Below are 143,370 nucleotides of genomic sequence, written 5' to 3' on the forward strand. Positions count from 1 at the left end.
CAACACATTTAATTGTTTTCTCTCTCTTTCCAAACGGCCATCTTCGTTAGCCAACTTTATACCTAATTCAATATGGGATGCAATTGATTGAAGTTAATTAAAATCAACTAGATGTATTTTTAGGTCAAATTTAGCTACAAATATGCACATACTAGCCAATGCTAACGCTCTTTTTTTCAAAAGAGCGAGAGAATGTAAATTGCACGTAAAAGTGTCATTTCACACAAAGTGGTGTTGAAGGTTGAGTAAGAGAGCACCACCAACTATATATGCACACACTCATTAGAATGAGAACTATTAAATTAAAATAAAGCTACCTAGATAGCTTTTATTTATCCACAATGGAAGGCCATAGAATTTATTTCCTTATAGAATTTATATAGGCTTAAATCCCTATATAAAAATCAAATATTATAAATTTAGAATTAAATATACTACAAATATTATGTTAAACTTGTAAATAAATAAATTAATATATATATTGATTCAAAAATTTAGTTCAATTGTATAGTATGTACATTAACATGATATATATATATATATATATATATATTTGAAATCAAACATTACTGCTTCTATTCATCAAATGTTGATAATACAATCTTGTCCTACTCAGATGGCCTTCTGGACCATCTTCTATCCATACTACCTCCTCATTTATATTGTATGCAAATTTTGCTAAAAAAGGTGCTACCATGTTAGCTTCTCTATACATGTGTGTAACTGACCACATAGGTTTATGTACTAACTGCTCTCTGCTATCTGCTATCGGTTGCCCATTCCACTCCCAGTTTTCATCTACACAATTAACAGCCTTAATAACCTCCAAAGCATCCCCTTCAAAAACAGCCTCCCCAATATTGAATTCTGAGCACAGCTTCAAAGCTCTCCACAAAGCTACTGTTTTTGCAACCACAAAAGAATTAACATGTATTTTTTTTCAGGCAAAGAGAAACAAGAACATCCCCTGTTGCATCTCTTATAATCACACTAGCTCCCATCATCATGTTTTTCTCATCATAAGTTGCGTCCCAATTCACTTTCACTACTCCTTCCCTCGGTGCCTTCCACTTAGCAAGCTCTCTTTCTCCTCTACTGTTATTAGTTGTTCTGCTACTACTGGTTGCTCTACTATTTCCTTGAGCACTTTGATTCTCCTCTATGCTATGTTTGGCTTGGGTAAAAATGGCTTTTGGGTTAGAAAAACCATTTTCAAACACCAATTTGTTTCTCCTCAACCACACATTTTGTAACACAGTAGCTACAAGGCCCAGCTCTTCTTCATTCAACTTCTCTGCCATTTTTCTCCATACTACTCCAATATACTCTTCTCCATAAGCCCATTTCCGCATTGGACTCCCTTCCTCAGCCCAGACATCCACAACCGCAGGACACCTCCATAAAACGTGGCATAGGGTCTCTTCTTCTCTCTCACAGATGGGGCATGTAAACTTGTCTAACACCCTTCTTTTAAACAAATTACTACTTGTTGGTAAACAATTATTAATAGCTTTCTAGACAAACATTTTAATCACACTAGGGATATTCAACCCCCATAACTCTCTCCATCCTTCTCCCCTTACAGACCTACACGAAGGCTCCCCACTTATCCTTCTCTTCCTCTCCATCTCAAAATGGTATGTTGATTTAACACTAAAAACCCCTTTGTTGGATGGAGCCCAAATCTGTTTATCTTCTAAACCAATTGAGCTTATAGGAATGCTACAAATAATACCAGCCTCTTCTTCATTAAACACCTCCTTCACTAACCCCTCCTTACATCTACCACACCCTTCTTCAATTAGCTGGTCTACTCGAGCCTCTGCTGCTAGTACCCTCATTGGAGACTGTACTTTATAAGAAGACAACTTTGGGATCCACCTATCCTCCCACACTCTTATTTTCTTGCCATTTCCAAGTCTCCACACCAATTCATCCCTCAGAAGCTCTAGAGAACCCCATAAGCTCCTCCAAATCAGTGAAGGATTAATCCCAAGCTTTGCTTCTAGCACACTAGAATGCTTGTGGTATTTATCTTTCAAAACTCTTGCAACCAAGGAATTAGGGTTAATTAAAGCTCTCCAACACTGTTTTGCTAGAAGAGCTTTATTAAAACTCTCTAGCTCTCTGAACCCTAATCCCCCATTGAGTTTTGACTCCCCCATTGAGTTTTGACTCCCCCATTTTGCTCCACTTCATCTAATTAATCTTCTTGTCATTGTCCTTATAGCCCCACCAAAATTTAGACATGAGAACAGCAATCTCCTTGCACAGCTTTTTGGTAGAGCAAAGACATTCATGTGGTAAGATGGAATAGCCTGGACTACTGCCTTTAGAAGAACCTCCTTTCCAACAAGTGAAAGGAAGTGATTTTTCCAGTTATTTATTTTGAGCCAAATCCTATCTTTTATTCCTTGAAAAGTATTATACTTTGATCTTCCCACTAGAGTAGGCAGACCTAAGTATCTTTCATAATTGTTTTGCATCCTACCTCCAGGCTCCTTCACTATTCTGTCCCAATCTCCATTCCACCCGTTGGAGCTAAACATGATAGAAGTTTTCTGCTTATTCAAACATTAACTAGAAGCCATCTCATACTTGTTCAAAATACCATTGATTTTCTGTCATTCATCCCAACAAGCTCTCCCAAAAATGATGCAATCATCTGCAAAGAGGAGGTGAGCAAGTCTAACACCCCCTCTAGCCGCTCCTACTCCCCTTAACTCACCCCTTTCTTCAGCCCCATTAATGAGATTACTCAGCCCTTCAGCACATAAAAGGAAGAGGTGGGGGGAAAGGGGATCCCCTGTCTTAGCCCTCTTGTTGGTTTAATCACTTTTCTTGGCTCCCCATTAACCAACATAGCATATGTAACCATGGTGACACACTCCATTATCAGCTTAACCCATCTGGCCCCAAACTCCAACTTCTCCATTACTCTTTTCAAAAAGGGCCACTCCACCTTATCATAGGCTTTGGAAATATTTAATTTCAGTGCCATGCTGCCCTCCTTTCCCTTATGCCTAGTTTTCATGGTGTACGATGTCTCATAAGCCGCAATTATGTTGTCTACTATCATTCTTCCCGATACAAAAGTACTTTGATGCTTTGAGATTACTGCATTCAGCACCCTTTTCAATCTATTGGCATTAACATAATATATAAAGAACAAGCAGACAAGGCAATAGAGACAAGCATTGGTTTGCTTTTTGACTTAAAACATTTTATTGGAACATAGGACTATAAATCATTGCCGACATGCATTTTATTCACTTGACTTTTCAACCATTCCCATTCATTCATTGGAAAAGTACTTATTCACATTTTCAACAACCCTTGATTCATTTTATTTTTACCTTTGAGTAAATTAAAAAGAAAACCCTATTCAGTTCTTTCTTATATAGATATAATATGGTTTCATAAAGTTGGGTTGGCATTTATTCAAAAATATATATAAAAAAAAAAAAGAAATAAAATTTACAGTTATAGAGTGGGCAAGCATCGCGCAATCTCTTTAAAAAAAATGAGTAAATACGAGACCTAAATGAAAGAAAATTAATTTTTTAATAATAGACCTCACTCTTTTTCAAAGCGATTGTGCGGCACTTGCGCACTCTACGATTATACATAGCATTACTCATAAAAAAAAATTATTTTACTCTACTAAAAAATAATGGACAAGATATATTTGAAATATATATATATATTATGTCAATTTATATACATCTGTCTTTTCATGTATAACCCGTGAATCATGACAAAGGCATATATATGAATGAATTAATGATGTACCATTAGAATTAACAAAAGAACAGCATGAGTGACAAGATATCAATCCATGATTTACTGCAGTACTTAGCTCAAAGTTTGGGGAAACACCATCCAAACAGGGCCTGAGAACTTCATGGGATTGACTTGAATCACTGGAAGAAAAAAAAAATGGATTTTTGCAATGTGGTTTGTCAAAGCAAAGTTAAGAGAATGCTCACAATATTTCTTGCAAAATTTACAGTCATGATAAAAACTATATATATATATATATATATATATATGGCTATTAAGCTAATTCTTCTTAAAGCCATAAGTACTATTTAACAATAGTTTCAATATTAATTCACTCTCTAAACAAAGATCAATCACACAACCCTCATGATTTGAACAAATTGCTAGATAAACAAAACATAACACCAGATTAATGTCATATATTACATCCTCATGATTCTCTATGTATTCCTAATATCTATAAGAGATCATCAACTCAACTGTTTCCAATCTGATAAAAAAAAAACTACAACCACCACTTCCAAAACTTCTTATCCTTGTATTTTCTTGCCCTGCAACACAAACAACAGCACAATAAATGGTGAATGAATTTAAAAAAAAACAAAACAAAACTACTAATTTCCATATGCATCCAGTACCTCATGATGATCCAAATAACAAGTGAATTTGTGTGAATCAGTGAAATTAATTGCTGTTGAGTCCCTGTAGAAACCCCTTTTTTGGATTGTGAATCAATCAAACCCCATTTTCTATTTCATATAGTTTTGGCTACCAAACATATATGTTGTAGCATAAATGTTTATTCATAAGGGACCCCAAATTGCAATTCCATCATATATAGTACATTTTTTTTTTTTTTTTATAACAACTCCACACCTTTTTGAGCTAAATCCTTCTAAAATATGAAGAAACCCAAAATAAGAAATAAATCACTTAATGCATGATCATGAGACTTACTTTTAGTCCTTTTCCTCCTATATTATCATGACCCCTTGAGCCCTTGGATTTGGTAGGTTCCAGAGCAGTTTTTCGATGGATCAAAGGTGGTTTTCCACGAGAGCGATCAGGCGGAGGAATTGATGAGTGGGTCTCTGGACCTCTATAATCAATTTCATACACCTGATCATGAGTACCCAACTCTCTGCAACTCCCTAATCATAAACCAACTTTAAATCAGTGTCTGACAATAATCTTACACAACTCCTTTTCAACTTCTGCGTTTACCAAACAAATATGTTGAGGGAGAAAGACAGAATAAAATATATATATTATATATATATATATATGCATATATTTATAGGAGCAAACCTCTTGAGAAGTAAGGCACTGTGATGAGAAGGAAGAGAAGAAGGAAAGTGGTGATGCTAGGCTTGAGCTCCATGGCATTCCTGCAGAACTGATATCAGTTTGTCTGAGATTGTAAAATCATAGTCATATATTATGTGTATATATATAGAGGGAAGAAGGGGATACCTTTATGTCAAGAGGTGTGTGTTCACGGAATAAGCATGGAAAAAAAGAGCAACTGAGGTATTTTTCTCAGCTTTTGGCAAAGTGAAACCGCCTCAATCGACAAAGCAATAAGTTTGCAAGGTACAGATGTCGATGTGTTGGGTTGGAACATTTATGTTAGTGTAACCATACCCATATATGTAATTTTCTTTTAGTTTTTAGGCTACTTTATATATGTAATATTTGCATTATCTTGTATGGTCAGGACAGCTCCATGTGTTTATAATTAAACATGTCTTTTCGAGGGACATCACTCACATTAGCCACGGTCCCACACCTACTCCGGCTCAGCCTGTTTCCCTTATCATTTTCTCCAGAGTTTTGGAGAAATTCTAAACATAAATAACTCATGTCTACCCAATTCACAGCATAAGACCATGGGGAGGCTGGTTTTGCTGTCATATACAATATACATACAGGTTAGAAGGCCAGGCTGACATGATAACTAATTAATAAGCACTACTTTACTCCAGAGATAACATTGGAAGAATGAATGCAAAATTGTATTCAAAAGGATGAAATCGGTGCTGAATTTTGTACTCTCATTGATCTGTTTCTGAGTTTCTTGAACCATAGAGGATTCAATGTTTGAATGGTCAATATGCTGAACACCTGATTATGCCATTGGAGCTGGCTCCTCACAAATGTTGGCCAGGTGAATATCATTTCCATGGATCCCCCACTACTTTGGAAAGAACAGCATAAAGAGGATAGTCCAGAATCAATAGTAGAAACAAAGTTTTCATGAGCATTGATAGGGTATTCAACAAAGTTTGACCAAAATATAGCTAGAGAATTCACTTTTATAAATTTAGTTAGTCACTTTTCAACAACACCAAATAACAGACTCTCCAAATCTATCACTACTCTATTAAAATATTGATTTTAATCTTTTAATTTATTTTAATTCTAATTGTAATTTAAATATTTATTTGTTATTAAAAAAGTACATATTAATTTTCTAACGTTGATATTAGATTTTAAAAGAAAAAATTAGCATCAACTTATAATAATATTGCAGAACTAGAACTTGAAGCACTTCTAGCAAGATGATGACACGTCATTGAAATGATGACTGATGGAGACTGGCCGCTTTCTGTGGTTGAGTTTGAGATTTGGGTACTTCATACTTTTGAGACGAAGATGAATTTTTTAGAATTGTGAGCTAGCGCGAAATGAATAGCATGCGGGAGAGGGAATTTTTTATGCCAAAATAATATTTGGCTAGCAACTTAGACTCAACAGATTTAACTAGTGAAAATGATTAAAGTTAAAAATACTGTAGATTTGTTGAGTCCACTATAGTGAGTTTTTATACAATCTAGTTAAACTTTGACCAAAATATAACTTTATTGAATCCACTACTAGTGCTTTAATAAGTGGGCTAAAACTGAAAGAGAACTTTCCGATGATCAAAAGAAAAAGCGGCTTTGATGGCCGTTACCGAAGTCATAAGTTTTGGAATGAAAAACCCGATCATAGAAGGAGACTCATTAGATGTTATCGCGGCCGTACAAAAGTAATGATCGTCTCACAATGGATTAGAAGGTTATCCTCTTTATAGAGTATATATCATGGGCACTCAAAGATAACCATATCATGGAAGACTTCAAAGATCAGAACTGGAATTGCATGGTCCCATGAACTGGTTAAGCTCATATGTATCATAACCAGCTGCAGATGAAAAAAAGTTGTGGCATTGGGAAAGTACCATCCCCCAATATTAAGAGTAGTCAAATGGAGCTCCAGTCATTTTCATGGAAATTATTAGTGGGCCAAAGGGTTCAAGATGAAACATGGACGTTTATTGATTGGATATGTCTGAAGGATGGGTATTTTTAGCACTAAAATATCCAAAAATATGCTGTCTTCTGTCGGCCTTTCCGTGCAACAGTCCATTAATAGAGAGAGAGGGTTACCGATGACAAGGTTTCTGTGTTGTTTGGTTCGGCTCTAGTAGTGAGTTTGAAAAAATTGTACCAGTTTTTATAGCAGCCAAAGATTGCCAGAAAGCTTGAAACTTTGGACTGCACTAAATTTGCCTGCAATAACCTTAAAAAAGATATAAATAACAGAGATGCAGGGCTTCTGATATATATCATATATGAAACCAGACGGTGACAAAATATATATATATATATATATATATATATAACAGGATAGGACAGCTGGTGTAGACAAAATAGTAGAAACTTACAAATATATATAGGACATCTCTTTTTTTAAGATGGATTGTTAAATCTTCTTTCTTTCAATTAAAATGTTAGTTAGATGGTTAATCTATAGAGAAAATCTTCAAACCGGTCGGGTGTTTTTTTCTTTTTTACACCTTTCAATCAAATTTGGACACATAAGAGACTTATAAGAATTACGATGGGTGTGACTTTTCCCTTTCCCTTTCCCTGTTCTCTCTTCTCCCCCGTCTTCCGAATCTCTAGCCATCTCTCAAGTTCATTCCACCTAATCTCTCTAACCTTTCATTCTTAGAATTTTTGCTTCTTTTTTGTAACTAGCTCACTGGCCCCATCCCAACTCCCGATTCCCTCCTCATTTATCAAATAACAATCTGTTTGGTGCTGAAAGATTGAAGGATTTCATATATTTCATTTTCCTTACCAAATGTTGGATATACAGTGTGCTATTTAAAGGGAAACAATACCCAGTGGTGCTCAGGCATTGTATCGAGCAAATTGTGTGCGCTGGCATTTCTAGCCTAGCTGTGAGTTGGTTACAATAGAATTGCAATTCCTCAATACAAAGAATAATTTCACAACAAAATTACATAATTGTTATAGAAGATTATGCCGAGTGAAGGTGCGGAGGACCTTTGTGTGGTATTGAGTTGGGACCACTTTCAATTGTGCTCTTTTGTGGAGCTGAGGTGGAGCCATTTTCGGTTGGAGTGAGATTACTCTGCCGCCCCACTCTTATCGCTGGGCGTACCGCCCAGTATTTTTTTTTTCCTTTTTTCTTTTTACATTTTTTTAATACATTTAAATATTTTTAAAAAATAAAAAAAATACACCAATACACTTAAAATCACTTTCTTAATCACTAAGTAAAAAAATATTTTGATCAGCGGTCAAATAGAGTGGTCAAAATGGAGAGGCAAACTAGTTTTATTCTTTCGGTTGTCATGCTTTTAGGTTCGATACCAAGAAATATAAGTTCCAACACAACAAATTTGGAGCTCTTGATACTAGCAGAGACTCAAGTTTTAGTGTGTGTGAGAGAGAGAGCAGAGGGAGAAAGGAAGTTTGAGGCTGCTCGACGAGGGGTGGGGGGAGGAGAACAGAGATCGGGGTGCGGGTGGAGACAAATTTATAAAGATTCCTTACATGTAATTGTATTGTTAATTTTGTTAGAATCTCTACATGTCTTTTTATCAGTGGTTGGTGTAAAATACTGAAAGTCACCCGTCCTACTCCTAGCGCCCCTCTAATCTATATTCATGTACCACACATAGTTTTAGTATTTTCTTAGGTAAAAAGGTTGCATTAATTGCTGGTACTGGTGGTGTATGAAAACAACATTGCCGTATGGTTGCAGGTTATCTTTCATGTGTATCGTGTTGGGTCCAACATCAACAGCTATGTCGTGGCTGGACTGGAATATGGGTCTTTCTGGAGTTTATGACCAGCAACTGCCAGTATGACTGGGACAGTGACTCCAAGCCAGCCTCATAATCTTTTCAATCCCAGCAGCAAATTTGCAGACAGCACCTTCAACTGCCCATCTCATCTCACCTGTCCTGACACCTCTCTCTCTGTACTATAGATTGTATTAATCATAGACGTACAACTCTGCACTCATGAGGAAATGTTTTTGAATTATCCGAAATGAACTCGCAAAAACCACCTTTGATCCATAGAAAAACTGTCTTGAACAACCGGTGCTAATAAAAATAAAAAATAAAAACAGAGATGTACAAAACCATGGTGGACTAAGGGCTTTCTAACAAAAATCAGTATTTGTTCTGCATTTGCCTCTGATGGACTTTGGGACTGATAGTAGGGACTCCGAGCAAACCTGTGACCGAAGAAGCCCATGTTTTCAACTTTGGGCCTTCTTTGAGTTGCTTATGATTGCTTCAAGACTATCCCCAATTGCTTGATAGACCACGCTCATACCCTAGGACTTACACCGGCAGATCCATATATTATATAACAGACAGCTTTTCCAATTTCCAAAACAAAAAAGCTGTACGCATGTTTTCTTCTCCCTTTAGTGTCTGCTTCATGGTTTTGCACGATTTGTCTGCTGGGAACACTGAACAAACAGCTTTCAGCTTTTCAATCTAATTGCTAATTATTCCTAACCTCCTCAATCTCAGCCTAAAGTCAGGATATAGAGCTAGAGCTGTACACACACACACATAAAAACTGTATATGATAGGGTGTATATATAGATGTTAGTATAGGTCCGTGACAATCTCATACTGTGATATTTACAGGTGCAGGCAGCAGCACTTCACTTTTGAAAAATTTGGGGTCTTCTTGTGGTATAATTTCTTTTGGGTCCTACTTTTCCTAAAAGCCTGAACACTGGTTGCAGATGCAGTGAGGTAGTGTATAATCTAGGCTTCTACCTCGAGAGAGAAAGTCTTCTGACAAAGGAAAAATTGTATTTACCCAGAAAAAGAAAAGAGGGTTTTCTTTTCTTTTATTTTTTCTGCCAACTCTTTGGAAAGTGCATCTTGCCTTTCTGTAATATACAAGCTGAAGCCACCCTTTCAAGGAATACACAATACAGCAACACCCATTCACAGTATAGTTTCGTTATTTGTAGATTCTGATTTATGAGTGATAACTTTTGTTGTTGGATCAGTGCTTGTTATGGTGCTGTGAGAGCACAGCATAGTGGGGAGATATTTTAAGTAAACAAGCCTGTCATTTGAAAGCAACATAACAGAGAGTGTCATTTGCTATTTATAAGATTTGTTGTCGCTCCTAATCAAATTGATTGAAATTCAATGTTCCAATGATAAGATTGTTATATGGCCAAAAGAAAAATGATGCGTTGAGGAGCCAATAAAGCCTGTAACATCCATTCTATATGAAGTGGCCTGGGTCCCAGAATGACACCATTTTTTTACAAAAAAGTCTCTGTTTGTAAGGGTCTTTCACACCATCTAGCACATAAAAGTATTAAGTATTTTGCGGTTTCTACAAATCTAATGAATTCTACAGCAAGTAGTGTTAAATCCAGGGCCTTTCACTCTATCAAGTAGTTGAAAATCTACTGTAAGTTTTGACTCCACACTCAGTAGCCCTAGTATTCCAAAATCCGTATATGTACAGATAGCATGTGCCCGAAACTTCCTCCAAGGGCCAGGACTGTTCGCTCTGTGAACCCCACTTTTAATTATGATAGAACTACCCCCCAAAGCTTAAATCCAGAACAAGGTATGCATGTGCATACGATGAATCCAATGGCTTCAGTTTAAGCTGATTAGAAGAAAATCCCTGTGAACTGCTGCAGTTAAAAACCCAAACTTATGTATGTCCTTCCTAGACACTGCTCAGCTCCAGTAAATAAACCACACCATGAGTCAAGAGCCATGCATGTCCAAACCTTGGTCTGGTTTCTAACAGGAGAAATGTCTGGTTCACAATGCTATTAGTTAGATCTACTTAAAAAAAAAAAAAAAAAAGCTTTGAAATCTATATGTTACCTCATCCTCTTATAACAGAACATTCTATCTCGAGCCAAACTTTGTAAATGTCCACCCCAGATGTCTTATCTAATAATGTGAACAGAATGATGGCTTATGTTTCCTAACAATCCTGAAATAAAACGTTCTATAGCTAGCAGACAACAACCTGACCACGAATCTCTCACATTATAGGTCCTTTTGACCATACTTTAGGTGAACATATCTTTTGAAGTTGAAATTAGTGGGTCTAAAATCTTTAATTGCGATCTCTGAAAACAAGAAAAAGGCTACCCAATAGGATGAGACTTATTAAAAAGTTAAAAGATAGACGTGTTTACATTATTTATTACTCTTGCTTTAAACAAACATAGATATCTGAGAGTCATATATGAACATGTATTAAAATAAGAAGTGGGACATCTGATAAAGATATGATAATGGGTTTCTACCAAATGCTATAAAAGTTGGTCAGAGTATCCAAAGATGCTTACATTAATCAAAATCCCATCACCCCCAATTCTAAACCAGTACATAAAGCAAAAGCAGAAAACACTAAGAACAGACACAAGACTTAAATTAATCAAATTGATTTTTATGACAAAAACAAAGAAAGTAACAAATACAGCAGCCATGAGCACCGGCAGAGTAGATGAACACAACTTCTTCATTGGTTTCAGCTTTCAGTGTACAACTAACTTAACCTTTTGGTTTATATAATTAGGGCCAATTACCAAAGAGCCATAGAGATTCTCTCGTACAGCCCAACATGTATTAATTATATGTATATATATAAAAACCAATATAATTTCAGTTGCCAAATTTATAAAAATCATATAGTAAATGAGATAAAAATTAGTAATTAAGTAATCACAAAACATGTGGTGAGCTTGAATCGGCGAAACCCAACCTTCTGTTTTCCCAGAAATGCATTTCTGAATACAGTTTCTCTGCAGTTCTTGCCGGTTCTGATTTACATCTTGTGAGTATCAGAGGTCGTACAGAGTCTGCTGCTTCCCCTGCTTTCAGTTCTTCAACACAAACAGATTTGATGAATCCTTCTCTAATTGCACCTTCAAATTCTTTGAAAAACTCCAACTTTCCCTCCATTTCAGGACCTATTCCGGACTCGTCATCAGAGATTGACTCTCTTTCCGCTGGGGGTTTCTCAGTCTCCGTCTGTTCGTCTGTGTTTTCCTGCTCTACACTCTGTTCTGTTTCTTCCGTCCTCAGCGGTGAACCCCAGAATCTCCACGCTAAAGATGATGATCTGTAAGGAGCAGATCTACACCGAGTCAATAACAAAGCGTTCTTTGGCGGTGAAGAAGAACTAGACACAAAGACCTTAGCTACTTCTTTCTCATCTTCTTCCTCTTCTTCATCCTCTTGCTCCGAAGACTCGCTTTTATTCCCAATTTTTTGTTCAACCTTCGAGGAGTCTTCTCGACTTTCGGTTTTTCTTCGGAAACCCGCTTTGAAGAAAGAGACCCACTTGCGCCAAGCTGGTCGGCACGACTTGGGCTTGATCTTCCTGGCGAAATGGTGGCAGAACAGGGCATTTCTGAGCCATTTGCACCGGCGTTTCATCGGTGTTCGGGCCCCGCTGGCCCGACCGGGTCTGGCGGTGGCAGCCTGTTTGGAGGTGCGCCTGACCCTGACTTGGCCCATGCATGTAACTTTGGGTGAAGAAGGTTCTTGGGTTTCAATGGCTGCGTTCCTTTTCCGAACAAACATTGGGCTAGAACGTGACCTGCCCCTGCTTTTGCTTCCCACATTGGTCCTCAGAAACCTCATCAATGGCGGCGGGAACTTCTCAGTCCGACCAGGACTCGATATGGGTTTTGTGGATATCTTCATTTCCTCCGTAACCTTCCCTCTCTTCCTCTCTGTCCTCTCAGATTGAAAAGCTATCTCCTTTCTCTTTCTCTGTCTCTGTCCCTCTGCTTAAGAACCATGCGAGTTTTCTCCTCTTTTCAGAAGAGAGCAGATATGGGGTGTGTGCGTTATATCCTACGTTATTGCCCTGGCTTTTCTATTCAAAGTGTTCTGAGAATTTTTATTTCATATTTTGCACGGATGGTTGGATGGATCCACTGTAAAAGATTCGTACATGTATTCGTAGCGTGTCAAACAAAACATACATTTAAAAATTATGCAAAAAGTAATCATATGCAGTTTGTGCGGTAAATTTTCTGAAGTAATCGAAGTCTAAGGATGTGTTTGAATATTGAAATGATTTGAGTTGAGTTGAATCGAGATAATAAAATATTATTTTTTAATATTATTATTATTTTAAAATTTGAAAAAGTTAAATTATTTATTATATTTTATGTTGGAATTTAAAAAAATTATAATGATGAGTTAAGATGAATTTAGGATCTAAACTCACTCTAAGTGTGGTTTTCTTTCTGCTTTAAGAATAGTAATTAGTACGGAGAATTGAAAAATTCTATTTATTATTTTTACACTATATATTAACATGTGATTTATTATTTTTATTATTCTATTTAAACATATATATTGATGTATAAATATATACGTTTAAAGAATCGTGCTATATAGAAATGTCACACTCTGCAGGATAAAAGAGTAAATTATATTTTTTTAAGTGATGTGCAGGAATGTATGGTTTATGTCTAGAATTTTTACTCTTTTATGTCTAGAGTAAAATTACTTAAAAATATGTGATTTTACTCTTTTACTCTATAGAGTATGGAATTTCTGTGTAGCACGATTCTTTAAACATATATATATTTATATATCAATATGTATGTTTAAATAGAATGATAAAAATGATAAATCATATATTAGTGTGTAATGTAAATATGAAAAATAGCATTTCTCAACAATGATTTGGACAAATAACAGCCTGAAAGGAAGAGTTAACGGATAAGGGAAGTGGTTGGTTGTCCACTCATTTTCTGAATCATATTGAGGTTTTTCAACTCAATCACTCAACGATCTATGAGTGGGAATTTTGTCCTTTAATCAAGTGCTACTTGTTTGCTCAATTATCACTTCTACTTAGTTTAAAACCCACTTCTTCCTTCCACATATGGACAGGGTTAACAAAACAAAATTTCAGAAAATATATAAATATATATTTTTTTTTATTTCAGTGTGAGCTTATTTGCTTCTCAATTTTAAGGTATTGTCATTTCCTTTGATTTATGTTATATAGAGGCATTAAAACCTGCAGTTAAAAAAGCCGTTATACCAACCATAAAAACATAAAAACAGCCAGTTGGGTATACCAACAAAGTAAAAATCAGTGGTTATAACAGTCACATAATGGCTGGATCTGCACCAAAAGATGGGGCCTAAGACGCCTAACAATAGCTCAAACCTAGGAGGAGGGTCCTTGATTCGACAATCGGCCTAGCTTCAACTGCTGAGTTTTCTTTCTTGTACTTAATTAATACAGCCTTAATCAGTACTTCAAGTCAATTTTAATGTTGTTCTGTTAACATCTTTTGGAGTAGGTTTGTGTCGGACATTTAATTCAAGTATCTGCCATCTCATCATGTATGTCAAAACAGTCCAAGCCGTAAACACTCATTTAATTCAGAGAAATTAATTTACAAGGCTCGACAAGTCACATTCAACATTTAAAAAAAAAAAACTCTACTTTAAAAAAATATATAAAAAAAATTATTCTTTACTAATAGGACATATTTTTTTTTTTATAAAAAAATTTGTATGAAAGTTACTGAGGAAAATGTTAGGTTGAACTCTCAATTTGCTCCCCCTCAAGTGTATTGCTAATATTTTTTTTTTTAATGTTTAAAGAATTTACTATTAGTAAATTTACGTGTTTTTTTAATATTAAAAAAAAAAAACAAAATACACTAACAGTACACTTAAAAGGGCAAGTTGAGGGAGCTGAGTGACACCCAAAAATATATTAGTATTTTTATTCAAATGATATTACCGCATTAGTTGGTCATAAAATAAATTGTAAAATAAATGTACGAATATTATTATTTTTGTTTGATTTGCTACGTACAGTAGTGGAACATACAAAGTAACTTGAAATCACTTTAAAAAAAAGTGAGATCTATTATTAAAAAATTCATTTTTTTTTATGTAAGTCTTATATTTATTTACTTTTTTTAAAATAATTGTGCAGTAATTATACATTTACGACTATAACTATCATTTCTCTTAAAAAAAAAATGTGATGAAAAAAAAAAAAAACCTGAGTTTCATAGGATGGGAATCTTCACAGAATGGGAAAGAAATCCTCCCAAAAGGGCCAAAAGTAAAACCCCACCAATGTCTCCACCTTTCTTCATCTCTCTCACTGGCTAACCAGCCATCTTCCCACTAAATGTACCTACTTTCCATTCCTACCCCTGGAGAATTGAAACCCACCTACTGAGTGTGCAGTGCAATTTAGGAAAATCCTTGATGTGAATGGACAACTTACTCAAGTTCTATACCGACAAGCGAACAAAAAGTCAACTAAGGTTTCGAGCTTGGCACTCAGAAAAGAGCGTGGTGGGGGAGCAGGGAGGCTTGCCAAGTCAATAGGGAATCACTTGGAACAGAGTTGATTGCTAGACACTAGACATAATTTATTATAAAACTACTAAATTACATGTACAGAATGCAAGAAGAGCAACTGCTAGAAGTTTTGAAACTAATACTATTTTCCCTCTTACCCCATACCTCAAGTATCGCATCATCTTACATGGTGAAGGCAAGATTCAGAGTCAACAGATCTTTTCATCCCAACCATTACTTTCTTCGATTCAGATTCCGTCTTGTTCGTGTAATTCCATTCGCCGGTTTGCTCTTGTTCCTCATGTGCCTCAGTTTCATCGTCTAGAAAACAATGCAACGCATTGGAATAGTCAGGACTTTGGTTTACTACAACAGTCTGCTGCAAATAAAAATTGAAGTTTGTTTATATGGCTATAATGGAATTAGCTCGAAAGGCCTACCCGAGACGGTTGACAGAGAGAAAGCAGTTAGGCGTCTAACACAATCCTTCAGTGCTTGGAGCTCAGCTTCCTTTGAATTGAGTTTGGATTGGGCCAAATTCAATTCGGATTCCAGCTCCACGATTTGGTGTTCCTGTTGTTCAATGAGCAAATGGCAAAGTTTCTGATCAAGTTCAGCTGGCACCACCCCATGGAACTGATAAGAATCTGAATTCTGGCCTTCAGCTTCACACAAATCCATTGCTGAAACTTCAGTCTGCGCAACTAGTCTCAAGTCAAACGAAGAGATTTTTCTAATATAGAAGAAAGATGCATAGCTTAGCAGATAGGAGAAAAAGCGGACTCAAAAAGAGAAAAACATTGCATGAATTACCATGCCCAATGGTATGTGTTAGAAGTGGCATTCCTGTCAGTTTTGCTGCATCAGAATTGATACTTCTTACTCTGGGTAATTATGATTATTGTCAACTCCAAGTTTCATAGACTTAGCATCTACTAGCGTTATGTTTAGTCCAGACAATTTTATAAATATTTAGTTATATGCATAAGAGTGCATCAAAGATGCAAACCCCTGTACCTACAACGATACAAAACTCTGTTTACAGACATGTGAAAATCTAAATTAATTGGTGCCGGGCTGGCGTGGCGGAAGAGATGCGGGGGGTACCATGTCATATTATAAATGACACATCTCAATGAGGTGAATTAATCAAACAGAGAGAAAAAAGAAGGAATACTTGAGAAATTCTTACCTCAACCAAATTTGGTCTTATTTCCTCTTGGTGAGAAGCTTCAGTGATGCACCAAGGAAGTTTTTGCAGTTCAGACTCAAGCTCAGCCTCAAGTTGATTGATTTCATGCATTGTTGGCTCTGGCTCTTCAGTAAGAACACTACTTGCATATTCACCATCGTCAAAAATCAAGCGACCAGAAACCTTGATATCATTAGGGTCCCTATTTCCTGTACTAAAATTGTCTACCGCAAGTTGAGTGTGCTTGCTGTAGTTCTTGTTTGGCACTGCATCTACTTCACTAGCAAAAGCCGAAATGCCGAGATGATAGGATGATCTTTTTTTATCAATCTCAGATTTTAATTCTTGAACAACTTTTGCAGTCTCATCCACAGCAATATTCAGCTTACTGATCTCAGATTTCCCTGCTGACATCATGTACATAATCCCAACACCAAGTCCCCAGCCAAATAAAGAGCCATCTAGATAGGAGAACATGAAATAATGTTAGACCTTAATGCTATTTAGCAAGCATCTATAGCACATAATACAAACATACATACATACAAACATACATGCATAAACAAAAATTGCAATAAAACAATCCAAACTAACAAAATGAAAACAGGCGTATGTTAAAAATGAATAGACAAGAGCTTTCTGTGAGAGAAACAATAATGTTTAATTGTTAGGAATTAAGTTTATCATTTGGAGGGGCACCCATTTTTTGCTAGTAATCATTTAGGAGATGGACCCATAGAGCTTCATTACAATTGACTATAAAACAAGGTCGTTGGTTAGTCAGTATAATCCAAGTCGTATTCTTCTTTTGTTGCAATCAATCATATAAAGGCTTCTTCTTCTCCTTTTAGTAAAAATAATGATAATCGTAATAATTAATATGACCTACTTTTTCTCATTTCAATATATAAAGCACTCTTTCATCACTTTGTAGAGGAAGTTAAGAGCTTGCTTATGATATCAAACGCTGAATCGCGGAAAAGCTCCATACCCACAAGGGCTGAAGAAAATCTTCCCGTATGAAATAATGAGAACCGACATCTTAACAACAGGTACCAAATCAAAGAAACAGGATTAAGATTAATTTTGATCGGCAACAGGCACGAGCATAACAATCAGAAGACTGTACCTTTAGAAGATGACGATGCAGAGCTCGAGGCCACATTCTTGCTGAGTTTCCTCCTCTTTAAGCGAACAGCGAATCTCCTCGCACTCTTCCTCGGGACCTCGGTCTCCGGCTTTATACTACCAGATCTCTTAACCCGAGCCGCCTTCTTAATCCTCGAGTTCTTCGATCCAGATCCAGACCGGGACCCAGAGCTCGAAAACCGAAAGATCCCATCCTGTTCGCTTTGAGAGCCATCACAAGCACTCGGTGCATGGAAGGGATTGTCGGTCTGCTGGGGAAGAGTACTACTGGGGGTGGGATCATCGGTATCATTAGGGCCAAAGAGGTGCTTGGCAACGAGACCAGTGGATCCAGCCACTGCTGCAGCTAAGAGAACCTGCCACATTGGTGGTGATCAAACTAAGCTAAGCCAATTTTCTTCGGGCATTGATGATGGAGCTCGGAGATGTAGGGGTTTTGCTCAGATCACAAGTTTCCCGCTTCCCTCCGATTTACACGTATGAGAAAATTATTGGTTCGAATGGTTTTTTTTCCTAGTTTTTGAATTTTTGTCTAGGATTTTCATGGTACGGTCGGACATCCGACACACAGATTCGGCGATCCAACACACTAGACGAGAAAAATTATTTGCCGAAGACTATCTCGGATTTGAAATGAATTTTTAAATTTTAAATTAGAAAAGAAACATGTTAGAGAAAATTTGTATATTAATATTATTTGAGAAATTTAATTGTGCAGTTGTAAATATATTAGGACTTGAGAAGTAGTTGGATAAATAGTTTTTACAGCAAAAAAAATTATAAATTAACGTAAATAAATATGATAAGTTAGATTTTTTTATATTAAAAAAAAATGATATTTGTAAGTTTATAACGTACAAACATCGTATAATTATTTAAAAAAATTAATAAATATGAAATTTATATAAAAATAATAATTTTTTAATAATAAATATTTTTTTATAATATTTATATATTTTACGACTGCAATTAATATTAATCGTGTCAATAATTTTTAGAAGAAAGATAACATTATTATGATCTTGTTACCAAGGAAGTCAAAAAGGAAGTTAAACTACCGAAGATAATAATTTGAAGCCCAAATCAATAATATTTCCACAGGTCTTCCATGCCCACGTCAGAAAGAATTGACAAATGCTTTTCTTTAATTTGAGTTTTTTTTTTTCTTTATCATTTATGACATATGCGAAGGCTAATATATAATTTTATAGAGTGGTACTATTATACCGTCTGTATGTACTCATTTTGTGTGTCTTTCAGTGTAAATTATATATATATTTTAAATATTTTTTAAATATATTTAAACATTTAAAAAAAATACTAATACTTTAATAGTCACTTATTTAGTTATTATGTAAAAGAAAATAATTAAATACATAAACGATCAAAATGAGATAGCATAGTAGCATTACTCAATTTTATATATTGCTAAAAATGATCAAATTTAAAATGAAAATAGTATTTTTCAAAATAGTTTCGTAAAAATGATATGATTTACTATAAATTTAATTACGGGTGTAAATTCAAATGCAAATTCATGTATACCTAGGTATTCTGATTCGACCACAAGTATCGGTTCAGGTTAAACCAACTATAACTTGGATGGGTACCCAATTATAAAAATTCATATATCCGGTTATCCACGTTGTAATCGGATATCCGAACTTATCAAAAACACCATTTTAAGATGAGGGTTACAAATACAAAAAGAAAACATCAATTCATCTATAAGGCAATTTTTCTAAAATGTGAGGTAATGTTTCAAAAAAACTGTTTGACTAAGTAGGCTAGTTTTGTCATTCAAATTAAATATATGATCAAATATAATGATCGTGAATCTTCTTCAATTTCATGTAAGACTGTGTATTATCACATTGAGCGAGTTTTATTAGACTTGAGAGCGAGTATAAACTTACTAACTTATTCAATATATTTTTGCAGTTAGGATTGAGAGAGCAAAAATTGCTTAATTGACACTTAAGTTAGTTGATAGATTTGTTAAGATCCCTAGAAGTATTGTCGAGGGTGTTTTGATCAAGGTTAACTCACTCTATTTTTCAATAGATTTTGTGGTACTAGATGTCGAGTATACTCAAAGTGCTAGTGAGCAAATCCCTATTATTATAGGTTGCCCTTTCTTAACCACATCCATTGTTTTAATTAATTATCGAAGTGGTGCGATGAATCACTTTTGGAAATATGATTGTTTAACTTAACATTTTTTTATATAAGTAAGCAAATACTAGATAATGAAAGTAATTGTGAGGTTAATATGATAGAGAGCCTGTTCCAAGACTCTCTATTCAATCAAGTTGTGAGGATCATCTAAAGAATTTTCTCACTCGGTAGGCGTGCAACTTTGATATTTAGAAATCAAAGGAGGGGGTAAACTCATTGTTAGATTATGTTCCTATGTATGTGCCACCAATTGATAACCAAAAGTGGTGCATCTTCCTCTATCCTCTACACCACCACTTACATCTGTTGTAGAGCCACCACAGTTAGTTGAAATCAATGCTCGAAGCTCTCAAATATGTTTTTTTAGGTTCTTTTGAGACCTTACCACCTATTATAACTTTAGATTTAGATGACTCTATATAACAGCAATTGATGAGTGCATATCAAAAACACAAGGAAGCTATAGGTTCGATAATTGCTGATGTCAAGGGTATTAGTCCCCCAGTAGTTATGTATAAAATCCAGTCATAAATGGATAGCTTACCCATTGTAGGATTCTACGTACCCTAATGAGCAATTGATGCAAATATCCTAGATGGAAAATTATTTTTATCAGTTACTATTCACTACCACACACCTTATGAAAAACACATTCACACCCTATATACCCTATATATATATATATATATAATAAAATAAAATAAAAAACTATAAGTGTGAAGTGTTGGAGTGAATAGTAGCTGATACATAACATTCCTCATCCCATATACCTTGGTATGATGATATTGTGAATACCTTGTCCCCCACCGAATGCCTTCTCATTGGACCAAACAAGATAAATTCGAATTCTTAGGTTGCTAATGTTGATCTTTCCCAGGTGGAAGAATATACAAGGTTGGGCCTAGATCAAAAGGAAGTTTGATGTGGTTTAACACTTCTTTTGGGATGATCCATACTTATTCAAGTACCATCTTGATCAAATAATTAGGAGATGTATTTCTAAGAGTGACAAAAGATATCATCTTCTTTTATCATAAGCAAGCATGTGAAGGCCACTTTTCCTCATGAAAGATCGCTGCAAAGATTTTGTATGTTGAAAAGATGACATTAGAGGATTTTGCTTTTCAGGATTAATCTTTTGTTACAATTTACAGTAGTGCACTAAATCCTTGTTTTAGTTTCTAGGTTCTAATTTTGCTTGTTTTAGCTACCATTTTGCAAGTAGTAGATTTTTAATATAAGCTTGATTTGATGATGATCATATCCTTTCTCCTTGCCTCGCTTTTATTGTTCAGAGTTCTCAGGTTCTTACTGTATTTTGCTTTTACATTCATGACATCTATTTGAGCATATCAATTTCATGTTTGGGACAATGTTCATTTTAGTTTGGGGTGAGAAATAGTTTTACTTTAGAACTGGTTTGGATTGAGAACTCATCTCACTATTATTCACTACTATTCACAAATTTTAGTCTCGGTCATTTGTTGGTTATATGGCACCTTTTCTTTTCTATTTTTCCTTTTGCGTTTATGTTATATTTATGTGTTCATAACCCAAAAAACAATTGAAAAAGAAAACTTCCTTTGTGCCATCGGTAGCAGTGAGCTGTTTGGGTGGAGGTGTGAGGATTCCATCAACGTAGGCATAAACTTTTTGGCCCTTTGGATAAGGAAGCATAGTCGCCTTCCATGTAAGAAAATTTTGTCGATTAAGCTTGGAAATATTTAGAGAGAAGGAGGGGTTGAATATAGGAAGTTGGGTGGCAGGCATTGTGAAAGATGAGCGTGAGTGACATTGGTCAATTGGCTCTCCATGTAAAGTTTAAACAAATGATTAGATAAAAAAGATTTCAGAGCATATATTCATGTGCATCGTACACTATAAATAGTACAAGTTGTATAACAATCTACACATGTTGCGGGATTTCAAAAACTGAAGTTTAAATGATTTCAAAAAATGCAGTTCAAATATTTAAATGTTTCAAAGTTGCCTAGATCACATTGCTCCTCTGTTTTTGCAAGATATTCGGCTAACAGTATCCGTTGTTGCTTGATACTCCTGCTTCTCAGTTGCACTATTAGCGAAAGATTCAAAAGTTTCAATAATATGGTACACTTCGTGTTCATTCATAAAATAAATAATAAATAAACAAATAAAAATAAATTAATATAGAGAAACACAAAGATTTATGTGATTTGGTATAAAAGCTTACATCCACGGGTTGTTTGAGGCAAAATCCACTATAATGAGTAATTTTAGAATCTCTCATAGCTTTACATATCTCACAGTACGATGGAGGAATTTAGAATTTCGAGAAGTTGAAGACGATGCATCTCTTGAGAATTGAGAGAAGATCATGTAAAGTTACTATGTGCGAAGGAGTATATGTGTAGAGAAGTTGTGGAGAGCCCCCTCCATTTGTAGAGATCTCCTCCTTTTATAAAGAGCTATTTTCTTCCTTTGAGTGATCAAGTCCAATTTGTATTGTGAAGCATTTTCCTTTTAAGAGTCTGAATCAACTTCTTTTTATTTATCTCTTCCTTGTCTTATCTCCTGATTCTCTTCCCTTCCATATCTCTTGATTTTATCTCTTTCTTTGTTATTATTGATAGGTTTTCAATGAGTAGGACCCAGTCAATTTTATCCCTAACAATTATAGTGTATGTCATGAGAGATGTTTAGAGAGGAATAAAGGAGCAAAGTGATGGAGATGTAAGAAGTGAGTTTAGTGCCCTTTAATTTCGTCAAACCACTTTAGAGTATCATGGAGTGTTTGAACTCTATAGATAAGTGTTTAGATTATCTGACAATGGACACACATGTACGTAGTTGCACTTGGTGTTCTTTTTCTTCTTCGTGGAAATTAATATTATAGGGAGGAAATAAGCTTTTGATCCTTGGTTCTAGTTTTTTTATCTTCTTGTATTTTTATATTTAGCTATCACGATATTTAAATGAACCGATTAAATGAGTTTTTCATCAAGTTATTCAGCTTTCATTCAGCTTTACAATGCCAACAAGCTTGCCACCATCAAATTAATGTTAAAGTAGTTTTAGCATTTACTCTATCAAATGATATATATGCCAACATATAAGTGCGTCTATTATCCAATTCTAAGTACTTTTCACGGGAGTTTAAGCACTATATATATATATATATATATATATATATATATATACATATAAATATATAGTCACTCCAAAGTGGCTCATCAAAAGTGTATTATACCTTACAAAACTTGTTGAAATTTTTTTGAGAGTGAATACAAGCTCACTCTCGACCAAATATAAAATCATAGATCCAAACACAAAGCCAAATATAAAACACAGAAGGCTAATAATTTACAAACGGTAGGTCTTTCCCACTAGGAAATTCCAGCAAACAGGTGGAGATTTTGATGAGTGAGATATTTCCAAACTCTAGGTTGGAATGAGCCTATTGCGCAATGAAATGCACGCATCGATTCTGGGATTGATGTATCTTTTCAGCTTGCCATGCTTGAAGGTCTTTGAGCAGGAACCGAGTGTCTCAGGCTATCCCTTCAGTTTCCCAGTTAATGGCCTTATGAGGATTATTGATAGAGTTGATTGCATCTAAAACCCCCTTTTAAATAGTCTTCCTATGCATGAGACTATTTTCATGTTATGCTTTTGAGAGTTTATTCTCAATAAATAGATTATTTTTATAATATTGGGTCTCTCTATCGGGAACAAGTATAAAAATACGTAACACTCTTAACCTATAGGAAGCAGGTGTTACAAAAACGCTCTTCCACACCTTTATATAATCTTTGTACCGTATTTATGAGCACTAGCATTGAATTAGCTATTTAAAGTTAAAATTTGGCTAATATATGACTTTTTTACTTTTGACTAATTACTCAAAATCTGAACTCCACATTGGATTAATTATCTCATTTTCTATAATAATAAAATTTATTATTTTTTTAATCTATTTTTAATACTTTTTTTTTAGTTGTTTAGATACTTTTTTATTTTCATTTTCATAATCTCCAATTCTCCCCAACAATTTTCAACAATTATTTTTATTTTTATTTTCACAATCTATAAAATTAGCATTTCTAATTACCAATAAATTGTCTACAACTATTATCATTTTCACAATCCAACAATTTATAAATACATTTATAATTGCCATGTAGCACCATTGCATTAACGCAATTTTGAAAAATAATGAAAAAGTAATGATAAAATATTAAAAAATAAGTAAAAAATATAATAAATAATAAATAATAATGAGATATACTGAAAATAGCTTATGTATCTTTATATTCATCTTCATATTTATATAATATCTCTCTAAAATAATCTGTATTGGATTATATATATATCTTCAAATTTTTGCATAATTATTAACAATTTAAAAAAATATTATTTACTCTTTAAATATTATTTTTTTATTATTATTATTTTTTAATCTCTCCATCTGTCACGTCCGAAATTATTTGTCTCCTTGCTCTCTGTAGGAATCCGAAATACCCCACATCCCGACACCAGCTTCGAAATTTCTGGGTTTTTTCTTTGCTGATTGCTCATCAACGACAAGCCATCATTGCAAGATCGTCAACACCAAGCCATTTGGCATTTGTCATCGAGCTCTGGACGCCATTCGCCATCGAGCTTATGGGGTTGATTTAATGGACTATGGCGTTTTCTTTAGTATTTTACCATTTTGCAATGATTTATCTTCGATTTTTTTTTCAAATCCTTTTGGCATGATAGAAAATGGTCAATCAGATTTTTTTGTGGAAAAGAAAACGACAGTGCTCCTCCAGAAGATGTACAAATTCCCCAGATGTACAAATTTTTGGCCCTTTCTCTCTAAATTATTATTATTTAGCTCAAAAATACATAATTCAACTAGGAGTTTTTCTCCATATGTAAATTTTTTTACTTTGATTTTTATCATATAAGTAAATTTTTTTTATTGTTCATAATTTAAAATACATATATTTCATTTTCTTCTAAAAAAAAATTTTAGAAATATTTTTAAACCAATTTTTTCATATTTTGAATTTTTTTTTTAATTTTTATTTGGCTTATATTTTTTTTACGTGTATAAGACTGAATTATTATACATTGTATGTAAAAAATAATTGCAAATATAAAAAAAATATATATATATTGTAAATTTATTGGTAGAAATGAAATATTTAAAAAGAATAAAAAAAGAATATTTAAATGATATAGAGTAAAAATAGATAAGCTAATGGATGACATATTATAAAAGTCAGTATATAAAATAGAAAAAATAAGTTTTGGTAATATATTTTAAAGGATAAGATAAAGAATTAATTGAGAATGCTCTTAGAACTTTTGTTATGGAATTGCTTAAAGGAAAAATAATCATGTGTTAACATATTGACAAAACTTAATCTAAATGAGTTATTGTTGAGGTTGTCTAACATCGGTTATGGAAGGGGCTGATGGTCAATTTATAAGTGTAAGGGAAAATCTCACCTCTTGAACTAGCTTCTAAAATTGAGAGAGGTCTAAGACGATCCAACACTGATATCAGAGTCCATGTTTACCAACAGTCCACGAGAGAAACAAATTGTCGCTGCTCTGATCCAGGCCGGATGTGTGAGAAGGAGATTGATCATCTCATACTAGTAGTTGTAGATTCATAGTTCATGGCCCCCATGCTTATTCAAGCACATGGTTTCAAGTAACTTTTACATTAATTTTAAGAAGAATTTGTTGTAGTCGAAATAGCGTAAAGGTAGGTAGATTTTTAATCGAATTTTTGCAAACCTTTATATTACTTGAGTATGAAATTTTTGAATTAGGGTGCACGAAGTTTGTATGATTTATTCGTGCAACGTGATATGATTTTTTATATATTTATTTCTGTACACCTTCTCAATACTATTTTGGTAATATTTATGGGGAGCGAACCAAGTTTCATAAAAGTGATATGTTGACACATGTTTAAATATTCTTGCAAACTATTGAATTATTGTAACTTGTTCAGTGAGAAAGTCACATAAAACCAACCTCTAATCCTATAATATTGTAAATGTTTTTGTGATATGAATGATATCTTCATGATATTGTGTGAATACTCTTCTGGCATCTATGGTCTGTGTGACAACTGAAGATATCTTTCATGGTATAATATTGATGTCAATTTATGTAGTTTTCATTGAGATTGATTAGAGAATGTTCTTTGCTCATTGTCGGATTATTTATTTATTTATTTATAAATAAAATTACAATTTCCTTCGTCCCATTAATTGTGCTACTGGTGCCCTGTAACTCAATTTTTTCTGTCAAAGGATGTGTATACTCGGGATTTACAGCCAAAGACTTTTAGAACTGATCTAGCTACAGTTTGCTTATGAGATGAAATGAGTTGAGTTGAATTGATACCAAATTCCAATGCTCGAGTCTTGAAATTCTAAAATTTTAGAAATTTCTAGCTGCAGTTTGGTTATGAGTTCAAGAAATTGTCCTAGAGTCATTTCTCATGCAGTTACTTGAATTGTAGTGCTATGACTAAAGAATTGGGTGCTGAATTGAAATACTTTTGTTTTGAGAAACATTTGGATTTTGTATTTGAAAATGTCATAAACAGGGACAAAGCTCATATTTAAGTAGAAATTGTAGTCGTTTCAAACTAGATGAGTTGCAAGCCACCCTATTTTGCCATAAGGAACACCAATTTGGCACAAATGAACATACTGATTTCAAGAAGTTTATGCCACTATATTTACTGGCATAGCGGGTCCGTTTAGATAGAGAAACACTTTCAACCTATTTCATCTCATCTCATTATTACAACTTTCCAAATTCTCATACAAAATATAATAAATAATTAAACTTTTTCAAATCTAAAAACAATAATAATATTAAAAATAATATTATAATAATATTTTATTCAACTCATATAAAACCATCTCGTCTCATCTCAATGTCCAAACGAGCCCAAAAAAGAAACATATTATTACACCCACAGATCAGCGAGGAATTGAGTCAAAGCGTACTGACCAACATAATTACCCAAGCATCATTAACCATTCCATGTGTCCCAATGATTTTTTTATTATCCAAATGATATATGTTGAGTATCTACATGTAGTCATCATCTAAATATATATATCTTTAGGCATTAATTCATTTAGCATAATAAGAATTATGCAGGATAACGATATTCAGTCTCCGCTAACATAAAACAATCAAAACTCCAGTACTAATCACTAACTTCAGAAGCCGGCTTGCCTCTTAATGCTAACCAAATGAACTCATCCAACCAGGCATCCGGTTAACTGTCCTTCCTTCAATTTACCTGGCAACATAACAAGAAAGACTGGTGTAAATATAAACTTATTATATCAAGAACAAAAGGATTCTCAACCTCAAACTGTCAAGCTTAATAATTACTTTTATACTATAGACACTTTATATGATGGAAAATCAAGAAATGGGAAAGAGATTTTCTTGAGGGCTTCCACAATAATAAGAGCAATTCAATTTGATTATCCCTACCATTTGAAGGCAAGAAGTTCACTTCCAAATCAACTAAAATAGACAAAAATATTGCCTCAATCATGTGAAGACAGTTTTACAAAGACCATTTTTCTTCACTTTCTTACCTTAGATCCTCTGTTTAGTTCTAAAGCTTTATTTATTATATATCTTCAACTCGTGTTCCTTCCCTGGTTCCCATAGATGTCAATATTACATTATTAAGGCCCCGTTTAGATAGCAAAAGTATTTCCTCTCATCTCATTATTACAACTATCCCAAATTTCCACACAAAATATAATAAACAATTCAACTTTTTCAAATCTCAAAAAAATAATAATATTAAAAAATAATATTCTAACAATATTTTATTCAACTTTCAACTTTTATCCAAAACGAAAGTTGAGGGAAAGGGAGAGTAATGTAGAGGCTCATTTTCAGCTAAAACATATATTGACCATCAATGGTGCAAGCATATCAATAACTTAATTCTGTATCGATTAGAATGTGAGATCATTTCACATATTATACACTGTGACAAGAAGACTTGTAGCCATAAGTGAATGTAACTTTCAATGCCAAATGAGAAGACTCGCTTCACATAATGGAACTCCATGTGACAACTATTAGAAAGAAATAAAAAATTGATGATCACTGCACCACCTAAGTTCGATAGTTTTTTTTTTTTTTTAATAAGCAATTCAAATTTCATTAGTAGCGAAGAAGGGCGCATCTCAAGCACACAGGGTATATATGAAAGAAAGCACCCGATTAGAAAGGAGGAAAACAATCATGAGGGCAAGAGCTACTCTAAGCCAACATCCATACACAGAGCATCGTTAGAAATAAGAAATTAATTCCTCAGTTTTAAGTTGTGAGTTGTGAGTACAACTTAGAAGTCAAATAAATCATATAAGAAAGCATTGTAACTGCTAATGAGAAATCATGATCTTATCTAAACCTACAACCATGTACCACCAGTTGGCCTGGGGACAAACATTGAGGAGAGACACAAAAACAACATTGAAGATCTAAAATTTCACCCTTTTGGTGTTTTATTCAAAACTTCTCATTTTAGAAGTACGTCTGGGGCATAATTAAAAACATAGACACGTGTCACAAGATAACCCATATACAAGATATCTTTCCATCCGTTGCTCATCTAACAATCCCCAGGTTCGTGGCAGTGAGGCATCCACCTCACAGAAAGGGTAAAAGCCTGACACTGTCTTGATAATACAAAGAAGCAAATCTAGATACTAAGATGAGGAAATTTTAGATTCAAATGAAGGACTTACCAAGATAAACAAAAGTAAGCCAATTGGGCATATGGCCCCAGAAGCATCACAGTAGGGAGGCGGGATAACTTATTCAATAAAATTTCACAAGAAATGATCAAGCACCACCGTGGGGGTTTTCCCATCTATTTTAAACAAGCAACATTTTTATTTACAAATCTGAACTTGTTTCTCTCTGTTTTGTATTTTGAGTTGGAAAAAAAAAATGAATAGTATGAGACAACCACAAAAAGGATAGCTTGGTCAGCTAAGTAAATGCCAACAAAGGATCATGTACAGTATTCAAGAAAGATTTGACTATCAAAGAGAGAAGAAGATACTCAAAGTAATTTGTTAGGTTAATTTCCATGCATAAAGATCCCTTGAGAAACAATTTCGACCCAATGTGATACTCTATCAAACCTTTTTTTATCTCTACTTGATTATGTGTGTGAAGTTTCCTTCCCAAATCCACTATAGTCATGAAACAATGCAAAAAAAATATAACAGGATAATTTATCAAATAGAGAGGATTAATCTAAAATAAAGTATAGCATACATTAGGAGAGTTAGAAGTGAACCAAAAAAAAAAGTTCTAAATTAAAGTTGAATCTTGTTTTCCCACATACTACCACCTCATTCTCACTTACCTCCTACACTTTGACTCACTACAACCCGGTTACAAGAGCTACCACTTATTACCGTTTTAGGTGGATAAGTGACAAGGGGATGATATTGCATGCTATTGAGTTATACCAAGTCAAAGTTCAAGAACTAAGTCACAATAGGTGGTGGATCGTGGAATGAGCAATACCAAGTCGAAGTTTATATGTAAATAAGATTGGGCAGTAGGGGTGGCAGTAAGGGTGGCACGACCTGTGAATTCAACACGAACACGACACGAAATTAGCTGGTTTGGGTGTTTGATGTTAATAGGTTCGGGTCAAAACGGGTTGACTCGTTAAGATACGATTTATTAACGGGTCAACCTGCTTAACACGAAATCAACCTGTTTTGACCCATTTAGATTTTATTTCAAAATTAAAATATTATTATTATTAAATTGTAATATTGGTATTTCTTAGGAGACGTTTGGATTCGAAGCTCATTTCAGCTCATCTCAATTCATCTCAACTCATCTCACTACTATTCATTACTATTCAGCAACTTTAACTACAAATCTCATTATTATTCACAACTCATCTCACTACTATTCACAATCCATCTCAACTCATCTCAAGTCATCTTCGAATCCAAAGTTCTCCTTAGTATGCTTATGGTTTTATTGTTTTTATTGTTGGAATTGTAATTTTAGACCTATGCTCATATTTTTTATTGTATAGTTTGTAATATTGGTTTTATTATATGTTAAAATTTTAAAAATATTGATATATATTTTTTAGATATTGTGGCTACTAATAAATATAGATTTTAATTTTTATGTAAAATTATGTTAATCAAGTCAAATGAGCTATACGTATTAGTTCAACCCATTTATATGAAACATGTTTAAATGGGTCATTTTGTGTTAATTTATTTCTAATTAATTATCAAACGGATGACACGACACGACCAGTTATCTAAATAGGTTGGGTTAGAGTTTGATAGTTTGACACGTTTAGCTTAACAAGTCGAGTTTAGGTTGACCTATATAGTCAAATGTTCATGACTTGACACAACACAAACACGACCCGAAAACACAATTTGCCACCCCTAGGGTATTAATCATTGAGGGAAAATGAATTTAGATTGCATCTCTAGTTGAATTTAGACTGCATCTCAATGAAGTAAGTACTTTATTAGATTGAGAATCTACAACATCAGGGAATATATTTCTTATCCTCGATAGCTTGATTACAAGATCATATTCGAAACAAGGTCAGTGTCATTGAAATCAGCTAACAAACGATATCCACACACAGAATGGTAAAGAGGGTAACACAAAATCTTGTATCAATCACTTATGAAAACGTACAAAATTTAATTCAGGAAAACGGAAGAAAAAGTAAAGAAGGATTGGATTTCTACGTACCCAGATGAATGTTAGTAGTCAATTGCTCTTGGAAGGCACCTTTTTCCGCGCAGCTCTCGCATTGTCGTACTCAAACTTCAACACATTGGGTATATGAGACGTATCCTTAACATAGAGCATCCTGCCAAATGCGCTTTCCTCAATAGCTTGAAAGTAAGGGGAAAGCACAGAATACACCACCCAGAACCACAGCGATCCAAGAAAGATACCCAAAATGGCCCCAGCACAGACCTGAGCAATTGTATGGTACCCCAAATAAACCCTAGAATACATAGTGAGGAATGCCAGAGACCAAGACCAGGAATTCACAATCCAATTGTTCCTCGAGTCCCAAAGACCAATACCTTTAGACGTCAACAGAGTAAAGTACATGGCAAAGAAGAACATATACTGGGAGTGGCTCGAGGGCCAGCCGTGAGAATCGCACGTCTCGAGCAGAAAGCAGGTCTCGGGTCGAGCTTGCTGGACCGATGTCTTGATTAACTCATTGATGAATTGGGAAATGATGAGGCCGACAGCGAAGAACATACCCTGGAGCTCACGGCGGAAAATGAAGTGGGAAATGAAGCCGCCGAGGCTGATGAAGACCGGAACGAGCGAGACCCAGGCTAGGAAGTGACCTAGTTGGTCCCCCTTCGGGTATCTCACGTGGGTCAGTGTCACAGCCTTCAGCGGAGCCATACTTTAGAAAGAACGATCGAGGAAGCTAAAGATTTTCTGGGTATGGATTATCAATCGGAGATTGATTTGGCGTCAGACCGTCTTTGCTGTTTGATCGGATCTGCGAAAGAGAGAGAGGGTGAAGTTGCGAACGGAGTGGGGGGGATAAGGAAGAATAGGCTTATAGGTCTTGTTACATTATTGTTTGGGTGTTGTTTCTCGGAAAACCGTTGACGTCTCGACAATAGAGACGATGCTGGTCGGTCCTTAAAAGTAAAGTCGTCGAAAGAAGAGGCCATAAACTTGGCAACACGCGGGGCACGCCCAATGCTCCCTTCTTTCACACCGAGGGAATTTTTTTTACCAGAAATGTTAAAAGAAATCTTAAGGCCTGGTTTGTTTTTCAAAAACATCTCATCTCATCTCATCTCATCTCACCTCATCATTATAATTTTTTTAAATCTTCACACAAAATAAAATAAACAATTCAACTTTTTCAAATCTCAAAACAACAATAATATTAAAAAATATATTTTAACAATATTTTATTCAACTTTTTAACTTTAATCTCAACTCATCTCATCTCATCTCATCTCATCTCTGAAAACAAACGGGCCTTAGCTGCGCATAGATAAAATTTAGTTAATATTTAGTTCTAGTTTGAATAGTGAGTATTTATTATTTTATTATTATTTAATATTTTAATATTATTATTATTTTATTTATTATTATTTATAGAATATTTGAAAATACCTAATTACTTTAATGCAACCTTAATTAATTTATTTAAAATACAATTATATCAAACTAGTTAAATTTACAATAATTTTGTCAACAGAAAAATTTCACACCGGTCCGACTGTTATTCCTCAAATAACAGCTCGTCAATAAATTTGTGTCATGTTATTTTTCTATTTCACATTCAGTATGTCTATCTACAGTTGATAATGTTGTAAAAGTCCACCTCACTTCCCGTGCAAAAAATCCCCCTCCTCTCTCCTCTCTCCACCCTCCACCAAAACCCACCCTCCACCTCTCCCGTTGATGACAAAGGCCCTCTCCCAAAACATTTACTAGTTAAAGATCTCACCCTCACCCAATGAAATCCATCATCTCTCAACAGCCATGCAAGACACTATTGGAATTTCTGCTTGCTTCTCATCCAGCCAGAAAATATCAGATGAACACACGGCTGTAACCAGGTCAGGTCAGAGTGTTTTCATGTCCATATACCGTACAAAGATCGCGGATCAGTGCTGCTTAATCACAATTACATGGTGCAAAAACTTGCTACTCCATGGCCTTTCAGTTTCAGTGCAGAGTCTGGACGGAGAAAGCTAGTGTACCTGTAAAGTTGAGTTGAAGCCATGATATTTCTAGAGAAAACAAGGATCAAAACACTAAATAGTTGAAAGTAAAGTTGTTGATGTCTTCTAAGACCACCAAGTCTGTTATTAAAAAATATCGACATCCATACATTCTCATCTCCTCTTGAATTTTACAATTTTCAAAGTCAAATAAGACCAAATCGATAGAAAACATTTCCAAGCCTTCAAAAGTGAAGCGATTACTCGAGAGATCTGGAAAAAACAAGAAAAATAAAGATTCCCAAGCCTTCAATCAAATCTCTCGGAATGAAGATTCCCAAGCTAGGGAAAGTCAAACCAAACATTTTGTAGAGTAAATCGGTTCAACCTCTTGAAGCTGCCCATTTGTATCTCTCAAAGCGATCTAGCCATATTTGAGAACAAAAGGCATGGCAGAGAAGCCATGCAAAAGAGATCTACAAGAAAAACATGAAGGAATTGAGTAGGGGTAGGCGCAACAAGCGTAAATGATGGACAAAAATGGGGGAGAAACAGCTTCGTGGGGAAGACGAGAATTGGTGGGTGCAACGGCATTGTCTGGCTGTGTTGGCGACGAACCCGATTTCGTGCGGCGATAGTTTGGGTTTCGTGCGGTGGCGGTGGTCTGGGTTTCGAATAAAAAGAAGGAATGCACTTGTTTCTTACTGATAATGTGATTTAATCAGATGAAATCATATTTATTATGTCTAATGTAAAACTTCATACATGGCATATTGTGATTAGAGGCTGTTAAACGCCCAACATCAACAGGATCGACCCAAAGAGGAACTCTTTTGTCAATCATGATGTTCTTGCAAATTGTTACTAAATTATTTTTTGATCATACAATAATATTCCTACTTGCAGGAGGCATTACGCGCGAAGTTCCTTATTCAGTGAATATAAAACTCCAGAGTAAATATTTACTTCTTCTTTTACTTTTCAAAATAAAACTAAGCTTGTTCTTCTAATACAACGTCCGACAGGTTTGGATAGTGAAATGAAAATTTTTTATTTTAGATAAAAATTTAAAATATTATTTTTTAATATTATTATTATTTTGAGATTTGAAAAAGTTGAATTATTTATTATATTTTGTATGGAAATTTGAAAAAGTTTTAACGATGAAATGAGATGAAAATTTTGTGTCTCATCCCACTTGCCAAACCTGCCCCACTTGAAGTCAAAGTATATATAGTATTGACAGCAGTAAAAAGAGATTGTTATGAACATTAGGAAATTAAATTGTATTTTTTTAATGATGAATAAATATTTCAATTACTATTAAAATTCAAATAAATGAAAATGTCAAAATTAATATTTTAATAAAATAATGATAGATTTAGTGAGTTTGTTATTTGGTATTGTTGAAAGAATAAATATAGATAGAAGCCACTATTAGGAGCATCCATTTTGTACACATGATGTGGCATCATCTAGACCACACATCTCCCTAAGTGAGTGTTGAGAACAATCAACTAGAAGCAGTCACGCAGTAAGTGCAAAGTGTGCACTGCTATAGTGGCTTCTCTCTAGCATTACTTCTACTAATGCTCTTACACTACATATATCTATTTAATTAATATATAATTTATTATTTTTTACTTTTTACTTTTTATTTGAATATACATATTTACGCATTTAGATAGAATGTCAAAAATAATCAATTACATATTTATTAAGTAGATATATGTGGTGTAAGACTTCCACGTAGAATTTCTCTTCTTTTTACTCTTGTTTTGAGTTTCCTCCATATAAAATAATATTTTATAAGATGGATAAATTTGAAGTAGATTCGATATAAATAAGATAAGAATGTAACATGATTGATTAGGTTTTGTGGAGATATATATTTCTAGATCTCTCACATTCAGGTAATTACTTTTAGTTTTGGTAGCTTAGAGCATTCCAAATGATTTATCTATATTTTTATCTAAAATAATTAACCAAAATTCTACTTTTCTATTTTAACTAACCACCTTTTTAAGAGTGACATCCAATAAGGTTGTACAAGAAATCGAAGAACCGACCGAGATTGACTCAAACTGACCGGCCGAGCTTGAAACCGGCAGAGAACCGGTCGACAAGCTGTGAAATTTTATCAAAATCGGCATCGGCCGGTTCAGTATCGGTTCGAACCAGAAGAAAATCGTTGAACCGGCCGACGTCTTTAATCTATTTTTTATATATATGTTGGTTTCGTTTGGGCCGAAACCAAACCAATATTGTCGGTTTTCACCCCTACCTTAGAGTTTATAACAGAAAAAAAATATAGATATACAAAGTAGTATTTATTGAGTATTTAATTTTTTGAAAAATTCACTTGAGTCATAAATACCGTAGAACCTACTTAATATGTCTATACCTCTTTTACTCTAAACCTAGAGATTAGACTAAAACCTAAACTTTAGATAATCTAAATCCATTTATAATCATCTTCAAAAGAGTCAACTTGTTTTATTCAAGAAAGGGTTTCATCAAAGTCCTCATGCTTGGACTGGCCAAACCAAGCCCAAATTTCTTTATCAAAGATATCCCAAACCTCCTGCAGTCTTCTCTCAAACCCTTTTTTTTTCTCTTAACCACCTTCTCGAAGGCGATAGGGGCAAAGACGACTGAGGTGAAGATGATTAAGTCTCCCTGCTTCGTAGGGAGGAGGAGGGGGTAGTATATACTTGTTACGGCAGGCAGAGAGTGTGAAGATGGAGGGATTAGAGAGAAATGGGATAGGCTAAAGCTAAATGATGAGGAAAGCATACCCATCGAATTTCAATCTACCGACATCGAAAGGGCTACGAGGAAGGGGGAGAGGAGTCTGATTGGGGAGTTTTTCTCCGATCGAAGTATTAGGAAGGAAGTCATAAGGGCAACTATGGAGAAGATTTGGAAGGTTCATAGACTGATGGTTTTTCAGGAGCTCATATCTAATAGTTTTGTAATTTTCTTCGCTAATGTAAGGGATAAGAACAAGATTCTGGGGGGATGGCCATGATTATTAGATAACCACTTGTTTGTTCTTAAATCTTATATTGGAAATACTCAGATACATTCAGTGGATTTCTTTCATCAGAGCTTCTGGATCCAAATATTCAATCTACCACTGGACTGTATAAACCGAAAGATGGGTGAAATGATAAGGAATACGATTGGGAAGGTAAAGGAAATGGAGGTTCAGAAAGAAGATGCAGCATGTGGTCGGTATCTACGGGTGAAAGTTAAATTTGACTTGAGGAAGACGTTAGTAAGAGGAAGAACAATTAATATGCAAGGTGATACTATGTGGATACCCTTCCAATACGAAAAATTCCTGAGAATGTGCTTCCAGTGTGGATGTATTGTGCATGGAGAACAAGAGTGTATTCAGAAGAGTGGTAGTGAATCTCAATTTGGTCCCTAATGGAGAGTAAAGTCTGTTGAAAAAAGGAGAAATGTAGAGAAGAGGAAAGATCTGGGGGTGGAGGAGGAAAGGGGTTTACAACCTGATTTGGAAGAGGACTGTGAAATGACTCAAGTAGTAGGTCTTGAGAGATATTTAAGTATAGTTAAGGGGAGTTGAAGGGTAGAAGTGAGGGTTTGAATAGCTTGGTTACGAGAGGGTTGAAGGAAAGTGGCCTGGGTGAGGAGAATAGGGTTGGTGAAGGGGACTCAAAGGGTACTAGCCATACTCTATTAGCTTGCAGCAGTGAGTCTTTGTACACTGAGAGAGCTGAAAGGAAGAAGGTGGTAGGAGTTGAGGAAATTATTATAGTGCAAGAGACTGGGATAGAAGCTATGGGGGGAGGTCAAGTAGTGGTTATGAAAGGTAGGACAGGGAGTTGGAAAAGAAGAGCATATAGAAAAAATTACGGAGGTGAGGCAACCTCTACTTCTTTACTATTTAAGAGAGTTAATAGCAATGGAGATGGCTTATTCTCATTAGGTGGCATAAAGAAAAAAACAAGGAAGGGGAGTGAGGTGGAGTTGGTTGATTATTTGAGTATGGCAGAGGTTGCTTGTCAGTCCCACTAGACATTATGAGTTTTTTAAGTTAAAATTGTTGAGGGATTGGGAACCCTCAAACAGTTCAAGACCTTTGCTTGCTGGAAAAGGAAAAGAAGCTCAAACTAGTTTTTTTTAATTGAAATCATGATAAAAGTAGGAAGGGTGGAAAGATTGAAAAGAAGAATGGAAATGGAGGACTGTTTTGTAGTGGAACCTGTAGGGAAAATAGGGGGTCTGGCTTTATTATGGGTTAGTGATTTAGATTTAGAAATTTCAAACTACTCATAATGGTACATTAATAGTTTGATTAGAAGTGAAGGGGGGAGGGAAAGGTGATTCTTTACTAGCTTCTATGGCCACCCTGATACCATGAAAAGGAAGTTGTCTTAGGAGTTGTTGTCCACATTGAGGACTAAAAATGGGGAGACTTGGTGTGTGGCTCGAGACTTTAATAAAATACTGCTCCAGTCAGATAAAGAATGGGGAAGACAGTGTGAGGAAAGGTTGATGGGACAGTTTAGAAAAGCATTAGAGGAAAATAACTTGTCTAATATGGGATTTGTGGGGAGGCACACTACTTTCACTAAGGAGAGACTTGATAGGTGTGTTGCAAATCAGATATGGAAAGAAAAGTTTAAAGATGTGAAGGTGGAGGGGCTCACTTCTAGAAGTTCTGACCGCATACCAATTTTGTTATCCATTGCGGAAGTTTCTAGCATAAATGTGAATAGAGCAAAAAAATTTAATTTCGAAGCCAGCTGGTTGAGAGATGAAAAATGTGAATTAGTAGTGACGGGAGGTTGGTTAGGTCAGGAGTCCAGTACTAATCCTATGAAAAAGGTTCAACAACTATTACATTCTTGTAGTGGGATCTTGAATAAGTGGGCTAAAATTAAAGATAGTAATAGCGGGAAAGAGATTGAGAGATTGATTGTGAAGATCAAGAAATTGCAAGGTAATGACAGACCAAAAAATGTTGAGGAAATTAGAGAGTTACAGAAAAAGGTAATGGTGTTGTTGGTGCAAGAAGATGTCAAATAGAAGCAAATGGCTAAGAGGAACTGGTATAGACTGAGCGATAAGAATACCAAGTTTTTTCATGCCTGCACAACCCAAAGAAGAAGGAGAAATTAGATTCAAGCAGTGATGGATTCTCAAACCAGATTGTGGGAGGATCAAGAAGGCATAACAGGGGCTTTTAATAATCACCACTCAGAAGTATATAGAACAGCTGCACCATCGACAATAGTTATTGAAACCTGCCTGCAATCTACGGAACCTAGAGTGACAATGGCTATGAATGAAGCACTACAGAAAGAGTTTACTAAAGAGGAAGTGGAAGCTACTCTACACCAAATTGGCCCTTTGAAGTCTCCAGGGCTAGATGCTTATGGGGCTTGCTATTATCAAACATATTGGAATGTGTGATGCTGCTCTTAATTTTTTGAGAGGTGGAGGTATGTTGAAGTCTGTTAATCATACATTTGTTGCATTGTACATCATGTTGCATAAACTAATTGGTCTATAATTAATTTTCAGTCTATTAGCTAGAGATTATAGGCCAATTAATTTATGCAACGTGTTGTACAAAATTATTGCTAAGACTCTAGCTAATAGACGGAAATTGGTGCTCAATGAAGTCATCTCCAAGAATCACAGTGCTTTCATCCCTGGAAGACTCATCATTGACAACATTATAGCTGCATATAAAATTCTACACTCTATGAAAATGAGGCAGAAGGTCAGAAGAGGGAGTATGGCTTTAAAATTTGATATCTCTAAAGCATATGATAGAGTAGAGTGAGTGTATTTGAAGGCAGTGATGGTGAAGATGAGATTTGGGGATAGATGGGTGGAGTTGATAATGTAGTGTGTGTCATTTGTGTCATAGGCAATTTTGGTGAATGAGAAACTAGGAGCTTCAATCCTACCAACAAGGGGTTTGAGGCACAGAGACATTTTGTCTTCATATTTGTTCCTTATTTATGCAGAGGGGTTGAGTACTTTGATTAACCAGGTAGAAGCTAGAGGGGATTTAAAATGGCTGGAAGTGGCTAGAGGGGGTACAAAAATCACTCACTTGCTCTTTGCAAATGACTGCATTGTCTTTGGACAAGCTAACTGGCAGGAGTGGAGGAGGATCAAGAGTGTGCTTGAGTTGTATGAACAAGCCTTGGGGCAAAGCTTAAACAGACAGAAGACTTCCCTGTTTTTCAGTTCCAATACTCGAAGGGAGGAGAGAACTAAAATAGTTAAAGATGTTGGAGTAAGGGTGCAAAATAATTGTGAGAAGTATTTGAGGCTGCCAATAATGGTGGGGAGGTCTCAATATAATACCTTTAGAGGGATAAAAGATAAATAACTGAAAAAATCAGTTCCTCTCTCCCTCATGGAAGGAAGTGTTGTTGAAGGCAGTGATACAAGCAGTCCTTACATACCATATGAATGTCTTGAAACTTCCTAAATGATGGGCAAATTTTGGTGGGGTTTTAAACAAAATGAAAGAACGGCCTAGTGGAAGAGCTAGACAAAATTAGGGATGACAAAGTTTGATGGAGGCCTAGGAGCTCGAAAGCTTCAACCAAGCTCTACTTGCTAAACAATGCTGGAGAGTACTTACCACGCCTAATTCAGTTGCAGCAAAGGTACTGCAGGAAAAATATTTTAGACATATTGAGATTTTAAAGGCCAAGCTTGGTGGTGGGCTTTCAAAAATCTGGAGAAGTCTGTGGTGTTCTTTAGAGCTACTGAAGGAGGGGTTAGTTTGAAGGGTTGGAAATTGTGAGCAAATTAGTATTTGAGGAAACAAGTGGATTCCTAAGCCATCTTTATTAAGCATTCAATCTCCTATTAAGAATCTTAATGCAGATTCAAAAGTGAAAGAATTGATTGAGAATGGTATGTAGAATTACAAGCTGGTAAGGGATACTTTGTTAGAAGATGAAGCAGAAATTATGTGGTCTTCCTCTTAGTCAGGCCAATTCCCAAGATAAAAGGATTTGGGCTTTCACAAACGATAAGATCTATAGTGTGAGAAGTGCATACCTCCTTGAGATGTGCAGAAAGAGGAGGGGAAAAATGGGGTCTATTTGATTCTAAGGTTGTAAAGGTGGCTGGAGGAGTTTGTGGAATTTAAACACACCAAAGACTGTGAAGATGTTTATGTGGAAAGCAGTGAGTAATACCTTACCTACAAGACAAATTTAGCTAGAAGAAAGGTGGTGGAAAACTCACTTTGTCCAGTGTGTGGTCTGGAAGAGGAGTCTGTCTGTCATGTATTATGGATTTGTAGTGCAGTTGCAGACGTGTGGGCTGAGAATTCCAGTCCTGCACAGAAATAGCATTGAGATGAAGGAGATTTCCTTCGCTTGTGGCAGTTGATGGTAGAAAAGTTACAAAGTGAAGAGTTAGATGTTGTGGTAACAGTTATGAGAAATATTTGGCTGAGAAGGAATACTTATGTGTTTGAGGGTAGATTCAAAGGGTCTACTGAGTTGTTTATACAAGCTCAAGAAAACCTCTTAGAGTTCAAATATGAGCAGGTTGATAGTAGTAGGGAGTTAAATGGTAGGATAGTGGAAAGAGGAGAGGCTAGTTGGAAGATGCCAGAAGCTGGTTTTGTGAAAATAAACTGGGATGCGGCTTTGGATTCGGAAAAGAAGAGAATGGGTATGGGAGTAGTGGTGAGGGATGAAGAGGGAGAAGTGTTGGTACCCCTGTGCAAGGCAATAGAAGGTATCAGTAACCCAACTCTTGCAGAATTACATGCTCTGTGAATGGCTCTAAAGGTGTGTGCTGAGTTGAACTGGACAAAAGCCATATTTGAATGAGATGCATTGGTAGTGATTAAATATGTAAATAGCTCAAGAAGTAGCTGGGAATGGAATGGATAGATAGTTGAAGATATAAAACAGATTTTATACGATAGATAAGGTTGAGAAATAAAAAATACTTAAAGAGATAGTAACAAAATAGCTCACACACTAGCTAAGATAACACTTACTGTTAGGCAAAGCTGGCTCTCCCATGAGGCGAGTTAGGCGGTTGCTTAAGGCCCCACAATGGGAGAAGGCCTCAGAAAATACTAAAAAAGTAATTAAGTAAAAAAAAAAAATTTTAAAAATCTATACTAAACAAAGAAATTAAAAACTCATGCCTAAATTAAACAAGCCAACGGTTAAAAAAATGCTAACAATTATAAAAAGAAAATATAAATTTTTATTTAATTACAAACTCTGCAACTTCCCTTAGGAAAGTCAAAACTCACAATAATGACTGTAATTTAATGGTTCCAATCTACCTCTACGAAATCCAAAAAAATCCAACGGAACATCTCAAAAACTTTGCTTTTATACATGAAATCAACAAATCTTATTTCATAGCTTTTGTATTCCACTCTCCATTCTCTAATTTCTCTCTTGCATCCATGCCCATCTTGCTCGTATGCACTGGCAACCTCTCCATTGTCTCCGATCGCACCGTCAAATGTTGAGCAGCTTTGTTGTGTAGCCTATGTTTTGGAAGGTAAATAAAGTTGAATCGCTGATTAATCTGAGGCTTGAGCTGTCGTTTGTATATAAAGTGAAGCTTTTGTTTTATATATATACGATGAACTGTGAAGGTTTGTGGCAATAAAAGAGCCATGTGAATGTGATTGCTTGTAAGACTTTTCCAGAACATCTATGTCTCTTGGTTATTTTTTTTTTCTTTCTTTTTCAAGACTTAATCAATACTTCCACAATTTGCATGGCACCTGTTGAACTATTTTTTAAACTTTTATTCTTTCTCTTTTAATTCTTTCTAGTCTATAATTTATTTTTTAATTTTGGATATTAACATTAAGATATTTTATTTTATTGTGCAGATTAACAATTTTATGTAAAAGTGAAGGTCATTTGCTATATAAAAGTGGATCTTGTTTGCTAAATCAGGTTCTATTGTTTTATATTAATATTTATTTTTTTCTAGAATATTCATAACCATAGTAAGATTTTATATAGTGGATATAGTTCTTTTCTACTAGAAAATATGTCTAATAGAAAATATGCATTTGGATATGAAAAACTTAAAAAAAAATAGAAAAATAGAAAAATTGATTGAATCCCAAAAAAGATCTTTAAATAAATTTGTTACTACCAATAAACAAAATATAGTAGAAAATTTAGGTGAAACATTTGTAGATGATTAAGAAACACACCAAATAGGACCACAAGATAACAAAATAAATCAAAAAATACAACAAAAGGGATATGGAGATAATGAAATAACACAACAAACCCAACAAAAGGGATTTGAGGATAGTGTTCAAGCATGTATTGCTACAATTATTGATGGAGAATTTGGAAAAAGTACAGAAGAAAATAAAAATGCTGAGGACATATCTGATTCTATTCCTTCGAATATTTATGACCAAACTCAATAGAAATATGTTGATACAAAATTAAGAGATTTATTAGTAGAAAATGGTCCAATTAGATATAGCGATATAAACTTTCCTAGGGAGGAGAACTCTAGACATTTTTCCACTACATATTATATACGAAACTTATCAAATGGGGAGAAACATGATAGAAAATGGCTAGTGTATTCAAAAGACTTGAACAGAGTATTATGCTTTTGTTGCAAGTTGTTTAATTTAAAGTTTAGTACAAGCCAACTAGCTAATGAAGGAACCGATGACTGGAAAAATCTTCGTGCTAAGCTTAAAAGCCATGAAACAACCAATGAACATATTACTAACATTACTACTTGACTTGATTTAGAAATGAGATTGTCAAGAAATAAAACAATTGACAAAAAAAGTCCAAGAACAAATTAACAAAGAAAAATATCATTGGAAAAAAGTGTTATTGAGAATTGTTGTTGTAGTAAAAACCCTTGGTAAAAATAATTTACCATTTCGAGGACAAAATGAAAAGATCTATCAAGAAAATAATGAAACTTTTTGAAGTGTAATTGAAATGATTTCTGAGTTTGATCCAGTAACGCAAGAACACATTCGATGTATTCAAGATAGTGAAATTCATAATCATTATATTGGGCATAATATACAAAATGAATTAATACACTTACTAGCAACTAAAATTTAAAACCATATTATTAAAAAAATAAATGAAGCAAAATATTTTTCAATTATACTTGATTGTACCCCAGATGCAAGTCATCAAGAACAAATGTCTCTCGTACTAAGATGTGTTAATATTTCAACAAGCCTAATAAAAATATATGAACAGTTTTTAAAATTTATTAAAGTAGATGATACAAGTGAAAAATGTATTCTCAATGAGTTATTAGATGCAATAAAAAGTCTTGAACTTGATATTAATAATGTTCGAGTACAAGGTTATGATAATGGGTCTAATATGAAAGGAAAAGAGCAAGGGGTGCAAATACGATTGCTTGATATAAACCCCAAAGCATTTTACACGGCATGTGGTTGTCATAATCTCAATCTTATTATATGTGACATGGCTAATTCTTTTCCTAAAGTTATATCATTTTTTGGAATAGTCCAACGTATTTATTCTTTGTTTTTTTCATCAACAAAGTGATGAAAAATTTTACAAGATAATGTGTCAATTCTAACTCTTAAGCCACACTCACAAACACGTTGGAAAAGTCAAATTGAAAGTATCAAAACAATAAAATTCCAAACTCTACAAATAAGAGAAGCTTTATTACAACTAGCAAAAATAACTAAAGATCCCAAAACAAAAAGTAAAGCTAATTGTTTAGTAGCATATGAAATTGAGAACTTTGAATTCATATTAGGCATGACCATATGATATGATATATTATTTGTGATCAATACTGTAAGTAAAAGTTTGCAATCCAAAGATATGCATATAGATGTTGCCATTGATTAGTTAAAATGTCTTATTTCTTTTTTTCAAGATTATAGAGAAAATAGATTTAAATCTGCTATGATTTCATCAAAAGATATTGTAATTAGTATGGAAATAGAACCTGTATTTAGAGCAAAATGAATAATTCATAGAAAAAAATAATTTGATGAAAATGTCAATGAAGAGACAACACAATCTACTGAAGAATCTTTTAGAATTAATTATTTCTTATTTATAGTAGATCAAGCAATTTCTTCAATTCAAAACAGGTTTGAACAATTTCAAATATATGAACATATTTTTGATTTCCTATTTAATATCAAGAAATTGAAATCACTTTACGATGGTAGTTTGCAAAAAAGTTGTCTTAGTCTTGAAAGCTTTTTGAAATATGATATTGATGGTTTAGATTTATTTTCAGAACTAAAAGTTTTAAAAGAAATTTTACCAATAATAGAAAGCACTCCTATTAATATATTAAATTATATAAAAAGACTTGATTCATTTCCAAATGCATGTATCGCTTACAGAATTTTATTGACAATACCTATTACTGTTGCTTTTGTAGAAAGAAGTTTTTCAAAATTAAAATTGATAAAATCTTATCTAAGATCAACAATGTCGCATGAAAGATTAAATGGACTAACCATATTATCAATTGAGAATGAGATATTAGAAGAACTTAAATATAAAAAATTAATTAGTAATTTTGCATCTCAAAAAGCAAGAAGAATAATTTTTAAATAACAATATATTTAGATATAACTTAATTAATTTGATCCCGTTTTAACTTATCGCCTTAGGCCTCAAAATCTATTGAGATGGCCCTACTGTTAGGGAAGAGAAGATTTAGATAGAAGAAGGGTCTTTGGGCATATATTCTTTTGTATTGCAGGACAAACTGTGTAATAGTTAGTTTTTGATAAAATATAGAAAGGAGGTTTTTGTTTAAAAATAATAATAATTCATAACGTCCTAATGCATGCACCCTTTCTACCAGCCATTAATTTGCCTACCAACTAGGGCTGCAAATGATCCAGCCCGGTTAGGTCCGGCGATGGACCGAATATTTTCGGTCCATCATTTTTCCTGATCGGACCGGACCGAACTGATAGCTATTGTTCCGGTCCGGTCCGGCCTAATTTTTTTTTAATTTTTTAAATAATTAATAAAAAAATTATTTAAAATACTAAATTAAATTAAATGACTTATAAATATGGATTATGTAACAAACTCAATAAAAAATTATTTTATATGGTCAATGATAATAAATTAGATCAAAATTATATTATTAATTTAAGGCTTCGTTTGTTTTCGGAGATGAGATGATATGAGATTAAAGTTAAAAAGTTGAATAAAATATTGTTAGAGTATATTTTTTAATATTATTTTTGTTTTGGGATTTGAAAAAGTTGAATTGTTTATTTTATTTTGTATTGAAAGTTGGGAAAGTTGTAGTGATGAGATGAGATGATATGATATGAGATGTTTTCCCAAAACAAACGAGGCCTTATATAATTACTATATAATTGACTAATTAATATTATATATTAGTTAATTTATAGAATATTAACAAATGTTAATAACATATTTAAAATTTTATATTATTAATAGTGATAGGTTAGATGAAGATATATATAAAATATTGTTAATTTATAGAATATTAACAAGTATTAATAATATATTTAAAAATTTATATTGTTAATTGTACAACTATTATATATAAAATATATATATATTTTTATTTTTCATTCGGTCCGATTTGGAAAAATCCTAGACCGTGGATCGGACCGAAACTTTTCGGTCCTCACCGAAACTTTTCGGTCTTCTAAAATATGGATCGGACCGGACCGGTCTAAATCTCGGTCCAGTCCGGACCGTTTATCACCCCTACTACCAACCATATATACGGTAGGCTACTTTTAAGAGTTGCTTGCAGGAATTTCTTCATGTGCATGTATATATTTCTTTGTTGCCATATTTCCCAATAGCACTTGTAGGGGTGAGCAGCGGGGCCCCGCCCCCGCTGCCCCGCTCCACTTTCGCCCCGCCCCGCATCTAGGACCCCTAGCTGGGGCGGGTGGAGGGGAGGGCCCAACCCCGCCCTGCGTTTCCCCCGCCCCGCTCCTGCCCCCAGTTTTTTATATATATATTATTAAATATATATTTATATTTTAAAAATTGTGTATATATAAATATATATTACAATTTGTTAGACTTTTTTACAAAATATGTATTGACAAATTTAAAAACTACATAGTTTAAAAATTAATACACTACAATTTACACAAAATATCCATTGATAAATTTGAAAACTACATAGTTTAAAAATTAATACACTACAATTAAATAAAATATGCACTAGCAAATTTAAAAATTACATAGTTTTAAAATTATAGTCATAATTACAAAATTTAAATTTATAATTTGGATCTAAAATGTATTTTTAATTACTTTTACACTTATAAATAATTTTTAAATAAAATAAAAGTAGTATTTTTTTTAAGTGAAAAGAGGCGGGACGGATTCCCAATCCGCCCCGCACCCCGCCCCCACATCCGGGGGGCGGGGAACAGGGGTAAAAACCCCACCCCCCGCCCCATGCAGGGCGGGGTACGGGGAAGGGGTGCCCCCGCCCCTTACACACTTGTACTTATAAACGACAAGGCAAGTCTTCCCATTGTGAAGCATAGGAACAACATTTTGACATATTATATATAATGACAGTGCTATTGGGACATATATTTAATGAAAAATTCTAAACATAAGCCTCACACCCTGCACACTCACTTAAAAATATGTCATTTTACTTTTTTACCAACATAATAAAAATAATTCCAGACATGTTTGTGAATAAAATAGGATAAAAATATAAAATGACATATTTTTAAAGTGTGTATACAGGATGTGAGGTTTATGGGTAGCACGACTCATATTTAATCGAAGTAAAGTGTACCGATGAGTGTAAATATATATTTTTTAATTATTTTTAACATAGTTTTAAATATTTTTAAAAAATATAAAAAAAATATCAATTTATTAATATTCACTTCCTTGATCATTAAGTAAAAAAAAATAAAAATTCAATTAATTACTTTTATTAATCACTTTTATCAGTTCAACTAATATTTTCCTATATATCATAACCTTATCGTACATATATTTTTCTCTCTCACAAAGAATTCATAAATTGACGTAACTTGACGTAATACGTTAGATTATAAAATTATTTTTATGATAAAATAGATTTAACGTATCTTATGAAATCATTTCAATTTATGAATTTATTAATTTGATGGGATCTTTTTGTGAATGTAGTACTTCTCCTCTATTTAAATAAAAGTAAACCTCATACAACAATAACAATATTAAAAACGCCATGATTCTCCATTATTTCCTAACTTCTATTGCTAATATACTTAATACTAATGGCACGTTTACAATCCTTAAAAAGTGACAAAACATGACTACAAACCATATTTTTGTAAATAAATATCCTTAGTACTCCACTCGAAGACAACTAAAAACATGAGTAAAATTTAATTGCATAAAATTTCTTCATGTGCATGTATATATTTCTTTGTTGCCATATTTTCCAATCGCTAGCTTCCCCGTTGCTATATATCCCTAGTTTTATTACTAGGGTTAGAGGCTGCAAAACTTTAAGGACATGTTTGGACACTTTGAGTAAATCAGAATTTTGTAAATAATAGTAAAATTGTAAGTAAAAATATTTTATTGAATTTTGAGAAAAGAAAATACTATTTATATTTATAAGTTTTACTCACATAATAATATGTGCTGATATGTCAACTATTGATATATTGAATATTATGAAATTTAAAATTCAAAATTTGAATTAAAAAAAATGATAAAATAGATCTTTTACTCAATACATATAATGTAGTATCTAAAATTGTAAGTATATATAACACTACTCTTTGGGATATGAGAGAGAAAAATTTAAAATAAAACTATTGTAAAGTTAAAAAATTATTTGATATTATTTTTGTTTTAAACTTTATAAAAGTTGTATTGATTTTTATGTTTTGTGTTTGAGTGGTGATTGAGAATAAAACAATGAGAAGTTTAAAAATTTTGAGAATTCTCGTAACACCCAAACATGCCACCTGGGGACCCACCGTCCTGTTGTTGAGGGTAGAGATCGACTATTGGTCCGTCCGCCCCCCATCCATGGTTGTGACACAACCGAAAAAAATAAAAATCAGAAATTCACAACAAAATACACAAAAAAAATGATAAAGTACTAAAAAATCATTGCAAAGAACAAATTGGTGTATCGAGGAGAGAGAGAGAAGGGTTAGGTTTAACTTAACATCTCACAAAATGAGGTCATTTCGTTGTTGCTTTTTAAAAAAGATTCGTTACCAAACTAACGTCATTTTGTAACTTTTTTTTTTTTGTATATATAATTATATATTTTTGGGTTTCAGGGTGTGGAGGGGGGCAAGTTTGGGCCCATACCGCCCTCTGCCCCGCATGGTGTTTTGCCTATGCACAGGCTTGCCCACGCCGCTCAAGCGAGGCTGAGTTAGTGGAAGCTGGGTGGTGGGGGGCAGTGCCTCGCCGCCCACCCCTACCCCGTGGCTGTAACTTGATGCTGCAGTGTGTAGGACCAACCACACTACAACACGACTGGGCGGCTCTGCACCACCAACCAAAAACACAATGCTACCTCACATGGCTCGAGACTAAAATCACTAATTTTGCAGCACATACACCAGGACTAGAGAAAGAGCATCAGCAGCACACTTCTACGGACGGTTCCACCATCCCTAACACAAACTGCATCGAACTAGTACGCATAATATTTTCGCTCACTCAAAAGCTAAAAAAACCACCAGAAATGACACACCAACTTTGTGGCATCATCACGAAAGGTTCCACATTTAAATGCTACGCACTTCTATTGAAAAATTGAGTAAATATGAGACCTACATAAAAAAATTAATTTTTTAATGATATATTATTTTTTTCAAAAAGAGTGTGCGACGTTTACACGAGCCATTATTACTCTTTTCAAAATATGCATTTTTTTTAATATATATATATACATAGTTTCTACTGAAAAAACTCGATAAAAATTAAGAGATATTCTATTTGAAGTCTCCACTTAAAGATTGTATGTGCAGACTTTTTATTAAATAAAAAAAAAATCATTTTAAAAGAAATAATTTTGTAATTTAAAAAAATTTTAAAGATAAAATTATTTGTACCTAGCATTGCTAAAAAATCAATTCTGCCCCCCCTAAAGTAATATTTTTTTTATAATTTTGACCCCCAATAGTGCATGTCCTGGTTCTGGTTCGGACCTTCTTGTTTTGGATTTGTTTTTTGAATGCATTTAAACGAAAGCATAGCAGGTTAGAGCACTCCAATGGATCCTTTATAATATATTTTTCTTTAAAATATAAAGAAATGTTCTCTATTAGATCTTTTATTTTAAAAATACTTTTATATTCTGCTATAGTAAACCTTAAGATGTAACTGTTCATCATTGTAAACATTTTTAATTAATTTCTCTTCCCTCCTCTTGTTAAGTTTTTCATTTTTTCAACTCTTTTATTCACATTATATAATCATTAAGGATGAATATTCTCATAATATATTTTGAGAATATTTTCATTATATAATCTATTTTTTATTTTTTTTTGGAATTAATTTATTTTTTGATTTAGCTTATAAATTCAGATTAATTTAAAATGGGACATAATTATATGACATTGTATATGAGGAGATATTGTAAATATCAAAAGATATGAGGATATCATTAGTAATTAGAGAAAATATTTGAAATGAATAAAAAAGATTAAAAAGTATAATATTTAAGTGTTATGAAGAAAAAAAATAGATAACCTAATATATGATATATTATAAAAATTAATATGTAAAATAAAAAAAAAAAATTTTAATAATAAATTTTAAAGAATAGGATGAAAAATCCATTCGGAGTGAATTACGCCCCGTGAGATTTCAAACTTCCTTTAAGGCAGGTTTGGGGGTGGGATGAGACACAAAATTCTCATCTTATCTCATTTCATCATTACACATTTTTTAAATCTCCATACAAAATATAATAAACAATTCAATTTTTTCAAATCTCAATTCAACTTTTTCAAATTTTAATATAATAATAATACTAAAATATAATATTTTAAAAACTAAAATAAAACATAAAACTTTCATCTCGCCTTCAAAAACCTGCCCTTAGTGATTGCGATTATCCCCTAGTTGGATCAGTTTTCTTTTTGGTTTTTTCTTTTAGCCCTCGGTCGAGTCAGACACTAATCTCTACGCTCTTAACCCAAGTTTGGTCGCATTCCCAACTTCCCAATTCTACGTTTTCTCTTCTCGAAGGTACTCACTCTCGGAACTTTCTCAACAATGGCCGATGAAGGTTTGGCTGCTCATAGAAGAGAACCTATCAAGTCTTCAGGTACGTGACTTTTTAACTTCGGGTATAGTTATGTTCTAGTTAAATTCAGTATTCTATCTATGTTTGGTTGGCCGAGAAATCTGGGGAAATGAAACAAGAGCAAAGCAAAAGATTGAAAGAAAAAAAAAAATCCGGGAGGCTGAAGGACTTACCTCAATTAAGTTCATAGTTGGGGGATATGCTAAGTCGATTGAGGTTTTGCATTCTCGGGGTTAGCAACAACGTAATTGTACCTCCGGTATTTTAGTTTTCATACTTACAATATTATTTCTTAATATTTGAACTGCTTATTAATCAATTTTATCCTTGGAGAAAATAAGAAAACAAAGTAGATTCATTTAGTTCCATATTTTTACAAAAGACTTCTGTTTGAGAAGATTTATTGAGGACAAAGTGTTACGAACTGGTTTTGATTGATTTGTATAAATGTAATATTTGTATAATACTTACTCTCGTGCGTGCTTTATCTGTTTCCTCTAACCTTAAAGCATCTATTTTGTTTGTTGGTGCTGTGATGTTTGCGTGTGAAAAATTCTAATTATGCATCTTGTGATTAGTTGGAAATGTTGCGGCACATCGAAGACGGAAAAATGCAGCTACTGTGGGAAAAGAAAGAAGAGAATCATTGGTGCGGGCAAAGCGCCTGTGTAGGGTGGGTATTAGTGGTGATACTGCTGTTTCTCTTGAAAATGACATGATGATTGATGAAGAGCAATCAATTTTGGAAGCTCAAACTTCTTCTGCAGTAGAAGAGTTGAAATCCTCTGTGGCATATCAGTATGTCAATTTTACCTTTTTCTCTTAGTTTTTCCTAATTTGATTATACAGGTAGAGCTAAGTTTTGGCTTACTTATGAGCTAATTCCTTAATGGGAAATGACTTTTGTGCGGGTAGGAATAGTCTGGAGATTTTTTGGACATCAATGATATTCTGTTTCTTGATATTATAAAGGTGATTCCTTTTGAACTCTATAAAGTATGGGTGTTCTTGATAATTTTCCCACTCTACTTCATTTCTCCTCATACCCTAGATCTATCTTGTAACGAGTCAAGGAGGGGCTCAAGTCACATCTCGACCTATACTCCTAAAAGACTAGTCAAGATTACAATTGGAGCCCTTGAAATTCATTATAAAGGGTAAGAATTTTCCCCTTCCAAGCAATGTAAGATTCCATTTGCAACATTCTCATACTCAATTAGGGGTATGAAAATTCTCTGAATTGTGCGTAGGAAGATGGTAAATGAGATTTCATATTGTTTTATAAGGAGAAGTTCTTGCCCTTTACAATAAATTCAAGGGACTCCAATTATAACCTTGACTATCCTTTAGAAGTAAATGTGGCTTGGGCCTTCCTTGGGTTGTTTCAAAGGGTATTAGAGCCAAAACCAACCAGAAGTGTGGGATCTGAATTGTGCCACTTACGGTAGAATGGCCTGACGAAGGTTTCAGGAATTTAAGGGGAGATTGTAATACCCCTAGATTTTGTACGGGAAGGAAAGGTGGTGAATAAGATCCCACATTGGTACATTACTTTAGAGAGAGAAGTTTTTACCCTTTATAATGAACTCCAATTGTTCTTTGCCGGTTAAAAAATATAATGAACTCCAATTGTAACCTTGACCAATCCTTTTGGAATATGGGCTTAGATGTGGTTTGGGCCTTCGTTAAGTCATTACATACCTTCAAAAGTTTTTTTCTAGAACTTAGTTTCTTTGTCTACAAGGATGCCGAAGTTCAAGATTATGGAAAGGTCTAACTTATTTTAGCAAATGACAATTTCCCGTATTACTATTAGGGGAAAAGGTGCAATGCAGAAGAGAGTGAATGCACTTCGTGAACTAAGGCGTTTGTTATCAAGATCTGAATTCCCTCCTGTTGAAGCTTCTCTTAAAGCTGGGGCAATACCCATACTTGTACAATGTCTTTCATTTGGCTCTCCAGATGAACAGGTACTCATTTTACTTAGTTGATAGGAAAAAGGGGGGGAAAACTTCCCATCTTGCTTACTATTAAGTTCTAATTACCCTTTTAAATTATGATATGCATTGCAATGATGCTTTGTGGTTTTAAGTAGACATGATATAAGAAAAAAATGTAGGCATGATGCTTACCTAGATACTGATTTTTTATTTTTTTATTTGTTTTTTCAGTTGCTTGAGGCAGCTTGGTGCCTCACAAACATTGCTGCAGGAAAACCTGAAGAAACGGAAGCTTTATTGCCTGCATTACCATTGCTTATTGCTCATCTTGGAGGTTGGCGAGTACCCATGCATTCTTTTGTTTTAAATGTCAAAAATATTCTCTTTATTGATAAATGAAAGTAACTTTTTGGTCCATAGTTTGCAAGATTGTAAGATGATATCAAAGTGATTACAAAGTACCATTACAACTTTGAATATTTAAACCATGGTGTTAAATTATGAAAAACATTGTCACCCCCATCCACATTGCTTCTAAGAATGCTGATAGTTGATTCTCTAGGTTGATGATTGATAACCAGGGCTGCTACCGGCCCTAAATGGGCGGGTAGCCACCTTCCCCACACCCTGCCCAGTTTGACAAATTTCAACTCTTACCCTGTCTCCATCCTCAGCTCCTGTCCACTCGTATCCCACATATAAGGATCAGAGGGATTGCACTGCCCATTGCCCAGATCCTACACATCCAAACCAAAACAACTCAAAATCAACCAAATCAACCCAAGGAATCACTTATAAAAAAACTAGCCCAAAGAATAAACAAAATCATCCGACATAAGGATCGGAGGGATCCAAATCAAGACCCACAGGGTTGGTCTTGGAACCCACAACATGGTCTCTTGATCTCTAGGACTTTGAGAGAGAGAGAGAGAGAGAGAGAGAGGAGAAGGAGGAGAAGAAGGGAAGGAGGAGAGGTCTGTGTGGTTGAAATTAGAATATGAGAGGTGAGATAGAATCTAGGGTTTTTTTTTTTTATGTTTATATAGTGTAGCGGGCAGGTGGATATACCTGCCTGTATGTTTTAAAAGCACCTCAACCCCGCCTGCCCCCACACCCAAAGCCATCCCCTAGTAGTGCTGGGCGGGCCGGATATGAGGCCCCACCCAGCACCCCTATTAAAAACTGTTAGCAGTAGACTAGGTTTTTTGGACCTTGTCAAGGAATGGAAGTTCACCTCAGTTCATACTATCAGGCTCCTACTACTCAAGATATGAATTATTTCTCTTGGAGGAGTATCTGAAGACTAAGGCACCTCTAAAAGAAACTTTCTTTTGTATGGATAGCTTCTTTAGGGAATATTCATAATTTATCATCTAAGGAAGCATTGGATTATCGTAACAGATTGGTACTGTACATGAAAAAGGAGTGGGGAAGGGTAATGATACACCTACAACTCTTTTAAAACTATTTTACTATTCATTTTACAACCAACCAATGCAATTATGCCACACTACTATAAATAATTTCAAATTTACATAACTACCTTACATTTGAAAGTGTTGTAAAATAGTTGTCGAAGACTTGTAACTTGTTCATTTTTCCTTGTTTATTGTGGTGCCTTTGGAGGGAAAGAAATTATAGGAGTTTTGAAGACCACAAGTGGACAACAGATGAAATTAGAGCTTTCTTTTTCAACATTTTATTTCAATGGTCAATAGTGATATATTTTGTTGGACTAAGTGTCCATGAGATTCTTGTAACGGTTATTCATCAAGCATAGGTGTATCTCTTGTATGTGTCCTTTTGTACTTGGGCTATACCTATTATTCTTCATCAATATAAGCCTTCATTACATGTAAAAAAAATATTAGCACTCAGTATCGGTTGATGCTGTTAACTTATAGGGATGATGATTCTCTTTTTGTTGAAGATTGAAAATGTTGAAATATGAGCAACCTCATGTTGTTGATATTGCCTTATCAGAGCCCTGAAACTAGCTAATGACCCTTGGAGCACAGGAAAAAAACACCAACCTGACAAATATGATCTATGTTGTTTTAAAGAACAATGATGCTAAATGAATCAGAACAGTTTCATCCCAAGTTTTGATGCGATGGAATTTATGGCTATAACTATGCGTCTTTGTTTCTTGTTAATGCTTATTTTAATTGAATCCATTACTTTTTTTTTTGATAAGTAATAAGTTATTTTATTGATATGAAAGAGGCATAGCCCAGGTACACTAGAAGTATACATGTGAATACACCAATTAGTGACTCGAAACATTTACAAGGAAATCATGAAAACTAAGACCATTCAAATCAAGAGCAATGACCCACACAAACAAGGTCTTCCAGAAAAAGTTCCTAAACTCTTCCAAAGAGCGTTCATGATCCTCAAAGAGCGTTCATTACTAATTGAGCAATAAAACTAATTGACATTGTTGGTAGCCAATCCTTGTTCCATACAGGGACCCATGTTATTATTAAAACACATGCTTCTCTTGGTTATCTACAATATACATGTGTAAGTGTTGTTTATCAAGTTAGGTATATGTATGTGCTTGAAAATTGAAATGGTTTTATATTGTAATGTTGCATTTGGCTTTGCATTTATAATGCAATTATGATGCAGAAAATAGTTCCTTGTCTGTTGCCGAGCAGTGTGCATGGGCATTAGGAAATGTTGCTGGTGAAGGGGAGAAGCTAAGAAATGTTTTGTTATCCCAAGGGGCCTTACTACCTCTTGCGAGAATGATGCTGCCAAACAAGGGTTCAACTGTGAGAACAGCTGCTTGGGCATTGTCAAATCTAATAAAGGTTTTAAATCATTCTCAGATGCATGTTTGACATTCCATTTTTCCGAAGCTAATGTGGTTGGAGTTTCTATATCATGTGGTTTGGGTGTGTTTTATTTCTACGTTTTTTTTTTTCTTTTGGGGGGGGGGGGGGGGGGGGGGGGGGGGGGGAGTGCAGACATTTACTATTTTTTTCCTCAAATTTCATTTACAGCATGACTTCAGTTTGCTTTGGGTGTAGGGACCAGATCCTAAAGCTGCCACAGAACTCATCAGAGTTGATGGGTTATTGGATGCAATTGTTCGGCACTTGAAAAAAGCGTAAGAGGAGTTTTATCCCTTTGGTCGATTTTGATGGGCATGATGTAATGAAATCTCAATTTGTCCTTTACTTGAAAGATATTGTTGTTGCATACCAAAGACTAATTTCTAGATAAATGTTGTAAGAGTGTGTTGTTTACCTCAAAGATGATTTAAAATGCCACCAAGGCTCTAGATGAACTCAATTGGTTCATTTCAGTATTATACTTTATACTATATGCAAATTGTTCTGGTTGCTGACCATATCGTTTAGTTTCATATCTGTTCTTAATAGCCATCTTCTTGCTTGTTGGTATATGTAGTTGCACTAATAATTGAAGAAAAGCGTATAAATATCTTCTGCTTCTTGCTCCAGTATATTCAATTACTGCTCATGTATTTCACCTTTTTTTAATCTTTTACCCCTCTTTCCTTTCAATTCACGTATGTAGTTGGGAAAGCCATATAATAAAAACTTCTTAGCATTAGATTATACTATTTTTAGCTTTAAGATTTAACTTCAGATTGCTGCTACCTGCTTGCTGGTGTTGTTTCTTTCCATTTAGAATTTAGATGCAGTTATAATGCACAGCGATGTTATAACTGTAAGACATTATTATTTTTATTTAATAACTGTAGGGAAAATTTTTATGGAGAAAAGAGTTAACTTTAAGGTTCCATTCCTCTTGATGATATTACCATAGTAACTATCCTGCCAACTTTTACGTAAAAGATTTATAATGTGTCATTATAGTACGTTAGAAAAAAAACTTATTTCATTTTTCCCTAAAGATCTTATTCTCATTGAGAAGAATTGTTTGATAGGTTTATGTTGAAAAGGACAGATATCTAAGTATTATCCACTTTCTGAAATCCAGAGACGATGAGTTGACAACTGAAGTAGCATGGGTAGTAGTGTATCTCTCAGCCCTTTCAAATGTTGCTACTGGTATGCTGGTGAAGACTGATGTCCTTCAACTTCTCGTGGAAAGACTGGCAACATCAAATAGCTTGCAATTGCTCATTCCGGTAGTAATATAGTTAGCCTTTTTGCTTGATTGTCTCCTTTTGTGAAAATGTGATCAAATGTTTTTGTGGAGTGAATTATAAATTCACTTTATGAAGGTTAAGATGGTTAGCATTTTATGTGGAATTTTACATCCATATTTTCTTATGCCGACTTTTCTTTTGTCTTTTCAGTATGGTACATATTGTGAGTTTACAAGCATTAGTGCATTATTAGTACTGGTATACGATCTTTTAGTTTTCATGCTAGTTACTCCGGAATAAAATGTTTCTTGTGCTAGTTGCCTATGAAAAGTGTTTGCCTGAATTCAGGTTCTATTTGTTCTGTTCTCAACTTCAAGTGGTGCTGTAATCTTTTTCACTTGACTAATATTTGGCAACTTGAGTTCTCAAAATGAAAACGAGAATCTACTAACGTCACTATGTTATTCCATTTTCATGATCTGGAATCCCCCAGAGCATGTTAAGATGGATGGCATGGTTCCATTATTGAAATGTAAAATTTCTTTCCCACTATTTCTCCAATCTTTATACTTCAAGGACTTATAATTACAAAATAAGAAAAACAGTTCATGCTACTTCAAGGTAAATTACTCAGAAGTTACTTTTACTCTTTTAGAGAAAAAAGGTAAATTAGTCAGAAGTTGCTGTTAAATAATGATGCACCAATTCCCATCTACAATTTCTTCATTTTGTGTATTGATGGGAAAGCTGCTTTAGTTATTAGATGCTGCTAAATTGAATTGAAACCTTTTTTTTTCTAGATTTGTAAGTGTCTTGTCAATGGATTCAAATTGAAAATGATTTTCCATTTAGGTGTTGCGAAGTTTAGGTAATCTTGTGGCTGGTGATTCCAACACAACTCATGCTGTTCTCGTTCCTGGACGTGAAATTACAGGTTGGTAAATCACGTCGCCTGCTTGCTAAGATAAAAATGGCAATAAACATGTTTTATGTAAAATACTTATGTTTAAAATCTGTTTACCATATCTTCAGATCATGTCATAGAAGTCCTTGTGAAATGTTTGAACAGTGAACACCGGGTTTTGAAGAAGGTATGACAATCTCCATTAGCTGTCTGTGTGGTTTTACCTTAAATCACCAGTTCTCATTATAAGTTTTCTAATTTTTTGTAGGAAGCAGCATGGGTGCTATCTAATATAGCCGCTGGTTCTGTGGAACACAAGCAGTTGATATACTCTAGCGAGGCAGTGCCATTGCTATTGCGCCTTCTTTCTACGGCACCATTTGACGTAAGAAAGGAGGTAGCATATGTACTGGGAAACCTTTGTGTTGCCCCCACAGAAGGTGATGGAAAACCAAATCTGATCTGTGAGCACTTGGTTTCACTTGTTGGTAGAGGATGCCTGCCTGGATTTATTGATTTGGTCAGATCTGCTGATACTGAGGCTGCAAGAGTAGGACTTCAGTTTATGGAGCTGGTAAGCAATTCTGATGTGCAAGATAGTAAGTCGACATGATCATTATTAGCGTAGGTCAGGCATAGAGTTTTTAGGACTTAGGCCTGAGTCACATACAATAATACTCCTGGGACATAATTTGGAGCTCCAAGATAAGTGGCTCGACATGAGGAAGTTTCTCCATTTTCCCCGAACATCTTGAATGTTAAATCTATGTGAAATTCCTTTTCGGAGTTCCAAGATACTTTTGAGTTAACAGGGATGCTTATTGGCATGTTTAGCCACATGTCCCACAATCTTCCCTGCTATGTTGTGTTGGTTGATCTTACTAATTTCTCGTTGGATGTACGATACATGGATTATTGTTCTATAACATATATTTGCCCGAGTCCTTGGATATGAATTGTGGAGTGTTTTCTGATATATTTGACACTTCCATGAATTATACAAGTTCTTTGACAGCTAAATAGTTGTGGTTTTTTATTTATCTTGCAAGCAGGTTTTAAGGGGCATGCCGCATGGTGAAGGTCCAAAGCTCGTTGAACGTGAGGATGGAATTGATGCCATGGAAAGGTTTCAGTTTCATGAAAATGAAGACTTGAGAAATATGGCAAATGGTCTAGTTGACACATACTTTGGGGAAGACTATGGGCTTGATGACTAGGGCAAGTAATGCAAGCATCTCCAGTGATTCCCCCACCATCTACTTCCTTGCATGAGACATCTCCTTTGCATTTTCTTTGCCAATCCTCTGTACAACAATAATTCACCGTCCGTGCTGAATGGAGTAAGATCTGAGCAGGTTTGGTTTGAACATATAACATATGGGGGTGTCAGCTGTATGGCCTCTGTTGGGCACTGTTGTAAGTTTTTTGTTTTTTTTTCTCGGTGTTTTTCTTTTTCACTTATGTAGGAAAAGTATTCTGGATAGCCAGAGTAAAGCTGATTATTGTTTTCTGTTTCCTTGTCGCAGTGAATGTTAATCCTAGGTTTATGTTTGTTAAAGAGAGTGTCATTGAAGGGTCATGTGACTAATCATGCCAATAAGCATGATTAACATTCAAATCCAACTTGAGTGAGTGCCTATGGCTTCCAGCCATTTAGGTCCCTCCTATTCAATTTTGAGTAGATAGGATTCGACTATGGTCACTTTCAAATAGAGAGGTGGTTGCCTCCGATTGCCCTCCTTTTTTATCTTAGAAAAAAGGTAAATTTAATTGTATGACATGATAATGATAAGATACAAGTGACATCAATTGAACATTGATATTTGTCATAATTAGTCATTCCCAAAGTGTAAAATTTGACTAGCCCATGAATTTGTGCCTATCGATATTAAGATGGTAATCTAAATAAACAAAAACACAAAGGGTTAAACTATTTCAATAATTTATTATTATCTGTCTATAATAATGAGTCTAGACCTTCCTACTTACTTGGACTAAATGCTCCTCAATAGATCTCACATTGGACTAAAATACCCTTGTTACAGATACTGATCAGGCTAAAATGTCCTTTCTATATATATAAACTGTTAAAATAACCCAACAACATAACAAATTAGATAGAAATACCCCTAATTGAAATCAAACCAGTCGATTGGCATCTAACCAATGACCCATGCTAGAGATCGACTACTCTCGTTGGTTGGTTGGTTCACCTTGATTTTGCTCTTATTCATCTTGCTATACGTCCAAGCCTTCTCCATCGGTAGTTGGAAGCAAAACTAAGACCGGATGTAACTAAAGGAAAACTTGTCTTATATTATTAAACTGAGAAAGGAAAAGTCCATTTTCTGTTCCAACACTGTTGACACCAAAGATGGATGGGTCGTAGAGGATGTGCGTAGATAGTCGGAGCAACCCACAACCATGGCAAGGATGAACCATAGTGCGACCTATTGGAAAGATGGATGTTGTGATATCAACCCACGATAAAGATAGACCACGATGCTACGATATTGACCTGCGTCAACATGACCCACAGTAGAGATCATGACAGAGATGGACGCTGTTATATCGACATGTCGATGTGACCCACGACAAAGATGGACCACGAATCTGTCATGCGTACAAATTGACGTAGGGTGAGGAGCATTTTGCCTCCCATGATACTTGACAAGACAGTGAACATTTTTGCTCTCCATGGTGCTTGCCGAGAGCCGAGGTGCAAGTACTTTTGTTCGCCATGTTGCTTGCCTCCGAGCAAGCACTTTGCCTCATGCAATCCACGATAGAGATGGACATTGCAATATTGACCCACGAGGCCATTTTGTGTCCAGATCAACCCAAGAATATACCATTTTGTTGAGGTGAAGAGAATTTTGCCTCCTATGGTACTCGTTGGGGGTGGTGAGCACTTTTGCTCTCTATGGTGCTTCCCCAGATGGCGAGCACATTGCCTCGCACTAAGCTCGTTAAGGTGGCAAACACTTTTGCTCCATTTGATGCTCGTCTAGGGAGCAAGTTTGTTGCCCATTGTGTTCATCAGGGGTTGAGGTGGTGAGCTTTTTTGGTCGCCATGTTGTTTGCCTTGAGGCGAGCACTTTCTCACTCCATCACCCAAGATGGTGAGCTTCATGCTCTTGCGTTGCTTACTTTTGCTCTCCACGATGCTCGTTTTGAGGTGCAAGCACTTTTTCAACACCCCAAAGTTGCAAGCATTTTTTTCTTCATTATGCCAAGCACTTTGCCTCTCTAATGTACTCGCTGTCCTGTTTGGATACTAGAAGTATTTCATCTTATCTCATCTCATTTCATCATTATAACTTTTTCAAATTCTCATACAAAACATAGTAAATAATTCAATTTTTTTAAATTTTTAAATAATAATAATATTATAAAAGAATATTATAATAATATTTTATTTAATTTTTAATTTTTATCTCAACTCATTTCATATCAATTTACTATTCAAACAACACCTTAGGATGCGAGCACTTTTCCTTAAAGGTGAGCACCCTCATACTCCTCAAGTTGAGATGGCGAGTTTCATACTCTCAAGTCCCACGATGCTCGCCTAGAGCACAAACATTGTTGCCTCCATGGTACTCGTCTCAAGGAAGTGCTTGGCCAAACATTATTTATGCCATCAGTTGAGGCATCCTTCGTGAATTTTTTATATATAATCTTTAAATTATTTGTCAATGATTTTATGACATATTAAAAGATCATGAAGGATTAATGGTTAAAATAATAATTAATATAATTTTTAATTTAAATGTAATTATCAAAATATATCTTGGGTTAATTGTAAGGAGTTATACTTGAAAGCTTGTGTGAAAAATGTATATTTCAAATTGCTGATATCTATATAAATTTTGATACGTCATTAACATGAAATGTATATTTTGAACGTTTGTGCGTAGAAAGTTTAGACTAGATCATTAGCATATTGGTTGAGTTTTAAATGGTTGATGTGGAGGTATCTCCGCGGGTCATGAATATAAATTTTTCTTTAATAATGAATGATGACGTCTCTCTTTAAATAAATAATAATAATAATTAAAAAAATTAAATTAAAAAAAAAAAAAAACGTTAGTCATCACCACTCAGCACTCACCAGTCTATGTAAAACCTCCGAGAAAACCCCTCAAGTCCAAAAACCTAACGGCCGCCATAGCCTGCCTGCAACCAAAGACCGTGCTTTTGTTTGTTATCTTCTGCTAAAAAGGCGGAAGGTAAAGAGCACGAGGTCATTTGCAAAGTAGTTTCTCTCAGAATCTTCCTTGATCTGACTCTGCTCGTCGTTCCTCAACCATGGAAAAAGCCTCGTTTTTGTTTTCTGGTATTCACTTTGATCGGAAGAAATTCGCCAAAGATTTCACCAGATTCCAGGTATGAATTTTTTTTCTTCTTCTTCATCTTCTTCTAATTATTCAAACAATAATCTCCCTCATAGTAGGCTGATTTCTTGTCAAACCTCCCATGTTTCATCTAGGAGAAGAAAGAAGATAAATCGATAGAGGACTCACACTTGCTTGAAACTGAAATATCTGAACCGGGGGAGGGGAAGACTTCTCTCAAGAAGCGGAAGCGGAAGTCACTGGCTTCAGGTAATTCATTTTATTTTGTAAATAAATATTTTTTTTTGTTTTGTCGAGTTCAATTTTCGTAAGCTGACATTCGCATTTCATTTCAAAAGAAACGGTAGAGGGATTCACCGTCTTTAAGAGTTCGAAATCAGCAGCAGCAGCTGCACCTGTGGTCCTGAACGAGGAGAATGATCAAGCCGAAAATAGGCTCTCCAAAGAAAAGAAGGAACTATATAGGCAACAAGAGGTCTCTTCTATTTCTTCATCTACTTCTAGTTCTTTGGCTTTCTTCTCTTAAGATTTTTTAATGTATTTTTTTGTGAAATTATTTTTAATTTGATTTTCTTTATGCGGATAGCGGGATGCTCTTTCACGGAAGAAGTACAACATTCATGTTTCCCGGAATAATGTAGCAACCCCACTTCAAAGTTTTGCAGAGTTAAGCTCTAGGTATTCCCTATTTCTATTTCATGCTAGTAGTTGGGTACGCCTTGCGTCTATGTTAATCTTTTTACTAAAGAAGCTCCCGCTGTTAATACTTTATCTGTTGTCCCGAGTAGCTAGTGCTTTCTTCTTCTTTTAGCTATCTTCGTTGTTTTTCATACAGGTAAAATATTCCAGCTGCTCCCCCGCCCACAAGCCCCACCGCAGGGGGTGGGGGGGAGGGGTTGGTTTGCCAAATTCTTTGGCATTTAAAATATGTTACCGCACAAAACTTTGGTTTGGTGTGGCCCTGATACTGGATGTAGAGCATTAGAATATATGTTTTTCTTCCTTACTTGATCACAATTCTTTACCTTCTCTTTTGCAAGTTTTTGCTTGCAATAATTTTTACTAAAAATGCAAATTTGTGTGATATGTTTACAGATATGGGTGTGAGCCTTATTTGTTACGCAATTTGGCCAAACTCGGATTTAAAGAGCCTACACCAATCCAAAGGCAGGCTATTCCAGTCCTTTTATCCGTAGGGTCTCTTATTTTAGCTATTCTCTTCTGGCTGATTTAAGTTTTTTCTCTTTCTTATCTTTAGCTTCCATTTATTTATAAAATTGAGTGTATATTTCCTAATCTTCAGCTTCATTGAACTTTGAAATGGATTAATATAACTTGGTGTGGAAGTTGTTCTGACTATTGTCATAATTTCATTTTAGGGTCAGGAATGCTTTGCGTGTGCTCCAACTGGATCCGGTAAAACTATGGCTTTTGTGTGTCCCATGCTAATGAAACTTAAGGTATTATTTTATGTCTTCAACATCTTTGTCCAATGACGATTCTTGAGATTCTGTTATTGCCTATTTTTTACAAGTATCTATATTATCACATATTAGGATGCCTCAACTGATGGCATCCGAGCTGTTATCCTCTGTCCCACACGAGAGCTGGCTGCTCAGACCACCAGAGAAAGTAAGAAACTGGCAAAAGGGAAAAAGTTCCGTATCAAAGTGATGTCGAGACAGCTATTAAGAAATACTGATTTGTCAAAGCTGCCTTGCGATATACTGATATCAACACCACTAAGGTTAAGGTTGGCTATTCGCAAGAAGAAGCTTGACTTAAGAAGGTGCGTGGTGTCAACATCTTGTTTATGCAAAACTAGATGGTTTGGTTAAAAATTAAGAAATTTGAAACAACTGCCTATGGATCAATTCAGCTAGTAGAATGAACAGTATTTTATTTCTCCTTGTTGAGTTTATATTAAGATTAAAATTTACTTATAAAAAAAAAATATTAAGATTAAAACGACTATGTTTTCTTGTACCCCTGAGAGTGGTTTTAAAGGAAGTTATGCACTATTGACAGCTCTCAGTGGTCTATAGACTGGTTTGAAATGCTCCACTAAGTGCTTTGGTACTTTGCAGGGTTCAGTATCTTGTCCTGGATGAATCTGATAAGTTATTTGAGCATGGTTTATTAAAGCAGATTGATTCTGTGGTCAAAGCTTGCTCAAATCCTTCAATAATACGCTCCATGTTTAGTGCTACCTTACCTGACTTTGTTGAGGAGCTTGCACGCACAATAATGCATGATGCTGTTAGAGTTATTGTTGGCCGAAAGTAAGATTGACTTACTTTATTATTGAACCACGGAGGGATTGTGCTGTTTTTGCCGATAAGTTGACTTGTGTTCCACTTCTGAAAATCTGAACAGGAACACTGCTTCCGAATCTGTGAAGCAAAAATTGGTTTTTGCAGGGAGTGAAGAAGGAAAGCTTATTGCACTTCGTCAAAGCTTTGCAGAGGTATGAAAGATTCTTTTCCTATATAAAAAGGGAGATTTTAAAGATTCTTCTTAATATATATATATATATATATATATATATAAATAAGAGGTTTTAAAGATTCTGCTCAATTTCTCAGAATGTTTTGTTTTCAAGAAATGGTGACAGCGGCTGGCATTTGCACTCAAATATTAGAACATTTTTAATAGATGAATCAAAATGTAACTTTCAATACTTGTGGCTGTATTTCGTGAAACTTGTGATATTTCTTTGAAGATTTTTCAATTTGTGTTTTTATCATATTGACCAAACTTATATTAAAAAAAATCATCTTGACGTAACTCCTTGTTCCTTTTGTATCTTGTACTTGTCAGTAGAGTTTGAATCCACCTGTATTAATGTTTGTACAAAGCAAGGAGCGTGCGAAGGAATTGTACGAGGAACTTGCATATGATAACATAAGAGTGGATGTCATCCATTCTGATTTGTCCCAATCACAGGTGAAATCTTATTCCCATTTTTTCCTTATAAAAAACGTGGGAACATTCCCAGAATACTAGTTAAGAAAAAATTCAAAGAAGATGAAGGCTATCAAATGATCAAGCTTCTCTGCATTACTTGCAAGGGAGAGACTGAGCATGGTTATATAAGGGTCCTCTAGAAGTTTTCGGAAAAAGCAAATGGATATATCTTTTTTTACTCTTAATCCTGCCAGTTTATGTTGGGGTTTTGGCTAATTCTCAGGTCTTCAAGTCACCTTATTTTATGGCCATTTTCGGTCTTCAAATAACTTTAGTCTACTCGATCCTAATGTATTACATTTAATACAGTGAGTAAATGCTAATGTATTGCATTTAATACAGCGAGAAAATGCTGTCGATGATTTCAGAGCTGGCAAGACATGGGTTTTGATTGCCACTGACGTTATTGCCCGGGGTATGGATTTCAAAGGTGTCAACTGTGTGATTAATTATGATTTTCCAGACTCTGCCTCTGCGTATATCCACAGGATTGGTATGCCACTCATCTCAAACTGCTTCTGGCCTCTGCAATCTGTGTGTTTATTAGGATGAGTAGTCTATAAATAAATAGGTTGAGAAATGTTTTGAAAAATGCAGAATAATATGATGTTTTGATTAAATTATTTTCCTTAGGAAGTTGTTAGGTAAGTAACCGAATGCTTTACAAGATACTTTATATTGTTAGATTTGCTCTCTCTTATTGTTGATTGGAATTGTTACAATTAAATAGAACCTTACCATTATTTTTATCATAGTTGTACCATTTACCAACCAATGATATAATCCCACGCTCTTTCCCTTCTTATTTACTTTTTATGGTAAATAAGAATAAGAACATTATTGATGAAAACTAGGCATAGCCCAGGTACACGAGAGAACAGTTGTGCTTTATGCCTTCTGCACATGTAATATGACAGCTAGGTGATAATGGTTTCTATAACAATAGTAAGATTGCTCGGAGATGAGAATGACTTTAATGTGGTCTATATAATTTTGTCATTCTTTTATATAGGTCGGTCAGGCAGAGCAGGGAGGACAGGGGAAGCTATTACTTTTTACACCAAGAAAGATGTTCCATTCCTGCGGAACATAGCAAATATAATGACAGCTTCGGGTTGTGAAGTTCCATCTTGGGTCATGTCATTGCGCAAGATGAAATGGAAGAAGCACCGTCCACAAAGAGACTCAATATCAACCAAACCAAAAGATTAGGAAGAATCTAGTATTGTTCAGAGCTAATCTCTTACATGGAAATACTCTTCAGGTGATCCTCTCTCAGATAACCGTTTCAGAACACATTTGAAGATAATATCATGGGAAACAACCAATTTTTTATTGATGGATTTCGGTTGCAACTGGGAAATGAGATATATTGATAAACTTGGTCTTGGTCTTGGTCTTGGTCTTGGTCTTTATAAGCTAAACCTGGCCATGGACCAGATAAGTTCGTGTTTCCAAATTGCAAATCAAAATAAACATCAATGGAATCAAGAAAGTAAAAGGAAAAGTAAATATAAGTATGAAAATAATGATACCATATACGAGTTTGATTTCCACTTCAAAATCTACACAATTAGAAAGGTGAAAGGTATGAAGGAGTACTACTCGGGCGTCATTATATTTTCTTTTCCTTCACTTTCTAGGCAACCAAATACAGAAAGCAAAATATAAGAAATGGCATTGGTAGTCAATGATGGGTAGCTCTAGTCGAAGCTTGAGTCTTCATTGATGATAAGTGTGTTTGTGAGAAAGATAGAGAGATATATATTGGGGAAGACCTAGATTTTTCTTCCAAATGAGAAGTATCTATTCAACCGGTCGAGTTTTGCTACATGAGTCTGTGTGTTAACATACCACTTAAAGTTGGACCCATTATAATTTTTAAAAAAAGTTAAAGTACCAACCATTATTTAGTATAGCTAAGCTTCTGCATCAGCGGTGTGTTAGGTGTGTAAAAAATAAGGCTTATAAATAGATTTTTTTCATCTAATCAAGTACTTCAAGATTGATTGATTAATCAAATTCAAAGAACAATCAACAAAGAACCAAAACAAACTAATTTTTCAAATCGAGGATTGACAAACTGGAAAAACAACTATTGCTATCAATATGATCATTACTCCTCATCTAAGAATGAGACATTTTATTTGTGTTTATGTAGTGTTTGGACGGAAATGCTCAATTGTAGAGAAAAAACTTATTTTGAAGACTTTTCCAAATAATTGTCAACTAAAAAAAAAATATAATCTGTTTTCATCACAAATAGGAATATCTTAAGCCGGCGGCCTCTTGGGTGGTGATTAGAAACACTCACATAATTATACAGAAGATCATCATCCATGCATCCCCAAAATCCACTTCTACTCCTTCGTGTTATATATATCATTCATGCCTAGGTTCAAAACATAAGAAATATTGAAAGACCGGGAAATGATTTAATTATACATTCTTAGAGTGCGCGCATGTGCTAGTCTTGCATACTTTTTTTGATAAATATAGAAAAAATCTAGAATCCACATAAAAAAAAAATAATTTTTTTAGTGAACTTCACTTTTTTAAAAGAACATATCCTAAAACTATATATAACATTATTCGTATAATTGGAAATAGCTTTTCTGTATATATATATATATATATATATATATATATATATATATATATAATTACAGGGAAATTTGGCAAACTTGGTTTGTGCACTTGATGTGATAAAAGGAAATTTTTCAAAAGAAATGCACATCGCTTGAACAACCACAAATATAATTTCTTTCTATTTTTGTATATTGGATGGAATTGATATCTCCTTTTCCGTACCAATCCTATATTCATAATTAATATCCATATATGAATGAATACAAGTTTCGATGTTTGATTCAAAAAAAAAAAATTCATATTCATATATATATATATATATATATATATCCAACACTTAAATGCACATATCACGGTCGAGGTATTTCCTTCGATCGTGGATTTTGGGTGTTCTATGAGGCATGACTTTGTATTAGCAATATTGAGGGTATAATTTTTTCCAATCCAACTCACTTTAACCTAATAATTTTTATATGATTATTTATATACATAAAAACATGATATACATATATATATATATATATGTATGTATGTATGTATATGTCATCATGTGTTTGTATTGAGAAATATTGTAACTACTATTAATTGAGGCGTTTTAGTTGATGGGTTGCATCGATCCCAACAACCATTTGGTACAGACAGCAACATCTTCTGTATCTTCCTTTTACTTCAAGGCACAACTAATGAAGAAAAGAAACACCTTCACCAATGAAACAACTCCAAACAAAAGCAATTAATCATTGAGTTTTCCCGTTCCTATCATAGACGATTTGCCTCCTAATTCCAACGCCTTCTACTAAACATTACTACAACTCTCTACGCATGATCATCTCATCGATCAACATTCAAACCCAACTTCGCCACCTTATTATATATCACAGTCTTCTACAATATTTCTCATAATTCCCTAAAGCAAAATCATCCACCCTGATCATCTCAGTACTCACTCTGACTGATATATATTTCCACCCAAGAATTTTGATTCTTCCTTAATCTCCTCGTTCCTGCTAGGTGTAGAGAAATTATGGGGTCCTTGGAAAGATCAAAGAAAAAGGTTCAACTATGGAAGAAAGCAGTTGTCCATTTCTCTCTGTGCTTTGTAATGGGGTTCTTCACCGGCTTCACTCCAACCGGAAAAGCATCATTTTTTTCAGACCGTGTTGCTGCATCGAACATATCAGAATCTACAACGCCACAGCCTGTTGAAGTGCTGCACCCAAACCCTATTAATAGAAGTTTGATAGCTGAAGCTCCTGCGACCAATATTCCCATGAGCCGGTCGGCTAAGGAGTTTGAACGCACAGAAGTGTCTTCGGAGAAAGAAGCAGCAAAAGAACCCAAGTTGACGACGAGAGGACTCGTGATTATTGTCACTCCAACCAGCACAAAAGATCAGTTTCGAGGTGTTCTTTTAAGAAGGCTGGCTAACACTATAAGGCTGGTTCCTCCGCCATTGCTGTGGATTGTGGTCGAAGCGCAGACGGATTCAGACGAAGTGTCGGAAATACTAAGAAAAACGGGCATTATGTATAGGCATTTGGTTTTCAGGGAGAATTTCACGGACACTGAAGCTGAAATGGATCACCAGAGAAACCTGGCGCTGAAGCACATCGACCACCATAAGCTCAGTGGGATCGTACATTTTGCGGGGCTTTCCAATGTTTATGATCTTGACTTCTTCCAACAACTAAGAGAAATCGAGTATGGAATTCTTCTTCCTTTTCTGTTCTTAATTTACTTACTTTTGAAAATAGAAGTTAATTCTGGCCGTAGAAGTTACACGTACAAAAAGGTAGTATTGATTAGTTGGAGGAAGTTTGGAATTAGTTAATGAGAATTTGAAAACGAGTTGAGAATAGATGAGTTTTTTGCAAGCAACTACCTAACTTTCATAGCTTAGTGGGTTTAGTACTTAATTAAATTAACAACAATTAATTAGATGGTAGGTAGGTAGGAGGGATGAAAATTAATATTTTTTTTAAAAGTTTTTATCCCAAATTAATAATTCATACATTTAATTAGAAAAAATAAATATATATATATATATATATATGCATGCTATGAAATTTACTTTATATTTTTTATGCAGTACAAGAAAACTGCTTATTTGTGATAAGTTATTTCTAACGAAAATGATTATTTCCTGTCAAAATTAGTCTATTTTTTGTCGTAAATAGTCACTATCGTCGCAAATACTTTGTTTTTAGTGATATATGGTTTTCTTATTCTAGATTTTAAGATGTGATAATTAGAAACTGTAAACAATTTCTATGTCTTTCTTTTTCATGTATCTCATTACATCTCTAATTTATAACCTGTAATTTATGTTTGAATTTGCACCCTAAACAATCAAACTATCAATTTAATTACATGAGTACTCTAACCTATCGCTTTTCGAAAATATGCATCCTCACTAATTTAGATCTGACTCATGTTGAGAATATTGATTATAAGTAGATCAATATGAGACACAATTATTTGACGATCAAATTGTAGTCGATCGAGGATATATATATATATATATATTGAAAATTGTCAAAAAGTATGAAAAATATATAATTAACCTAAGAATTAATTAATTAGTTGAAAAACATTTTTTTTAATCAATCGTTACGATTTGCTTCTCTACCTCGCGATCGACCATTTAAAGTTAATTAATAATTGGATGATTAATTAGCTCGTTAATCTAATTAATTTCAACTCAAATTCCATTTTCTTTCTTAAGGTCTAATCATGATCATGTTAATTAATAAGATCAATTGACAGGTACGTCGCGCGTGTATATATATATATATGTTATAATTATATATGTGAAGACTATAATAAATAAATATTAATAATTTTTTAGCTAGCAAGCTGACCTGATTTAATAAAAAATATATTAATATATGGGCGCAGGGTGTTTGGGACATGGCCGATAGCTTTGCTCTCAGCAAACAAGAAGAAAGTGAAAATAGAAGGACCAGTATGCGATTCTTCACAGGTAATAGGATGGCATCTAAGGCAAATGAACAATGAATCTGAGAAGACAAGACCCTCTATTAATATTCATATCTCCAGTTTTGGCTTCAACAGCTCCATTCTCTGGGACCCCGAGAGGTGGGGTCGCCCTTCTGCTCTTCAAAAATACTCCCAGGTACTGCAACCTTATACTAATTTACTACTATAACTAGTCTATCACATTCATACATACATACATACATATTCCCAATGTGTGTGTATATATATATATATTCCCTTGCATGTGAGACTCTTCACCTTCCCATGATGATCACGTACACATCATGATGATCACACAAACTTGCTCATGTTCAACGAAAATCATTTTTAACCTAGTTAATGATCATTGCATTTGCCGACATTGGTGTATCGATCCAGCCTCCTGCTTGCTTGTGCCTGCTGGGGGCCACAACGGTGGCTGCTAGCTACCTAGCTAGATGTGCTCTCTCTGTCCTATATACGTATACGTATATGGCTGTTTTAGTAGATATAAGTACATATATATACTTATACATGGATGCATGCGTATATGAGTAATGCTATACACTACATTCTTATTTTATTTTGATCATACTAAATAATATATGGTACATCCATCACTATTAAATGATAAAAAAATATATAATAAATGATCATTTAATAATTATAAATATGTCACATCTTATTTAATGAGATGGTAATATGATGTATATAATTTTCCTATTTAATATTGTTGATACAAGATTTTCAAACCGTGTTAATTCCATATGAGCATTTAATGTTGTGTTTATCTCTCTATATGTATCGAACCATCCAATATGAGGAGAAAATCTTTGGAAAGTACTAAATTTGCACTTTGTGATGCACCATTAATTAATTAGAAAGAAGAGGAAAAACAGACAACCTTTTTAATTGTGCATGCATATTAATGATATCTTCAATTAATTGTTTGTAATGATATTTATGGTGTCTCGTACGTTTCATATTAGTTAATTTGATCTTTTTTTATTATTATTTGTTAATCTTACTAGAATTCAATGAGATTCGTAAAACAAGTGGTTCTTGAAGACGAGACCAAATTAAAAGGAATCCCACCAGAGGACTGCTCTCGAATCATACTTTGGAGCCTTCAATTTTTCAGTGGGGCAGCAACAATTGATCATGATCTTCAAACAGTCGCATCGGATGGAGCTCGGAAGTAATTAATTATAATAAAGGAAAAGAAAAAAGTGAGATTAATTAGGAGGAGTGGATCGAGCAGTATTTTCCGATTATATATGTGAGTACGTACGTAGCTAGCTAGCTGCCAAAAAATGTATACATATTTCCTCCATGAATATTCATGTATTTTTGTTATAGTTTATAAAAAAGATCAAAACCTCATTCTTTGATTCTCATGTAATAGTTCATTTTTGAGCGTATATTTTTTTCATATTACTTGTATCCAAAATGTAAGTAGTTACATTCTAAGATGTTTGAATCTTTTATGAATTCCTCATGTCACCTTTACCATGCGCATATTGTTAACGACGTGTTTTCCATATTGGTCACCGGGCTTGACCACCTGCAACACAAGGAAAGTGGGGGCTCGGGGTTGATGAAACACCTTTGTTGCCTAAGTCAGCTTTCAGCTCTTTAGAGAGAATTTTAGTGTATGAGGAAATGTAGAGAGTAATTTTGACCTGGTACTTAGCTTTTATACTACATGCTGAGGAGGTCTTCTTATCCCGCGTCAAAGGTGTATGTCTTTCGTATGGGACTTCATGTTGTCACCTTTGATGCAGTGTGGCCTTCCTGAGTCACATCCTTGTCGCAGGTTGGTGAGTGTGGCCTTCCCGTTCTGTCAGGGACAAGAGGCCATGACGCACACACTGTCAAGGACAGTGTGCCCCACTGTGACCCCAGTTTGCATTTCATGTAAGTCCTTAAGGGTGGCGTGGCCCTACCACTACGTGCATGTGCAGGGTGGCGTCAGGAATGTCAGTGTCCCATCATTCCACATCTAATTCCTTCCCGCATAGGCCATGGGCCTCTTTCCCCTTTCTTTGACTTGTGGGCAGACTACACTTTGGTCATTGGGCCACCTAGGTAAGTTAGGCCCAGCTCGGTAGGGGATTTAAACATCCATTCCAATTACACCTCAAATTCCTACCATACATGCACGATGGGAATTTTTCTTTCTTTTCTTTTTCTATTAGATTTATTATTTATATATATATATATATTTGCCCATGATGTCTTGGTGGTTTGTAATGCCTGACAGACTAGCTACCCGTTGTGCGCGCTTGTCCATTTTCCCATGTCTAGGGTTGCGTCTAACAACTTGATCCCACACTCCCTCGTGCAGCAGGAATACATGATTTGTCCCTCGTTGCTTCGCTTCTGGTGAAACATGTCACTATCCCGTATGGGCTATCTAGTCGCCTATTTAAACCCATGCCCCTTCTTTTTTTCTCATTCCTTTCTTTTCAATTCCCTTGTTCCAATCACAATTCTTAGTCTCTCTCACCTTCATGCTTTCCTGTTTCCATCTTCCTTCGACAGTCTCTAATCTTCATTCTCCCTCTGCAATGGCACCCAAGAACACATCTCACTTTGCATCTCTGGGCTCCTGTTCATCTTGTCCAGAAAGACCTTCCAGTAGGGTTGTAAATCAGTCCAGTCCAAGGGGTAATTTTCGGTCCATTTTTCCTAAACTGGACAGGACCGAACATCCATAGGGAAGGGATCGGACCGGACTGGTAGCTATCAGTCTAGTTGGTCTGATCGGCAGGCCCAATTGTTTTTTTATTTTGTTTCATCTTTTTTTTTTAAATAAATTAATAAAAAATTTATTTTAATGACTAAAATTAAAATTAAATGAATTATTAATGTGGATTATGTAACTAACTCATTAAAAAATATTTTAATATAATTATATTTATGATGTTGATAGTTACTACTTACTAATTTAGACTTTTACTCTTTAGTATGCATAATTATTAATAATATAATATATTTTATATATGGTTAATGAATATCAAATAATTTCATTGTACATAGATTATTCGTGCGTGCTTGCAACTTAGGTATTTAAAAAAGAAATTACCTAATTATTTTAATTAAGTGTAAATAGTAGAGTATGTATGATGTATTAACTATTTACATATAATGACATAAATTATCACATGATTTGTGATTTATTATTAATTGATGACATATATTATTTTATATTTTATTTAGTCAATGATAATAAATTAGATAGAAATTACATCATTAACTTATATAATTACTATATCAAAAAAATATATTAAATTATTAAAAATATTTTTAAAATATATATAGGAGTTCGGACCGGCCTGGTCCAAAATTTGTAGACCTCGGGACTGGACCGAATTTCTTCGGTCCACAATTTGTGGGATCGAGACCGACCGGTCTTAACTTCGGTCTGGTAGATTTTTCCAGTCCGGACAGAACTCCTTACACCCTACCTTCCAGGGTTTCTAGGAGCCTAGATCCTCCCGAGGTCTGTGGTGACTCCCAATTCTATGAAGGGTACCACTGGGCCTTAGTCGTTTCCTCAGTCAACCTAAGGTTGGTGAAGTCTTCTTTTGGGGTTCCCAACTCCACGAATCTGGAGGCCCCAACGGCTCATCAGGGGTTGTCGATTCGAAGGGCTTTGTGAAGAAGGTGGAATTGTGCTCTTCGATGTTCTTCAATGGACTACCTCTGGCTGGCTCCATCACAACTCCACCCCAACGTGTGGACTATTTTGATGTCCTCCTGCGTTGTATGGCGCATGGTGTTTGGGACCATGGGCAAGGATTACCTAGACCTCACCGCCAAAGAGTTTCTCTTTACACACAGGGTGCGGTGGCTTGACGGCAACCTATGTAGCTTTCGTTCTTGACCGGGATACGGGGTTGCCCGCCTAGAGACTCACTTCTTTCGTGTGAAGCACTAGGTCAAGTGGTTCTCTTCATGTTGGGCCATGGTTGTGTGTTTCCCGCTGAAGAGGCCACCCACCATGAGTTTCCCATCTGCGCTGTTTGGGAAGTCGTACTAGATGACAACGAGATCTGCTTAGACTTTGACCGAACATGAGAAAGCCCGGTTGACGACAGTCTATGCTTGGGTGGAGGTGCATCAGGAAGAAGTTCATACTAACGCCTTGCTGACCAAAACTAACATAGACTAGTTCTTGATGTCTTTAGACCAGTCCCCATTTCGGTGGTCAATGCATCTTGGGGGAGAATCCTTTTCTTGAGACCGAAAAAGGCTTTCCAATTCCCCGTTGGAAGGAAAAGGGAAGAAGTCTCACGCTGAGGTCAAGGAGGATCGAGAGACATTGGGGTCTAGTAGCAACTCCAAACCCGCCAGAATGCCTACCCTAGGTCAAACATACCGGGCTTCTTCCTCATTGAGGGCTGCAGAGCTAGCCTAGGATCAGCGGCCTATCTCGGCTTGTGCGGGCAGGTCCCGAGTAGTCAAACTTCCCACTTTGTCATGACCAACATTCCCTTTGTCTACCCCGTTGAGCATCATGGGGTTAACAGAGGTACTTAGCCGGGGGGAGGAGGAACTTGAGATGGCCTTCTTCTTAACCTTTCTCAATCTTGCTCCAAGGGAATCTCGTGTCTTGTGGGTCAACTACACTTTGGTCATTAGGCCTCTTGGGTAAGTTAGGTCCAGCCCAATAGGGGATGTAAACATCCCTTCCACATATATTGAACTATCACCCTTTAGATCTTTATGCTATAGATCTCGAACTAATAATAGTTTCTCGCATTGCTTCTTCAGATTATAATTCACCTCAAACTATTAATTACGTCATTTGTAATAGAGTTATTCTATTTTCAAGTCGGTATAAAGAACACACAATTCACATCATTGATGTGGCATGACTTGATTTATAAGATTCAAATCTATAATTTTTTCTCATAAATTAAATCTTGCCAAATCAACAGGATACATCCCCACACCGGTTTATGAATAGGATTTTTCGTTGCAATAATTGTGTTAACATAAAGTTGCATTCAGGTAAAAATAATTTGTCTGAGTTTTAAATCAAGATGATTTATTGATTATAGAACTCTTTATTTGGATTGTAATATATATGCTATAATGATTTGAAATTTATTTTTATAATTATAATTTGAAATTCAAGGTTTTGAGTAATTGAAATTTGCTTGAATTTTATCTGAATTTAAATCCAATCTATAGTTTTTTTTTTTTTTTTTTTCTAAATGGAAGATTTAGATTTTAAATGGTAATATATTAAAATCCAAATCTATCTAAACATATCATAACAAAGTTGAAAAGTATAGTCGGATGCAAGATATTGAAGGCTTGATAAGTGGCACAAGTCGATCAGACAAACTACTGAAGAACCACAGTAATCTTGGCAAGAATTTGATTTTATATTCCGAGTATATTTCACGGTCGGTTATCAGTATATACAGTACTTCGTTCAAGAGTTCTCACCTTCCACCAACATTTGATGCAGTTTACTGTTTTCCTTTGCAGATGTTATCTTCTTTTGCCAGTCATTTTTAAGTTTTTTTTGAAGAACTGATGTTATCTTCAGCCTCCAACTGTGCAAAAGATGTAATGAGTTCGCATGAAGTAAATCCATTCTCACTGTTGTTGATCTCACGTTCTTTCATCATTAAAGGAAGCCTCTTATATTTTGGAAGTCTTAAAAATATTATAATTGTATAAAATTATTTTATCTAAATGATTTTAGTTAATTAAAAATATTTTGAGATTTAAATTATGTTAAAAATTCTAATTATTTATATTTTTTTATTTTTTTAAAAATATTTAGCAAAACTTCATCATTTATTTAATGATGAAATATTAGTATTTTATAAATTAAATTTGATTGTTTATGTATGATATGGTATTTATATTTTAATTATCTATTTTAAGTTAGTTTAAATAAGTGTTTAAATCTCCACAATTGAATCAAATCTAGGGACTTAAGATGAAGGGTTGGAATTTAAAACCCCAAACCCTAGCCTTTTCCCCTCACTTTCCCTTTCTCCCTCTCTCTCATTCTCCTTTAGCAGCCACATGTCTTCCCTCTCTCTCACCCGATCTCCTCCCTCAAGCAGCCTAGCACCGTCATGCACCACCATGTGGCTTCACTGACCACCTCATCGGCTTCCCCTCACACTGCGACCAGACCCCACCGTCGAAGCCTCTTGGTAGCTCCTCTCTCAGCCACACACGAGCAACTTGAAATGGGTCTCGACACACAGGTTCTCCACCCTTGCGCCACCGCGACTCAGCCCCAACTCCACCAAGCACCACAACCGAGCTCCCCTCACGCTGTGGACCACTTCCAAGGAACCCACCAACCGTAGCTCCTCCCTAGCCTCACGCACGCAGCCCCTCTACACGCACAAGTTTCTACCCATAGCGTCACCGTTAGCCAACCTCACGCCACTGTACCACCATCAGCAGCCTCCTCCCTCACCGATGACCCCTCCCTTTCCTCCAACTGAAGCTCTAACTCCTCTCATGCCCTCTCTCTTCACTGGATTCCTGATCCACCGTCGTAGGACCACCACGACGCTGCCGTATACCGCCTCCAGCAGCCACTCACGATGCAGCTTCCCGATCTGCCTCCCTCTCTCACGAAGCCTTTCTCTATCTCATGGATTCTTGTTGTCGCGAAGCCTAGATCCGCCGCCTACAGCCCACGACGCCACCACTAGCCCTCCATGGCATCTCCCTTGCTCCTACATGCCTAGTCGAGCCTCTACCTCTCCTCTGCTCTAATTTTACAATTTTATACAATTAGGATAATTTTGTGATTTTGTACAATTAAGATGATTTATAATGATTTTGTGATGATTTACAGTGAGGTTGGTCTGTGCTTATGTTGTTGTGATTGGAGGTTGTACAAAGGGACATAAGTGAAAGAAGAAAGTGTCAAACAAAGACATTGTTCATTCCTATTTATCAATTGATAGCTTTTTTTAAATATAAAGAGATATATATTATGCCACCTGGTTGGATAAAAAGTTATAATGAAAAATAGTGAAAATGATCTCTTGAATGAAAGATAATTATAATAATAACAAAAAAAAAAAAAAAAAATTATGCGGTGCATAACGACATAGTCGCATAACAGTGTTACTTGGCACGCCACAACCATCAATGTTGATGTGGCATGCTACGCCAATATATTTTTTATGGGTAATGACACCCTTTCCTTCCGTTTATTTCTCTTTTACCCATTCATGTTATATTTTAAATTTTTTATTTTTTTATTATTTTTTTAACATTTTTAATCATTAAAAAAATTAAAAAAATATATAATTTTATTAATAATTACTTTTTTAATCATTAAATAAAATAAAAATATATATACAAAAAATAAATTAATAATAAATAGAAAATAATCTTATCATTTTCTATTTTTTATATGTATTGACGTGACATGCCTGGTGGTCTGTTTTATTTGTGTTTTTAATAATAATAGAAAAATACTATAACTATAAAAATTATATAAAAATTTCATCTGATTTATTAAATTTATTTTATAATAAAAATAATTTTATAATAAACTTTATAGTTAAAAGAGTGTGCGAGAGCGGTTGTAGGCCCCACAATCACGGACCCTGATTGCCTACATATTTCTAGCTGTCCTCGCTGGGACTACATATTTCTTATAGGAAAGGGAAATTTGAATTCGCGAGTACTAGATCTAGCTGTCCTCAAAGATTGTCTTTAAAAATAAATAAATAAAGAAAGAAAAAGATTGGTGGGGCCCAGACACAGAAACGGCAACGATATATATTCTGTTGTTGGTGCTTGCTGTTGGTTTGTTAACAAACTATGTCCTACGCTAAGCCCAAATTACTTGATAATTGAAGATAGGTTGTGAGATTTAGACATGATGATTCATTCAAGTGTGTCCCAACCACTTCTGCAATGTTTATATATTCAGTTACCTAACCTAATATATAATAATCTATAACTCTCATCATCTCCAAATAGTAAATAGTTAACGACTTTGTTTTGGTAATTGTTGTTAACCCTAACTCTTGTTTGTTTTAAAGTATTTTTGGATAATGAGATGAGATTAAAATTTTGAAAATAATAGTGAAATAATTTGAATTAAGATATTTGATTAGATTTTAGGAAATGAAAGAGAAAATATTAAAATATTAAAACAGTATTTTGATTTAATTTTTTAATATAATTTTTGTTTTTGAAATTTGAAAAAAAATGTATTATTTTTTGTATTTTGTTTATAAGTTTAGGAAAATTGTAATGATTAGATGGAAAAGTCGAAAACTTGAAATTGAAAAGTGTGTAATCACCACTTGTCCCAAAAGCTTAAGCTGATAGAAAAATATATATTTTATTATTTAGTTTATATCTTAACACTCTCCCTCACGTGTGATCTAAACTCTCTCTCAATGGATGTCTCAACAAGTGAAATATTTAATTAAATGTAATAGAGTGTAGAGTCAGTATTTGAATTCAAAATTTCTACTATGATACCATATGAAGTCACCAATTATCCTAAAAACTTAATTGATGAAAAGATGTAGATTTTATTATTTATTTTATATCTTAACAAAAAATATATTATATTTGAGTGATGTTAAAGAAAAAACTTATGAAAAATTTTGAAATGAGTCGAGACATCTCACTTTCCAAATATATATAACCTAAGTCTTTAAGATATAAAAGCCTTACGACAAGATTTGTTAACAATATTCGATTAATTCAAATACTTTTAATATTCTCTTACAATATGACGACTGAACTATATAATTTTTCGTCCTCAACCCTTCTATCTACACAACTTGGGACGCGTACCAAATCCTTTACTCGGTCGCAATCGATCCAATTTAACTTCTCCTTCTCAATCCCATCCGGCCGTCCCTTACTGTTTATTTAACGCCCAATTACTCTATTAAAAATTAGAGTGTATAGTCGTGAGTATGCAAGTATCGTGCAGTCGCTTTGAAAAAAGTAAATAAATATGAGATTCACGTGAAAAGAAATTAATTTTTTAATAGTAGACCTCACTCTTTTTCAAAACGATTATACGGTATTTATGCATTCCACGACTGTATGTAGCATTACTCAAATTATAATAAGAAACAAGATATTTTCTCTGATTTTTTTATTTTTCTTCATTACATATCAAAGAAATCGCCAGCCTAGATTATACTTAGGTCTCGTTTGTTTTAGAAAAACATCTCATCTTATTTAATCATTACAACTTTCCCAACTTTCAATACAAAATAAAATAAACAATTTAACTTTTTCAAATAAAAAAAAAATATATTAAAAAATATACTCTAATAATATTTTATTTAACTTTTTAACTTTAATTTCATCTCATTTCTGAAAACAAACGAGGCCTTAGTCCTACCCACGAAGCATTTAAAGGGGGAAACAAGTAATAAATCCTATTTTCTCTCGATATTTCTTGAAATAGAAATAAGGAAATTAAAAATATTTTTATTTAATTTTAAAATGTTTGAAATATATTTAATATTCATTTCATACCATTGACCGCCAAAAATAAGGAAACTCATCTTTGTGAACACATTTTTTTCTGTATAATACCATCAAGCAAATAATGTTAGTCATGCCTTTATATTATTTCTCAATTTCATTTTTGTCTTTAATTCCTTTAAAATATTTAATGAAATTTGTGAATCATTTAATTAGAATTGAAAAATGCATAAGTCGATAAAACCAAAATATCTATTAATATGAAACTACTAATTTTAAATTAAAAACTTTTAACTAATTAAGTTCATTATTTTTCATTTATTATGTATCGTTTCAACGAAAATTAGTAATTTAGTCACATATGTTTTGGCACATGTTATTAAAAAAAACAATTGAATAGTCTATTACGTGGCATCACACGATTAGTTATCATTTAATAATACTTTAGTTATAATGAGATTATATAAAATTAAAGTAAATTTATTTTTGTATTATTTTTTTATACTTACAGAACTTCTATTTTTTAATATGATTATGGACATGAAATTGGTCATTAAAAATTTAATAAATTGAAAACACCTAGATATTAAACTTGCATTAAATCTATAGTACTTTTTAACTCATTTAATTTAATTATTATAATTTTTTATATAAAATAAAATAAATAATTTAATTTTTTTAATCTTTAAATAAAAATAATATTAAAATAATATTTTATTTAATTTTTAATTTTAATCTTAATTTAATTCATCTTATTTCATTGCGAAATCAAAGGGTTGGTTTTGAGTTTCAGGAAGCATTGTACAATTTAATAATTATTTTTTAAATGTTAGAAACCCACGTTAAAAAGATGAAAAGCACGCATTATAATTGGTCCAGAGGGAATCCTTCGCTTTGGACTTTTGTTTTTTAAAAAAACATATAAAATTAAAAAAAAAACAAAATGAAAAGGATAAAGTTTACACAGGAGTTTGATAAGTTAGTACTTTGGGAGTTGGGAACAGTGAAAACGTCTGTACGCAGTAAGTGAAAGAGGAAGTGTTTTATTACTGGCGAAAAGATTAGGGAGGAGTGTTGGGAAGACTCGGAGCATCTGATCCCCTCACCAAGAAAACAGTGTGTGTTTGTTAATGAAGTGGGGTCACTCTAAAAGCAGAACCAGCTGGTCTTCCTCATATTCCCTCATCATTGAAATCTTCTTGACTAGATCTGTCTACTGCTTTCTTCCTTTTTTTCTCCTTTTATTTTCGAAGAGGGATAGCTAGATATAGGGAGAGAGAGGTGCAAAGGAAAAAAATCTGGTCTTTTTGTTTGTTTTGTATAGAAAGAAAGAGAGATAGAGGGCCACCTGTTGAAGGGAAGAGAAGCTGTTTGAGATCTGCCATTTTGTCTAGGGGGCTGTTTGAGATCTGCCATTTTGTCTACAGGTACTGCTTCTATACTCTCTCTTTTGTTGGACCCCAATTAAACAAGTTTGGCATTTTGCCTTGTTATGGGTTGCTATGCTTTTTTCTTTTCTTTTCTTTTTTTTTTTTCAGATGATTGTTTGTAAATTTAGTATAGTTGCTAATGGGTTACAAGTTCTGTTCAAAAAGTCTGAAATTTAAACGTTTGATCTTTGCAGCATTTAATTTGTAAGATGAGCATTTGCAGATTTGCTGATTTGACATGAAAATTTTGGATGATTTTTCTTCTTTGTTTGCTGAGAAGATGTAGTGAAATAAGAGAAAGGAAGATTATGTATCTTAGATTTAATCTAGTGCCTACTGTAGAGCTCAATTCAAGATGAACTTATCTTTATGAATTTATTTTGTTTTCTTTTATGATGATTTCTCAATCTTTAACATGGCAAGCGCCCCCTTCCCCTAATCCCTCCAGGTGGGGGAATTTCTGTCATTTATTTTGAGAGCCAGAGTTGCTTCTTTTGTGGGATGTGCCTTATGCCAGGATCTCCCATTATGTTTTTTAACAAAACAAGAAATAAATTCATTCTTTTGGAAATTTATTAAAGTATGTTGAAACGGTTGTTTAATTAGTATTTTCGATTTAAAACTTATAAATTGTGTTCATGAAGGATCACATTAAGGAATGATAAGGAGATGGCGAGGAAAGGGAATTGGTTTTCTAGTGTAAAGAAAGCTCTTAGCCCAGAGTCCAAGGAGAAGACTGACCAGGTTTATGATCATCTTTTGATTACCTCGATAATTTGTTAAATAATGATGGGTTTCTGATCGCTTTAGTGACTGTTTTCCAGAGATCTAATAAATCCAAAAAGAAATGGTTTGGGAAGCAAAAACAACCATGTTCAGATTCTGCCTCTTCTGGAACTTGCACAATGCCAGCTCTTCCTCAGCAGGAAGAGGTGAAATTAGCCAATGGAGAGAATGAGCAGAGTGAACAGGCTTACTCTGTTGCAGTCGCCTCTTCTGCAGCTGCTGAGGCTGCCGTTGCTGCTGCTGAGGCAGCTGCTGAGGTGGTTCGACTCACTGCAGTAACTCGGTTCTCAGGAAAATCAAGGGAGGAGGTGGCAGCAATCAGGATTCAAACAGCATTTCGAGGATACATGGTATGTGTTACAATGCCATGGAAGCCATTTTTCCTTTCTTGACCACTTTCATCCCAATAATTTAAAGTTTCTCAATGGCTGCTAACAATGCTGTTACAAGAAATTTTGGGCGAGTAATATTGCTTTCCTAAGGCTTTTGCATTTCATTGTATTCAGGCAAGAAGGGCATTGCGGGCTTTAAGGGGGCTGGTAAGGCTGAAATCATTGATGGAAGGGCCTGTTGTGAGACGCCAAGCTGCAAAAACTCTCAGATGCATGCAGACTTTAGCTCGTGTGCAATCTCAGATCCGTTCCAGGAGGATCAGAATGTTAGAGGAGAATCAGGCTCTCCAAAAACAACTCCTACAGAAACGAGCAAAAGAGCTTGAGAGCTTGCAGGTATCTGTTGTTTCTTTTTGATTCTGTAATATTCTATAAAAGTATGCTAATCACTTGGTAATGTTTCATCTTCTAATAATCGCCACAGGATTACGTAATAGTATTTGTCTTGAAAAATCTTTGGGGGCTCTTTTGATGACTAGAATCTGGCAGTCGGGTTTAATTAGTTTGTGCCCATATGCCTAAAAGTGTTTTTCATGTATTAGACAGTGAGAATAGGTTCTAAATGTTTCTGCAAAAAACCACAGAAGCATGCGGAATTATAGCTTGTGCTGGCTTAGGCTGTAGCAATGTGACATTTAGAGAGTTTTAAGTACTAAGTTCTGATTCCTACTTTACTCAATGCATCCTATTTTACTTGTTATCTAACTTATCTATTTTTCTTTTTGGTAGAAAAACCTCATTTTGCTGCATTTGACGCATTTATGTGATAACAGATTGGGGATGAATGGGATGACAGCCTTCAGTCAAAGGAACAAATTGAAGCAAATCTTCTTGGCAAGTATGAGGCGGCTATGAGGAGAGAAAGAGCATTAGCATATGCGTTTTCTCATCAGGTGATCTATTTCTCTTATTATTTTATGTATTTGAGCTCCTCAACAGTACAAAAAGAAAATGAAATATTCTTTTACGGTTAGAGATTAATACGCACACACACACACACGCATGAGAGGGCATAAGCTGCCCCTAGGGAGAAGGGGGATGACCACCATGACTTTCTGAATCTATTCCAATAGTTTGTTTTTCCTACCATTTATAATACCTCGAACTGAGTGTACGAAGGTAGGAGGGTGGTGAATGGGATCCTACATTGTCTGGGAGAAAAAGTTATTGCTTTTTATAATGATTTCAAGAGGCTCCAATTGTGACTTTTAACTATTTGTTTTGGATTTTAATTTGAAATGTGGTTGGTCTTCTTCTTGGGTCATTATCAAAGTCAATTCTTTGCTAGAAATGTGGGACTTGGGTGGTATCACCTACATTGGAATAGCTTGACAAGATGTCAGGGAAAGATGATTGAGTATGAGAGGGTGGGATGGTGGTGAATGTGAAGGATTGTAACTTCAAGGGATCCAATTGTAAGTTCTTGTGATTTAGAATAACTTCAAGGGATCCAATTGTAACTTTGACTAGTTCTATTGGAGTATAAGCTCGATGTGGCTTTTGTTTTCCTCAATTTGTCATATTGTTGGTCACCATAATTTGGATATTCTCCCCTTAACTTTTATGATCCCACTTTGGTTTTTCATACCTAACCATTTTTGTTGTCTTCTCACAATTTGAGGATAATCCTTTCTCACATTATATTCATTTGGTAACTTTTTTTACCGATTATTATCATTTTCAAATTCTTGCATAAATACAAGTCTATCTGTGAACTTAAATTGCATTTTATGTGTATAGCCTATAAAGTTTGCACTCTTGCAGTACATGCATGCTTTGGATTGTACCATTATATTTGTTACACATATTATGTTGAAATATTATGTCACTATATCTTATTAACTGTTTCTTACCAGATAGCTTCGGCCCACATTTAGAAAATTTTTGTGTTCTGCCGCTGCTTATGCATTTCATTTTGAGTAATATTACTTATATTTCACCAGCATAACACCCATGTAACACCACTGATACGGTAGGCATGTATTGCAGGTTTTGTTTGATTTTTTAGGTTCAAATTTTTTATGGCTAATGCATGCCTATCACATCAGTGTTTTACGTTTTGTTACAAGTAGCATTGTTCTTTCATTTGTCTCCCCTGTCAGGCAGTGAGTCGAATTTGCATTATATTTAAATTTTTGTCACTGTAGATGCTTTATGTCTCTTCTTATATAAAGCATCAAAAGAGTCATCATGAAAAGTGAAAGGAGAAAAACTTTGATATTGGCTCAATGTCAAATGAGTAACTTGACTATTGGATAATGTGAGGCTGATTCTTAGATACATGCATGCCTAATGGTAGTAGACATACTTCATACAAAGGTCAACATTTTTTGCACGAGTCTAAGTTTGGTACAGTGAACAAATTAAACACTGATGACATCGCATTAGACTAAATAAAGTTTCATAAAAAACCACCCGAACGCTTGAGAAGATCTTTACCATATATTTTGTTTCTTTTTTGTGGTTACAGAGAGAGAGAGAGATGTAAGATTTCTTGCTTGACAACCTTACACAGAGAGAGATGCAGTGAATGCATAGTTGGATAACTCGGAGAATTTAGTAATTGCAGTTGAGTGCACTAACTAAATGCCTGGAAGTTAAAGTGTCAGCTGATCCAGGAAGAAAAATTACAGTTGTCGAACTTTTTGCATGTGTATCTGCTCTGTTGTTGAAGTTGAGTAGGAATTAGTTGTCAGTAATATAGTTGCAGATTAGTAATTGCATGTGAAGATGCCATGATGTCTCTCACTGTTCATATAGTAATGGTGACTACGTGGTCTGTGCTTACCAATTACTAGTCCAATAGTATTTCAGGCTCAGACTTGATTTTTCTGAAGGTTGAATGAACCAACTTTTAAGTCTAATCTTGAATTGAATTACTCGACAGAAAACCTGGAAGAACGGTTCAAGATCTGTAAACCCAATGTTTATGGATCTGAGCAATCCCACTTGGGGTTGGAGCTGGTTGGAACGATGGATGGCCGCCCACCCATGGGAGAGTCGTAGCATGATGGAGAAAGAACTGAACAATGATCACTCATCTGTAAAGAGTGCAAGCCACAGTGTCGTTGGTGGAGAAATTAGCAAATCTTTTGCCCGATACCAGCTCAATTCCGATAATCATTCCCCCTCGGCCAGCCAGAAGACAGGCAATCCTAGCTTCCAGTCTCCCTCAACTCCAAGGCCAACTTCCTCGAAAGTGGCTAAAAGGGTGAAGCCAGCAAGCCCAAGGGGAGGATGTGGTCCAGATGATGATTCTAAAAGCATGGTTAGTTTGCGGTCCGAACAGTTTCGAAGGCATAGTATTGCTGGGTCATCAGTGAGAGATGATGAGAGTCTGGCAAACTCTCAAGCAGTTCCAAGTTATATGGTACCCACTAAGTCTGCAAAAGCAAAGACCAGGTTGCAAAGTCCATTGGGGGCGGCGGAGAAGAACGGGACACCTGAAAAGGGGACTTTTGGGCCTGCAAAGAAACGGCTTTCATTCCCACCCTCACCCGCCAGGCCAAGGCGGCATTCAGGTCCACCAAAGGTGGATGTCAGTCTTAATACAGAAAACAACACAAGCACTGAAGTGGGCAGCTGATAATATCTAGTTTAAATTGAGTGAAAGAAATCAATTGGATTTGGATTTGGAGAGGTCCTGGAGGAAGGAAGAAATAAAGGTTATTCGATTTGTGAATTCACTGTTTTCTATTGTTGCTTAGCAGGTGCTCCATTGGTTGATATTCTTCTTCTTGAATAGCATGCTTTTTTTTTTTTTACTCATTCCTATTTATTTCCTTTTATTTTCTCTACATCCTGATGAAAGTAGAACATGTCTGAAGCCAATTCAATTCTGTGTCTTGATTATTTTTACCACGAACAGTTGACAATCTGTTAAATTTATTGATTCTACAGAGTGAGGTATAATGGATATTGAGTTTCTTTTTTCTTTTCTATTTGCATGCTGCTTTTATCTGCTCTGCATATCGATTCATCCTTCGAATCTATCTTTGGTGACACCGTCCAACTGCTCCGCTCGGTAGCATTTGGAAATTGAAAAAATCTATTAGCTAGTCTTTCACATGTCACACGTCTAACATCTAAGAAGTTTTGCGTTGGTAACATAAAAAAGTGTCGGCATTTTGATTATTTTTATAATTATATTGAGTCTCGCAATAAATAGCGTGTGCCTATGGCTTTTGTTTTTGGACTTCACTGATATCAATTTAATTTAGTCTAATTTTAGGTTGAGTATTATATTTAAACATCCAACTCTTAGATGATTAAGTTTATTTTAACTTAAAATCTCTTTAAGACTTACATATAACGTTTTTTAATTCAACATATTTTTACACGTAAAATTTATAATATTTTTTAAATTCTTTTAAATATATCTAAATTTATTGAGAAATGCTCTAACTATAAAGTAATTATATAAAAGTAATCTCACAAACTGATGTGGTTTGATGTAGTTTGTCAGATTATAAAATTACTTTTATTATAAGACAGATCTGATAGATCATATAAAATCACGTCAGCTTGTGAGATTACTTTTGTATAATTTATTTGTGGTTGTAGCACTCCTCAAATTCATTTTAACATTCAAATATATTTAAACTCATTTTAAATGAATCTCATAAAATTTATTTCATTATCTCAATCCATTACTATTTATAGAAAAATTCGATTAATTTCAATTCAGTTCAAACGTTCGAACGCACCCCACAGAACGGAGATTAGGCACAGTATATTTGCAGCAATCATGAATGTAAACGAAATTTAGATGGTAACATCTTCACGAAGAGTTCTCAATATAATCATGATGTCTTCCTATCCTCAACAGGTAATCATCATCTTGCCCTGAATTAGGACTTGGTTATTGTGTTGTAGCCCAGTGCGTATAGAACCTAAGCAAATCTCAACGAGGCATTTAGGACGATATTTATACCGTACAATGCATGTATCCGTTTTTCGTTAAATATATATATTACTCTTATCATTTGTTTCTATAGCTAGTTTTTATCATTGTGAGTTTTTTTATTTTTTTTATTATTTTTTACTTAATGATTAAGTAAGTATTTTTTAATAATATTGTGATTTTTTTTTTATTTTTTATAAAATATTTAAATGCGTTAGAAAAATACATATAAAAAAATCTCAAAACCACTAGCGAGAGCCCCAGCGGGAGCTCCCAGTGGTGGGAGTAGCACCGCCCAAAAAATAATTGCTAACTCTTTTGTAGTCACACAAGTACTAAAGTACTGTTTAAATTCGGAAAATATTTCATCTCATCTCATCTCATCTCATCTCATCATTACAGTTTTTTTAAATTCTTATACAAAATATAATAAACAATTCAACTTTTTTAAATCTTAAAATAATAATAATATTAAAAAATAATATTTTAATAATATTTTTTTTAACTTTTAACTTTTATCTAAAATGATCTTATCTCATTTCATTTCTAAATCCAAATCAACCTAATTCTTTTGTAGTCAAGTACGCCATTAGAATTTAAAGACGAGGTAGGATCTTTTCCTATATCAAGTACCAAGGAGAAGAGTGTAAAAATAGTCTTCTCTATTCTCTCTCGAGGAAAAATAGAGGTGGAGGAAAAGTCTTCATGGATACATATGGATAATTTATATATATATTTTTAGTTTCCTTTTCTATTTTGTTTTTGTTTTTTTTTTTTTGTAGGCATTCTATTTTGTTTCTTTTATTTGGAGTTTGGATGATATTGTATTTTTCAATTTGATTTTCTCTATTTTTGTTTTTAAAATTTTAAGTTTATTATGGAGAATGAATGCATATGGATAATTTTGATACTTTTTTTCAACCCTTTTTAGGCTATTTTTAAGCACAAAATGCGAAAATAAAGTTAAATAATTGTATTATTCAAAATTGTTAACATTGTGGGCTTTTTTTTTTATACGGATGGGCTAAAAATATACATTGTGGGCTTTTTTGTATATTGATGGGCTTTTTGTATGATTGAGCCCCCATTTTACACTTGCTCAAACTCATATGGAGCGAATGGACTAACCAGACTGATAACTAATGGTCTGGTCCGATCCCTAGGGGTCTTCGGTCCAGTTCAGTCTAGAAAAGGGTGGTTTGAAATTTTTAGTCTGGTCCAAAAATCTCCTTACAGACTGACCGGACCAGACCGATTACACCTCTATCCAAAGCCTAGGAATGAAACCCATGTGAAGGTTTGGTGGTCGAAAAGGTAAGGCAGCCATGGGAGGCAATTGACTACCCTGGTCCTGGCAATAGAAATGACTCAAAAAATTATTTTGGAAGGAATGAAGGAGGCGGAGTAATTTACAGAGAGAGAGAAATTCATAAGAAAATTAACAGAGTTAAAGGGGAAATGGCTAGAGATCCTCATACTGAAGATTTGGTAGGAATGGAGGAGTGCTTGAAAGTGAAATAGGAGGAGGATTTCCCAAATTTTACAACTTACCAATGTACACAAACCCTCCCACTGTGATTTGAAAAAGCTTTTATGATGGGTACGAAATCATTCTTAAGTGGTTGTAATATGCAACTGTGTAGCCAAACCAAGCACTTCCTATTGATGGTCTTTTTTATGAGAGAATACAACCCTTTTGTCATTGATAAGGCTCTAATACCACTGTTGGTTTGTGGATTGAATTTATGAGAATCTCATAAGGGTGTTTGTTTCATGGGTTGGTGTTGGATAGAGGACTAAAGTTGTGCAATTGTTGTACATCTGGTCCCTATTTATAGACATATACGCAGCAGTTGGCAAGAGGCATAACTATTGGATTAAATCCAACAATTTTCCTCAATCAACGTCTCCCATAGGAAACCGTCACCATGGGGAGGGTGAAAATTGTTTTGTGTGGCCACCCCATGCATCTACAACGTGAGGGCTTTGCCAGCATAAGGGGACAGATCACCAATGGGGTTGAATGAAAAGAAAGATGAGGGACACTCTATTGATTTGGCGAAGAAAATAGTTGCAGGTGCTGCAAAGTGCAGCTAGTCCAACATGTGGGTGAGCAAGCACCTTGCGGAAGGCCTGACAGATACCACCTGAGCACGGGGTGGAGATGAGCGTCTCACCTTATGGTAGGTGAGCTAGAAAAGTCATCTACCATGAAGGCGAGAACGAGCAGCTGAATAGGCTGATGGCTCTTATGAGACAAGAGCTACTTGCTCAAGGTGAACAATGGTCTATGACAAACTAGAGTAGATATGAGAGTTTTTTAGAACCACATGAAAAATGCTCAAAAGAGTGGTAGTGTCATACGTAGAAGCCCACACTCCACCTAAAGGATCACATCTGGAGTGCATCTGCTAAAGGGGTTACTACTCGGGAAGTCATATCATCTAAACCCAGAGATATAGCTCGACACCACGTGGAAGACCCTTATTCAAGGAAAGAACTAGGGAGTTGGCAGGTAGTAAAGGAGTATCGACTATGCCCTAGCTGGTTGTCTCTATCATCCTGTAGTGCAATAGAAGAAGCTAAAGGACTCATATCCAAGCATACCTCGAGTTAGAAGTATTTCAGAAGGACGTTTGACAGTCTTGTCCTATAAAAAGGGATTTGGGCATGCGAAAAAATCTCATTTTTGAGATCCTAAGCACCTGAAATCTCGTGAAGCCAGATTCTTCAAAGAGGCAAGGAAGCAGTGGAGCAACGAAGTAGCAAACTGTACGTTGTGAGGTAGGTTAGCTTCTAAGACAAAACTGGAGAATGTGGGGTGAATGTTGTATGTAAGAAGCATTTGCATATTCTGTAACCTTCCTCATTTTTTTACATAAATAAATCTGTTTTGGATCGTTATGCTTATCTTATGTTCATTTCCTGTTTTTCCAAGACTTTGAATGTATTAGACTGTTTTTAGCTAATTCCCTATTTTTGGTGTGTGTATCTATATCTCTATGTAGTATGTGTACCGTGCATCAACCTTCATGGGTGGGACGAAGTTCCCCGTGCCCATTCCTGCAAGACGTCAACATGAGCTTCAGACGGGTAGAGGAATTCACCATGAATGATTGGGGTAGGGCGGTATTATGTTGGCCTCACGTGATAGTCGAGATGCAGAATCCCCTGGCATATCAGAGCTATGGAGCAACTCATCCATGTTTTCCCATTAGGCGATGAAATGTCTGTGTGGTGAATCTCTATCTAAACATGAATAAATCTGTTTTGATCATTATGTTTATCTTATGTTCAATTCCTATTTTCTGAGACTTTGAATGTGTTTGCTATTTTTGCCCCTTACATCTCAGTATGAATACCTATATCTTTGTGTAAGTAAGTGTATCATGCGTCAATAATCATGGGATGAGATGGAGTTCCCCCGACCATTCCATCAAGATGTCACCACGAGCTTCAAATGGGTAGAGGGATTCTCCGTGAATGATTGGGGTGGGGCTAGCCTCACCTGATAGTTAGTATGTAAAATCTCCCAGCGTATCACGTGTTGGTGTCTTCGACTTGATTTTCCGGGTAGACGTTCCCTGGTGCAACATGTTCTCTCTCTATGAAAGTTAACTTGTGTTAGAGTCCAAGCGAGCTGGCTTGCACCATGTCAATCGAAAGAAAAATTTCTCCGATGTCAAACGGTGGAGCAGCTCATCCCCTGTTTGTCCATCAGGCGACGAATGTTTGTGTGACAAATATTTATGTGATGAGCCTATGTGTGATGGCAATTGTGCATGTGGAACCAATATGATTTTATGGATTTGACCTATTGGAGTGAATGGTGATTCATTGCTTAAATAATACTCATGCTTTAAAATACGTTGCGTAAGAGGGTAAGAGGGTAACTCCTCAAAGGGTGATTCATCATCATGCTTATATATATATATATATATATATATATGTGTGTGTTTCACTACGAGAGTGATTCCTCCCCATATTTTACGGACCCATGTATCTATGCCTTAGAGTGTGATTCCTCGTCAAAGTATACATATGTGTCCTTTCAATATGTACATGAACTGCTCATTGTATATTCATAAGCATTATCTCTCATTAGCAGTTTTTATTGTGGCTGTCTAACCTACCTATGGTTTCATTTTCGGAACCATAGACTTTGATGCAGAGTTAGAACTAGGACTGATATCAGGGAAGAAGAGCCGACCTCGTCCGAACCTTAAAGACGGAGGCTTGTCTCTTTCGTAGGAGCAATACATCATTTTGAATTGTACTTAGTACATTCTAAGGGGTGACCAATTGTATTTAGTCTACCACCCGTTAGGCGATAAATATATTATTTGGGTTGTATGTAACTCCATGTTAATACTTATGAGGAATGACAATAATCATTTCTAAGATTGTGTTATAGATTTTTGGTACTACAAGATCTAGTTTACCAACTAAACTTATGTCTTTTCCGTTGCGATCATATACATATTCAACACGTGCACTTCCATTTGGATGAGGCACACCTGACCCAACCAAACTCTAGGTGTTAACCCTTTGGCTGGCACCCTTGGTACCACGAAACCTTGCTAGGACCTTTACACGAGGGACGAGGCACCACATACAATTTCTTCTTGGGATGATGCAAAATCGTAAGCCTTTATTGGAGAAGCAGGTGGTGCAAGACGCATGCTTTTCATCTAGTAGGGATGTGAAGATGCAATTTGACATTAGTAACAGAGGTGATATACATTGCTATTCCTCTATGGTCAGAGTCGTGGTCACTATTTGATCCAAAGTTCGCCCATAGTCATGGATATGGTTCCAAGGCTCTTGATCACTATTGGCATGTTCCAACGGAAGAGGTGCTTGTTGTCAACAACACTTTTGAAAAAGATGTCTCCAATTGGGGATTTCACATATGCCTATATAAAAAAAGGGCCTAAAGTTAAGCGGGCTTAGAGTGGTCGACGAGAAACAAAATCAACTTCGGTGCATCATAAGAGGAGGGGGCCAACCCAAGATAAAGGCACATTTTGGACCTACAGATGATATATCACTCATTCATATATCAAAGCGGCCTACAAATGATATATGTGTTCATCAATTTCCTTGGATCTCCCTACATTACTGTCCACTTGTCTCACTACTCGTTAGTCGGAGATTTCATTCCTTGGAAGGATTTGATGGATTTGATTCAGTTTTATATGACACTTTGCTACTTGATAAGTTGATGGTGCTTGCCTTTTGTGCTGATGGTGTCATATTTTTTACACCCTCCTACGAGTCACTTTATATTGTGAAGTCACTACTGATTTTCACAAATTTCTAGGTCATAGCATATAAAGTTATATGAAGTTCATGTATCTATTCGTATGCATGGATGGATATCTGTGCATTTATAATTTCTGGATCAAAACTCTGCTCATGGCTTTTTCCTCTTACCAATTGTACACTTGTACTTATCTCGCACACCTCAACTTGAGGTCCTTTGGTTTTAAATTGTACTTTTCTCGTACATCTCTTTTAGAGAAGTGCTACAATTATAAAGAGATTGTATAAAAGTAAACGTATAAACTAACATGATTTCATATGATTCGTTATATTTATTTTACAATAAAAATAATTTTACAATCTGACGTACTACATCAAGCCACGTCAATTTATACGTTTACTTTTATATAATTTCTTTGTAACTAAAATATTTCTCCATCTTTTATATTTGTTGTTAGAGGGAAAGTACGCCAGTGGAGTAGGTTTAGGAAGCACATAAGAGGGTGATGGTTGCAAACCACCCAGATGCTGGTGGATCTAAGATTAATGAAGCAACAGACTTGATGCTTGGAAAAAGGAAGAGTTGCACCTCTGTATTTTGATGGCTGCAGCTCTTACATGCAAAGACGATCATACAAAAGTTGTAGTGGGTTTTATGAAGATTGAGATGATGTTATCGAGGGCAATGATTATGCAGTCCTCACCCAATAATGGGTCATGAGCTCGACCATTTTTTATGAACACAAAAAATGTCCACCAGATTTTAGGACAACTTTTCTCCTAGGATTCTCTCGTTCTCCCATGTACTATGCTTCAAATGCGTGCATAATTTGTCCATTATTTATGAGAAAAGTTCGTTATATAGTCACTTTTATTTATTTTTTGTACACTTCACTGATGTGATTGACCAAAACAGTTATTTTATATTTAAAAAAAAAGTGACGCAGCCAATCACATTAGTAGAATGCGCAAAGAATACGCAAAAGTGACTACACATAAATCAATTATTATGAGAATTGATGGTTGTGATTGTGACTTGTGATCACTTTGAACAAGAGTTGTGCTATATATGCTTAACTCATATCTCATTCTTATTACTAATGTTAATTTGACATTGCCCATCAACTGTACTTTTTTATTGAAAAATGAAAAACCAATATGTAGATATGAGATAAGAGCGAGACGAAAGTGTAACATAGCAACTCCACTTTCATCTCACTATATTCATCTCACAGTTCCTGCAAAACACAATTATTTTGTGGATGAAAACAGCCTCCTTTCGGGACATTCAGGAGCTAAGAGTGGACTTTGTATGTAATAATGAATATATGTAATAATGAAAACAGCTATTTTTGGACATATGTAATAATGAATATATATATATATATATATATATAATATATATATATATGCATTTGATCGTTGTAACTGGATAAACTCAGGGAGTTATGTTATTATTTTGTAATGAGCAAGCTTGAAAATAGTAAATCATAATGTAAAAATCAAATCAACATAATGTCTATCTTGCTGTGTGTAATAGCCAAACGATTATCTTTAACCCGATATCTAAATATGGAACCTTTTAGCCGCAGGGGAGAAAGAGTCTTTACATAACTCTTGTGCATAATGTTGCTGCCTCTTTGCTTTTCAACCTCTCATTGGAAGTGCTAATCGTCAGCGATTATGAAATGGACAGAAGTTAAGTGCCCATCTTTCATGCTCCAAGAGAATAGGAGCAACTCTTGGTATTTACATCCGAATTTCCTGTAAAAACTGATATCTTTGTCATATTTTATCATCATCAATCATATCATTCTGTTGTGGGATTCAGCAACAGCTATATCATCCCCTTCTGATGGTGTTTGTTCCATTTCGACTTTCAAGTCGAGTGGACCTCGAGGGACTCCAAAAAGTGTGGAAAATATCTGTCTATGGCATTCGTCGCAGAAAAAGAAATAGGATAGATGGCCTTCGTTTGGGAGCTTATGCACAATGGCCTCCGGTAGAACCCGGACTATGTAGTCGACCACTGATGGTGGGATTACCCGATCATCCATTCCCTATTCGGCATTCATACAGAAATGATGTCAACAGAATTTTAAAAGTAAGCTGCATAATTATTTTGAAACTTCTAAGCAAGACTTCTTTTAATCCAATTAAATTACCGAGGATATCTTATCCTGCTGGCTGCTACTATTCACTTTAACTCATGGATAGTGGAACATGGCAATCAGTAAAAACACTTGGGGAGAGGAATGTAGGTCTGATATCCTTTTAGGGAATTTCCAGAAAATCACTTTAGACAACTTTTATAAACAGGAACTGTAGAAGCATCAGTCTATTGTTATGCACAACAAAGAAGCAAGAGGTAAACCTGCCATATGTGTATTGGGCCTAGGAATCCTGTCAACTCACATTCCGCTTGACTCCACAATGACCTTAGCCAAGAAAGAATGCCTCTTCTCTGACACTTCCTCTGCACCTGAAGATCTGCTGGGCTAAAACCCCAAACTGAAACCTGAAGCTCGGCTTCCTCTACGAATGGTTTTGGATTCCACTGGCGGATTGACTCCTCCACATCCCTATGCCAAAACTCTTCAAATATTGACTTTTCAATCAGGATTTTGTCCTGAATATGTCAAGATTTTCTTCAAATAAGTCATTGCGCTAGCATTTTCAATTAGAATGCAACTAAATTGTACGTTTCACCCCAAAAAAACAGCTTTGTAGGAAACTGCTTTGTAAAAAAATCAAAGATGGCAATGACATGACTCACCTTCTCTCCCAGTGACAGATACAACTGATTATCAATCCGATCATGCTTCCCAGATAGGAAGCTTTGCTGATAGAAATAGGAGAGGAACTTTGGGAATCTACGAGCTAAGAATTGCAATAACTTTCTTCTTGGCACCCAGGTTTCCCACATTTTTTTCATCTCTTCTTTAGTCATGCCCCGCTCATATGGATTAACCATTGGGGCCAACATGGCTGCGCCTGTGTATTAAGAGTAGACACACCATAAATTAAATTATGTTTGATTTTTACCTACTTATGGTGCTTCCATTACAAAAACAAGAAAAAGAAGGGACAAGGGCTGAAGATGAAAGGAGGCAACCGACATGATCCAAGATATTGAGCTCCAGTTTTTTTTTTTTTTTTTTGCTACATGATATTGAGCTCCAATTATTTGTGGAAACATATCAATTGGTTGAACCATTCATACGTTACACTACCATGCATAAAATCCATAAAACTATCACTCAAATGCATTGACAAAATTGAAATTAAAAGTTTATTGGCATAGCCACATAATATAAGTCTTGTTCGCAACAAAAAGTTTTGCAAGTTTTTCCACATTTCTCCAACTTTTCTGATAACTTCAGTTCTTAGCATACAGTTTTTAAAAAAATTCTATTTCAACTTTTTATATAATCATTATCCAAACACAAAAATAATAAAACTTCTACAAGCTTAAAAAAAAAAAAACTCTTAAAAATTATATTCAAACAAGTTTTCAACTTCACATATCTATTTTTGCAAACTCCAATACGAAACTTATTTAAAAAAAAAACAAAAAAAAATATTCAAAATTTTCTCTCTTCTTTCCAAAAATCCAATAAACAATACATCTAAAAAAATTCTCAAAACTCTCAAAATCTTTCATAACCAAACATATCATAATAGTCACAGACAGCAAATACTCAAATTCGGCATGCCATAAACCTACAACTGTCCAAACATTTCAAAAATTTCCTTTATAATTAATTGAAAGCACCGGGCTTAATCTCATTAATCATATTTTGCCGACCTCATCTACCTTTATGCAAAACAAGTTGCTTCGAATTCTTTCATGGAACTTTCTTACTTGCATCTATGCTCACAGGAAACAAATATTAACTTGCCATTCATTTCTTGATATAAGTCAAACAGGAACAAACAGCTCTCAGGGGGAAACAAATTACCAGAACCATCAGGCTATCGCCATATGAAGGCCGGTAAGGTGGTTAAACTTAAATTGTAAGACTCAATATAACATAAGATTCAAATATATTCAAACACTAGAATAATTTAGAAAAGAAATAAAAACATTGGTATACCCGCAATTCTGTTAGGAATGTATCTAAGCGCAGCCCAAGCATGCATTGCTCCACTTGAGTAGCCCAGCAGCCAGAACTTGTCACTGATACCAACCGCATTAGAAAGGTACAACATATCAAATGCTGATGAATTAAGATTACGGCCGAGATGAGGATCGCTCTCCCCAAAACCAGGAAGATCATATGTGACCAAGCGAACACCATACTCTTCAAGCAATGACATTTTAACTCCCGGTATACCTTTCATTCAGAAATTACTTAGAAAATAAGCATCCAGTCTTATTAATTTCCACCAAGACCATGCATTAGAGTAACGTGGATACCACTTGAAAGTGTTGAAGATTTATTGGTTTTTACCTGCAAGCCTTGAGGAAAGAAAAGAATGTGGAGCGATAAGGGAAAATCTTGCTCTATCAGCTGGAACACCTTGCTCACGATAAGCAATGCGTCTACCATCTGGAAGTAGTATATGGCTTGCACTTGGAGGATGTATACGCACTTTCTTTACCAGTGGAACTAAGCTGTCATTTTTGGTATTTAAATTCATGGCTGCGCATGGTTTTAAAGATCTCAATAAATGTTCTTCCATCATATACCACAAAAGGAAAAATAAAAGAAAGAATATTGATGGCTGTTCCCATGATGCTACTGGAGGTGTCTGACCAAAAAAAATAATAGTTAGTTACAATCTCAACGGTGATGTTTCTCACAATTGCGGAGTTCCATGGAGTTGCTATGGAGTTACTGCAACCAACCCCAAAGGGTGTCAAGCTGATGTCCATGAAAGCAATGGTGTCCACCACTAATGAAAGAAGTACTAAACCATCTCGACAAAAAGGAAGGAGTCTGGTCAATGACGTGACAAAAAAAAGTGAAATTTATCAAATTTTACAGGAACTACTAATTTTTTCACTAAATCTGGTTGGTTTTATCACACAAAATACAACTTGGTTATTTAATACGTAGGACCAAGATCACAAATCGTGAACCATAGGGAGACTCGGCGTTGGAACTCAACTTGGCAATTAAGGCAAGTGATTTTCACCAATCCGGCTACCAGAAACAAAATGAAATAAGCAAATTACAGGCAGATTATAACTAGCATCTTCTTCTACTCAAGCTTTTCAAGTAGATATTCATCCACTATTTTCATGCCAAATTAGGTAGTTCCAAAGTCTGAACTCGAACAAAGCTTATTAATTATTATTATAGGAACGAATTGCAGATTGCATGACAATTAAAAAAACAATATGTTTCCTTCCTATAAATTCCCAATTAAACCGAAGGGGAGAAAAAATAACGAAAAGAAAAAACATAGAATATGGTTATAATCTATTCACCTGCAACTGCAAGAATGAAAACGAAGAATATCACGGACCACGCGTGAGCCGGATGGCGATCCTCCGGTAAAAACTCATTCAAGAACTTCAATCTGCCCGAAACGTTAGCGCACGGCTTCTGAAGCTTCCGTACGATGTACGAATCATCGGTCAGAAGGCTCTGCTGTGCGATGTCTCTACAGCCTCTGCCAAATTCCAGGAGTATTTCTCCCCAAGCCACCGCGAATCCCTTGACCTGATCCTTCAGGCTCTCCGTTTCCTCCGATTCCTTGGTCCGCGAATCGCCTGATACGAACTCCGAGCTTGTCGTCTCAAACCACGGTGGAAAGATTCCGATCGGTTCCCCAGCGTACCGTATACCGTTGTCATCTACCAGACTCGACAGCTCTTCCGGCCAAGAGTTCGATCCTCTCACTTCCGACATTGCCACTGAAAAAGCTCTCAGTTAAGAACACTGAAACACGAACCTCCCTCAAACTTCAATACTGTTGAGCCATACACAAGAGAGAGAGAGAGAGAGAGAGTGACGAAAGAGAGATGCGATTGCTTCAATCAGGAACTTAAAAACCAAAAAAGAAAGTAAGATTCAATGTCCAGGCACTAGAAAACAGAGCTGGAACTGCAACTTTCCAAGCGTGATAAGTCAAGCCAGCTTTGTTTAATTTCAAAAGAAGATAAACACTGAACCGACCACCATTTTCAAAGCAAACGAAGGTACCCAAACAAATATATAAATAGAAGTTGAAAAAAAAAAATAATCACTTATAATTAAGAAGAAAAAGGCAAAAGCACCTCTGCCTTTTAACTTTCCGAGCACTCATACCGTTGGGAGTCTGGGACTCTCAGAATCTGAGGTTGTCCTCGTAGTATTTTACATGTTATCTAAACTTTATGCCGAATTGGTTCCTAAACTAATCTCAGCCGTTAATGACCCGGCCGCTCGGTGCCTATAAAGGTTTTGCCTCTCGCTCGTCCGGTCGAGACTCGACGATGAGGACGAACCGTCCGATGAGGTCACTCTGAGAAAAGTGACGTCTAGGATCTGGCCACGTGGTCAACTGCAACGCCGCGCGTGCGCGTGTAATGGCTGCAGTCGTTTCAGTCGGTGCTTGTCGGGTTGCTGTGTGATGATGTGTGAGAGGAAATGGAATAAAATGTTGTTGAAGTAAACAAAAAGATAGTTCTTTTATAATATTTTATCCTTTCTTTTTTAGAAATAATTTATACAAATTTTAAATAAATAAATCACATATAAATTTATATAAAAAATTAAATTATATATTAAAAAAATATAAAAAAAATTATTATTTATTAATAAGACCGATTATTTTATAAAAAATTTATATAAAATTTATCTATTTAAGATTTATATCTAACATTACTTTTTTTATAAAAATTTAATTTACATTTTGAAATGTAATTGAGAGAAATAATAATAGGTAAAAAAGCCAAGGTTAAACATTATATAATTATTTTAAAAAAATTAAATATAAAACTTATATAAAAAAATTAATTTTTATAGAATAAACTCCACAACCGACGTTACTCATAAAGAAATAGACATTAACTTTGTTAAAAACATTCTCTTTTAATTTTTTATTTAAAGACGTATTATAATATTTATTATTATCTATATAAGTATTTTAAATAATATTAAATAACAACAAATAATATAGTGCCTACTTTCTATTTCTATCTCTCACACTATTTCTATTATAAATTTAGCTTTTTAACAACTCCTGAGATTAGAAGAAACGAGAGGGAATGCTTATAATCTATAATATTTCTAGCAGGTTTGGGAGGTGAGATGAGTTAATTAATTTTTTATTTTTAAGAAATTAGAGAAATAAAATTGAATAAAAAATATAATAAAGTTAAAATATTATAAGAATATAGTTTTATAATATTATTTTTGTTTGAAATTTAAAAAAATTAGAATTATTTTTTATTTTTTATTTAAAATTTTGAAAAAGTGGTAATGATTAGTTTGAAAAAGTTGTAATGATGAGTTTAAAAATTTTGTATTTGAATTATGTTTGAGAATAAGATGAAATAAAATAAAATAAGATTAGATGAAAATTTTATGTCTCATCTCATGCCCAAACCTACCAATTATCGCTGTTTTTTTTCACCCATATACTCTCTTTCATTTTTCTCTACTCACCCCTTTATTGAAATGGATTCCTGATAACTTTTACCACCATTTCATAGATTAACTGTTGAACAAAACAGAGTGAATACATAGAGGAGGGTCCTCCATATCCACTATACAGTTTAGTATCAACAAAGCATTTTTGCCTAGTGTATGAGCTAGTAAATTTGTAGCTCGATATGTATGCTTAATTTTACAAGCATCAAAACAAGTGAACCTAGCTCTAATTTTAGATATGGTCAAACCAAAATAACTGTCATCTTCTAGTTGTTGTTGAGTTGCCTCTACTACTCTTTTTGAGTCACCTTCCATTACAACCTTCATCATTCCCAGATCAATGCCAAACTTGATAGCTGTGAGAGCTGCCATTATTTCTGCTAGTTGTGGCTCAGGAGATGATACTTGGTTCTTCCTCATAGTAGCCAAGAAATTTCTTATTCATCTCTTAGCATTATGTCAATTCCTATCTTGCAACATTGTTTATCAACTACTACATCCCAGTTGATTTTACAAAAACCTGGTGGAGGTGGCATCCACGTGGTATCAGTTGTAGTAGATGTTGTTGGTTGAATGCAAGCCCTGTGTATTGGTGAGGCTAAGTCTTGTAGCATTTGCTGGTTCTTGTGTGTCACAGAGTTAGGATCAATCATAATGTTTTTAAAGACATATTGATTCCTTCTCCACCACATGCTGCATAGGATCATAGAAAATTTTGTCATTTCCTCTTAAATAAGCTTCTTGAACATGTCTTCCACTAGGTTCTTGAAACTACTGTAATGTATCTTGATTTTTTGAATTTTCCTTGAACATTGACCCAAGATATCTGCAGCTGAGGCACATTCCTATAGTATATGCTCAATTGTTTCTGCAGATTGGACATGTTGGATCTTCCAAAGTTTTCTTCTTGCATATATTAACTTTAGTGGGTAAAATATTGAGGCAAGCTCTCCACATGAAATTCTTGGTTACTAGGGTGATTGGTAGCTTCCAAATCCTGGTCCATTCTTCTTGAGTTTGAGTTGTTTGAGAGCACTGACCATTTTGCCTGTCTTGAATTTTCCCTTGAAGATAATATGTACTCCTCACTATGAATATTCCATTGGCTGTGCATCTCCATCTTAGAGTGTCTTTTCTATTACAATTTATAAGGGGGATCTGACTTATAAGATCAGCTTCTTCCTGTGAAAATGTTGCCTAGATTAGGTTAAGATCCCAGACCATTGTTTCTTCTTCAATAAGAACCTTACCTTTTACTTCTAGCCACAAGATTTTAACACCAGTTTGAGATTTGAATGAAGTGGGTTGTGGTAGCCATTTATCCTGCCATATTCTAACTGACTTACCATTCTCAATTCTCCATGCTTCTTGTAACAGTGGCCTAGCTGATAGGATACTTCTCCAAATATACGAGGGGTTGTTTCCCAACTTGGCATTGAAAAAACTGGTATTGGAAAAGGATTTTTTTTTTTTAACACAGTTGCTGTTAAAGAATTAGGATTTTTAAGAATCTTCCAACCTTGCTTGGCTAACAAAGAAGATTAAAGTTTTTATAGTCTTTAAACCCCAATCCCCCTGCAACTTTTGATCTTCCCATTTGCTGCCAATTAACCCAGCTAAGCTTCATTTCTTGATTAATCTGACCCTACTAGTATCCTTTCATCAATTCGTTAAGTTCTTATAGCAATTCTTTAGGCAATTTGAGGACTCCCATAGAGTAGGTAGGAATTGCTTGTATCATTGACTTAAGCAACACTTTATTGCCAGCTTTTGATAAAAACTTCATTTTCCAATTACTAAGTTTGCCTCTCACCTTATCCAAAATACTTTTTGAATGCTTTAGTTCTGGACCTACCTACCAAAGCTAGTAAATTAGTAATCCTAGATAAGTCTCATAGGAAGTAGTAAATCTCACTCATGCAACACTGAGAATACTATTTCTTGTAGAATCCTTTGTGTTCTGACTAAAGAATATAGTAGATTTTTCTTTGTTCATTCTTTGACCAGAAGCTGATTCATATAGACCTATCAAATGAAGCATTCTACTCCATTGTATTGATGAAGCTTGACAGAATAACAAGCAATCATCTACAAAGAACAGATGACTTATTGTGAACTGTTTTCTTGCCATAGGTAGTCCAGAAATTACATTTTCACTTTCTACTTTGTAGAGTAATTGGTTAAGTGCTTCAAAGCAGATTATGAATAGACAGGCTGATTCCTCTTGAGGGCAAAAAACCTGGTTGAGGAGTTCCATTAATTAAGAGGGAGTAAGAAATTGTTTTAACACAACTTTGTATGAGATCTGTCCATTTTTTGTCAAATCTCAACCTCTCCATTACTGCCTCTATAAAGCTTTATTTCAATCTGTCATATGCTTTGCTAATGACCATCTTTAAAGCCATGATAACTTTAATTGTTTAGTTGCAAGAAAGCTGCATATTGTTGTACGTATTGAAGATTATATTAGAAAGCTCATCTCTTTAATTATCAAATAAAAATGATATTAATAAGTGTATTTCTATAAAATACAGTTCATAAATAGAAATATAAACTATGAAAATGGCATATTAGTAATCTTATTACAATATATTATTTTTTATATGTGACACCCCAACGCTCCTTGAGATTTGACGGAAAATAATGATGTCAAGAATGTGCTCACATAGGTCACACCTCACGTCATTATGATACTAAGAGTATTGGCATTGGCTTCATCAAAATTATATCTAAAATTTGATGAAAAGTACATGATTTTTAAAAATCCAAAACCTCCATAGCCATAACCCCACATTGAATTAGATATTGAATTCATCAAAATAATAATATAATATTATTTTTTAATAAAAATATTTTTATTTTTTTCATATTTTACAATTACACTACTCATATGTTAATTAATAATTTAATTTGATTCTTACATTATTATTATAAGACAGTTGGAAATAAAATGTGAATAAAAAAGATATTTGGAGATTAAAAGTGAATAAAAAAAAGATTTGATGAGTGAATAGTAGCTCTTCAAATTTGAAGAAACCCATCTATTTACTATAGCTCAAAGTTTCACACTTATCTTTTTGATTAATCCAATGCAGCTCTATTTTGATGAAATTCATCATATTTTACATTTGAATAGGCTTTTGATAAAACCAATGCCAATGCTCTGTGTGTTCATAGAGCACGAGCAGTAGCTAAAGTTTGGTTAAATTTTGGTTAAGAAATTTATTTTTATAAATTTAACTAGTTACTTTTCAATAATATTAAATAATAAACTCTATAAATCTATCATTATTATATTAAAATATTAATTTTGTTATTTTCATTTATTTTAATTCTATTTGTAATTAAAATATTTATTTATTATTTAAAAAAATACACATTAATTTTCTAACATTTATATTCAATAAATAAAACACCACACACACACACACACAAAAGAGAAAAAAAAAAAAAAAGAATTTTCAATAATGAATTATCCCAACGACAGTATGCAGATAAATAAAAAAAAACTTCAACTTGCATGGCGCTTGCATAAACACAATCATCAACTTTAGAGTACTAAAGTAGAGAACATAAATGGGCATGCCAGATTGCACGTATTTTATACGAGAGAGATGCCAACCCAAAATGACTAGGGCTAAACAAAAATTCGAAAATCTGACTCCAACTCTGACAAGTCAGAGTCAGAGTCGGAGGTTTTTTCCCTAAGAAGTTGGAGTCAGAGGTGTAGTTGAACCGACTTCGACTCCGATACTATGACTCCGACTCAGACTTTGTCCTCTGACTCTGATTATGATTTTGACTCCGCCTCTGACTCTGACTCCGATATTATATATATTTTATAAATATATTTGTGTTTTCTATATATTAATCATAAAAATTTTATATAATTATATTTTATATAGTTAGTTAAACTCCATACTTTAGTAGCATGAGATCCTTATTATTAAATAATATATTTATACTATAATATATATAGACTAAATTGACTAATAATAGTTTAGTATATGTAAATATCATACTATTACAATATTACTACCATGTAACAATAAATTGCTAATATATAAATATAATAACATGTAATGCTAATGTATAATAACTAAAATATAATAACATGTAATAGTAATGTATAATAACTAAAGTATGAAAACATATAATAGTAATGTATAATAACTAATGTTCCAATATATAATATATAATCACTAGTGACTAGTATAATAAATTAAATATAGAATACTAAGTCTAGTATACAATTAAGTTAGAAACTAATATTTTTTTTTGGAAAGAAAAAGAAAAACTCTTCATTAATCAAAGTACCTCAAATGAGGGAAACAATACAAGATGGACAACTCTAACTCAACAGCATTTTCAGAAATGCTTAATGCACTTTTTGCTAGTGCATCTTCTACAATGTTTGACCCCCTTTTTATATGAACCACTTCCCAATAATCTAAATGAGCAAGACCATTTTTAATATCCCAAATAATGGCCCTCGAGTAATGGCAAGAATCCTCTACCTATTTTATGTAGTTAACAACATTTAAAGCATTACCCTCAAGGATTATCTTTCTAATATCAATCTCCAATACAAATTATATTGCATGATAAGCTCCCAATGATTTAGCTGTATGAGAGTCTAGAGCATAACTCACCTTCATCCTCTTTGTAGTAATGACAAAACCTTCATGATCTCTCACAATGATCCCACTTCCAGCCTTGTTGCTTCTCTTGCTCAAAGATGCATCACAATTTACTTTGTAAACCCCCCGAGGAGGAGGAGTCCAATTAACAACATTTGCATTCGGCTCTGCTTCAGTTATGCTTTCCTTCTTGTTTGCATCTTTAAATTCATTTGTTGTGTTAGCCATCACTTTTGTTGGCTGAGTAAAAACGCCTTTGAACAGTAGATTATTTCTTCTATGCCATATCTTCTGAGTTGTAACTACAATTTCCTCCACTTGCTCTTGTTCAAACAATTCAATAATAGATGCAAACCACTTCAGAAACCAACCTATTGGAAAGCCAACCTTTTGCAATTTTTTATATCCCATACACCAAATATCCCTCGCAGCTGGATATTCTCATATCACGTGTATACTTGATTCTTCATCTAACTGACAGAATGAACACAGTGATGAATAAAAAACTCTCATCTTAAAAAGATTTGAGTTTGTTGGTAAAGACTCTAAACAAGCTCTCCATATGAAGATCTTTACTGCAGTAGGCACGTTTAACTTCCATAAAAAAGACCAAATTTGTTTACTGCATTAGAATTTGAACCTTGCCCTCTTTCTCTGTCATTCAACTCCTTTTGCAAATAATAAGCACTTCTAACTGAAAACATACCATTTTGACTACATCTCCAAACAAGCTTGTATGGGCAGTTTGAGCAACTTAGTGACATTTTTAGGATCAATTCCCCTTCCTTACTTGAGAACCACTCTTGAATCAAATTGGCATTCCAAGTTTTGGTATCTGGATCTATGATAGCACTAACTCTTGTATTTAAGTCCAAACTTGCAAGCATAGTTTGAATCTTAAAAGAGTTAGGCCGTTGAATCCATTGATCTTGCCATATCCTTACCTAATTCCCTGTCCCAATCCTCCATAATAAGCCCTCTTCGACTAACTTGTTTGCTGCAAATAGACTTCTCCATATAAAGGATGGGTTAACAACAATTTTTTATTCTAGAAAAGAAGTAGCTGGAAAATATTGAAGTTTGAAAACTTTAGTAGCCAAGGACTCTGGATTCTGCATGAACTTCCAGCCTTGTTTTGCAAGTAGAGTCAAATTGAAACTTTCCAAATCCCTGAACCCCAGACCTCAATTGGACTTGGCTTTCCCCATTTGACCCCATGACACCCAATGAGCCTTCCTCTCATTCTCCTGTTGGCTCCACCAAAACTGACTCATAATCTGGTTAATTTTAAGGAGAAGAGATCTAGGTAATTTAAAAACCCCCATGCAATAGGTAGGTAAGGCTTGGACTACTGCTTTCAATAGTATCTATTTTCCTGCTTTAGACAACAACTTTGTTTTCTAATAGCTCACTCTACTTTTAACTTTATCCAAAATTCTAGAGAAAGCCTTAAATCGAGATCTACCTATAAGGCAGGTAGTCCCATATATTTTTCATAAGAGAAAGAAGATCTTACACCTGCTATGTACAGAACAAACTCTCTGGTTTCACTCCTTGTGTTTCTACTAAAATGAATAGAAGTCTTCTCCTTATTGAGTCTTTGTCCTTATATTTTTTCATATCTGTCCAACAAGCTAATCATATTGCTCTATTCCAATGAATTAGCTTTGCAAAATAACAAACTGTCATCTGCAAAAAACAAATGGTTAATACAAATTTGTCCTCAGGCAAGTGGAAAACCAGTGATAGCTTTTGTCATCTCAGCTTGATTCAGCAAAGCACTCAAAACTTCAGAGCAAAGAATGAAGAGGTATGGTGATAATTGATCACCCTGCCTCAAACCTCTAGAAGCTTTAAATTTAATCTGAGGAGAGCCATTTATCAATATAGAATATGAAATTGAACTGAGAAAGCTTATAATCAAATCAATCCATTTTGGGTGAACCCAAGCTTGGCCATAACTGCTTTAAGAAACTCCCACTCTACCCTGTCATAAGCTTTACTCATATCTAGCTTCAAACCCATGTAACTTGTCTTCCCCTTCATCTTTGAATTCATTGAATGCATAGTTTCATAAGCCACCATGACATTGTCAAGAATTAATCTTCCTTGCATAAATGCACTATGAGTAGGGGATATAATCTTAGACAATATTTTTTTCAGTCTATTTGCCAAGACTTTTGAGATTATTTTGTAAATAACACTAAATAGAGAGATAGGTCTATAATTTGATACTTTTTTTTGAAAGCTTCTTCTTTGGAATTAATACTATATAAGTGTCATTGATTAGGCTCAGATCTCCTTCTGTATTGTTTAGAAAACCAAGATCTGCTCTACTAACCTCCTGCCCCACTATGTGCCAATGAGTCTGGTAAAAACTAGCATTAAAGCCATCTGGCCTAGGTGAACTCATGGGATTCATATGAAAAACAGCTGCTCTAACCTCTTCTGCCACGAAATCCTTTGTAAGCTTAGCATTCATATCTTATGTTACCTTGGACTTTAAAATATTGAGGCATTCTAAACTGCCAGTAGGATTGGAAGAGCAGAAAAGGTATTGGTAGAAACTTTGGAACAAAGTTGAAATCTTTGCAGGTGAAGTAGTCATTAAGCCATCCTCCCTCCTCTCAATCTCACAGATCTTATTGTTTTTCCTTGTATGGTTAGCACACATGTGAAAGTACTTTGTGTTTATGTTTCCTTCTTGTAACCATCTATGCTTAGCCTTTTGCTTCCACCTTGTGTTCTCTTCCTCCAATAGGCACTCAACTTCCTTTTGTCTCATTTTTATAACAGTACCATATTCCCCCTTGTTAACCTCTTGCAGCCTTAATATCTCTTTCAAATTTTCTACAACTGAACCTCTACCCTTAGTGCCATGCTTCTTACTCCACTGAATCAGTGCCTTCTTGCACATCTGCAAACCAAAAGTGATGACAGCAAAGTGTTGCAGAATTGCCCTTTTCTTTTCCAGCCTTCCTCTACAGTTTTACCACAATCTTCCCTTGTTCCAGCATGCCTCATATCTAAATAATTTACTACCTTGCACGTTGGTAAACTGGTGCTGGCTCAATTTAATCAAAATGGGGGAGTGATCTGAAGATTGAGTAGGCAAAGTGAGAACACTAGAGAATTCAAACAATAGAACCAAACTTAGGTTAACAAACCCTCTATCCAGTCTCTCCTTAGTGAAAACACAATACTCCCTGTTGTTGCTCCATGTAAACTTGCTTCCTTGATACCCAAGATCACTTAGCCCATATCTCTCGATAGCTTCTCTAAATCTCTCCATCTACTGATATGGTCTAAATGCAATCCCTTCCTTTTCATTTTGTTGAATGATCTCATTAAAATCACCAAAACAAAGCCAAGCATTATCATTTGTAGGTTTTAGATCATTTAACAATCTCCAACTCCCCTCTTTTTGTCCAGTGTAAGAACTCCTATAAAATCCTATTATTTGAATCTGATTATTATTAACATCACAATTCAGATTCATGAATATGTAGAATGTAGAATAAGAATTCAAGCTCAAATTGCTAGAGCTATGCCCTAAAAATTCTAACCCTCCACTGCTACGTTTGGGTAACCAACATACCTCAACACTTTCTAAATATTCTCGTACTATTAAAAATACTTCATATGCCAAACGCAATTAATCATCTTCGTATCAAAGTCTTTTAAAAATTATTATAATATTTATCACTTTTAAATAAAAATAACAAATAAAATCACTATAATATTTATCACTATTATATATAAATAAAAAATAAAATCACTATAATATTTATTACTATTAAAACCACCCATCTTTGAACTCTCCACACCTTAGACATGGTTGCTTTGAACCTTTTTTTATTAAAACTTTTTTTAGAAGCAAGAAGAGCCAACAAACAATGTTCTCATCTTATGTTTGAGTCTTTGATTATATCTTCTTAAACTTGAATAACTTCATTCTCTCCTTTAGTAAGATGAAAGCCCTCCCAACAACGTGACGGTGCTTCCTCTTCCATCTTCATGCACCAAACTTAGACTACGCTGAGACCAAAGTCCTCGTTTTAGCAAAACAAGGAACAAAAACCTTACTCTCTTAGCAGAGAAGAGAAGGACATTCAAATAATTTCTTCAATAACGTTGATACGATTTGACAAACCAAGATCAGTTAGAAACTAATATAATAATATGTAATACTTTGGGAGAACAATATGTAACTAACTACTAATGTATAAACACGTAATACTATTCTACTAATATATAATACTAATTATGCATTAGCTATGAATAGGAATAAGTTAGGCACTAGTTATAGTAAAAGTATAATGAGTTAATAATATGTAATTAAATGCTATTTATAAAAACCATAGTACAAGTCTATAGACTATTACATGTAATTGTTAATAACATGTAATACTATAGTATAATAATATATTATTGTCAATAATCAATCATATAATACAAATATAAATACTAACAATAATAACATTATAGACTTAAAGTCTACATTTAATATCTATGTATAATAATACTAGTAAAATAATTATATTTAAATTTTAGCTAATATAGTACAAGTCAATTTAAATAATAATTTTCATTAATCAATACTAACAATTAAATTTAAATTGAGTGATGAAAAAAAATTATTAAAACCACAAATAGAATAATAAGTCCGTAACATGTAATTAGACACTATAATATGATAAAATGTCAAAAGTATTATATGAATCTATGATAAGTGATAACATATAATTAATAATAATAATTAATACTAACAATTATAAAAATTATAAATATACAAACTTAAGGTTAAAAGCCTAAACAAAGATCAAGATTAAAATTAAGAAAAATTCTAGACATAAACCTCATACCCTGCACACCTATTTAAAAATATATAATTTTACTTTTTTACCTACGTAATGAAAATGATTCCAGATATGTTTATAAGTAAAATAGGATAAAAAGGTAAAATGACATATTTTTAAGTGGGTGTGCTGGGTGATTAATTAAAGAGCAATACTACACAACCTCCCAACCTCCACACACCACATTTTTTTAAAATTTTTAAAATTTTTAAAATTTATTTTTAAATTTTTTTTGAGTTTATTTTTTTAAAACTAATTCAATTTTTCTATTCATTATTTATATATTAAATATTTGATAAAAGAAAAAAAATTAAAAATTAAAAAAAGTGTGGTGTGTGGAGGTTGTGTGAATAGTAGAAGGTTGTGTAGATTTTTTTGTTAATTAAATCTAGTGTACCCATAAAAATCAAAGAAAACGGCGCCGTTTTTGACAACCCCCACCCCCGGTCCCCGGCGCTGCGCGCGCGCGGCCTCAGGCCCTAACCCAGTCACTCTCGTCTCCCTCCCTCCCTCCCTCATAATTTCCATTTTCCTTCGGCATCAGACTTCTAAAAACCCTAGCCTCCACAGGACCACTCTCCTCTCTCTCTCTCTCCCTCCCTGCGAGTCTCGATCTCATCATGCGACAGTCCCCGCCGATCTCACCTGACCCAGTCCCCCTGACCCTGATCCAGTCCCCCCCGACTCTCGTCTCTCTCTCGCCGAGTCGCCTCGCGACCTCACCCTGACCCAGTAACCACCCCCGCAGGCAGCGGTCGACACGGTAAGCCTCACTCTATTCTCCCTTCGTCTTCTCTGTCTTTATGTAAAATGTGAATCTGTATAATGTTCTGATGATATGGTTGTTTAAAATATGTGTAATATTGTGATGATATGGTTGTTTAAAATCTGTGTAATGTTGTGATGATATAGTTGTGTAAAATCTGTGTAATTTTGTGTTGATGAGTTTGTGTAAAATCTGTGTAATTTTGTGTTGATGAGTTTGTGTAAAATCTGTGTAATTTTGTGATGATGAGTTTGTATAAAATATGTGTAACTAAAATAGGATGGATGTTGCAGACTTGCAGTTCATGAGTTTTGAGTTAATATTGGGGCCGTTTTTGTTGGGATGTTTTGAAGGAATAAACTGTGATTATACTTGTTTGGATGGACGTTGCAGTTGATGAGTTTGTGTAAAATCTGTGTAACTAAAATAGAATGAGTTTGGAGCTGTTTTTTTGTTGTTGCAAGGAAGGATTGGATAAAACTGTGATTATACTGTGGCTGTTTATATATTAATATGATGCTAAAGTTGGGACTGTTTTAGTGAACATGTGGGCTGTTTTATTTTCTTTCTGTAATTGTTGGTGTGGTTGGGCAGTTAATCTGTGTTCCACAAAGTTGAACATTTTTAAAGTACAAAGTTGAAGTTTTATCACCTTTAAGAATTCAGACTTGACGAAATCACCTCTTTTAGATAAACTAATTTAGTACATATATGACATAAGTTGTCATGTTATTCCTTGAAAGTCCTCCTGATGTCTATTTTGTGGCTGACAATCTTGAAAATCATGAAAAGAAAGATTGGATAACTTATATCACGTTCCTTGGTTGAATTGAGAGGACCATCAACAATGCTTGCATTGGATTTTTGGAGTTTGTAAGATCATTGAATTGTTAGTGGTTGGAGTTTTTTAGTCTATTTTAACTGTTATATAGTTCTTGGAGTTTGGGAACTCCTAAATTTCATGGTAATAATGTTATTCTCTGTGAAATTCATGGAGGATAATGGATATTTACTGCATAGCAAAATTCATAGTTAGCTCTGTTGTCATTATCATTTTCTGGTTGGCATAGTAAAATATTTTCTAACTAAAATCTTTTCATATTTTTTTTAAGCACAACTTAGAATTTGGAATGGCAGTGTGGCAATTGGAACATTTAATTTGTTGTAATATGTTTGTTGTTGAGAACATTTAATTTGGTTGGCACTTAGAAAATGTTGGGTTTCTCTTTTTTTCAAAATTAGAACTTAAAAAATGTTTGTTATAATCTTTGTAAGAACATATTATTATGATTGATGTGGATGATGGATTTGGATGATTTTGGATGTGGTTGATGGATGATGGGTGTGGATGTTTATTGTAGACTTGAAGTGATTAGTTGGACGTGGATGATGGATGATGCATTGATGGGAGTGGATGTTTATTGCAGTGATTAGTCATTTTTATTTTTATTTTTTAATTTTTTGAAGCGTGTTAGTATCTTAGTATGCTACTTGTTTTTATTTAGTTTAATTTTTTGTTATGTTTTTAGTAAAAAGTAAATTATTTACTTTAGATTGTATTTTTGAAAAAAATTAAATTTAAAAGCTCACTCAATAAATTCTTTTTTAAAAAGTGTGCCAAATATGAAGTTGAAAACAATAAAAAAAAAACCCAAATCCGACTCCGCTCCGATAAGTCGGAGTCGGAGCAGAGGATGAACATGTCAGAGTCGGAGGTCGGATTCGACCTCTGACAAAGTCGGAGTTAGAGTCGGAGGATGGCCATACCGACTCCGACTTGGTCAGTGCTCAGCCCTAGTTGAGCTGAAAGTCCTGAATGTTGCTTAAGTGCTTTCTGAGAAGACGAGCTTGATGCAATGATACTCATCCGAAGTTGAAGCGTTTTTTGTTTTTATATTTACAAGTGTTAGTGAGAATTTCTTTGGTGATAAGCCCGGTGATTCTGAACACAACTAGCAATCATGTTTTCATGGGGCAATTTGCACTATTAAATTGAACCATCGATGATGAAAGATTGTTATTGGAAACACATGATGATACCCTTAGTTTTTTTTATTAAATTATAGCTGTCGGTTGAGAGTGTAGTAGCCTTCTTACAGATTTTATAGGTAGAGTGAACATAAATCACATTCTTTCAAGGATCTTGAAATTTTAGATTTTAAATAATTTAGTTTAAATTTTCTGAACTCATTTTCAACTTCTTTTCAGGGTTGTTCCCTTTATATATATTTTGGCGAGGAAGGTGAACCATTCTAGCTCCCATGGCTACTGATTCAGTTCTTCAAGATCAAAGGAAACGCACTTTGGAGGCATTGGAGCGGAGGTTTGCTGTTGAGCACCTTCTTCAACAAAAGAAGAGCAGAAAGAGCGTAAATGAAGGAGACAAAAAGGAACCTAATCGGACAAATTCTTTCATTGCTTCTTCGGCAGATAAAATTGATGCAACGGTCACTCCCTCATTGGATGCTTCATCCAAGAAAGGTTTTCTTTTTTTTCTTTTTTTAAAAGAAAAAGCTAACTTTGTTTTTTGAGGATCTCCTGTACGCTGAATGCTGTCATTCATAACAATCTCATACCTGACATTTTTGTATGTTGGATAGACACCTATTATCAATGGTATGCTCCTACAGGGTATTCAGATTGACACCCATTTTTATAGGCTTTTAATAAAATGCCACTTCACCGAGTCTTATAAGTTTCTGGTGCATAATATACCTGGCCTGTATGTTCCTCTCCTGGATGCCATTCTATCAAATCTTGGTGGAAGCATTGCATGTACCTGATTGTTTGTCGTGCTTATGTGTAGGGAGTTTTACTTTCTCAGTTCAGTCTGCTTCGAAAGGTAGGTAGTAGTACTGTGAGCATCAAAATCTTATTTCATTTTTTACTTATCAAAAAAAAAAAATCTTATTTCATTTTTTTTTCATATGTAAGGTAAGTATTTTTAGTTATCAAAAGGAAAGAGAGGGATGATCAAGATAAGTTTTATGAGTTATACTGGAAAACATTTGTACAAATATGCATATATATTATCATTTTGTATCTGTATTTATTGATTTGATGCAAGATGGATATTTTGCACAGATCCTGAAGAGAATGCCCCGGCATATTCACAGCTCTCTCAACCTGTACATGAGAATCTGCTGGGAACCAGTAGCAAGGTACTCTGACTATGACGAATTGATCATTAGAGGTGCTTCTATTAGTGAATTTGCTTTTCTCATTTAAGAGACAATCTTCGCTCAACATCTACCTGGTCTCATGCAGCTTTCTTCTAGAAAAGGACAAATGGCTGATAAGATTTTACATGAGCTTCTTCAGAATGGTGATGTGGCTCTGAAGTACATACAGGGGTCCAGAAGCATAAAAATGGACAATTGGATCCTTCTTGATAATTTTGTACAAGGGCGTGGTGTATCTACCGGTTCTAGGATTAGGGCTTTGCGGACCCATTCAAAACGTTCTAAAAAACACATGTCCACGAAAGAACTTAAAAAATGTGGATCCTATGATTTGCCCCAAGAACTTCATAAGTAAGTTTAATGCTTCTCTGCTCTGTTTGTGGTTGCAATTTTGCAGTCTTTTTCTACTGCTTCTGTAGTTCCAATCTCGATGTTAATATTTTAATTGTATATCTGGTGTTGTCACATTGCCTCATTTCATGATCTAATTTCTTTTATTAGCCACCTCAAAAAGACTTAGCTACATGCTTTAGAAAGAATGTACAAAACTGGACTGTGAATCTGGGAAGGGTGCACCAAGTTCATCCTCTGTCTAGTAGTAAGCAAAAACTGCTGACTGAGACAGTTGACTTGCAAAGTTATAATTTGCTGGGCTGGTACCATGACTTATATGTTTATGTAGGATCAAACGTAAGAATAAACATGATGCTGGTGGTTGAATTGGTTAGTGTTTTAGTTTTGGGGTTTGGCCTTTGGGGTAGCTTTTACATGAGGAATTGGTCTTTCCTTGTCCCACTCTTGAGTCTGATGTTTGCCAATTGTTCTGAATTATCAACTTATCACCTGTTTGTTGTTTGTCCAACAATACAATGGAACTCCTCTTCAATAGATGATGAGAGATATACATTGAAATTAAAGTTTTGTTCTATTATATGTTAAACTTTGAAGAATGACTGTTTCTATGTGATTCTAGGTTTATTTTATTTCTTTCTTATGACAGTTTGTCTGAATAATTGTTGGTTGTGTTGGATAACAGGTTTGATGTTTTTAGGCCAATGCATGAAATGTGGAAAGGCTACATGATGCAACTGCTTAAAACCTGTGGGTGAGATTTTTTTTTGGCTGAAATAATAATCATGCAGTTTCTTATCCTTCACTGTTTATCTCTTTTAACTTTTTATGGCTATGCATTTTTAATATGCTTATTATGACGCAATATATTGGTTTGTAACCATACTTCTGTTTGTCTTACAGGAGAAATCAGTTGGCTCAATTTATTCTCGATGCAGATTTACATGGTGCTATAATTCTAGGTCAAACTATACTCTTCTTACCGCAATCTTTGATAACAGTTGCTCATGGAAACTATTATAGCTGTTTGCTTCCTTGGCCTGTAGTTCTGAATTATAATCAATGTACCCCAACTTGAACCATCCTTTTGAATTTCAATATCTTGAGACGATGGATTGATCTATGACGGGCAACAGCCTGCTACATGGGTAATAATCTGGTAGCATGTAATTTATCAGCTTTCCTGTGAGAGACGAACATTTGCATGTAATTTTACTCCTAATCAAATCCTCAAGGATAACTTGTCTGCAATTTTTGGGCTGTCGTCTGTTAGAATGTTCTTTAGGCAATTGAATTGTATGGGTTGATACATACAAACTCAATTTATATGCTGTGTCAATTGCAGTGGAAGAGTTTTATTTAGAGAAACTCTCTCTCTCTCCCCAAAAAAAAAAAAAATAAAAAAATAAATAAATAATCAAAGAGTCCTGGAGAGTATGCATAATATAAGTCAGAAGAGTCCTGAACTTGTCTTCTTTTATCTTTATGATTTATAGTTTCCTTCAATTTTCTGGCAGTTGCTGATTGTAAGGTAACTTCTTTCAAAGGAGTGTGCGGTATCATGATCCGTGAAACTGCAGAAACATTTGGGATAATCACACAAGATGATGTTTTCCGAGGTAATTCATCCATTAGCTTCAACTTTAAGTAATTCAACATAACTAATTCCAGTTTTTGATATTCTTATTGTCTTCTACTGCATATTTACACGTAAGGATGATGTGATGCTCGTGTATGACCATTTTCTTGTATGAAGTAACATATTTCAGCACTACAGCTGGCAGAAGTAAGTGGTTTTGCCAGTATATCTGCTTTCCTTTTGTTTTTAATAAGTAATAACAAATCTATTCAATAGGAGAGGAAAGTGAAATACATGTGGAGTATAAAAGAGTGTCTCCTAAAAATTACAATTTGAGAACCCTTCATTAACAGCACTCTGTTCATATAAAGATCTCCCCAAAAATTTTAACAAAGTAGAGCTAATGTCAACAGAAAACTTCTCAACACCCTCAAAAGCATGATTATTCATGTCTCCTAATCGTCTACAGAGGAAAGAGGATCTGTGTATGATTTGATTTTTTATTATCAACCAAATAACCCCTTCCAATCAAATGATTTTTTCCTTGCAGCATGTATAAATTGTCAAGTCACTGAAATATTTACTTTAATGACAGAATTCTCTTACTGATTAGTAAGACTGGAAGAGCATGCATTACATGTATTTTATTTTTGAAGTATAGTTAGTAGTTACCCACCCATGGTGAGTGAGGGGCGATAAGTCTTAATCCAAGCAAAGTAAAAGTTGGAAAAGAGAAGACATATTTGTAGTCTAATATGTGATGGAAGTTTTGTGGTTTTGGTTAATGTATGAACATCACATCTTATTATTGTTATTGTTATTATTATTATTATTATTATTATTATGTAAACAACTCATATTGCATTGACCAAGTACACAGTGCTATACAAGAAGAGCAGTTTATGAGAAAAATTAATAGAGAAGAAAACCATAGAAGTTCAACTCATGACAATCTATAAAAGTACCCAAAGGAACAAAGTATAAAAAGAAACTTTTTAAGCTACTCCAATGTCCGCTTGTGATTCTTAAAGTGTATATGGGCTACTATAAAACCCTCATATATTGGTGAAGAGATCTACCATCCTTCTAGGCATAACTCAAGCTAACCCAACTCGATTAAAAACATCATCCCATAATGGACCGGTAGACTCACTATGGAATATAAGGTGGTCTATAGATTCCTAGCTCGTTTTTCATGACACACCAGTTTGTCACAATAATATAGCGTTTCCTTAGGTTGTCCATAGTGAGGATTTTCCCAAAGAAGGCTGTATGGGCAAGAAAAAGCTGCACTCAAAGGCAGCTTAGTCCACTAAATATTTCTCCAGGGGAATGGATACTATCCTAAGGTATAAGGACCTTATAGAAATCTAGGACAGTTTACTTCCCTTTCTTGGTTGGGGCCCAGAATATCTTAACCATGCCTCCAAGATGTAATCTAGTGAGTACCTGAAGTTGAAGAACTCTATGAAGGCATCTATCTTCCAGTCATGGGCGCTATGAAAATATTAACATTCCATTGAGGGGAGCCATTGGAGAATTGCAATAGACCTGCCCTTGAAGCACATGCAATACATGCTAGGATCTTGTCCTAGAGCCTTACCTATGACCATCACATCTACAACAAGGTTAATGTCCATGCTTTACAAGAGCTGTACACTTTCCTGCATGATTGGAAGCAATCACTATGGAGCATATTATACCTTGCTCCATTTACATCTACACTTTCTGCTCTCCAATCTCTAGTGAAGGGTTGGGGTCTCGTAACATGAGGATCTCTAATAAGGCTCTTCTCGTGAAATGGTTATGGCAGTATCAGTATCACCAAGAAGGGGAGTCTGTGTGGAGGGCAGTAATTGATCCGAGTATGAGAGAGCTTGGGGTAGTTGGTGTTCTGATGAAGTAAGGGGTGCACATGGAGTGGGTTTGGGGAGAAATAGTAGGAAGGGGTGGGATGTCTTTGCTGGTCACGTTGGATTTGCTGTTGTTGAGGGATCCAGGGTTAGATTTTGGCATGATGTTTGGTGTGGTAACTCCGCTCTCAAGACCGTGTTCCCTTCCCTTTCCCGGATTGCTCTTGATAAGGAGGCCTCGGTGTTGTATCTTTTGGACAGTATGGAAAATTAGAGCTATTTCCAACTTTTTCAGTTTGTTATATGCTTCGAGCTTTGGTGGTGTTGAGGTGGATAGAATGTTATGGATACACTCCGGGAAATAGAAGTTCATTGTACAAGGTTCTGGTTTGTCATAGCCAAATTCCATTTCATTGGAAGTGCATTTGGAGGAGTAAGGTGCCTTCCAAAGGTTGCTTTTTTCAGTTAGACTCCATCTCTTGGGAAGATCTTGACTATGGACAACTTGAGAAAGCAAGGAGTAATTGTTGTGGATTGGTGTTATATGTGTAAGAAAAGTGGTGAATCTGTGGATTATCTATTACTTTACTGCATGAGGTGGCAAGGGGGCTATGGAATGAGATTTTCAACAGACTTGCATGGGTGATGCCTAGGAGGACGGTGGTTCAAGGCATTCATGGCAACCCACATTTTGCTGCTATATGGAGAATGATTCCTTTATTCCTTACGTGGTGGTGCATTTGGCTTGAAAGGAATGATGAGAGGGAGCATTCTTTTGATGAGCTTAGAAGTTTCTTTTTTCAGACCTTATTCCTTTGGGCTTCGGTCATTGTACTCAATGGATCTACTATTTATGACTTAGGTTCTTTCATATACTCTGTGCACTTGGACAATGCCTGTTTACTTATTTTAAATAAAACTTTATTCTACTTTGAAAAAAAAATATCAACATGTTCTTCTCGTCCTGTGACTCTACATATTGGAAGTGGTGATATTTGGAGCTTAATTTTCTGGAATAATTGCTTACCGAATTTTTTCTTGGATAATTTGCAGTTGTTCCCAAAAATAATACGGTCTTTATTTTCCAAGTTGATTGCTGGAAAGTTACATTGCTTGGGGACAAACTCGCTTCGAGGAATTTGGGCTTGTGATCCGATATTGTTTATATTTCATCCAAGGTAATTTTTTCCCCTATTCATTAATGTGGAATGCTTGATTTGTGCACCATTAGCACTTGTTTTCTGTGATTGTTTACCTGAAATGTGGTTGAGGACTTATTGATGCAGTGTACACTAGATTTTTCCATTTCTCAAAGTGAATTTCATGCCTCTTTGAAATTCTGCACTGTGTATAATGCAATGGAACCTCTTTGTGTTGAGAACAGAGGTTTTAAAGGAATTTCTTATTTTATTTTTACTGGGCCATTACTGAGCATTAGGTATCTAATCTGAGATGGGCAAAATGCTCAAATTGGAAATATTATGGTTAATTCATTTGGTTGGTTGTTCAAATGTGATCATTCTCTAGATGTGTCTTGTTGCTGGACCATGGCTTGCTGTGATAACAAGGAAAAGCTAGATCAAAGATTTTTTTTTTCCTTCGATTAATTTTATCTGCCTTACTACAGTGGTTCGATCATGCTACTTTCATATTCTAACCAGAAGATTTATCATCCATGCTTCTTTAATATTTTGGGAAACATTTTTCACTGGGACTGTTTCTCTTTTGGTAATCCATAAACTGAGATTGCTTGCTTATTCATAAGGCTCAACTTTGATGGAATTGCAGGAAAGCACAGAAACTTGATGGCCTCATTTAGAGATTCAGTCATGATCAAGTTCTATAAAAAAAATTAAAGAGTCTTTGGGTGAAAGAACAATCACGTCATATCCTATTCTTTGTTTGGGGTGGCTTGTTCTTGAGAGGATAATTGATGTGCCAAATTTTGGTTACCAGGCAGCTGAGGGAGTTTGGTAACGACCTTTAACCCAAAGAACTATGACGAGAAATGATAGTTGCAGTCGTGAGTGCGCAGGCGGTGTGTATTTACTTTGAAAAAAAGTGAATAAATATGGGACTCATATGAAAAAAATTAATTTTTTAATGTGGATTTCACTCTTTTTCAAAGTGACTACATGACGCTTTTGCACTATAACTGCCTGTAGTATTACTCAACTATGACAGGAAGGACAACCCTTCTCCAAGTTGATTGCACAACCATTTGGTTTTATGCGGCGCTTTACAACATATTACTAGGCATCAAATACTAAATAGGCATAGCAAATGTTGTTGCTAACAATATATTGTTTTTTATTTTTCCTCTTCATATATATTTTTCTTTGCTGTCTTAGCTATGATCTGCTCGCCTAGGGCCATGTCTTTTTATAAAGTATTAATCCTAATTATCTAATAAAATAGCAACTTTCTTTCTTCTTATACTCTGGTTTTGTAGAATGCTGTTTTTACCTTCATTGAAGGTTATCGTGATGCATGTCCCTCGAGTCATGGGATCATACAAAGATTTTTCTACTCACGGTTGTTCAAGATTTTCTAGGGACTGTTTGTGCACTGAGAAAATCATTGCCGAATACCAATAAAAAGGTTCCCAAAGTACGCAATGGGAAACTTGGGGATTATGCCATGTGCTGCGACTTGAATTTACATAAAGGAAAATGTTAGGGAGCCCGTTTTGGGCTCTCATTTATTTTGCCCGATTGCTTTTTTTTTTTTTTTAGTTTTTTTTTTTAACTTAATGATTAAGAAAATATTATTTAATGATATTGTACTTTTTTTTTAAATATTTAAAAGTATTAAAAAATAATATGAAAAAAAAAACAAAATCTTTAAAATTTACATCATTTTTTTAACTCTTTCAAATATTTTAAAAAAATCATAATATTATAAAATAATATTTTCTTAATTATTAAGTAAAAAAAAATAGAGACAAAATAAACGGGAGCCCAAAACGGTCACCCTATCATTTTTCTTGCACAAAAGGATATGTAGACTTCTTGTTCAGAGTTTAGTAAAGACATCGACGCCAAGCATATCTGCAAATATTCTTTGAGTAGTGCTATATAACATCCACTGTAGTGGTGCACACACTACAATTTACTAATTTCTTCTTTTTAGATGGATTGTAAGGAGATGCTACATAGGATGTGCAAAGTGATTGCTCCCAAACAATGGTTTCTCCCAAGATTATTTCATATTCTTTCATGCACCCGCGCAATGTCCGGTATTGTAAGAAAGAATGGAATGGTTTCATAACTTCAAAATTAAAATTTTGATGATATTTATTAATACGAATTCTCAAACAACTTATTTAATTTATGGGCATTTAATAAAAAAAAGTAAGCATATTATTATTATTATTATTATTAGTATTATTATTATATATTTTTATTTTTTTTCTCTTATCAAACTTCTGGTTAGTGGAGTATACTATATAGATAAGTAGAAAAATTTCTTTAGTTTAACAAAAATAATAATAAATAAATAAATAAAATAAAAATAAAGTGTGGTATGTGGATAATGAATAAAAGGGTTCTATTTAATAATAATAATAATATATACAAATGAGAAGAAACGGTTTAGAGCACTTCTAATGGATAGGGGTGCTACCCGCATTGTGGGAGGGTTTCATACCCCGCCCCGCTACCGGGGGGTGGGGTTGAAACCACACCGCACCCTGCCCCTTGCTTAACTCATTGTCTAAAAAATTTTTTTGTCTAGAAATTTTTTTTAGACTCAAATTATAATATAATTTAAATTATAAATTGAAATTTATACATTTTAAAAAAATATAAACTCATTAGAGTTATATTTTTTATTGCCTTGGCCTCCTAGTCCAATCATTATATAGGAGGTTAATGCAATACAATAGTGACACTTAAGCAATGTGCAACTTACAGTATAAATTTATTTAAATTATTTATATAAATATTAAAAACTATAATTTTTTATATTAAAAAGGGATGAGTGCGGAGCGAGGGGTGGGGGCGGGGCCCGGCTGGGGTCAACCCCCCTGCCCTCACATGGGGTGTTCCATGTGGGGCTTGGCGGACGAGGGCAGGGTAGCGGGGGACAGGACCTGTTGCCCACCCCTACTAATAGTTTTGTAAAACTCATTTTTATGTAAAATTTGAAGAAAAGTAGCTCATAACTACCTCCAACGGATCATGTATTTTTAAATCTATTTTTCATTTTGTTACAGTGTTCAACTACATATAGAGTGAACTGTACACAAATGTAAAAACATTTTATTTATTTTTTCTCTCTTCATATACTTTGTCTCCCACAATAGTTTCTTTCTTCTTGTACTTTTTCTCCAACAACCTATTAAATAATATAACATTTAAATGATGTAAAGAAAAAATAAATAAACTAATGTATGATATATTGCAAAAGTCAATATGTAAAATAGAAAAAGTAAGTTTTGGTAATGTATTTTAAAGAATATGATACATAAACCAATGTAAGTGCTACTTTATACTACTCACTAATAGGATCCTGTAAAAAGAAAAAAAATTATAAATATATGACCTAATATCAAGACTTGAAAAAATGATTCAATTCAAGTTGATTCAGTCGATTAAAATTGAATCAGTAAGAAATTGAATTAATTTTATTGAACATTTTGAATCGTTCACTGAACCACTTTAATATATAGATTTAGACCTATTCTAGCCGATTTTAGTCCAATTTAAACCAATTCTTATGGATTCAAAACTGAATTTATTTTTAAATTGTCTAACAACTGAGTTTTTTTTCTTTTAATTTCTTGTACAAAAATATGATAGAACTAAACATATATTAACTTTTTCATCATTGTATTCAATTAGAATCGCAGAAAAACTGAAAGATAAAACTTGTAGTTCTTTATTGTTTTAGTTGAACAAAAAAATTAAGGAAATGAATGGGTATTTTTTATTAAACTTATGGTTATGCATAAAATACTACTTGCTGTGTGTTTATAACTTAATGCTCTTTATCTTTTTCGTATATAAGGCAAAAAAATGTTGACAATTGAGATTAAATACATAGATTACATATTTATTGAAATTATTTAGATTCATATATATTTTTATTGAAATTAGTCATTGAATTTATACTTTATACACTTTTATACATGATATAAAATGTTTGGATATCAAACAACATTATTAATATCGTGTTTCGTACGCCTGGCCAAGATTTTACAACTCGAGCTGGAATCTTCACCTGCAAACACAAAGAAAAAGGTGGGTATATTGATAGCTTAAGTTAGTCTCATTGGAAGTATATTGATAGCTTAAATATTTAGAGTTCAGAGAGAGCTTTTTGTATCTAGGTGGGGGGCTTTTATAATAAGTCCCCAGGGAACATTTTGTTCCTTGTGTTATGGTTTTGTTCCTTGTGTTATGGTTAAGTCGTACCTAGAGGTGGCAAATCGTGTTAAAGGGTTGTGTTCGTGTCGTGTTCGTGTCGTGTCAAAGTATGTACATTATATTTAATGGGTCAATATGAACACTATTCGTTAAGGATTTCGTGTCAAAATCTCAAACTCTAACATGACACGATAAGATAACGGATTAATATGACACGATCTGTTATGACCCATTAGTAAATACAAAATAAATTGACACAACACGATACAACCCGTTTCAACCCATTTATGTTATTGGGTTGAACAGACACAATACGATCTGTTTGGCCTAATTGATTTTATATAAATATTTAAATATAAATAATATCTATAAAAAATAAAAAACTAATTACAAATCTAAAATTACAATCCAAACAAATATGTTCCACATACATTGTAATAATTTTCATTATTAAAATTACATCCCAAATATAATAAACAAAACACACATTGTAAATATATTAATGTTACAATCTCAAATATGATAAAAACATAGATATAAACAAATTTAGAACTTGAAGAAGGAAGTGGAGCGTCCTCCTTATCCTTGTGCTTTAGATTCCTCATTTTAAAAACTTTCTAAGTTAAACAGATCCAAATCAACTAAATCGTCATTTTTACCTATTGCCGAACTCATCTAACAACAAACAACAAGAACAAATGTAAATTCTGGTATATGCAGCTATGTCTCAAGGTTTATTTTTTGCATAGAGATATAGATGATCAAAGATTATATATATATATATATATATATATATGCATGCATGTAAAAGTCAAGACCTAAAAGATCACGAGGAATCCTTCACAAAGTCAAGACCTAAAATATTTTATATATATATATATATATATATATTTATATGCATGCATGCTCAAAGACCTAGATCATAGAGTTCATCACAATTTTTTCAAAAAGTCTAGACTAGTTTTGGTGTTCACATTGACAAAAGTTTACTACAAGTTTATTATTGACCACAACAAATTGTCTATATGTGTGTGTGTGTGAATAATTGGCACGAAAATTGATATGCTACAATCTTGCAAATTGGGCACAAAAATGGAATGTGAATAATTTTAGGAATGCCGAGTTATACAAAACAGACCTTAAAAAAATGGAATGTGAATAATTTATTTGTCCATTCCTAGTTGAAAAACTCATTTGGACAGTAGAAAAAATATACTTTTGAATCTACTCAACAACATCTAATGGATTAGTCTTGCTAAAAAGAACTGAGTTCTTAGTTGAAATTCTACAACCTCATATATTAAAAGAACATGATAAATAGATTAAAGGTTGTTACAAGACCAGAGAAGAAATCACATGAGGAAGAAAGGAGGAAGCTGAACACACCCATGCGTATGAATTTCAGTAGATTCCATCTTCTTCCTGTGTTCACCATTTCATCATACATTCTATTACTCATCTATTTCCAAATACACATATATCTATCACAGTACTCTAACACAGGCAAACTTGAAAAGAGCAAAATATTTTAAATCCTTTGCGATATCTATTTCCAAGCTGATATGAATATGTAGATAAATCTTTTTTTTTTCATCTGATCATCGTTTACCCATCTTTTTTTCTTTTTTCTCGGCTGGATTGACTTACAGTGGGTGACAGGCGGCGTGAGTCCGTGACTTTGAGTCTGCATGGGCAACGAACTGCGTGAAGAGAAAGAACTGGATGGGCGACAGACTCTGAGTCTGTGTGGGCAACGGGCGGCGTCACCTTGAAGAGAATTGGAGGGGGGAGGGGGGGGGGGGGCATTTAGGACAGGAAAGAAGAAAACTGGAAAAGGGGCGTGGGTTAGAAGTGTTAGAGTTAGGTTTTTTGAGTTTTACGTCTAAGGATATAAAGGTAAATTTTATTTTCTTAACGGGTCATAAAGGGTTGATTCGTTAGTGATCCCGTTAAGTAATTGTGTTTTAACGGGTCAACCCGTTTTGACCCGAACTCATTAAGACTAAACTCGAACTCGCTTTTATCATGTTTTGTTCGTGTTAGGTTAATGGGTTGTTTCACATATTATCACTCCTAGTGTAGCGTGGCCTTTGGCAAGGACGACGCGGTCATTTCTGGTCCCCTCCGTTAGAGAATGGAGGGTCGTCTGTATCTTTCGTTTATCGTACTAATGTAATTTCTCAAAGGTAGGTGTAACAGGAGATGTCAGAGTCGACGAGTCTTATCTGTCTCCTGTGTATGGTTTCCCGTGTTACATATCTTTCTTTCTCTGATATGACCCTGAGGGCTAGACCATTTTGGTGACTTTGGGACCTTGGAGTAGTGAGACTTGAGTTGGGCTGGGATCTAGTGTTGGGCTCAAGCCCATCCAAAATGGGCCGGGTGGGAAATACCCCTCCCAAACATTGAAATATTCCGATTCAAAATTATCATGACTCACTCGATTCAACAACGATTCATTGAAAAAGTCCTTATCCAATTCCAAACCCAATTTCAATTTTTCGAGCCTTGCCTAATATAGTATATTAGATTATAAAGTGTATTATATTGTAAATAGATCTGATATATTATATTATGTCACGTTATTTATAAATTTATTTTTATAAGATTTCTTTATGAACGTAGTACTTTTAAATTTGGAGTTTGGATAGCTGATAATGTGATTTCATGACAGCTAAATCTATGCTTTGAAAATTATATGATATATAAATGAATTAATCTACAATCAGGACCTGGTGTAATTTAAGCCTTTTACATTAGCTTTCTATTCAAAAATAGGAAAACGCGCACTGGATTAGATCCATTTAAAAAATAAAAATAAAAAAATGACAAGGGGTGGTCCACTCCAGTAAGCAAAATAAGCCTACGGCCACCTTGGTCTCGAGCTGGTGAGATCCCCCATACCGTGGTCTATGCATGGCTGCTCAGGCGTCAAGGTGGCGCGAGATCTACCCACGCTGAGGTTGTTTGCCACCATCGTTTGGGTGGTTCTAGATTTTTTTTTTCTTTTTTAATTTATTTAAATTTAAGAGTGGCTCTACAGCCACAAATGGGAACCTGACATTGTTTTTTTATTTTTTATTTTTAATATTTATTTTTTAAAAAATTCACAATATCATTAAAATTTTTTTTTTTCTTAATTATTAAGTAAAAAAAAAAAAACATTTCTCTAATTTTAAATAATTTGGTAAGATAAAATAGTGCTACATGTTTTTACAATTTTACTTATAAAACTCATCTTGTTAGTTTTCTTTTCAATTTCAAATTTTATGATTTTCAACATATCAATAATTGACATGTAGATAAGTAAATTTTTTATAAGTTTTTCTTAAATACATTTAACATTTTTCATAAATCAATCATATTTGTAAAGTAGATCTTTCATATATTACTTAGCTCAATTTAATATATATAATTTATGGGATTAAGATCTGTTCAAGTTCAGAGTGAAAGAAAGATAGACACGTAAATCAGGTTTTACGATAAAGATTAGGTCCCGTTTGGATTGCATGATGGTCTCAGCTTTTTTAATCTCATCTCAACATCAAAACACTACAAATACAAACACATTTCAATTTCAAATTTTGATTTTTTTCATCTAATCATTACCTAATCATTATAATTTTTCCAAACTTTCAATTAAAATATAAAAAATAATTTAACATTTACACATTCCAAAACAAAATAATATTAAAAAATTATATTCTAATAATATTTTAATTTTATAATATTTTTATTCAATTTTTTTCTCTTTTTTTTTTTAAAATTCATAAAATATTTTATTATTATTCACAAATATTTCATCTGACACGTGAATTGAGTTCTACCATAAAGATTTAAAGTCATCTTCCTATGTTTATCTTTATCTTTTATCTTTTATATTTTTTTTTATTACTTTTAACCTTCAAGTTAGGGCAAAGAACTTAAGACTTTGATGTATTTATTGAATGGAAATATATAACAGTGATTGGATGAAATAAAACCTATTGATTGTTTGTTCTTTCATCCAAACGGTAGGGTTTGTGCTTATCCATAAATAAATAACTAAATAGTGGTGTTTTGGGGAGGAGGATTTGGATTTTGGTGTCTAGTATCCAAGTCCTTTATAAAATTTTGAATTTTGAAATCATGGTTTATTTTAAATCCAAATATAATTCTAATAAGTTTAATTATTCATCATCTTCACACACCACACATCACATTTATTTTTATTATTTTAATTTTTTTTTATTTTATTCATCATAAACTAATTGATTTTTTCCATTCATCATCTATATAACATACATTTAGTAAGAGAAAAAAAATAAAAAAAATAAAAAAATTATGCGTGGTGTGTATTATAAGAATGATGAGTAGAATTTTTCAATTCCAATTCCAAATTCTAACCAAATGCATGTATATTATTGCCAAAGATCATTTGGATCAGATGATATAAGGCTTGTTTTTCAAATAAGAGAGTTAGGTTCCAACCCTCCACTCCGATATAAAGTAAAATTGCATGGTGTACCCAATCATCCGAATTAATTGTGGTGTATCAAAACCAGAATTCAAGGTGGTACCCATCTAGTTGATCAGGAATGGTGTTGTAGTGGTTATAATGAAGTGTTTGGTAAGATCCCACACCCTTATTCGTATGTATATCTTGCTACCTAATTAATATATATGAATAATAATAATAATAATAATAATAATAAAAAGTTCTAATGTTGTTCTTTTTAGGAAAAATAAAAGATAATTCACTGTTTTTAGTTAATCTTGATATATATTTTATAGTATTTCACCCATAAATTATTACCTTTTCTTCACTTGAAACTATTATACACTGCGAATATAAACTAAAATTTGCTCATATAATTAATTAAGACTGTAAATTGAAAATGTAACCAAACGAATAGTCATTCATTTATAGCATCCTATTCCGTCGGCCCTGAAGAGTGAAGATTTTACTCCATCATCGGTATTAATTAGTTTTAGGAAAATGCTTGGCTTAACGAGGATCCTCACCCATTTATTATTATTATTATTATTATTACTTAAAAGTGTTTTCTAATGAGTTTGTTATTTTTATTTTATTTTTAAAAATGTTTGAAAATAAATCACAAAAAAAAAAAAAAAAATTTGCCTTCTCGATGGAGAGTGTCGGTGTGTGTAGCGGTGCCCTTAGTTTTTTACACTATCAACTTGGCCTCGTTTGTTTTTGCAGAGATGAGATAAATTGAGATAAAAGTTGAAAATTAAATAAAATATTATTAGAATGTATATTTTTTAATATTATTATTGTTTTAAGATTTGAAAAAGTTGAATTGTCTATTTTATTTTATGTGACAATTTGAAAAAATTGTAATGATTAGATAAATTGAGATGAGATGAAATAAAATAAAATATGTTGTGAAAACAAACAAACTAGTATTTACCCTTTTAGTTGTTTTATTTTCTCACATTTTAAAATTTAGGCATGTTTGGATGCTTAAAAGTATCTAAAATTTTGTGACTAGTTATAAAATAATTTGAGTGAAGATATTTTATTGAGTTTTGGAAAATGAGAGAAAAAAATTTGAATAAAAATATATTTTAAAATAAGCATCGTATTAGAATTTATGAAAGTGAATAGATAAAATTAAAAAATCTTGTATGTAATTTTTCAATATTACTTTTGTTTTAAAATTTGTAAAAGTAGTATTGATTTTTATGTTTTATTTTAAGATTTGTAAAAGTTGTATTGATTTTTGTATTTTATTTTGAAGTTTGTAAAATTTGTATTGATTTTTGTGTTTGAGTAATAATTAGATAGTGATTAGATGAAAAAGTTAAAAACTTGACATTAAAAAGTATTTTATATTTTAGTGATATTTGAGAATAAAGTTACGAGAAATTTTGAGAATTTTAAAAATTCTCATGTTTGCCAAACATGTCGGATTTGATAATATAATTTAAATGTCATTATCTGAATTAAAATAAAGTGAACATGATAAATACCTTGGGAGCATTTTGATCCTTCTTTCGTATTCCACCACCTTATATGATTTTTTACCCTTGAGAAATCCCACCATCTGATTTGATTTGTTTCCTTGAAGATGTACATGTTACATGCTACCATTATTATAAGTAATAATCACTGCAATTATGTGGGTTGTCAATACTAAAATATGTGAGTTTTGCTTAATGTTCCTAAACAATAACTCAACCGATTGTAACTGATTTTTTTCCTTTTTTTATTATTATTTAATTATGAGTTGTAGATATCGTCAGGATTACCTCTGAATTATTCTCATTAAAGAACGTGAGAATGTCATTAGACTATAAGATCATAAAAAAAAAAATCGTCATATTGGTTAATCTCTGAATTTTAAATTATTCTCATTAAAGAACGTGAGAATGTCGCAAGATCGTAAAAAAAAAAAATATTCATAGTATTGGTTAATTTTGATGATAAGGATTTCCAAACTATAAAATATGGGTTGTGTGATATATTATCCGAAGAATATTGAGTTAGTTTGTTGTAGTTTTCATAGGCAATATATACTTTATGGTTTCTACATGACTCGGTGTGGTGTCTTTGTAATGAATTTGATGTCCATGACATGAAACAAGTTCCGTGTATGATGGATGTGTACGGCCTTTCCCTCTTGCTTACGGTGCAAGAATAGGATCCTTTGTGTCATTATACCGAACATATGATTTCCAAGGTGTTTCCAAATCCCCATGTCCCCCTCCTTACACCCAATAACAACTCTAACATGATCACCATGTCCAACAAAAATCATATGAGATTTTTTTTTTTTCAAATTAGATTATTTATTTTAAGAATTTGAGTTTGGATAGTGAAGTATTCTCATATATTTTGTAAATAATAGTGAAAAAGTAATGAATAGTAGTAAAAATTAAGTAAAAAGTAATAATAAAATAATGAATAGTAGTGAAGTATTCTGAGAATACTCGAGGTACTCTCAATACCCAAACTAATTTCGGTTTTAAATCAATATAATGTGGTATGTGGGGATCAAATTAATCATTTTTATATACAATATTTTTTCGCATGTAAAAATAGTATATATAAAAAAAGCAATAAAATCCTACAAATATATTACCACCGTCTTTCTATTCACAAATAAATAAAACAAAAAACTTATAAAAAAAAACTTAAAAAAAACTACTAGCGTGTTGAAAAAAAGAATAATTCTATTTAAAATTTTTTACATCACACACCATCTACATAAAATAATCTAAAGAAAATCGTTACACTAATAATCAAATGGCAACAAGTGTCCTAATATGTGGAGTAGGAATTGTTGAAACACCCAAATTTTTTTTTTTTTTTGTATTTATTTGAATTTATTTTCATTTTAATGATTGAGTCTACCCAACTTAAAAAATATAGAGCTTGTCGTATGGATTGCATTTGGTGGTTTTCTGTTAAAAGAAAATAATGAAAATCATAAGCTAAAAAATAATTGCTTTCTTGCTTTCATTGTAATCAAAGCAAAGACATGTATCCTTAAACAAACATAAAAATATTTCCGTTACCTTTGATATATGTATGCTTTTATTAGTGGATATAATGTCATCAAACAAAATGTAACATAGGAAAGGTTCCACTCTCATCCAATAGATATAGATACAGTGATATACAGTATTTTATTACCTACAAGTAGGGCCCATCAACAATAATATTCATTTTTCCTTTCCCCTCCCATATTGGCTGGATTTTAAAAGGATTGGTGTTTGGGTGTTGTCCATGAGTGATCGTTGGACATGTCTGTTAGGTGAAATTTATTTTTTTATAAAAAAAATATTTTTTTAACATTTTTAAAAATTATAAAAAAATATTAATACACTAATAGTCAATTTCTTAATCAGTAAATAATTTTTTTTTTTAAAAATTAAATATATGAGAGGTCAAAATGAGGAGATAAAATGAAGCGGCGAAGTAATATTATTTTTTTAAAAATACCCTTTATCAATGTATAATAATATGCCACTATAAATTAAGGAGTTTCAAGGTAGATTTTGGTTAACAACTCCAATTCCACTTTGAAGTTGCATTTCATAAGACTAAATTTTTTTATTTTAAAATTAAATTTTATCATTTTTAATCATATTTGTTGATGCGATACATTTTAAGTAATTGTTTATTTAGATATTCGGCATATAAGATTATTTAACAAAATTTATCTCTCTTTTTTTTTATAATTTTGGTTTAGGAAAAAAAAAATATAAATACATTTATTGGCATGACCATAATATTAACATGTCATTTGGAATGGTATGCATTGGTGGAATTTGGGTGGCCCAATTAAACGTGAATAAGCTCACATTTTGTGATCCTCTATCTAGGGTTTGAGGGTTGGACCAATGATCTTGTAATCTGATGATATATAAATTGGGTATCAATGTATCATGATTGGCATTGAATTTTTCTACTTCTGATCTTGTTGTTTTCCAAAAAGTAATAAAGAAACAAAACAAAAAAAAAGCTTATAATGTTTTATTTATTGTATTAATTTTGGAATGTGTGACTCAAAATTAATGATTTTTGATCTCGTCAACATGACGACATGGCCTCCATTGTGTTTAGTTTCGCAAAATGAAATTTATTGATGAATTACATTTGTTTCTTTTTTGTTCTTCGAGTTGTGAATGTGGAACAATGCTGTAAAATGTGTCTCTATGCTTAAAAGAAAATGAAATGAGATGAAAATTATTTTCATATTCTTTAAAAAGATTATAAAATATTGTGACATGGGAAATTTTATACATTCGCCGTTATTCATTTTTACACCCCATATTTATAATTTTTTTTCATAAAATGTGTGACGTGAGATAGTGAATAGTGACTAATGAAAATAATTTTTCATTTTGACACTTGTAAATCCAAAGTTTTTCTTAACATTCATGGAGAAAAAAAGAAATGTAGATATTTTTCACTCAAAGCTTTTTATCACTATCATTATAGAATATATAGAACATTTATCTTATTTTACAATCTTTTTTAAAAATATACTAAGGCATTATATTTTATGTGGGGCCTTGTTCTAAGTAATAGATTGTTCCGACAACCACCTTTCCGACTAAATCATGAAGTATTTATCAAATTTCACAAATTTTATTTATATACGTTAACTCGAGTGATCATGCGAAATGAAAAATTCTTTTTTATTAATTACTATTCATCATTCTATACTTGACGTCTTATGAAATATATCTTCACATTTTATAAAAATTATTTTCATATTTTATAAAAAATTATAAATATAAAATATATTCTCACAGATGAATTAAAATAATCTCACAGAAGAAGTATTTATTTGCTCTTTCACAATGCATTTATTTTACCCATAAAAATACACTCAATGCATGTGATTGGGGAGCGTGGGAAAGGGCGTGGAGAAAGAGCGTGGCCTAAGTATCCATGCTGTAGAGCAACGCACCGTACCTACGCAGATGACTAAACTTCCCTCCACTGACAAAAACACAAAACAAAACAAAATACAGATAGAGACTCGGGAACTGAGTTCGGAAGCAAAGCTGTTCGAAGCTCCTACCAACAGCCTCAGCCTACGAGTGCGAGGCACTACAAAGGCGCAAATGCCCTTCTTTCTTCTCTTTCAAAACTAGGGTTTTCTCGGGTTTTGAAACTCCCACCAGAAAAAGAGAAAGAAAGAAAGAAAGAAAGAAAGAAGAAAAACCAATCTACCAACTCCAACGAGACCAACCTCCTCCAGAGTTCACAGAGTCTGAAAGGCCTTCTGGCAAGACAAAAACTGTTGTTTTGGGGGTATTTCATGTTTATATTTCTTTTCTCAGCAATGCTTCTTTCCTTGTTTTTATATGTTTTTATATGTTTTCTTATTTTACCTTTTCAAAAATAGTTTTTTTTTTTTGTATTTGATTTTTGCTAATTAAAGATGAGATGTTTTGGTTTTGTCAAAACGTATATTTGGTTGATTGCTCTCAGTTACCCTTGTGTGTTCGAGGAAAAAGAGAGAGAGAGAGAGAGGTTTTCGTTTTCTGGGGTTCTTCTGCGTTGGAATGGAAATGTGGGTTTGTGGTTGAGCTGAAAGTCTTGAACGTTTCTAAAGTGCTTTCTGAGAAGAAGAGCTGAAGTTTGATACTTTTAGTTTTGTATACTTTTGGAAGTACGTCAACATTTCAGAAGAGTGATTCTTTCTTTCATCTGTTGGCTGAGCTGATCGAAGCTATGTTTCTGCTTTCTCTGTTTTAGTTCTTCATCCTATCATTTGCATCCGATCGGGGATTTAGACCCAGAGTGTGATTAGATCTAAGCGTTTCAAAGGTCATAAATTCAACCAGTTTGAAAGCCCAGAAACTCTCATTTGTCTGGTCTCGCTTTATTTTTACTGCAAAGTTTCATTTCAATATATAAATAATATATATTTGTCTTCTTTATTTTTTTAATTGATATATTTATTTTTTCTTAGTTAGTGCTTTCGCCTCCTTTTCGTTTTTTTTTTTTTTTATCCTACTTCAATATGAATTTCTCTTGCTTTATCTGATCTAAGCTTGTCATGATACTTGCTACTTTTTTGAGGAAAAAAAAAAATTGTTAAAAGAAACGAAATTTGAGGAACGCAGATGGGGAGGCTTGTTAGATTAGCCAACATTGAGGGGTCCCATTTTTCTTGTCTTGGATTTTCAAGCATTTTTCTAGTTCTGCTCCGTTTGAACATGGATACATAAATAAATATGCCCATAAATTTTCGGAAAAAGGTGTTTGATTACCTTTTTGTAGCCAATTTATTAATTTCCTTCTTCTAGCCCACAGTGGCTTCAATAATGGGTTGGGACCATAGTATAAGAAAAAGTACTGTTATATAAAAAAAAAAAAGGTACTGGAGTGAAAGGAAAGAAAAGGAAAGATGAGGATTTAAAGTTTGACAGATTGATTGCATAATCATATCTAATAAAATATTTCTGTTGCAATTTTTCTTTTTCTATCGTATTTCTTATATTTTTTTTATTTTTTGTCTAGTGGTTTTGGTTGGTGTTAGTGGAGGTAGTTTCTGTGGAGTTTCTTCCAAGCGATTGTGTTATTTGTTTGTTAGGCTTTGAGGCTGAAAACGGACTTGAGCTAGCTCTCTTTTAGCAACTATTTATTCGTTTTTTCCATAATATATATTATATTCCTTATCATCATTTTTTCTCATCCAAGTATTTTTCAGAACTACGGCAGGTGCTGTGGGTCCACTTTGAAGGAGGGATCATTACTTTATCCCTTATTACCGCTTTTACACAAGGAGATCACCAAAAAAAAAAAAAAAAATGCAGACACCAAAAACAAGGTAAAAATGTTTGTTACGAGCCTTTGACAGCATTGTGATTAATCTTTGTTCGACATTATTCTAACTTTTATCCTCGTGATTTGAATTTGGACTGTTTAAGGTGGATTTCAGTATTAGCCAGTTTGGTTGCTGCGGCTTAATTTTGTTTTTGATATTCATAAAGGATGTAGGGAGTCAAAATTTTTTGAATAGACTATATTTGGAATAAACTGAACGGTTTGCATAATTTCATTCAAAATTCTGTGGAAAATATGAATGTTAGCCTGTTGCACCATTGCTATTCCAGGAAGTCTCTGAAAGGAAAAAATAAAAAAGTGTTGTGTGTGACAGTAATGCAAGACAAAGTTTCAAGCAATGAGTTTGATGCAAAGTTTTAAAAAACTCATCTGAAGAGCATTTAATGTAAAATACGTATCAGAGTGTGTACATATTGAACTCTTTGAGGACCGACATGCACCAAATGATTTGTCTTTATCCATCAGATTGGAAGAACTAACTTCTATATTTTTTAAAGCGCACATTCCATTTTCAACCAGTCAATGTGCATATCTTCTTGATTAGTCTCTGAAAGGGAAATTGAAAAGCTAAAGAAGTACTGTCCCAAGTCTTCCATATATGTTTTTAATGTTGGTTTATCACCAATATATGGGTGGTGGGTGAGGTTGGCAGATAGCTGATTCTGGATATGGTTTCCAGTCTCTCCAAGAGATGGATCATCTTGCTGCATTGTAAGAATTGATATAGACGGAAAAATATGAGGACGTCTATATTCTACTTGACAAAAGTGTATGTCAGCACCAAGAATATCAATGGCCCTGATGCTAAGATTTCTTAAACTAAATAATGCCGTTTTGATTTTGAGCTGCCAATGTCATCAGTTGCTGTAAATAGATTTTTGGTTTATCTATATGTTTTCTGATTTGATTGTCACACCACTGAGTGTGAAAGCAGAACCAGTTTGGAAGTGCCACAAAAGAAATCTCCTGCAACACCTCGGACTGCTCGCCAACTCAGGACACTGGGCTCAGATTCCGACCCAGCCAGTAGGACACCAAAAGACAAAAGTCCTAAAGTCATTGAACGTAGGACATCACGAAGCCCAAACTCTGAGGTATCTCACAATAACAAATAATAAAATCAGCTCATTTTTACTTATAACAAAAAAAATCAGGTGATTTTGTTGGAGAGTTTCCGCCGGAAGCTCATACTCATGTTGGCAATCACACGCACACTGCTGCTTTTATAAAGCATCATTTCAGTTTTTAATTGTCATAATTTTATTCAAAAGATTTTGAGTTTTGGTTTTAAAAGTTTCTTTACAACTATTGCTTGATGTTTTAGTTAATCCTTTTCATCTTCTCTTAATGTCATCCCCCTTTGTCTTGTGAGCTCCAGAAGAAGCGCCCAATCCGAGTTTCTGAATTGGAGTCGCAGCTTGCTCAACTCCAAGAGGATCTGAAAAAGGCAAAGGACCAACTGAACTCATCTGAATCATGGAAGAGGAGAGCCCAACAGGAGGCTGAAGAGGCCAAGCAGGAGCTCTTCGACATGTCAGCAAAGCTTGAGGAATCCCAGCAGCAGCTGCTGGAGCTTTCTGCTTCTGAAGAAGCTCGGCTTCAAGAGCTCCGTAAAATCTCCCAGGATCGTGATCGAGCATGGCAATCTGAACTTGAGGCTGTCCAGAGGCAGCACTCTATGGATTCTGCTGCCCTGGCTTCTGCTATGAATGAAATTCAGAAGCTAAAAGTTCAGCTCGAAGTGGTGGCTGAATCAGAAGCTACTCAAACTAAGAGTGCAGAATCAGCACATGCGGAGATCAAGGGCTTGAGAATGGAACTTTCTAGAACTCTAGCCCTGGTTGAAAGGTTTAATACTGAATGCAATAATTGCAAAGAATCTGAAGCATGGGCCATAGAAGTTGTTAATAAAACTCAAAGGGAATTGGAAGAAGCGAATGCAACTGCAGAAATGCTCCGGTCAGATGGCATCAAAGCCATGGAAGCGTACAACTCCTTGTCAGTTGAATTGGAGCAATCAAAAGTGCAGGTGGAATCATTGGAGGGACGTGTGAGCACACTCCAGGTAGATGTGGTTGATAGCAATGGCAAAAAGTTGGCGGATCCTACAGGCACTTACAAGATTGTTCAGGAAAATGAAGAAAATGAGGAAACTAACCAGCTTAAAATGGAGCTTAATTTTCTGAAACTTGAAGTGGGTAAATTGAAAGCTGCTTTAGATGCGGCTGAGGTCAGGTACCAGGAAGAATATATTCAGAGCACGTTGCAGATTAGAAGTGCCTATGAACAACTTGAGCGGACAAAATCAGAATCATGCCAACGAGAGGCTGAAATGGAGTCGGAATTAGAGAAATTGAAGGCTCAAGTTGAGGAGTTAAGGGTTTGTTTGATGGGCAAGGAAACTGAATTGCAGAGTATTTCAGAAGAAAATGGGGAGCTGAAATTGAAGATTGAAAAAAACCTGTCAAGTGAAAAAGAATATAAACTTGCAATGGCCCTGAGGAAGTCAGAAGCAGATTTAGCAGAGTTGAAGGCAAGTTTGTTGGATAAGGAGGCAGAGTTGCAGAATATCACTGAGGTAAATGAATTGCTCAAGATGGAAATAAAGAAGAGGGACCTAGAAAGGAATCAAGTTAATGATGAGGTTGTTGCTCTGGCAGAAGCAGCAAGGACTGCAGAGCGGGAGGCTCTGATGAAACTTGGCAATATAACAGAAGAGGCAGATAAAAGTAGCCAAAGAGCAGAACGAGCGACTGAGCAGCTCGATGCAGCACAGGCTGCAAATTCAGAAATGGAGGCCGAGTTGAGGAGGTTAAAGGTGCAGTCAGATCAGTGGAGAAAGGCAGCTGAGGCAGCTGCTGCAATGCTTACTACAGCAAACAATGGGAAATTTGTGGAGAGAACAGCTTCTCATGACAACAGCTATAATCCTATGGATTCACCTTATTCAGAAGACATGGATGATGATTCGCCTAAGAAGAAAAACGGAAACATGTTGAAGAAGATTGGAGTGCTATGGAAGAAGGGCCAGAAGTAAAATGGAATTATGTGACAGGTAGCAGATTGTTCCATACTATTATTATCTTACTGCTTTTGGTATATTCTATTGTACTTAGTTCTCTCTTCACTTCCATTCTTGACAGGTATTTTGGTGGGTGGGTGCAGCTGGATTTTTCATGGAAAAGAATGTGAAAATGGTGAACTTAGTGTCATTTCTTTTAACCTGATGTGTGTTGTGGCTCTAGATAGACGCACTAGATATTCTATTCTATCTTCTTAATTTTCGCTTGGACATCTTTACAGTTATGTTTTGAATCAGTTGGTCTTCCTACAAAGCACATCAGGGGAGCCCTTGTGTATGTAAATGGAACAAATGATCTGAAACTAGCAGGCCTTGTTTATTTGTTACTTCAGCCATGAAGTGAGTTCCCTTTTTCTTTTTTTAAAGGGACAAGACCTGAGACTTTATAAATCAATCTTTACTTCGGCACCATGAATAAATTGAAGACTTTGACCATTACAAATTTACAAGTCAAAAATCAAAGTCTTGTTAAAAGCTATCCTCCTTTATAAAAATTATACTCTTAAGTGCACTAGCATCAGTTCGAATATTTCATTAGCCAAAATTTGTCTACTATCATATTCATACATTTTCCGTTTTGTCTATGTCATTTGAAACCTAATTTCATATTAGGTTATCCATATAAACTTTATATATTAATATATTTGATTTCTCAATAAAATAAAATAAAATAAATTTTATTTTAATTATTCTAATTTTTAATGCACATTTTTTTTATGATTTTATACTTAATAACATAACATAACGGTTATTTTGTTCATTCTTATTAAATTATTATTTTTACTTATATTTTCAAATATATATTTTTTATGAATCTAATAAATAATATATAAAATTCTAGGGGTTGATAAAGTCGCGGGTGTTCTTTTCTCTCTGGAGAAAAAGAAACGTAGTGGAGTGAGTCGCTCTTACTCCTGAGTAGAGTGGTAGTCTTTCCGTGGAGTGTCCAAATTGGGTAGTCTTATGGTGTTTTTTAGTGAGATCGAGTTGGTTTGCTGTGGTTAATTTTGCTTGGATGGAGAATCTTGGTGAGGCTTGGGAGAATTTGTCCTTAAATGAATCGGAACAGGAGGAAATTCAAATCCCTCTGGGGAGCATGTGGAGATGGGGGATGTAGGGGAGCAGAGGCTCTTTAGGAAGCTTTATGTGGATAGGAAAGTTGGTAAAGAGGTGCTGAGAGGAAATTTGTTGCGTTTATGGAAGCTGAGTAAACTTGTTGTAATCACGAAGATTAAGACTAATGTTTTTATCTTCATTTTTGCTATTGTTACTGATATGAAGAGAGTTTTGGAGGGACGCCCGTGGCTTTTTGTCAACAGTTTGCTTGTGTTAAAGGAGTTTGATGTGGTTACTCAGCCTGATAAATTATAGTTCAACTTAGAGGTTTTCTAGGTCCATTTCCATAATATGCCAAGGGCATGTATGAATGCTGATATAGGGAAACAAATAGGGAACTCAATGGGGGCTATTTTAGAGGTTGATCTATCTAGTAATGAGATTGGTTGGGGAAGTTTTTTGAGTGTGAGAATTCAAATGGATCTTCATAAACCTTTGCCTAGGGGGAGGACAATTGCTGTGAAAGGGACGAATATGTGGGTACCATGCAGGTATGAGAAGTTATCGAGGATTTGCTTGAGATGTGGCTGCATTCTTCATAGGCTTCAGGGTTGCGAAGAGAGGAAGACGGTTTCTAGGAAAAATAGAGCATATGAAACTCAGTATGGGCCATGGTTACGGGTGAATTTCAGTTCTAGGGCTCAGGTTGGTCCATCGATGTCCAGTGGTTCATCCACGAAGAATGATGGTAGGGAGGGGCGACGCAGTTGGTTACAGGCGGTTACAGGTGATGAGGAAGCTAAGAGTAGATGGGATAGTGGAAAGGTGGCTAGTAGGGGAGAGGTTGGTGGAGAAAAATTAGGGATTCAATCTTTGGGATCATGATGAGGAATAATCTGGATACTCGTAATTTTCAAAATCTAGTTATTCAGGAAGGGAAGGAGGTGGTTGAGAGAGATAGTGGGGGAGGGATTGAGGGGAGTGTTTGTTGAGGAAAGGGGACTGTGCTCGTGTGTTGGTGGGCTTGGGACAGGTGGATGAGAATTTTACTGATACAACTAAGAGAAATGCTATGGGCTCAAGCCCAATCACTAGTTTTGCTAGGGTTATAGATACGATAGAGGATAGCTATGGGATGGATGTGGGCCTTGAGAAGGGCTCGAATCCAGTTATGATGGTAAGTGAGGAAGGGCTTCCTTTCGATGGAAGGAAGGAAGAATGTGTCTGCCATGGCATCCAAGGTCACGTGCAACAACTTGATGATGGCCTTGGAGGCGTTGATAGGAAGAATCCAGCGAGAAGGAAGACGTGGAAGAAAAGAGCTCGGGCGCAGGGAAGACCATCTCAGGCATATTTTCTTTCTGTTAATACGAAGAGGGAGGAAATTTGGGCGTTAGTAAGAAACATAGAGGAGCAGTTCTCAGTGATTGCCTCGTTTTACTAGATGAATCGGTAGAGGCTGCATAGCAACCCCGTCGAGAGCCATGACTCTCATCAGTTGAAACTGCTGAGGACTTGGGAACCCTCAGACAGATCAAGAACTTCACCTTATGATGAAGAACAAGTGTCCCACTATGGTTTTCTTAATGGAAACCATGATGAAGGCAAAGAAAGTAGAAAATTTGAAGCCTAGTCTAGGTTTTGATGGTTGTTTTGGAACTAACCCGATAGGTAGGAATGAGGGTTTGGCATTGTTTTGGAAATATCCAGTGGCTTTTGACTTGTTTAATTACTCTACAAAACATATTAGTGGATGGGTTAAGGTGGGGGATCATGAGAAGAGGGCCACTCACCGTATAGAATCCTTTGAACCCACACTCAATTTGAAAACTCATCCAAGAAAGTCAAAAGCAAGTCAATGGATACTTTAGACCCTTTGAGCAACTCATTTCAAGAACCTAAATTATATGAAAATCTAGACTTGTTGAAGAACATGTCTCAAGAGCCTAAATTATAAGGAAGAACGCCTTAAAGGTTGTGATTTGTCTTTGATAAGTTAAAAAATTCATTCAAGAACAAGAGGATATAAACTCAACTCACAATGAATAAATTCATCAAATTTCATAAACTAATGAAAAGTGTCGCGGCTACAGTAACTTATATATCCATTCCCTTAAACAAAATAAACCCTAGGCCAAAATAAGGCCTCCTTGTTCCGAAAATACCCTTGGACGAAATCCAAGGCTTTCCCAAAAGAAACCCTAATTGAAAATTAAAACAATTCCTAAATTACCCTTAAAAACTTCTCTTGAAATCCTAGTTCATAAAACATAAAACATATGTGGGCCAAGCATCCTCAATCCCAATTATTCTAAACTAATAAAATAAATCATTTAAATGATTTAAACAAATTGAAAGCCTTCAATAACAATAAGCCCAAACAATAACTCTAAGTCATGTATTCCACAGCTTGTATGATCAAAACTAATTTTTCTTCTTTAAAGTCCATCTTGTGTGTTTGGCTCTTGCTAGCTTCATCCCAAGTGGATTGTACCAATCCTTGCAATACTCCTGTCATCAATAGGTAAAGGCATCAAATCTAAAAGAGTAAGTGGATTAAAACCATAAATAATTTCAAAAGGAGAATATGAAGTAGTTGCATGCATGATTCTATTATATGCAAACTCTATAAATGGCAAACAATCTTTTCAAAATTTTAAATTCTTATGAACAACAATGCGTAAAAGCTGAGTTAAAGTCCTATTAACTACTTCAGTCTGACCATCAGTCTATGGATGACAGGTAGTGAAAAATAAGAGCTTAGTACCCAATTTCCCCCACAACACCTTCCAAAAGTAGTTAAAGAATTTAACATCCCTATCAGATCAATACTCCTAGGCACACCATGGAGTCGCACTATCTCCCTGAAAAACAAGTCAGCTATGTTTGTGGCATCTTCTGTTTTATGGCATGGAATGAAATGTGCCATTTTACTAAATCTATCCACAACCACAAAAATAGAATCCCTACCCCTTTTTGTCCTAGGCAGCCTTAAAACAAAGTCCATAGATATGTCCATTCATGACTCGCTTGGAACGGGTAAGGGTGTATACAACCCATGTGGCAAAACCTTAGATTTGGCCTTTCTACATATAATGCATTTGCCACAAATGCGATTGAGGTCTCTCTTCATCTTAGGCCAAAAGAAATGTTCATGCAAAATGTCTAAAGTTTTCTTGACACCAAAGTGTCCCTTTAATCCCCCACCATGTGCCTCATGCACCAATAACTCACGCATAGAACAACTTGGCACACAAAGTTTGCTTTCTTTAAACAAATAATTATCATGCTCATAAAACTTACCAAATGCCGCCTTATCACATGCCTTATATACATCAGAAAAGTCAGCGTCATCAGCATACATGTCTTTCACATATTCAAAGCCAATCATTTTGGCACTTAAAGAAGTAATAAGGACATACCTCCGGGATAACGCATAAGCAACAATGTTCTCCTTACCTTGCTTGTAATGAATGACATATGGAAAGGTCTCAATGTATTCCATCCATCTGGCATGTCTTTTATTCAACTTTCCTTGACCATTGAGATGCTTCAATGACTCATGATCGGTGTGGACCACAAATTCTCTAAAGCACGAACAAGAGCATAAAACTCTTTGTCATAAGTATGGTACTTCAGGGACGCCCCACTTAGCTTCTCACCAAAGAAGGCTATAGGTCGCCTATCCTACATCAAAGCGGCTCCAATCCCTATTCCTAAGGCATCACATTCAATTTCAAAAGTTTTGTTAAAGTCAGGTAATGCTAACACAGGTGCAGAACACAAATTTTTTGTAATAGTAGTAAAAACATTCTCTTGATCAGCCCCTAAATGAAACCCAACATTCTTTTTAATTACTTAAGTGAGTGGTGCACCAATGGTGCTAAAGTCTTTAACAAAAAGTCGATAAAAGCTAGCTAAGCCATGAAAGCTTCTTACCTCAGTAATGCGCTTAGGCGTTGGCCATTCTTTGATGGTCTTGACTTTCTCTTCGTCCATCTCAATACCTTTTGTACTAACAACATAATCAAGGAAAACAACTTTTTCCATGCAAAAGGTACATTTATTAAAATTAGCATATAACTTTTCACATCTCAACACATCAAACACATATTTCAAATGCTCAATATGTTCATTTAAGTCCTTACTGTACACTAGGATATCATCAAAGTACACAACCACAAACTTGTCTATGAATGCACGTAGGACATGGTTCATTAATCTCATGAAAGTACTAGGCGCATTTGTAAGTCCAAATGGTATAAACAACCATTCATAAAGTTCATACTTTGTCTTAAAAGCAGTTTTCCATTCGTCACACTCTTTCATTCTAATTTGATGCTATCCACTTTTAAGATCAATTTTACTGAAAATACATGAGCCATGCAATTCATCAAGCATATCATCTAATCTAGGAATGAGATGGCAATAATGTACTATGATATTGTTGACCGCCCTACAATCAACATACATCCTCCACGTCCCATCCTTCTTTGGCATAGCACTGGTACTACACATGGGCTCATGCTCTCCCTCATATACCCCTTGTTCATCAAATCCCCAACTTGCCTTTGAAGCTCATTTGTCTCTTTTGGATTACTCCTATAGGCTAGTCGATTTGGAATAGCAGCTCCGGGTACAAAATCAATCTAATGCTCAATACCTCTAAGATTGGCAACTCATTTGGCATCTCCTATGAGAATAGATCCTCAAACTCCTGCAACAAAGAAACAACCAAACTAGGAAGAGACTGGTTAGTTTCATCAAGATTAAGATAAGACTCTTTATAGACAATAAAAATCATAGTGCAATTTGTTAAGAAAGCCCTCTTAACCTTACTCTCTTTTGCATAGAAACTCACTTTTGTCTTTTATTTTCTCTCTGCATGCTCTCTTTCTTTGTTCTCTCGTGACTCCATTATTTTTTCTTTACTCTCAGCCACCTCTCTATTTTCTCTTTCACTCTTTCTTTTTTGCTCATTTTCACTCTCACTCTTTATTTTTTGCTCAATCTCTTTTTCACTCTTTATTTTTTTTATCACTCTCACTTCCACTCTTTCTTTTTTGATCACTCTCATTTTCACTCTTTATTTTTTGACCAACCTCACTTTTCAGTTTCAGTTGGTCCTCATGGACCTGTCTTGGAGTTAAAGGAGTAAGCTTGATTGTTTTGCCCTCCTTTACAAAGCTATACGTGTTCTTGAACCCATCATGGGTCACCCTCCTATCATACTGCGACGGTCTCCCCAACAAAATATGGCTAACATGCATAGACATAATATCACAAAGTACCTCATCTTGATATTTTCCAATTGAAAAAATAACTAACACTTGCCTATCCACCTTAACCTCCCCACAATCATTCAACCACTACAACTTGTATGGTCTAGAGTGTTTTATGGTAGGTAAATTCAATTTCTCAACTAAAGTAGTGCTAGCCACATTAGTACAACTCTCCCCCATCAATGATCATATTATATACCTTGCTTTTGACGTGGCATCTAGTATGAAAAATGTTCTCTTTTTGTTGCTCTGCATCATCTATCTTAATGTGAGTATTGAGAGCACATCTGGCAATAAGAGACTCACCTGTCACGGTGTATTCTACAACATCATCATCACTAG

At 34.4% G+C, this 143,370-nt stretch overlaps 12 protein-coding genes across 20 annotated transcripts; 6 read left to right on the top strand and 6 right to left on the bottom strand.

Annotated features, from left to right (window-relative positions):
• Window positions 1-4,046: 4,046 nt before the first annotated feature.
• LOC118348051 lies at window positions 4,047-5,384 on the bottom strand. Of its 2 annotated transcripts, none has more exons than XM_035688833.1 (4): window positions 5,257-5,384; window positions 5,092-5,171; window positions 4,741-4,934; window positions 4,047-4,334 (listed from the first exon to the last, which is right to left on the bottom strand). In XM_035688833.1, exons 2-4 carry the CDS (start codon window positions 5,162-5,164, stop codon window positions 4,314-4,316), a joined length of 288 nt encoding a protein of 95 aa, XP_035544726.1. In that variant the 5' UTR covers window positions 5,165-5,171; window positions 5,257-5,384; the 3' UTR covers window positions 4,047-4,313. The 2 variants fall into 2 exon arrangements, with proteins under 2 accessions (XP_035544726.1, XP_035544725.1); XM_035688832.1 differs by having other exon boundaries at window positions 5,092-5,179; window positions 5,257-5,369.
• A 6,434-nt stretch (window positions 5,385-11,818) lies between these two features.
• Window positions 11,819-12,805, bottom strand: LOC108991220. The gene has a single exon (XM_018965400.2). It carries the CDS (start codon window positions 12,803-12,805, stop codon window positions 11,819-11,821), a length of 987 nt encoding a protein of 328 aa, XP_018820945.2.
• Window positions 12,806-15,140: 2,335 nt separating this feature from the next.
• LOC108991221 lies at window positions 15,141-18,398 on the bottom strand. Its single transcript, XM_018965401.2, has 4 exons — window positions 17,776-18,398; window positions 16,647-17,107; window positions 15,895-16,150; window positions 15,141-15,775 (listed from the first exon to the last, which is right to left on the bottom strand). The coding sequence occupies exons 1-4, from the start codon at window positions 18,158-18,160 to the stop codon at window positions 15,633-15,635; spliced, it is 1,245 nt and encodes a 414-aa protein (XP_018820946.1). The 5' UTR covers window positions 18,161-18,398; the 3' UTR covers window positions 15,141-15,632.
• An 8,566-nt stretch (window positions 18,399-26,964) lies between these two features.
• LOC109006204 (lipid phosphate phosphatase gamma) lies at window positions 26,965-31,747 on the bottom strand. The gene is made up of 2 exons (XM_018985414.2): window positions 30,771-31,747; window positions 26,965-27,282 (listed from the first exon to the last, which is right to left on the bottom strand). The coding sequence occupies exon 1, from the start codon at window positions 31,449-31,451 to the stop codon at window positions 30,789-30,791; it is 663 nt and encodes a 220-aa protein (XP_018840959.1). The 5' UTR covers window positions 31,452-31,747; the 3' UTR covers window positions 26,965-27,282; window positions 30,771-30,788.
• An 18,063-nt stretch (window positions 31,748-49,810) lies between these two features.
• Window positions 49,811-58,650, top strand: LOC109006201 (importin subunit alpha-9). Its single transcript, XM_018985412.2, has 11 exons — window positions 49,811-50,059; window positions 50,617-50,836; window positions 51,855-52,008; window positions 52,210-52,312; window positions 54,613-54,797; window positions 55,017-55,096; window positions 55,954-56,104; window positions 56,918-56,999; window positions 57,098-57,156; window positions 57,238-57,543; window positions 58,022-58,650. The coding sequence occupies exons 1-11, from the start codon at window positions 50,008-50,010 to the stop codon at window positions 58,184-58,186; spliced, it is 1,557 nt and encodes a 518-aa protein (XP_018840957.1). The 5' UTR covers window positions 49,811-50,007; the 3' UTR covers window positions 58,187-58,650.
• A 2,417-nt stretch (window positions 58,651-61,067) lies between these two features.
• Window positions 61,068-65,632, top strand: LOC109018196 (DEAD-box ATP-dependent RNA helicase 57-like). The gene is made up of 12 exons (XM_035688922.1): window positions 61,068-61,358; window positions 61,462-61,576; window positions 61,666-61,802; window positions 61,914-62,005; window positions 62,423-62,519; window positions 62,707-62,787; window positions 62,884-63,116; window positions 63,415-63,609; window positions 63,704-63,794; window positions 64,151-64,273; window positions 64,637-64,787; window positions 65,307-65,632. The coding sequence occupies exons 1-12, from the start codon at window positions 61,281-61,283 to the stop codon at window positions 65,504-65,506; spliced, it is 1,593 nt and encodes a 530-aa protein (XP_035544815.1). The 5' UTR covers window positions 61,068-61,280; the 3' UTR covers window positions 65,507-65,632.
• A 2,089-nt stretch (window positions 65,633-67,721) lies between these two features.
• LOC109006203 (beta-1,4-xylosyltransferase IRX9) lies at window positions 67,722-71,257 on the top strand. The gene is made up of 3 exons (XM_018985413.2): window positions 67,722-68,584; window positions 69,782-70,019; window positions 70,894-71,257. The coding sequence occupies exons 1-3, from the start codon at window positions 67,908-67,910 to the stop codon at window positions 71,062-71,064; spliced, it is 1,086 nt and encodes a 361-aa protein (XP_018840958.1). The 5' UTR covers window positions 67,722-67,907; the 3' UTR covers window positions 71,065-71,257.
• A 9,135-nt stretch (window positions 71,258-80,392) lies between these two features.
• On the top strand, window positions 80,393-85,873 carry LOC109020685 (protein IQ-DOMAIN 1-like). The gene is made up of 6 exons (XM_035688818.1): window positions 80,393-80,757; window positions 81,405-81,504; window positions 81,585-81,896; window positions 82,053-82,274; window positions 82,712-82,831; window positions 84,826-85,873. The coding sequence occupies exons 2-6, from the start codon at window positions 81,430-81,432 to the stop codon at window positions 85,522-85,524; spliced, it is 1,428 nt and encodes a 475-aa protein (XP_035544711.1). The 5' UTR covers window positions 80,393-80,757; window positions 81,405-81,429; the 3' UTR covers window positions 85,525-85,873.
• A 7,661-nt stretch (window positions 85,874-93,534) lies between these two features.
• LOC108979169 lies at window positions 93,535-98,478 on the bottom strand. 4 transcript variants are annotated; one of them, XM_035688612.1, is made up of 7 exons: window positions 98,367-98,478; window positions 97,544-97,972; window positions 96,561-96,752; window positions 96,204-96,443; window positions 94,883-95,100; window positions 94,481-94,735; window positions 93,535-94,166 (listed from the first exon to the last, which is right to left on the bottom strand). In XM_035688612.1, exons 2-7 carry the CDS (start codon window positions 97,965-97,967, stop codon window positions 93,912-93,914), a joined length of 1,584 nt encoding a protein of 527 aa, XP_035544505.1. In that variant the 5' UTR covers window positions 97,968-97,972; window positions 98,367-98,478; the 3' UTR covers window positions 93,535-93,911. The 4 variants fall into 4 exon arrangements, with proteins under 4 accessions (XP_035544505.1, XP_035544503.1, XP_035544504.1 ...); XM_035688610.1 differs by having other exon boundaries at window positions 97,544-98,028; XM_035688611.1 differs by having other exon boundaries at window positions 98,336-98,478.
• A 7,577-nt stretch (window positions 98,479-106,055) lies between these two features.
• LOC118348029 lies at window positions 106,056-107,624 on the bottom strand. Its single transcript, XM_035688754.1, has 3 exons — window positions 107,352-107,624; window positions 106,827-107,249; window positions 106,056-106,196 (listed from the first exon to the last, which is right to left on the bottom strand). The coding sequence occupies exons 1-3, from the start codon at window positions 107,622-107,624 to the stop codon at window positions 106,056-106,058; spliced, it is 837 nt and encodes a 278-aa protein (XP_035544647.1).
• Window positions 107,625-109,670: 2,046 nt separating this feature from the next.
• LOC108979170 (ribonuclease P protein subunit p29) lies at window positions 109,671-119,358 on the top strand. Of its 4 annotated transcripts, none has more exons than XR_004801214.1 (10): window positions 109,672-109,954; window positions 112,166-112,438; window positions 112,764-112,799; window positions 113,042-113,118; window positions 113,225-113,490; window positions 114,176-114,244; window positions 114,394-114,452; window positions 115,008-115,109; window positions 115,206-115,276; window positions 117,976-118,079. XR_004801214.1 is itself a non-coding variant. In XM_018949772.2 (10 exons), exons 2-9 carry the CDS (start codon window positions 112,219-112,221, stop codon window positions 118,071-118,073), a joined length of 927 nt encoding a protein of 308 aa, XP_018805317.1. In that variant the 5' UTR covers window positions 109,675-109,954; window positions 112,166-112,218; the 3' UTR covers window positions 118,074-118,100; window positions 118,711-119,358. The 4 variants fall into 4 exon arrangements, 2 of the variants coding, with proteins under 2 accessions (XP_018805317.1, XP_018805318.1); XM_018949772.2 differs by lacking the exon at window positions 115,206-115,276 and adding an exon at window positions 118,711-119,358 and having other exon boundaries at window positions 109,675-109,954; window positions 117,976-118,100; XM_018949773.2 differs by lacking the exons at window positions 112,764-112,799; window positions 115,206-115,276 and adding an exon at window positions 118,711-119,358 and having other exon boundaries at window positions 109,676-109,954; window positions 117,976-118,100.
• A 12,428-nt stretch (window positions 119,359-131,786) lies between these two features.
• Window positions 131,787-137,025, top strand: LOC109021827 (interactor of constitutive active ROPs 2, chloroplastic-like). Of its 2 annotated transcripts, none has more exons than XM_035688944.1 (5): window positions 131,787-132,066; window positions 133,472-133,591; window positions 134,543-134,702; window positions 134,987-136,663; window positions 136,752-137,025. In XM_035688944.1, the coding sequence occupies exons 2-4, from the start codon at window positions 133,572-133,574 to the stop codon at window positions 136,643-136,645; spliced, it is 1,839 nt and encodes a 612-aa protein (XP_035544837.1). In that variant the 5' UTR covers window positions 131,787-132,066; window positions 133,472-133,571; the 3' UTR covers window positions 136,646-136,663; window positions 136,752-137,025. The 2 variants fall into 2 exon arrangements, with proteins under 2 accessions (XP_035544837.1, XP_035544836.1); XM_035688943.1 differs by having other exon boundaries at window positions 131,787-132,040.
• The last annotated feature ends 6,345 nt before the right edge of the window (window positions 137,026-143,370 follow it).

Source organism: Juglans regia, chromosome 3, assembly GCF_001411555.2.
Source record: "Juglans regia cultivar Chandler chromosome 3, Walnut 2.0, whole genome shotgun sequence".
In the NCBI taxonomy this organism is placed as follows: domain Eukaryota; kingdom Viridiplantae; phylum Streptophyta; class Magnoliopsida; order Fagales; family Juglandaceae; genus Juglans; species Juglans regia.

Bases quoted from the DNA above. Each gene is read 5' to 3' on its own strand.
- LOC118348051 (XM_035688833.1), bottom strand. From the start codon at position 5,164: ATGGAGCTCAAGCCTAGCATCACCACTTTCCTTCTTCTCTTCCTTCTC. The intron at 4,935-5,091 runs GTTTGCTCCTAT...GTTTATGATTAG, and splicing joins AGTGCCTTACTTCTCAAGAG to GGAGTTGCAGAGAGTTGGGT. The intron at 4,335-4,740 runs GTAAGTCTCATG...TTTGTGTTGCAG, and splicing joins TAGGAGGAAAAGGACTAAAA to GGCAAGAAAATACAAGGATA.
- LOC108991220 (XM_018965400.2), bottom strand. From the start codon at position 12,805: ATGAAGATATCCACAAAACCCATATCGAGTCCTGGTCGGACTGAGAAG.
- LOC108991221 (XM_018965401.2), bottom strand. From the start codon at position 18,160: ATGTGGCAGGTTCTCTTAGCTGCAGCAGTGGCTGGATCCACTGGTCTC. The intron at 17,108-17,775 runs GTACAGTCTTCT...TCTCCTATCTAG, and splicing joins TGCATCGTCATCTTCTAAAG to ATGGCTCTTTATTTGGCTGG. The intron at 16,151-16,646 runs GTAAGAATTTCT...CTAGTTGCGCAG, and splicing joins TAAGACCAAATTTGGTTGAG to ACTGAAGTTTCAGCAATGGA.
- LOC109006204 (XM_018985414.2), bottom strand. From the start codon at position 31,451: ATGGCTCCGCTGAAGGCTGTGACACTGACCCACGTGAGATACCCGAAG.
- LOC109006201 (XM_018985412.2), top strand. From the start codon at position 50,008: ATGGCCGATGAAGGTTTGGCTGCTCATAGAAGAGAACCTATCAAGTCT. The intron at 56,105-56,917 runs GTAGTAATATAG...TTTTCCATTTAG, and splicing joins GCTTGCAATTGCTCATTCCG to GTGTTGCGAAGTTTAGGTAA. The intron at 57,157-57,237 runs GTATGACAATCT...AATTTTTTGTAG, and splicing joins AACACCGGGTTTTGAAGAAG to GAAGCAGCATGGGTGCTATC.
- LOC109018196 (XM_035688922.1), top strand. From the start codon at position 61,281: ATGGAAAAAGCCTCGTTTTTGTTTTCTGGTATTCACTTTGATCGGAAG. The intron at 61,577-61,665 runs GTAATTCATTTT...TCATTTCAAAAG, and splicing joins GCGGAAGTCACTGGCTTCAG to AAACGGTAGAGGGATTCACC. The intron at 61,803-61,913 runs GTCTCTTCTATT...TTATGCGGATAG, and splicing joins AACTATATAGGCAACAAGAG to CGGGATGCTCTTTCACGGAA.
- LOC109006203 (XM_018985413.2), top strand. From the start codon at position 67,908: ATGGGGTCCTTGGAAAGATCAAAGAAAAAGGTTCAACTATGGAAGAAA. The intron at 68,585-69,781 runs GTATGGAATTCT...ATATGGGCGCAG, and splicing joins CAACAACTAAGAGAAATCGA to GGTGTTTGGGACATGGCCGA. The intron at 70,020-70,893 runs GTACTGCAACCT...TAATCTTACTAG, and splicing joins CTCTTCAAAAATACTCCCAG to AATTCAATGAGATTCGTAAA.
- LOC109020685 (XM_035688818.1), top strand. From the start codon at position 81,430: ATGGCGAGGAAAGGGAATTGGTTTTCTAGTGTAAAGAAAGCTCTTAGC. The intron at 82,275-82,711 runs GTATCTGTTGTT...ATGTGATAACAG, and splicing joins AAGAGCTTGAGAGCTTGCAG to ATTGGGGATGAATGGGATGA. The intron at 82,832-84,825 runs GTGATCTATTTC...ATTACTCGACAG, and splicing joins CATATGCGTTTTCTCATCAG to AAAACCTGGAAGAACGGTTC.
- LOC108979169 (XM_035688612.1), bottom strand. From the start codon at position 97,967: ATGTCGGAAGTGAGAGGATCGAACTCTTGGCCGGAAGAGCTGTCGAGT. The intron at 96,753-97,543 runs GTGAATAGATTA...AACCATGCGCAG, and splicing joins TTTCATTCTTGCAGTTGCAG to CCATGAATTTAAATACCAAA. The intron at 94,736-94,882 runs GTGAGTCATGTC...TGACATATTCAG, and splicing joins ATCTGTCACTGGGAGAGAAG to GACAAAATCCTGATTGAAAA.
- LOC118348029 (XM_035688754.1), bottom strand. From the start codon at position 107,624: ATGGAGAGATTTAGAGAAGCTATCGAGAGATATGGGCTAAGTGATCTT. The intron at 107,250-107,351 runs GCATGCTGGAAC...TTTGGTTTGCAG, and splicing joins GTAAATTATTTAGATATGAG to ATGTGCAAGAAGGCACTGAT. The intron at 106,197-106,826 runs GTAACATAAGAT...GGCTCTCCTCAG, and splicing joins TCAATATTTTAAAGTCCAAG to ATTAAATTTAAAGCTTCTAG.
- LOC108979170 (XM_018949772.2), top strand. From the start codon at position 112,219: ATGGCTACTGATTCAGTTCTTCAAGATCAAAGGAAACGCACTTTGGAG. The intron at 112,439-112,763 runs GTTTTCTTTTTT...GCTTATGTGTAG, and splicing joins GGATGCTTCATCCAAGAAAG to GGAGTTTTACTTTCTCAGTT. The intron at 112,800-113,041 runs GTAGGTAGTAGT...TATTTTGCACAG, and splicing joins AGTTCAGTCTGCTTCGAAAG to ATCCTGAAGAGAATGCCCCG.
- LOC109021827 (XM_035688944.1), top strand. From the start codon at position 133,572: ATGCAGACACCAAAAACAAG. The intron at 133,592-134,542 runs GTAAAAATGTTT...GTGTGAAAGCAG, and splicing joins ATGCAGACACCAAAAACAAG to AACCAGTTTGGAAGTGCCAC. The intron at 134,703-134,986 runs GTATCTCACAAT...TGTGAGCTCCAG, and splicing joins CACGAAGCCCAAACTCTGAG to AAGAAGCGCCCAATCCGAGT.